General features: G+C 50.4%; 5 protein-coding genes across 5 annotated transcripts; 1 reads left to right on the top strand and 4 right to left on the bottom strand.

Moving 5' to 3' along the window:
- Window positions 1-27,379: 27,379 nt before the first annotated feature.
- On the bottom strand, window positions 27,380-63,484 carry LOC307175475 (anthrax toxin receptor-like; the record flags this gene model as incomplete). The annotated part of the gene is made up of 16 exons (XM_079900584.1): window positions 62,572-63,484; window positions 57,329-58,123; window positions 49,936-50,007; window positions 46,980-47,061; window positions 46,841-46,874; window positions 45,855-45,934; window positions 45,709-45,777; window positions 45,295-45,372; window positions 45,140-45,200; window positions 35,773-35,868; window positions 32,935-33,004; window positions 32,282-32,360; window positions 30,689-31,069; window positions 30,294-30,638; window positions 29,602-29,640; window positions 27,380-27,394 (listed from the first exon to the last, which is right to left on the bottom strand). The coding sequence occupies exons 2-16, from the start codon at window positions 57,592-57,594 to the stop codon at window positions 27,380-27,382; spliced, it is 1,767 nt and encodes a 588-aa protein (XP_079756710.1). The 5' UTR covers window positions 57,595-58,123; window positions 62,572-63,484.
- A 7,181-nt stretch (window positions 63,485-70,665) lies between these two features.
- ZNF488 (zinc finger protein 488) lies at window positions 70,666-71,777 on the top strand (the record flags this gene model as incomplete). Its single annotated transcript, XM_079899984.1, has 1 exon — window positions 70,666-71,777. Exon 1 carries the CDS (start codon window positions 70,803-70,805, stop codon window positions 71,775-71,777), a length of 975 nt encoding a protein of 324 aa, XP_079756110.1. The 5' UTR covers window positions 70,666-70,802.
- A 9,899-nt stretch (window positions 71,778-81,676) lies between these two features.
- On the bottom strand, window positions 81,677-91,525 carry RBP3 (retinol binding protein 3; the record flags this gene model as incomplete). The annotated part of the gene is made up of 4 exons (XM_079900583.1): window positions 88,079-91,525; window positions 85,656-85,846; window positions 83,651-83,793; window positions 81,677-82,155 (listed from the first exon to the last, which is right to left on the bottom strand). Exons 1-4 carry the CDS (start codon window positions 91,124-91,126, stop codon window positions 81,677-81,679), a joined length of 3,861 nt encoding a protein of 1,286 aa, XP_079756709.1. The 5' UTR covers window positions 91,127-91,525.
- A 13,507-nt stretch (window positions 91,526-105,032) lies between these two features.
- On the bottom strand, window positions 105,033-109,254 carry GDF2 (growth differentiation factor 2; the record flags this gene model as incomplete). Its single annotated transcript, XM_079900049.1, has 2 exons — window positions 105,033-105,982; window positions 108,909-109,254. 2 exons carry the CDS (start codon window positions 109,252-109,254, stop codon window positions 105,033-105,035), a joined length of 1,296 nt encoding a protein of 431 aa, XP_079756175.1.
- Window positions 109,255-117,259: 8,005 nt separating this feature from the next.
- On the bottom strand, window positions 117,260-130,495 carry GDF10 (growth differentiation factor 10). The gene is made up of 3 exons (XM_079900442.1): window positions 129,535-130,495; window positions 120,146-121,071; window positions 117,260-118,222 (listed from the first exon to the last, which is right to left on the bottom strand). The coding sequence occupies exons 1-3, from the start codon at window positions 129,848-129,850 to the stop codon at window positions 118,031-118,033; spliced, it is 1,434 nt and encodes a 477-aa protein (XP_079756568.1). The 5' UTR covers window positions 129,851-130,495; the 3' UTR covers window positions 117,260-118,030.
- Between the last annotated feature and the right edge of the window lie 11,615 nt (window positions 130,496-142,110).

Raw genomic sequence — 142,110 nt, 5'->3', positions numbered from 1 at the left:
GAATTCAGTTGGCTAACATTTTGTTGAGGTTTTTTGCGTCTATATTCATCAGAGATATTGGCCTGTAATTTTCTTTTTCTGTAGTGACCTCGTTTACTTTTGGTATCAGGGTAATGGTGACCTTATAGAGTGATTTTGGGAGTGTTCCCTCCTCTTCAATATTTTGAAATAGTTCGAGAAGGATAGGTATTAGCTCTTCTGTGTAAGTTTGGTAGAATTCCCCTGTGAAGCCATCTCATCTTGGACTTTTGTTTGCTGGCAGTTTGTTGATTACATATTCAATTTCAATACTAGCAACCAGTCTGTGCAGCTTATCTATTTCTTCCTGATTCAATCTTGGAAGATTATATGTTTCTAGACATTTATCCATTCTTTCTTGGTTGTCCAATTTGTTGGCCTATAACTGGTTGTAGTATTCCCTTATGACTTTTTGTATCTCTGTGATATCAATTGTGATTTCTCCTCTTTCACTTCTTATTTTTTTAATTTCGGTCCTCTCTCTTTTTTTCTTGATGAGCCTGGCTAAAGGATTATCCATTGTCTTTATCTTTTCAAAACAGGTCTTGATGTGCTGGGGGATTGATTACTTCATGGCTTTGCATATGAAGGGAGAGGTTACCAGGCTTCCATCCAGGTCTCTCCCTCCACTTGACTTTGCCTCTATCCTTACAGTGTCTACAGTGAGTGGGCAGCAAGGGCTTTGACGGCTTGGTTGGATGAAGGGAATGCAGTGTGTTGTGTGATATTTTTTACTTGGAGGCACCAAGTGGGTTACTTACCATAGACTTCGCTGAAGCCGAACTCATATCTGCAAACAATTTCATCCTTTCTTTGTTGATCTAGGTCAGATGTAAAAAATGTCACTTCGTAGGCTTCTGCAAGGGTAACATCCAAAGGTCTGTGTTAGGAGGGGCTGAGTGCTGTCTTCCCTCTGATCTCACAGTTACAGAAGGTCATCCAAAACTGAACTCCCAAGTGACTCCTATGAGGAAGCAGCTCTGTCTGAACCAATATCTGTGTACCTCCTGTGCCAGATCCTCTCCTGGTGTCACTGAGGGTCCACTCTGAGGCTGCTGGACTGGGCTTTGAGCACTCAGGTTGCTGCTACAAACCTCTCTGAACTGTTGAGCACATTAAAAGACACCCAGTCTCCTACCCTCCATAGGGGCAAACCCAGGCCCTGAAGTACCACAGTCTTCCCTAAGAGGTACAGGCAGTGCTCTCCACCATAAATGAAAGAGGAACCCAGACAACACAGGCTGAAGACAGTCCTGACCCTCGTCTGAGCTGAGCACACAAGCCTGGGTGTCTGTGGGGCTTTTTGACACTAGGGTTTCTGCTCCTCCTCCGTGTCTCTCTCTCTCTGCCTATGGCAGGCTGGAGACCCCAGGAGCAAGGCCAGGACCTGGGTGAGGCAAGGGGGGGGTGAGGACCCTGCACAGGAGAATCCCCCATGGAAGGTGAAATCCTGTCTCAGCTGTTGTTCTGAAGTCGGCAATGAGTGCTCTGCCCCTCCCTCTTCCTGCCCCTTCATGTGCCTCACACAACCCCCCACGCCCACCACAGAGCTTCCCCAAGCACTTTCTTAGGCCCAGGTGGGAGACACTGATAGGCAGTTCTGGGCCATAGGGGCTCCCCAGGCTTCTGGGTCCCCACTGGTGCTTCCTGACAACTGAAACAAATACTAGGGGATCCAGAGAGGGCAGCTAGTGGGCCTGGCCCCTGGAGCTGGCCAGGATAAATGCAGATCTTCCTGCTGCAAGTCCATGGTCTTTAGCCTGCACCCTGCCTCCTGGCCTAGGCCGGCTAATGCCAATCCCAGATACTTGATTTGCACAAGGTCAAGTAACTTGAGAAATATTCCTCAGAAATGCCAGCACAGCCTTGGACCTGGCAGTGCTGATTCGTCCTGCTTCAGATCTTCCTGTGGTCACCTCAGATCAAGGTGGAGCTTACAAATTCTCTTTTGAAGTAAACAGATTCTTGGGCTGTGGGCTGAAGCTGGCCTGCTAACATGTTTTGATAGGCTTTTGGAAGCAGAAAGCCCCCACAGAGGACCTGGCAGTCCCGGCCTCATGGTGAAGATTGGACCCAGCCTCCTCTTCCATGTAGCTGACAGGAGGGAGGGCGGCAGCCGAGTGCAGGGCCGTCTGATAGCCCAGCGCACAGCCCGTGCCGCGTCCTCAGGAGCAGCGCACGCTGCCCTCCGCCTGGACACCCTCCTTCCTCCTGTGTCTCCTGCTGCCCTCAGCCCCGCTCGGGTGCTGCTTCACCTCTGCAGCAGAGCCCCCTGTGCCCCAGGCACTGCCACTCCCTATGGGGGGCTTCTGAACTCCGGCAAGTCTCCAAAGTAGAAGGCAGGGTGATGGTTTCAATATTTCAGCAAAAGAGACTTGCAGGTAAAGGATTTTTGCTTTGTCCAGAAAGCTGCTCCTTTTGCTTCCCAACCCCTCCCCCTGCACCCCAATTCCTCCAACATATCAACCACAGGAAGGAAATGAAGTCACAGGAAGGTCTAAAATCGGCTTGCAGGGCTGCATGTCCCACGTACAGTCCACTGCCCACCAGCTCTCAGGCAGCAGAAGGACGAACAGTCCGGGTAAGGGAGATGGATCCTTTCTGGAACAGAGAGCTTTCTCTCTGGAAGAAAAGTTGTACACCAGGCCAGCTGGGGGCTCCAGAGAGAGGAGCTGGGAAGGCAGGCGTCTCCCTGAGAAGGCTGGTGGAGCTGAGCATGAAAAGGGCATCTAGCCTGCCTGAGACTGACACAGGTGCACAGGTGGACGTGACCTGCCCTGGGGCGGGCGGGTCTGGGAGCACCACATGCTGCTTGGGACAGTCACTTTGAGAGAAACTGGACACTGACCAATCCCTGGACCAACTGTGACCAGGGATTGTCTGGGAAGGGAGATGAGGGGACTTTCTGTGGGCATATGTAGTGCTGTGACTCTCCATGGGGTTTGTGGTTACACAGGCATTGCGTGCATCTGTCAGAACTCACCAAATGATACACTTAAGTTTGCTGAATTTCAAAAAGAGAAATCTTAACAAAAATTGTTTCCAAATTCAAGATATGTGGTGCGGTAGCCTGATGACGGTAATTTATTTTGGAATGCATCAAAAAATCAGTTTGACTGATGAAGACAGTGAGACAGAGACAGAGAGCTAGCTAGATTAATATGAAAGAGAATACAGTCAGATATTAAGTGTGAATCCAGGTGGTAGAGATGGGGTGCCCACTGTACAATTGTTTCCACTTTGCTGCAGGTTTGAAATTACCCATAATAAAAGTTTGAAAGAAAAAGAATTTACTGATCAATAAAAAAAAAGATATGGACACAGCCAAGCAGAAGTCATGGTTCCTACTGGGTGACAAGTGACTAATGACAGAACAGAGCAAAGGCTGTGGGAAGCCAGGGGGCAAGCTGACCAGGAAAGACTTCGGGCTTGAGGCGCTCTGAGAGTGAGGCTGCGTGGGCTGGACCCTGTAAAGCTAAGGAAGGTTTTGCAGGGAGCCCAGTCCCCCCAGCCCCCAGCCTCTGCAGCAGATGGGCTTAGAGCAGAGGTTGGACCTTGGAGGGTCTGGTTGTCTGGCTCAGGGGCCTCAGCCTCCATGGTCAGGCTGGGGTAGGGAAGTGGTCTTCTCTGTCCCTCGGGTCCTGTGCAGAGAATGGGCTGGAGCACAGGTCTGGAGGCAGGGAGGCCAGCAGAGGCCTCTGCCTAGTCCTGGAGGGAGGCCGAGAGGCTGAAGAGGCCACGTGCCTCACGCTCCCCACTCCCGGCTTCCCCACACCCGGCCCACTGACTTATTCAGAACAACAGCCTGATGAACAGCTTCTTCTACTTTATTTGGGGCCCAGGTTCCTGCCTTGAGCTTTCCCTCCAAGTGACAGTCATGCTGTGTGGCAGCTTTTGACAAGATGACAGCAGCTGTAAAGGTCAGAGCAGCAGTGCTGGGCCACGCCTGCAGAGGGTGTGCGGTGGGCACCTGTCACCTCAGCTGGGCCACCACAGGGCGTGAATGACAATGGGCATCCTCCCCTGTGGTTTGACAGGCCTGTGTATGTCCCAGGGACACAATCAGAGAATTGAAGCTGTCAGGGTGCTGCACGGCTCAGACGTGACACCAGAGAAGCAGTGACCCATGTCCCCACTCGGCACTGCAGGTCACAGTGTGGGATTCAGGAGGAGTCACACAGCTGCCACCCACAGCGGGCTCAGCTGGGCACGCTTTCATCCTGGGCTCAGCTCGGGGGTGGGGGCAGCACCAGGGGTCAGTGATGGGAGTGTTAGTGGCAGCTCCTGTTGGTGAGGGCCACCGGCTTCTAGATCCTGTGCCAGTCACTGTGAGCTCCACTGCATCTATGTCTCACTGCAGACCTGATAGTGGGTGTTTTTGTTTCTACTTCTTGGTGACAAAAGTGGAGCTCACAGGTACTCAGCATTTTGCACCGGTTTCGTGCCCATGGGCAGCAGAGCTCGGATATAAACACTGCTCTGTGTGACCCCATGGCCTATTGCACTGTAACCTTGCAGTTCGCACCGTGGCCAGGCCCAGCCTCCTGGGTCTGCGTCCAGCTGCATCCAGCTGTGTGCTGTTACCAGTGGGAGCGTGTGCTTATCCACCCACCTCAGCTCCACAAATCCCAGTGATGCGGACTCATGAGCCAGCACACACAGAGCTCACTGAGAGAGAGGGCTTCTATCAGAAAAGCAACTGCACAGGATCCTCCCCACACTGATGCAGGGACCCTTCCGGGGGGAGAGAGGGCATCCTTGTCACGTTCCAGATCTCAGGGAGAGGCCAACCCCGTTGAACCAGTTGGTGTAGTGTTGGCTGTGGGTATTTGTTGGATGCCTTTGTCAGACTTGAACTACGTCCAACATTTTTCTTCATCCATTGAGATAATCATGTTTTCCTTCTCCATCTTCCTAATGTGGTGAATTACATTGATATTTCATATACAGAATCAGACTTGCATTTCTGGCTTGATACCTAATTAGTTTTGATGTATTATATTTTTTATGTGTTGTTGGATTTCATTTGCTAAGTATTGTTGAGGGTTTTAAAGTATATATTTAATTTTTAAAAGAAATTTTTGTTTTAGTTTTATAAACTAAATTCATTTTGGTCACCTTTTTCCAATATATGTATTCAATTCTATACCATTATGTGTTATACTTTAAATTTATCCAGAGCTATATTTCAATTACATGTCAATAAAGCTGGATGATAAAAGTAATTACACATGCATATCCACACACAACTCCCAACATGCACGCATCATACAATGACACGCTGACTTACATATCTGCACACTCATGTGTCGGACAGATTTCCATACAATCAGCTCATACACACACACATCACACACAGACACCACAGTCATAGACCCCACACACACATACCATACACACTCACTCCACTCAAACCACACATATGACACACACAATCACACCACAAACAGAAACACACCATGTACACACACCCCACAGTCACAACACCCACGCACCACCCAAATGTGTCACACACACACATAGAACCACACACTTCTGTATAGATATGTGACTCTGGCTCCTACCTCCTAAACAGACAAAGTAAGTGTCCCCAGCCGTCACTTCCATGCAGGAATTTTCCACCAGCTGGAACAGACAGTGGGGTGGCAGGGTCAGGGAGACTGATGGCAGAGGCATAGGGAGAAGACACCCCATCTCCCCTCTCACGGTTAGCCCACACTCACCGAGGCAGCAAGCTTTTCCAGGGACTGGAATTCTTCTATCCCATATATTTGGTCTTTTCTTTGTAAAATATCATGCAGCTACAAGGGAAGTGGAGATGGTGGGCACACAGCCAGGGCTTGAGGACACAGCAGATCCTGTCCCAGGAGACAGGCTCTTGCCTTATGCTGTGTTGGACTCCAAGGGCCACACCCTGGTGTCGGCCAGCAGCCCACCCTTAGCGAGTGGAAAGCTCCTTCACCCGCGCCTCTGGTGTGCAGGTTTCCACAGCACTTGCTATGCATTGGCGGGGGCTATGTGTTCTCCAAACAGTTGGGGGGGGGTAGAGGGCCATCATCTGGGGGTCTCTGGGACAGCTGCCTTTGAAAGCATTCCCCACCTGGGCTCAAGAGTGGCACCTGGTTAGCTGAACACCTGCTTAGCTGTTCTGAATTACCTGGCCTTTCTTATAGTCTTTCATGCCCAGGCCGTAAACCTTGGCCCCCATACGCCGAGCTTTGTCAGCCTAAGAGGGAAAAAAAGGTTTGAGTAAAAATACCCCAATACATGGAGCACAAAGCTGGTAATGATGGACTAGACTCACTTCAAACTTAGTTGCTCGTACCGTCCTTGGCAGCAGTGGTCCAGTGGTCAGAGAGATAATCAGGCTGGAAGCGCTGCTGCCTGCAGAAGAATCAGGGAGTGGCCTGGTCAGCAAGGCACCTGGAGTGACCTGCCTCAGGCTGCCAGGCCCACAGCACTGCTCTCACACCTCCTCCCCCTGGGGAGAGGCCACCCTGACCCGAGTACCCAACACCCAGAGCGCCTAGAGGGAGAAGGGGCCTCAGCCCAGGACCCACTTGACAGACGAGGAGCCTGAGACCGGGTCAGAGCCCTTCCTAGTGGACCTTCACTATGGACAGGTGGCACGGCCTTTGCCCTGAAAGGCAACTGCAGCTACTCACTGGACGAGGACAAGCCTCTCAGGTGAGCGCAGGGAGAAGCAGCCGACCGACTGCACAAGACACCCCCGGGTCAGGGGGCAGTGGGCCCTGTCCTGGGCGGCGCCGGCAGGCACTGCTGCTGGCTCTGTGGGTCCTGCTATTCAGAACTCGAGGTCAAGGTGCTTGGGCAGCAGCCCCCGCCCAGCTCCCCGCCTTTCCCCAGCAGCCCATGCATCCTTCCTGACAAGGGCTGCAACCCTACAGTCTCGATGCAGGTGGTCTGGGCCAAGTACAGCCATTTCCACTGGCGGAGGCACAGTCACAGGATGAGAGTCAACCGGAGGGAAGAGGCTCAAGGGAAAGGAGGCAGAGCCAGAGCTGTGGTGGACAAAGTGTGGGCAGCCAGGGGGACACCAAGGTCTCTGTTCCCTAAACTGAACCCCGTCTGCTCGCCATCCCTGGAAGTTCTCTTTTCTTTTTCATGCAGCCCAACCATAGGTCAAGCACTTGATATCTAGTAAGAACCCGGAATGTAATGCATGAAGCCATGTGGTTCTTGGAAGCATCCCTGGGGGTGGTTTTTTTTTTTTTTTTTTTTTTTTTTTTTTTTTTTGGCGGTACGCGGGCCTCTCCCGTTGCGGAGCACAGGCTCCGGACGCGCAAGCTCAGCGGCCATGGCTCACGGGCCCAGCCGCTATCCCGGACCGGGACGCGAACCCATGTCCCCTGCATCGGCAGGCGGACTCTCAACCACTGCGCCACCGGGGAAGCCCCCTGGGGGTGGTTTTAATCCTCACTGCACAGAGGAGGAACCTGCAGCACAGAGAGGACAAGGGACTCGCTCCAAGGTCAGCGCTAGGATTGGCCGAGGGGGTCTGCACCAGCCCTTGCTGAGGGCCTCGCCTGGCTCTGTCCCACCTGAGCACAGTGACGCCAGCAGGCATCTTACCTCTTGAGTTAGCTCGTTGAATCTGCTCATTTGCCTGCAACAAAATGAAGGAAATTGGTGGAGGGCAGTGAGATGACCCAATAATACTCGAAGACCTGGGTAAAGCAGAATAAATTCTCAGAGCTGTAGGATCTGTACCTTTTTAAATCCTTCCTGCATGTGTGTGGCTCCACTAGGTACTATATTCTGAAGTCTGCTAAGACCATCACGAATTTCATTTCTGAAAAAAAACAGTAAAGGGGGTTGAGGAGGAACGAGGGTTGACTGTTGCAAAACAGATCAGCTGTCCTGGTGCCATTCTGCCCTGTGGAGACCTGCCTGGACCACAGAGGACACAAGTGGCCCTGTGGTGACCTCTCTGCCTGTGTTTTTGACACTGACTGGCCTTGGTCAACGCTTCTCTGTCCCGCATTCAGCGGGTGTGGAGGATGCTGCTTTGCTGGTCCCATGGGTAGGGCCTGGCTTTCAATGTGCTCATCTCTGTCTCAGGCATGCAGACCTCGGCGGACTCAGCAAGGGCCCTGCCTTGACCGTCCGTGGTGAGGCGGGAGCACCCATGGCTGCGCACCTGTGAATCCAGCACCGCCAATGTGACTGGCGGTACTGCTGGCACCTAAGGGGTCCCTGGTGAGGGCGCATCACCTTCCAACAGGCAAGGCTGAGTTTGGAAAGGTCACTCTGCTGATACCCCTGCCCTGTCCCCTCCTCTCCTGCCACAGACTCCTGAGGTGGACTTGGTCCCTCCAAGCCACTTCCCCCTCTGGATCGGCACTAAAGGAAGCAGTCAGGATGCTCCGTTAGAGTCTAGAGCTCCTGGGCTTCATGTGCTCCTGAAGAAAGAGACCATAAGCTGGAAAAGAGGCCTGAGGCCCGTCCATGTGGGAGGAAGAGCAGGGACCCCAGGCTGCCATGGGGATGGGCTGTCGGCCTCTGTTAAAGCAGATGCAGGGGATGGGACTGGGACACACCAGGGCTGGGGCTTAGGTTCAGGCTAGTGCAGTGTGATGGGCTGAGCTGTCACAGCAAGTCTAAGGAGAACATGGTCCCTGAAGGCTGGCTCTTGCCTTGCACAGAAGGGATTCTGCCGTGAGGTGTGATCTGAGAGCCCCAGGTCCTGCCCTGCCTGACCCAGCCCAGGAGCTGAGGAGGCTGTGACCCAGGGCCAGTGGAGGCCAAACCAGGCCCTGCCCACCCCAGCACAAACACCCTTCCCTCTTCCTGACACTTTGGGGGAGATTTCCTTTTTGTTGGCAGCACCCCCAAATATGCTGGAGCTCTCATCGCTCCCCAGCCTTTGGCCTGGGACTGAGCTTGGCCAGGCTTCACTCCTGCCTGAGCAGGCCTTCTTTTTGGGCTGCCCCCGCCCCATCCCTACTCCCAGCTCTGTGCACTAGGCTGCTTACGCCCTCATCAGGCCCTTCACTTCTTAAGATTCCACCCCGTTTTTCACTCCCCCGAGCCCACTCCCACTTCTGACACCTTCCCTTGAGGAAGGCATCGTCACCTCTACTTTCCAGAGAGGACCCCAGAGACCCTCAAGAGCCTCCCCACAGCTCCCTTGGTTCAGGCTCTGAACTCCTGCCTTGGAGGAGGCAGTGGTCCTCCTGTCCCCCACGGGCAGCTCCTCCCTCAGAGGCCCCCGCCCAGCCCCCGCCTCTCTTTCTGCCACCTGCCTGACAGCCCCCCACTGACTTGCTATCTTCCACCTCAACCTCACTCAGGTCTCTCTCTCTCTGAAATGCAGAAGACAGGGACACACAAAACCATGTCTTCCCCTAGCTCACCTAACAGGAAGCACAGCCCGTGCTTCTCCTGGGAGCCAGGCATGGGGAGTGCTGTGTCCACGCACTGGCACCAACACACTCCCTGGGTTCCGATCATTTGCACCATAAGCATCGGAACCTCCCGGCTACTCGGGAGCTCCGTAGCTTCCCACCTCCAGGGCTTTGGGCACCTCGCTGGGCCCTCCCAGCGGCCCGCCTAAGATGCTGGCGTGTGATGCTTCCCTCCTGCACCCCAGCCCACACTCATGGGCTCCCTTGTCTCAGACCAAGCTCCCCTCCACTGAAGCTCCAGCACTTCAGCACTGCCCACCCCCACCTCCTGGTTCTGACTGTGCCTCCCCTCTTCCCCCACTGGCCCAGAGCAGAGAGTGACACACAGAGCAGGTGCCCAACACAGGCCAGTGTTCACAAAGGGCCCACACATCTGCTCCACCAGATCCCAGGCGTCCTTGCAGTGAGCCAGTTCTCAGGAAAGGGAAGAGCGCTGAGAGGACACAGGACAGGTGGAGGGCAGGGCTTAGAGGGGGCGGAGATGGTCTAGGAGCACAGGGTCTGCCAGCGCCAGCGCAGCCAGGGGTCAGTGGGAGCCATGGAGCCGGGGCTGGGGGTCAGAGTGGACGCTGAGGGGAGCCCAGGATGGCCCAGCCTGCTCCCAGTGGGAACTGTCAGCTCCCTGGGCCCTCAACGGACCCCATCCACCAGGCCTGCCTGGGGGATTAAAGCAGTACTTACCTGTCTGAGGTGAGCTTCATGAGGGTGTGGCCCAGAGTGGAGTAGGTGATGAAGGACATCCGCAGGTTAGGGCTGGAGAAGTATGAAGACGAAGTCAACAAGCAACCAGGAAGGGGGTGCATGTCAATTTCCCTGCTCCCGTTCCAAGTGTTTTGCTTCGGGGACCCGTTTCCTGAACACTGGAAGTTCCTATAACTTAGTAAAGAATTCTGAGGCCTGTGGAGGTGTGGGACCTTCCTGCTCCCTCTTTATACTCCCCCCCCCCCCAAATCTCTCTGTCTGTCTGTCTCTCTCTCTCACACACACAGAGGCATGCACAAGAAGATAGATACTCATGTACTTCTGCATGAGCCTCCCAACTGGCCTCTTTTCTACTGTAAAGTTCTTTGAGACTCACCCCTTTTCTCTCCTTGCCCACCTCCCCATGTCCTGATCATCTCAAAGAAATTATTCTACCTCTTTTCAGCCTTTCACACATCCCTCCCTTTTCTCTCCCTCCACTGTCTTCTGCTCCATTGACCCTCATTATTTTTTCTCTCAATTGCTACCATAGGTCCCTAGCTGTGCTCTCTACTGCTCTTGGCTCTTGTTACAAATCATTTTAACCACTAGTATCAGACTTTCTACCTGGAGGACCTCAAGTATCATATTGGACACTTGCTCAAGAATCATCTATAGCTCCCAACTACTCACAGCGGAATTCTAAGCCCCTTGGCCTGGCATTATGATCCTCAGTGGTTCTGGCTCCACAGTGCTCTGTCTAGACTCATCTCTCAGCCTTCCCTGAGTTAACGCTGCTTTCCAGTCAAGTAGAGCACTCACTCCACAAGAAATCTCCTTGATCGTTCTTCTACGCTCTTTTCCGCATTCTTTAGGATCTAGTTCAAAATTCCACATCCCCTAGAAAGTCATACTTGACTTTAAAAAGATAAGAATACTTGCTTTTTCCTTAAAGTTACTAGAAATTCCTTTTCACTTTTCTTTTAGCCCTTGGCACAATTTAACTCGGCGTTTGGTTACTGGTTTGCCTGTTTATTAATCTGTGCGCTCCTCAGGGGCAGACTGTGTCCCCTACAATGTGGCCTGACCTCAGGCAGGAGCCAAGAAAGCTGCTGAGACCTGATGGAACCAGCGTGATCTGTCCTTTCTGCTTCAGAACACCCCCCTGGACTCTGTGCTCCTGACCAAAGGTACTTCTGTGACCACCGAGTCTAAAGAGCTATGTACCCTGCCCGGCAGAAGAAAACACTAGCCGTACTTTGTGTACATCTCCACCATTTCATCCACTAATTCGCAAATGTCCTTCCAAATATCATTCGCCTTCTGTGACCTGAAAACAAAGAAGACCTGAGTCAGAGGGATGAGGCGCATCCATCCAGTGGGCAGTGTTTCTGCCTCTCGAGCTTCCAGCAGACACTTGGGCAAATCCTCCCCATCCCAGGTAGCGAAAGGCTGCCACACTCCCTCAGTGACCTCAGTGGGTCCCCCTGGTGGTGACTTTCATCATTGTGAGTGCTGGGGAGGGTAAACGACCGGACCCATGTGCAGGGGGATGAGGGTCTTTGGGTGGCAAACCAGGATGGTTGGTCATTTTACTTGGGGCTTTAAGACAAGGAAAGAGGGAGAATTTGTTGGTTAGAAATGCCTCCAGCGATTCTGACACGTTGGTTCTCGTCCCTCACGTATGGACACCCAACAGGTACCCTGTCCTCAGGCCAGGGAGCATGTGTTACTCAGACTGTTTTATTACCATTTGTTTTCTCATCAGCCTGCAAATTAGGCCTGGGACACTGCTGTCCTGACATCATGATACCCACCAGCAGGGAAAACTGCAGGCCCTTCCTGGTCTCCGTCAAGTTTTTTGCTCCCATTGTCTTTAACTTTAGTGCCAGGATGGAGACTGAGGAGGCTGAAGCGGGTGAGGATGAGGAGTGTGCTGTGCTTTCAGATACACCTGGCCTATCCCACTGTAGCCATGCTCTAGGCTTACTCCTCACTGATGGCCTGGGGATGGGAAATGGGTGCATAGGGCCCATTCTTGGACACCTTCAGCTCCTCTTCCCCTTTGCAGAATCCAGCAAGACTCAGTCCTGTCACACCCACTAACCTCTGGGCTACTTCATCCAATGTCTAGGAGCTTTCCCCCTTTCCAGTTGATTGCATAAGCAAATACCTGCCCTACTCTACCTCCCAGAATGTTTTGAGGATGACAGATGTGCAGTAAAGGGCTCTGGGGACCGTAAAGTGCTTCAGTGATATTGGGAACCATACCACTGTTACTACTGAATGAATAAAATTTGTCCTCAGCCCCACGGAGGAGCTGAAAATGGAACCTAGGCAATCTGTCCAGTCTGAGGACACGCCCCTCCCTTTCCTTCCTTGAGGGCCAGAAGGTACGAAATGCACAGCCCTGGTTTCCCAAAGCCACAAGCAGACAGGCCAGACTGTTCATCACGTGCACACAAACTGTAAAGAAAGAAGCAAAACATTTAGAACCAGCCAAGCTAAGGACTTTCTAAGCAGTGACACTAGGAGAATGCCTAACAGATGACAGCAATCTCCCTGGGGCCCAGGAAAAATAGAGGTCATTCGGGTAAATAACAAAACAAAACAAACACCAAACAAACCCAGAAATCACAGTGAGCTCCTTCCGAGTGCTGACAAGACAGCTTCTAGCAATCACCTGCCCCTCCAGCTGTTTAGGGGACGTGCAGGGCACAGATCCAGGTTAAGCTGATGGAGAGACTGACAACCATCCAGAAACTCTATGCTGTTTTGTTTACTTTCCAAATATAAATGTTCCTGGGAACAAAGGCCTGGGGCACTAATTCTAACTCAGGAACAAGGAGGCCACAGAGGTGTGTTCCTTGGGTCTAATCAAGACTGTTCTTGTCTCCCCTCTCTCAGAGGCTGGGTTCTCTTGGACTACTTCCTGTCATCAGTGGTCCTGTGGACAGAGGTGCCCTGAGGAGCACCTGGGCCAGGCGGGAGAGCCACTCACGCGTCCACTATGAAGTACAGGTCAAAGGCACCGTCGCAGGATTTCAGCTTCTTCCATTTGTTTCTGTGATGGCTGGTGCCCAGGTGGAAGCTTCTGTGGTTTGGGAGGTGGTGCAGGGATCTCCCTGGGCTCAGCTGTAGAGGCTGTAGCGCCAGCATCAGGAAGAGCATGGAGCCCGGCATCCCGGGCCCAACATTCCCCATTTTCTTGGCCAGCCCCCGTGGTCCCACTAGACCCTGGCCACTTCAGGCCACCTCAGGCTGGGGCATGTGCTACCTTCGCTGGTTCCAAGGGACCACCACTCCTCCAGCCCTTTCTCTAAGGTGCACTGCTGCTGTAAGCCTCCCCTGGTATCTGCCCTGAGGGCAGAAGAGGCAAGAGGCTGGCCTCGGGAGCTGTCCTCACTACCTGCATAATCCTCCCCTGTGATGTCCCTTATGATGGACAGGAAGGTTGGCATGGTGGCTTTGTGATCCGCAGGTCTGCTCAGTGTCCTGCTATTGACAGTCCCAGTGGGGAGGCATGGGTGGGGGTAAGATGAAGCGTCCATTTGTTCTTTATCCCAATCCCTCTCAGGTGGCCATTAAATTCCCCGGGAAACCCTGCCTTTCTGTCAACTGAAAGAAGGCAGCTGAGGTGGCTTAGATAAGGACATCACTGTTGGGTCAAGGAATTGGGAGCCTAGAGTGCTGCAGTGGTCACTCGTGTGACCCAGTGGATGGAAGGGTCTAGAAGTGGAAGAAGGCCTGTAAGGATGTCAAAGTCCTTTGTGAATGAGGGACATTGCAGTTATCTTCTTCTGTGTAGCAAATCACCCCAAACTCAGTCGCATAAAACAAGAACGATTTTGTTATCCTCCTGGGTTCTGTGACCAGAAATCAGAGAAGGCTGAGTGGCGACGGCTTGTCTCTGTTCTATGTGCGCATACACAACTCTAAGTCAAAAGTGATTAAAAAGCCAAGACTGTGAATGTAAAACTTTTTAGAATACCTTAACCAATTGATTTTATTACCTTCATTTTTATATGCATAAAAGGAGAGTGATATATGTTAAAATCCTCTAGTAAGCTTAGATATTTCAATACGTAAAACATAAATTGGAAGTGATCTAAAGCATTTTTGGAGTGGTATTTAAAATAATGGAAAATTTTAAATAAATGGTGTTTTGGAATTGAGACAGTTGGTGTACTTCTCCCAATAACCTAATAGGTTTTCCTTGCTTCATATTCTTCATGACACTTTACTATTGTCCTATTTTTATATATTTTCCTATCGATTCAGCATCTCTTTTTGGTCTTAATTTGCATTCTTCTCATTACTAATGGGATTGGTCTTCTGTTCTAGAGACTTAGCGTCCTTTCTGAAGGAGGTAACAGGTGTCAGGGCCTGTTCCAATTAATTCTTGAGGTTTATGTGCTTGGTGAGCTTGGAACGTGAACCTACATGTGGTCAGCAGGCTTTTACAGAGAATGTTCATGTATAGGAACCCCATGTCTTGGTACCCAGAGTTGAAAGTCCCAGTCATGACTTTTCTTACACCCCTGTCCTCATCAGACACTTCTTGATGATTCTGAGAGTTGGCTTCTATCAGAAAATCAACTGCACAGGATCATCCCCACACTGATACAGGGACCTTCTCGGGGGGAGAGAGGGCATCCTTGTCAAGTTCCAGGTCTCAGGGAGAAGCTGTCCCCATTGAACCACTGTGGATAAGATTAGCTGAGAGAATTTGTGCGGATGCCTTTTGTCAGGCTGTTCCTGTTATGATGCTGGACTTGAACTTATTACAACTTTTTTCTTCATTCATTGAGATAATCATGTTTCCCTTCTCCATTTTGCTGATGTGGTAAGTTATATTGATATTTCAAACCTGAATCAGACTTGCATTTCTGGGGTGATCCCTCATTGGTCTTGATGTGTTGCCCTTTCTATACATTGCTGTATTTCATTTCCTAGTATTATGTTCAGGATTTAAAAAGTACCTTTTCTTATTTCTTAATTATATTTTTGGTTTTGAGTTTTAAAAAAGTAATTACTCCAGCTTCATCCCAGCTGGAGTCATACGTTGGTAGATTTGGAAAGGACTGTGGAGATAATTTAGCCCAACCCCAGTTTATTGATGGGAAACTGAGGCTGAGAGAGATGGGATAGTCAGTTCAGGGTCACTCACTGGATTGATAAAGCCACTTATGTCTCTTCTAGGAACATTGTCTGTCATTAATCTCTGATGTCAATGGCATCTCCTTTGAGGAATCAGTCTGGAAAGGATGTTAGGAGAGGCTCAGATGTCCCTGGTGGCACAGTTTGGACATCCTTTCAGGATAAAATGGCAAATGAAACCCAGGGTCACACAGGAGTGGGATGAAGGGTAACACTGGCATGTGTTTCCTCAGGAGCTGTTGAAAGCTCAGAGGTTAGACATAGAATCTGACTTTTTTTTTTTTTTTGCGGTACGCGGGCCTCTCACTGTTGTGGCCTCTCCCATTGTGGAGCACAGGCTCCGGACGCGGAGGCTCAGCGGCCATGGCTCACGGGCCCAGCCGCTCCGCAACATGTGGGATCTTCCTGGACCGGGGTACGAACCCGTGTCCCCTGCATCGACAGGTGGACTCTCAACCACTGCGCCACCAGGGAAGCCCTAGAATCTGACTTTTTAATGGGGTAAAAGTTTGGGAGAAGTCGGAGAGGAGGCAGGAAAAGGAGACCTAAACCCTCAACATACCCTCATTTGGTGTTTGGGTCACATGGTTGACTTGGTGTTCACCTCTGGGGGCTCTGGGAGGGCGACATGGCCAGTGCAACCAAAGCAGGCTTGGCGACACACACTTGGGTTTCAATCCCAGCTGCGCCTCATCGTTGCAGGCGACATGGGGCAGGATGCTTAGTATTGCAGGACTTGGGTCCTCTTCATCTGTGAAAGAGGGTGATGACCCTCCATGTGTGCTGAAGATGGAAGGAGGTGACATATGCAAAACATGTGTCACAGACTCCTGTTGCCAAGATAGTGAGAAGGAGGGCAGGCACCTGTGCTTCCTTTTCCAGGTGGGGCGGGAGGCAGGGCAAGAGGAAGGAGCTAAGATGAACTCAAGTGATGTTCCTGTGAGGAAGGAGCGGAGCTGTCCCCTCCTCACGGTCCTCCTGGGCTCAGGAGACATATTTGTTAATGATGACAACTCGGAACACTCAGCTGAGTGTGGTCCAGCAAACCTCTCACAAGCTGAGGGGGCGCTTGAAGATGGGCTTGCAAGCCTTAAGAACTTGCTGGTGGAGCAGATCAGGGAAGGGCAGGGATGAATGTCTTCCCAGAAGGGCTGATGGCTCCCTTTCTTCCTGGGTACCACCCTCACTTATGGCCGTTGTGTGTCTCCCCTGCAGCCGTGAGCGCCTCAAGGGCAAAGCAGAAGCTGATTCACCTGTTAGTGCCCAACAGGTGGTCACAAGAGGGCATTTGACAGTTGACAGGTGAGCAGAGGAGAAGCAAGTGGATGAATGTGTGAAGAACAGTTGTGGTCACTTCAGGAGAGTGGAGAGGGAGACCCACACTTGGTGCAGGGGCAGGGCCTGGTGGAGAGATGGCTTCCCCCAGGTGTGGGAGCAGGGAACAGGAACAGCTCCAGACCCAACCCGCCATGTCTGGATGTTACTGTCCAGCTTTTACCCTCTGGTCACCTGTGCTGCAGCAGCTCCCGTGTCCAGGGGTTTAAAGTGTCCAAGCACATGTGAGGATTTGTGAGGAAAGCTGGCATGCAGAACAGCAAGGAAAATAATCTGCTGTGAATCAGGGTGCAAGCGTATTAGAGTTGTCAACCAAGTCAAAACTAACTGGTGGAAGACTTGTGTCAGTACAGCAGCTGCTGTTTTGACAGATGCTGACAGATGAGGGGCAGTACTGAGCCTGGCCTCTGCGTGGCAGAGTTGTGCGGTGTGGTCCCTCCTCTGTGATGGAATTCTGAAGGTGAAAGCAGGTGGCATTGCGCTCTGAGTCAGGGTGAGTTGCTGCATCTATAGCAGTCTGGGTTCTTTAGATACCAAAAACAAAGACCGACTCTGGCCATCTTAGTCAAGAAGATTAGTTAGAAGGTTTTGGTAAGGGTGAGAAGCGATAGGAGAGGAGAGGATAGATCCCAGCATCAAAGGGAGGACTGGAGAACAAATCTTGGAAAAACACAGGGATTGAGCTGCTTCAGAGAGTCTGGTAATCCCCTCAAACTGAAATTAGGTTTTCTTAGGAAGGATGCTGGCAGCATAAATTCAAACCAAACCATCGGATGTCTGCTTTACTCTCATAGTTATCATGTAATCCTGCCTTCCCATTTGCTGGTTTGAGAACCTGGGTACAAAAGAGTGCCCTTAAGTCCGGTGCAGCCAACACTTCCTGAGAGTGTGCTACTTGCCACCTCATGAAGTCCTGTGGGGTACACAGATAAATAGACACGCAGTCTTTCTCCAGGAGGAGAGGGTCAGGCTGGGTAATAGCAAGGACAGTGTTGGGGCCCCAGCAGGCTCCACACACCCTGAGCTTTGGCTCTGCAACCCTGACAGCAAATCTGGCAGTCCTCACACAGGATAAATTTGCTAGCTGTGGAAGGGCATAGCACTGGATTATAATTTCTATTGGGGATAAAAGTAGTCCTCTCTCAGCCTTCAGTTTAGGTACTGGCCGCTGGAGTGTGGGCAGAACTTTTCTGTGAGTCTCTGCACTGGGGATCAGGACCCCTGACTTGCGCCCCTGATCTACCTGCTCTATCTGGCAGGCGGGGCAATTGTGAGTACCTCAGCCCACCATCTGGACTGTGACCCGGGCAGGGCATCAGATGGGGGGTGGGTGCCTGCTTCCACCTCCCAGGGTAGCCTGAGGACATGAGGGTTAATGAAGGTAAGCTGTTCTGAGGTCTGTAGAGAAAGGAGCTGTGCACGTTGATGGCTCTTACTGTGACCCTCTTCCTTTTCCCTCCCCTGACGCACTCAGTGGGGATGGAGTCACAGGTGGGTCTGGATGGCTTAGTATGAATAGAAGGGTATCATTTAGGGGTGGCTCTTTGTCCTACTAAACTTGTGTCCCTCAACCTTTTCCTCATGACTGGAGGATGCCTAGACCTTCTTTGCCTGTGCTATTTTCACCATTGCTTCTTGGAAAACTCCTACTCATCCATCAAACTCCAGAGCTAATGTCACCTCCTTGATGGGGCATTTCTTAGGTAGCACATTATTAGTGACTATTCATCCCTGATCCTACAACAGTTGTCCCACACCATTAACACAGGCTTCAGTAGATCCTACTATAACTAGGCTTTCTTCCTCTTACTGAATGTGCAGTAGTGGCTCCACTGTATTCATCTTTTTATCTACAGGCTGAGCAGAGATTTGTATTTGTTGAATAAATAAATGAAAATCACCCCTAAGAGATATGGAATGGGTTTCTGTGTCTGGACCATATGCCTTGCTCAAAACAGTCCTTGCAAAACACTTGTGATTTAATTCTTACTTTTTTTTAACTGCCTTGCACCTGCTTTTGCAGTTCCCTCTGACTTCTCTTTTTGTATTGTATTTTCTTCCTGCCCTTTGGAGGATTTCCTGCCCCCTTTCTAACACCAGGAGGGTGTCTCTGGTATTCCAGTGCCCAGAATTCCAAATCATTTGGGTCTCATGGGTGGTGTGCTGGTAAATGTTTAATAATTGGCTCTCCGCATGTAGTTACAACAGGAATGTCAGATGGTATTTTCATTTGCGGTAAAGTTAACATGAAAATGAAACAATGAAGACAGCTGTCTAAATTTCACTTGTTTCTCAGTGTTTTGGGTGATGTCTTTTTCAAAATAGAGACTAGTTTAACAGTTGAAGAATATTCTTTCAAATTTTTGCACTAATCACAATGGAAAGAATTCAGACAGGACATAATTTTTAGTTTAAACAGAATTAACTTTTCCCCCTCACATTCTTAAGTCCAGAAAAACAATGAACCAAGAAATGAAGCCCCGATTTATAGCATATGCCATAGATGCTCCCATTATGGCTGACTTGATGTCATTAGATGTGGAGTTGGGCAGAAATGCACAGAAGCAGGGCACCATAGCCCACATACAGGCCCAACAGTTGCGGTACCATCCGCAGCAAGATATTCAATAGTGAAAACAAGTAAAAGAATTAGGAATTGGTGAGTTTGGGATATTTATGGTGTTTATATAATTTATTAATAGTTTACTTAATGTGGGTTTTGATAATGGCTGTGTTAAAACAGCTTGTTCACAAAATTCCTGAAAATCTCACAAGGCACTGTGAGCTGGCTCCGAACCACCACTGGCCACATGCCACAAAAAACGCTTTACTCAAAGAGAGGTGAGGGGAGAGAGGACACTTTTGGGGGACAGAGTTGCATGTATGTGTCCCCTCAGCCTCTTCATGTGGTGAGCTGTACTCAGTGCCACAGTGACAGGTTCTGCTGGTTCAATCAACCTGTGTATGTCATCCCTTCTACTTGGCTTTCCTGCACCGCAGTGGTGGAAAAGCTAAATGTACATTTTATAGACCCCTTGCAGTGAGGACATGGGCTTTTGACATGGATCCCTCCAAGCATCTCCATGCATTAGTGCGCCTGGATAGGAATTCTAAAAGGTGTGAGGTGATATCTCATTGTGGCTTTGATTTGCATTTTCCTAATGAGTAGGATGTTGAACATCCTTTAATGTATTAATCTATCACATGTATTGTTTTGTGTATGTTGAACCATCCTTGCATTCCAGGGTAGAATCCCACTTGATTATGGTGTATGATCCTTTAAATGGTTCACTAGTACTTTGTTGAGATTTTTTCCGTTATATTCACCAGGGATATTGGTCTATAGTTTTCCTTTCTTAAATGTCCTTTTCTGCCTTTGGATTCAGGGTAGTGCTGGCCTTGTAAAGTGTCTTTGGTAGCGCTTCTTCCTCTTCATTTTTTGCAGAAAAGTTTGAAAAAGATTGTTGTTCATTCTTCTTTAAACATTTGTAGAATGTACTAGTATAACCATCTGGTTCTGAGCTTTTCTTTGTTGGGATGTTTTGATTACTAATTGAATCTCCTTACTCATTATTGGTCTGTTAAGATTTTCTATTTCTTCAGGATTTAGTCTTGGTGGGTTGTACTTTCTAGGACTTTCCCCGTTTCTTCAATATTGTCCGATTTGTTGATGTGTAGTTGTTAAATAGTAGAGTTTTATAAATACTTTAATTTTGGTAATATCAGTTTTCATGTCTTCTCCTTCATTTATAATTTTACCAATTTGGTTTCTCTTTCTTTTACTCACTTAGTCTAACTAAACTATTGTCAAATTTGTTTATGTTCTCCAGAAAACTAACTCTTCATTTTGTTAATCTTTTATATTGTTTTCTTGTTTTCTATTTCATTTATTTCTGCTCCAATCTTTATTATTTTCTTCCTTCTACTAACTTTGTGCTTTTATTAATAGTTCCTTAGGTTGAAATATTTTTTTCCTTAAAATATGCATTTACTTCTATAAATTTCCTCCTTAGAAATGTTTTTGTTGCAAACTGCATGATCTGGTTTACATACTGTGTTTGCCTTTTCAAGATATTTGTTTGTTTTTAAAAAAGTCTTCTCTGGTCCACTGGTTGCTCAGGCATGCGTTGTTTAATTTTCATGTAATTTAGCATCTTCCAGCTTTCCTCACGATATTCATTCCTACTTTCATACAATTGTAGTTGGAGAAAATGCATGGCATGATGTCAGTCTTCTTAAATTTATCGAGACTTGCCTGTGGCCTAAAATATGACGTATCCTAGAAAATGGTCCATAGGTGCTTGAGAAAATTGTATATTCTGCTGCTATTGTATGAAATGAAATGTGTATATCTTTTAGGTCTCTTTTGGTCTATAATTTTGTTCAAGTCTGCTGCTTCCTTATCAATTCTCTATCTGGATGATCCTTCCATTGTTTAGAGTGGTTATTAAAGTCCTCACCTATTATTGTGTTATTTTTTTGCCTTTTGTTCTGTTAATAATTGCTTTATATACTTAGGTGCTCTGATATTGAGTGCATGTATATATGTGCAATTGCAATGTTTCTTGACGGATTGTCGTTTTTCTTTCTTTTATCATTATATAATGACCTTCTTTGTCCCTGGAGCATTGTTAGCTCAAAGTCTATGTCGTCTGATGTAAGTATAGATATCAATGCTGTCTTCTGGTTACCATTTGCTTGAGTATCTTTTTCCATTCCATGACTGTCAGTCTTTGGGTGTCTATAAGGCTAAAGTAATTCTCTTGTAGAGAAACATATTTCTGGACCGCTGTTATTTCCTTTTCTTTTTTGGTCCATTCAGCTATTTTATGTGTTTCTATTGAATTTAATTTTTTTATGTTTAAAATAATTATTGATATGAAATACTTACAATTGCCATTTTGTTAATTCTTTCAAGTGTTTTATAGGTCCATTTTTCCTAGCTTCTTATCTTGCTGTCTTTTGCTAATTGATGACTTTTTGTAGCAGGTATGCTTAGATTCCTCTTTTATCATCTTTTTTATATCTACCAGAGGTTTTATCTTTGTGGTTATCATGAAGCATACCTAAAATATATTTATAACATCCTATTCTAAGCTGATAACAACATTGATAGCATACATAAATTTTCCATTTCTCCATCCTTCACATGTTAGGTTATCAATATAAAAATTTATATATTTTTATGTTTCGTATCCAGTAAGATATTATTGTAGTTATCGTTGTTTAATACATTTTAAGCTCTTAACTAGTGTTCTAAGTGAATTACACACCCAAATTACAATATTGCAGGGTCTGATTTTGACAATATGTGTCATTAGTGGTGAGTTTTACAAACTTCTTATGTTTTCACAATGCTAATTATTATGCATTTATTTCTGCTTGATGAAATTCCTGCAGCAGTTCTTGTACAGCAGGTCTTCTGGTGATGAACTCTTTCAGTTTTGTTTGTTTTGATATATTTTCAATCTCTTTCTTCATTTCTGAAGAACAGATTTGCTGGGTACAATATTCTTCTTTGACAGGATTTTTTTTTCTTTCTATACTTGAATACATCACCCCTCTCTCTCCTGGACTACAAAGTTTGTATTGGGAAGTCCCTCTAAATTCTTATGGTGGTGACTTACATGTGGTGACTCATTTTCTCTTGTTGCTTTCAAAATCCCCTGTGTCTTTGACCATAGACAATTTACTTACAATGTGATTTCCCATAGCCATTGCAGAGTCAACTTATTTGGGATTCTTTGCGCTTCATGAATTTGGATGTACATCTCTCATTCCACGTTTGGTAAGTGTTCAACTCTTTTGTTTCAAACATACTGTCTTTTTCTCTTCCTCTTCTCAATGGGACTCCCATAATTCACAATTGTTTCTGTTTGTAATGTCCCATAGTGTTTCTTCACTCTTAAATTAATTTTTCTTTTCACTCCTGTGGCAGGATAACTTCAAATGACCTATCTTTTAGTTCACTGGTTCTTTTTTCTGCTTGCTCGAGTTTGTTGAATCTCTTTATTATATTCTTCAGTACAGTCATTGTATTCTTCAGCTCTAGTTTCCAGTTGTTCTTTTGATGGTTTCTATTACTTTGTTGAACATCTCATTTTGTTGATACATTTTTTTCCTGAATTTCATGAAGTTGTGTGTCTATGTGTGTTTCTTGAATTTCACTAAACTATTTTAAGAGGATTATTTTGAATCCTCTCTACAAGAGTACATAGATCTCTTTTTCTTTAGAGAGTTTATTCATTTCTTTTCATCATCTCATGTTTCCTTGATTCTTCATGGTCCCTGATTTGTTGCATTGGTATGTGCACTGGTCTTTGAGTAAGCAGTCTCTTCTTCCCTTCTTGGACTCTGTGGTCCATGGTGTTGCTTCATCTTCACATATATATTCTGTGATTTTCACAGTGAATTCTTGCCTGTTGATAGTCCTCTAGCATGTAAGTATGGAAGGAAACCTGATCATGTCTTCAAAGTATTCTTTAGGAGGGATCTGAAAAATTGGGAGGTGTGTCTCTGTCATCAGAGGAGCTGATGGGAAATTGGGACCCTGCAATTACCTTAATATTATGAGAAATATTAAGGTACAAGAAGGGAAATTACATTTCTGAAGGAGGTAGTAGGTTTGAGGACCTATTTTTGACAGTGTCTTGGAGATTACATGGGTGGTGGCCTTGGATGTTAACCTACATGTGGTCGGCAGTTTACAGAGAATTCTCAAGTGTGGCAACCCCACGTCCTGGTATCCAGAGCTGAAAGGCCCAGTCATGGTTTCTTCTAACACCTTGGTCCTCAACGCACATTTCTTGATGTCTCTGAGCTCATCATCCTCTCCCTCCCTGGGGCAGAGGAGGAAGACATTAACTACTGGGCCCCTGAGTCTTTACAAGTGACCTGGCCCTGTTCTGAGCATACTGTAGCAGTTACTGTCACCCTCATGGCACCCTGTAGAGGAGACACCATTATCCCTCTTTTCAGTGAGAATTTGAAGCACAGGGAGATTAAGTAACTTGCCCAGGAGATTAAGTAACAGCAAGTGAGTAATGGACACCAGACTATATTCATACATCAAAGATATTTTGGGCTTTTTGGAAAGAGCATATTTTGGCTAAAACCCCACGTATCTCAACCCATGGTGACAGATGAAGACCTGTCTGTGGGGAATGAGACTCATCATGTCTACATCCACAGGACACCAGGGTGCTTTGTTCTGGCAGGAGCAGTATAGCTGCATCTCATACAGTGGAGCAGTGCTCACCAGGTAACAAACTCTCTTGCTAATCAACAACAAATCCCAACTCCTTTTGACTGGAAACCCAAACACAATATATGTGTCCAATTCAGTACAAAAGGGGCTCTTAACAATTTTGTGTTTTGGTGCTTTAGATGTTGGGCTACGGGGGTGGGAGTGACAAAGTACTTCTGCAGAGCTTCCGGGCAGTACGAGGGATCAGCGGCAGCATCCTGGAGAGTGACTGAGAGCATATGGGTGGGAGATGTTGACCATGTGAACAGCAGCTACTGAGGGGGAAGCACTCCTGGCTGGGTTGAAGGCAGATCTTTGGGCCGCAGAACATTTGTGTGCAGTGGGGATTCATTAAGGTGAAGTTGATGCACCTCCCCTGTGTGAAGAAGAGTAGAGAGAGAAGGTTACTGAGAAGCCATTGGAATTGGGAGCAGAAGGCTGTGGTTTCCTTGGCTCAAGGGGATTAGGCTCAGTACCTGTCAGGATCCCCAGGATGCGCCTTTGTTGATGCCCTTCCTCTCCCTAGGTGCCGGCCTCCAGCCTGCGCTCCTAATACTAGATTCTGTTCAGATATTGGACATCTGCCCTCCCTTCCCTATGGAGCCCCGTTGTTCTGACTCTGGACTCCCTTTGCTCTGGTGTTGAACTTGCCTGCTCCCCTCTGCACTGGGAGCCTGGTTAGCAAGGACAAGGGCTTATTGCCACTGTAGCCCCAGCATTGCCCAGGCTCTCTTGGTGAGTATGTGCCAAAGGGATGGGTTCTCACTACAACCCTCAGGCTGGGGTTGAGTCCACAGTGCAAGGGCAGGTGATGGTGCCCTCAGATGGGTGATGGGCTCTGGAGGCAGCAGCACATACAGACCCCTTGGTTTGGGTAGAGATTGATGCAGACCCTTTGGGACACCATAATCTGTCTGCAGCACCACAGGGAGGGTGGTGAGCACACTGACCAGCTGACAGCATCTCTGGGCAGCCCTGGACTGGATCTGTCAATGGGACTCCAGGACCTCTGGACTCTGGGTTATTCGGACTCACCTGGACACTTTCTTAGCCTCAGCAAAAATTGACCTAGCATTCTTCATAACTGCATTATTTCTTCAGTGGCATTTTATTATTTTATCCCTGTTTTTGTCAAAAAAAGGTAAGGCTTGGAGCGTTTCAGAAACTAGACTAACTTCGCAGATGTAGTAACAGGTTGAAGTCAGTACTTTCCTACAGTCACTCCTGAAAATGCCAAAGGGACCTTTCCCCATCCCTGCACAGTGCCCCGCAAAGCAGATTTCTGTGCCCTATATTGTCAGATCCAAAATGCCTCCTTGTGTCACAGAAATGACCTAAAGCCTCTACACAGGAGCACGTGTAACTAGAAGTGCCCATTCATTCATTCATGATCAGAGGGCTCACTGTGTGTGGACCACATGCAGTGGAACAACTGGATTTGGTGCCCTTGCAACACTCTGACCTGCAGGACTGGTGTGCCTCTGTCCCCCACACCCTATGTGGTGACAGTGGGTATCTTGTGAACATCTTTACCATTGGATTGATGAGGACAGTACTTGATTTCGAGCCTTTCAATTCAGCAAGCCCTACAGCCCCGGGGCATACACATTGGCTGTTTCCTCCATTTGGAAGGACCTCTCTGGATGTATTTTTATCAGTTATTTCTCAGCTTAACTGTCACTCTCACAGATTCTGATCTGGCCAAACAGGCCCTCACTGAGATATTCATGACTTTCAAGTGTCTAGAGAGCTGTCTAGAGACAGGTGGAGAATGGGGCTTCTGTGCAAGCAAGGCTGGGACTCAGAGCTCGATTCACACCCAGAGCCGGGAGCCCAGCTGCAGAAGGAGCCCCGACACCACTGTCACCAGACAGTGTCTCTGCTGGGTGTGAGCATGCCTCAGGTGTGTCACCAGCAGTGTCCAGAGGCTTTCAGGCCTATCCAGAGCTTCTAAATGCCCACCTGTCCAGCCACCAAGAGCCAGTGTTTTCCTGATTCAGTGAATGTGGTCAGTACAGACCTCACTACAGATCGTGGGACTGCAACATCCTCCAGGCCCCTGGCCCGGTCTGTACAAAAGGTCTGATAATGGGGACACCCAGGAATATGATGCCCAGGCAGGTGCTTCCCAAGAGAACCAGGAGCAAGGTCCTCCTCAGATCTGGAGGCCTGAGAAGGGCAGCTCTCTGATGGTTTGGGGGTGCTGAGTGCTGACCCGAATGGGGGGCAGAGTAGTAAGAAGGGTGGAGCCAGGCTCAGAATTAAAGTCCCGCTCTGCTGCTCCCATCCTTTGTGAGCTGGGACAAGTCACTCAGCCTCTCTGTGGGTCACACCCGCCTCCATAGAGCTGGGATCTACCAGTACAGTAGTATCTACCTGTACATTCACTGGGAGGATTAAAGCAGTGAAAACATGTAAAGTTCTTGAGGAACTGACCCACAGAAAGGACACAATAAAATTATCTATCATTATTATTATTAAATAACAAGGATGACAAGTGGAGAAATTGGGCTTCTCCCCACTGTCACAGGCACTGACACAAGGAGGGCATCTTTACTACCTGGTAAAACCAGTCAGTGTTGACCAGACAACATTGGGGAGGGGGTGCCACCATGTCCTCCGCCACTGCTGCAGCTGAGTGAGCAGCCCAGGAGGGTCTCATGGATGGGGTGCAGCCAGCAGTCCCACAGGGTCAGGTAGGCAGTGGGGAGGGACGATGGACGGGAGTCCAACAGGCCTCTCCAGCCCTTTTCGCTTAAGATTGGAATTGCTGGGCATTGCTCTGGAGAAGAAAGGTCCTGACATCCTTGAGACGAGGACGCAGGGGAAATGCACGGGCACCATGTTGAGAATCGTCTGGAGGCTCATGAGCTCCAGGTCTCCACGCCTTGGGCGTTCCTCTCGGCAGATGCCCGGACAGGGCTCTCTGACCCACAGTCCCAGGGGCAACTGTCAAGGGCAAAAGCAAGACCCCAGCCCACGGGGAGCATCCCTGTGCCCTGCTTACCATGTCCCTGGGCGGACACCACATCAATGGCAGCTGGCTGCAGCGCTGGACAAAGTCATAAAAAGTATCCAGTTTTCCCTGAAAAGCAGATGTGGTTGTGAGGAAGCTACAGGCACAGACGCTGCGTCCAGATGGGTGGTGTCCCCTCTGTCTCCCATGGCTTCCCAGGGCTGTGTCCCCACAAACTGACTGAGACAGCACTGCAGCCATCACCTGGGGCAGGGGGCTTAAAAGCCTTCTGTGTTTGTTGGGAGCTCGTCACTGTGGGTCACAGATTGTTTTGGGTTCTGGAACAAATCGGTACTTTTGGTGTAGGAGGAGAGGTCGGGGCTACTTTTGAAAAAAGTGTCAAAGTTTGGAGGAGACATGCAGTAGCCAAGGAGAGGTCCTCAAGGAGCAAGGTGAGGGGGGCATGGGGACTGGGCAGGAGCCTGAAGAAGAGGGAAGAGGGCCTGCTTTTGGGGGGCTCAGAGGGAGAAGGCAGGGAAGAGTCCCAGTCCCTGCTCAGGGGGAGGGGTCCTGAAACAGGGGAAAGAGAGAGATGAGGAAACCAAAGAACCGGTGAAAACGTGGACGTGGTGTGGGCGGAAGGTGGGGCCGGGCCTGAGGCAGGAACGAGCCCCTGGCAGGTGCTTCCTCCCTCTCTGGAAGGTGAGCTCTGTCTTCTCCGTGCCCTCACACTGACTCTCAGGGGAGATGCGAGGCCCGCCCTCCGGCTGCCATTTGAAGCTCCCAGGAGGACCAATGGATCCCACAGCGACAGAGGCAGGACCAGGGGGAGGAGGGCAAAGCTGAACCCAGAGATGGTGGGGTCTTCCTTCCTCAGCCCGGCCACCTGGGACCCTCTTCGTCCCTGTCATCTCTCAGCCCCCTGCCAGCTGGGGTCTCAGTCACCTGGGGGAGGGAAGTGACTCCCCCTCCTCCATATAGCCCTTGTCACCCCATCTCAGGGGCCTCAAGGACAATGCAGTGAGCTGTCTCCCTCCCTCACTGAGCAGACAGGAGCCGTAGGCACTCCCGGGTAGTTTAATGCTGTTGAGATCTTGGCTCAGAAGTTTCTTTTCTTTTTCATTTTTTTTCCCCCTGACTGGTGTGTGTCTGTTTGTCATTACATGTTTTCACTCATGCAGCCACTGGCCATTGAAACCCAGGAGATTGCCAGAGCTGATGACAACCTCTGTGAGAATCAGGAATTGGCCGGCTGTGAGTCAGCCCCCAACGTCCAGAATCCTGGGCCCATCCCAAGGCAAGGTCCCTGGTGCTGGGACTGCCTGGAGGCAAGGGGCACCTGAGCCTTCAGCTCTTTGTCCTCCCCTGGGCTATAGGGTCGGGAGGGTCTCTGGTTGTTCTCTGTCACCGAGAGGTGGGAGACCAGAGCCCATAAAGCTCATCTCCATCCAAGCCAGGTGTTTTAGGCCCAAGTCTGTGTGCATTGAACTGGCTCCCCCTCCTCCAAACCTCCAGCCTTGAGGGGCTCATCCCTCCCTTCCTAAGGGTGCTTGTCACCTCCATCTGTTTCATCCTGTCTTCTTGGCACCCACAGCAGGAGACAATCACCCTGGTCTGTACAGGGCATGGCTTCTAGAAAGAGAAAAAAATTGCAGTCTTTCTTGTCTGGCAGCTCCTGGGTGCAGACCCATGACATCTGTTGCCCCAGCACCTGTCAAGTACTGGCGAGTCAGCAAATGTTTGCTGGAAAATCAAGGACAAATGAGCAGCGCCTGGCACGTAGGAGAGTGGCCTCCATGTGAAAAACACACCAACTCCTTTTGGTTTACAAAGATGGCTCTTCTCCAAACATCAACAAACTCTATCCTGTCCCCTTGGTTCCTGGCAGCCACCCTTGCAGGAGAAGCTGGGCGTGAGGCTGTGCCATGTGACGGAGGCTGGCAGGGGTGTGGGCATTAGCAGGTGACAGGGCTGTATTCACCCAACTCTGGCAGATCCAGCCTCCCCAGGCCACACTGCAGCCAGTGTAGACGTCAGCCCAGGCAGTGACCCTGTTTCCCACCAGATCTCAGGCCCAGGTCCCCCTGCCTCGACACGGCACCCCTGCTCTAACTACTTGTTATGGGCCCTGGGTTGGGCCCCTACCCCGGGTCAGCGCCAGCCTCCTTACCTGACCCTTGGTCCCTGTGCTCACCTGCCCTAGTCCCCAACAGCTCAAAGTCAGGTTAGGACTCCCTCCACCCTCCCCAGTCCCCGGTCCCTAAAGGCCAACCCTGCCAAGACCCTCATCCTGACATGAGCCAGGGATGAAGACCAAGGAAATGGAGCCCAGCATACATCAGAGCCCGGGGAGGGGGACCAGGTCCCTGAAACCTGAGGATCCTTCTCCAAATGCTTGCGCCAGTCCTGGGAAGGATCAGTCTACAGAGAGTCTTTTGGGAATTGAGGAAAAGCCCATTTATATCAGGAGGGATCATAGCTGTTCCTGAAATAGGCTACCCCATGTTGCTGATTCAGTGATAAAGGCCCTTGTTCAGGCTGTCTTCCGAGGTGGGGAACCGTGTTGTCTGGGTGACGTTTTGTGAGTCTCAGGTCCTCTCTGGGGTCCCTCCCTGCCCTCTGTCACCCTCTTCTTTCTGCCACCTCTCTCTGCCCAGGTAGGTGGGAGGTGGAGGGGTGGGGGAGGGCATCTCCCCATACATGTCAGAGGGCCTCTCTCTGCAGGTTGTGTGTGCATCAAGTATGCTGACAACATCACAACGAAACACACCACTTACTTTTTCTGGTTTCTGGGCTGGTGGTGGCTCCTTGACGATCTAGAACGTGAAAGAGACAAAAACACAGGCTGGAAGGGGCATGGAAGGCTCTGGCTCAGCTATGCAGACAGGAGAGGACGCTGCTCGGCAGCAGTAAGGGATCATACATGGGCTTTGGGGTGTCAACCTAGGTGCCTCCCTGAGCCTCAGGCCCCTCAGTCATCAGAGGGGAATCGGTACCTCCGTGGAGGGTCAAGGGGGAGACAGGCAGACTAAGGCCCCTGGTCCCTGGTAGAGTTTTCAGCCGCAGCCCTGACATCATATGAAGACAAGAGAACACTCCCCACACCCCTCCTCCTCTCCCCTTCCCTCCCTCCCCCTGCAGCCCTCCCTGCCTCCCAGCCCTCTGGGATGACAGTCCAACTCCCTGTGAAGGTGAAAGCATGAAGCAGGTGGCCCCCTAGAAGCCCAGGGTGTGTCTATGCCCGGGATGGGAGGACAGAGTCTGTGCCTTGTTTGCTAGTGTGAGGACCCCAGAGCTGATGGAACCTGGCCACAGGCAGAATCATGGGGCAGGCATGGGGCTGGTCCCTCAGGGGTCGGTGAGGGCTGGATGCAGGCTGTGCGGGCAAGGGTCACTCACCCTCTTGCAGCAGCAGATGCAGACAAGTAGCAACGGTATCACGACCAGGGACGGGATGAGTGTAGGGTACAAGAGAGGATTGTTGGGAATTGTGCTCTGGGTGATAACTGTAGTCACTGTGGTTGTTGTGACAACTGTAGTCACTGTGGTTGTTGTGACAACTGTAGTCACTGTGGTTGTTGTGACAACTGTAGTCACTGTGGTTGTGGCAACAGTTGTCATGGTAGTTGTTGTCATGGTGACAGTGGTAGGCACTGTGGTCTTCATTGTCATCGTTGTGGTCGTCGTCCTTGTTGTCGTCCTCCTGGTCCTGACAGTGGTAGGCACTGTGGTCTTCGTTGTCATTGTTGTCCTCCTGGTACTGACAGTGGTAGGCACTGTGGTCTTTGTTGTCATCGTTGTTGTCCTCCTGGTACTGACAGTGGTAGGCACTGTGGTCTTCGTTGTCGTCCTCCTGGTACTGACAGTGGTAGGCACTGTGGTCTTTGTTGTCCTTGTTGTCGTCCTCCTGGTACTGACAGTGGTAGGCACTGTGGTCTTCATTGTCGTCCTCCTGGTACTGACAGTGGTAGGCACTGTGGTCTTTGTTGTCATCGTTGTCGTCCTGGTACTGACAGTGGTAGGCACTGTGGTCTTCGTTGTCATCGTTGTCGTCCTCCTGGTACTGACAGTTGTAGGCACTGTGGTCTTCGTTGTCATCGTTGTCGTCCTCCTGGTCCTGACAGTGGTAGGCACTGTGGTCTTCGTTGTCATCCTCCTTGTTGTCGTCCTCCTTGTCCTGACAGCGGTAGGCACTGTGGTCACTCTGGTTGTAGTTGGGACAGCTGGGGGCTCCACAGTCTCCTGCTGTACAGGGCACACATGCCAATGTCCTGGGGTTGGCCTGGGTGATCTCTTCCCGTGAACCCAATATCTACTTCCCACACCAGACCTCACAGTTCCCCTTCTCCTCAGGTTGCCTCATCCAGAGGGATCACAGTGGGGAGAGGAGATCATGGCTGGTACCCAGAGAGCCACTGTAGAGCCCTGGGCCACAGACCCCAGCACTGGCCCTGTTCCGAGACCCTCCCCGGGGCCCTGTCAAGGAAGCCCAGTCCTCCAAGGAGTGACAGCCCAGCCCTCACTGCCTGCCTTGTCTGAGAGCACAGGGATTTTGTAAGGACCACAAAATGCTACGACACACAGATGGGTGAGGGAGGGGCTTTGTGGCCCCAGAGAGGTGTGGGTGCAAGAGCAGAGGCAGGACACCCTGCTCACCTCCCCGTAGCCTCCCTCCCCTACTTCCCCGCTCTGCAACCTCGGGCCAAGCTACTCCCTCTCTCGGAGCCTCCGTCTGCACATGTGGAGTGAGGAAGTGAGCGGGCACTTGAGAGCGTTAGAGAGCGGCTGTAGAAAGCCCACGCACAGGCCAGGTCCACGTGGGGGATTAAGGAACGGGCTCTGTTCTCCTGTTGTTGTGCATAATAAGGGCATGTGTGCTGCATCTGTGGACCCGCGCTGCCCAGCCCTTCCCTACATCAAGCCTCTGCTTGAGAGAAGCAGGGGGGGAAGAGGGCAGAGAGAACCTGTGCCCAGGAAACAGGGAGGCTGAAAGGAGAGGCCGAGTGGGACTGAGGGTGACCCTGTGCTTGGCCCAGAGCCACGGGCGGCTCCCGAGTTCTCAATGTGCCTGTGGACGGGGGCCGTCCAGTGGCGGGACTGGCTCTAACCTGTGCAGGGGGACTCTCCCCTCTGTTGCTGGGAAGCTGGCAGGGCCGGTGGGAAGGGCGGGGCTCAGCTCAGGGAGAGGAAGCTGCGAACAAAGTGCTGCTCCCAGGGGCCCTCTTTTCCCAGCATTTCACAAACCAGAGTAGGGGGACAGCTCCACAGTAAAGGACTAAGGGCACCGAGCTGGCTGTGAAATGCTACCAGAGGTGCGTACCTGCAAAGGCTACTTCTTTACTTGCTGGCCTTTCCCTGGTGATGTTATTCCCCTCTCTTGCATCCCTGGTTGTCTCTCCCTCCCAAGCAGGGTCTCTGGCTAGCCCGAAGGGATGCTGCAGCCCAACATTCACTCACACAGTCCTTGCTGGTGATATTCAATCTTCTCTCACTCCAGGTATTGCCCAGGTCCAGAGAGTAATCAACAACGACCATCCTAAAGCACAGAAAGGGCAGATGGTGACCCAAGAGACAGGATAGACACAGTTCCTGCACTTGGCTCAATCTGTAGCCCTAGCTCTCCTCACGGTAATGGCTTTGCACTTTAGGCATTTGGGGCTCCTCAAATGCAGGCAGCAGGAGTAAGGGGAGCCCATCCCCAGGCACCATGAGATTGACCTCTGCAATGAGGGCTGACCAGGCAGTGAGGAGCCCTGCGTGGGGTCAGATGCCCTCAAGACCAGGAGCGAAGTGACCAGGGATGGCTGTATGGTGGCACCATCCCGACTCCTCTGTATGTACACGGTATGTTGGCTTCACTCGGAAAAGCTGCCTGGAGCAAAGATACCAGCCCTGCGGCACACCATCTCCCACATCCTGCCCTCCTCAGCGGAGCCTGGGCCACCGCGGACCCCTGAGCTCCTCGGGGGATTGTCAACCAGGGCAGGTGCGGAGGATGCCCTGAGCCCTCCCAGAGACAGACATGTGCTGCCCCAGTAAAGGGGGCAGTCCGCATTCTGTACTCATGGTAGCGACACCTGCCCAAATGGCCCCCTAACCTAAACACTTACTGTCCAGCCTTAAGAAAAATATGTCCTGGGCAAATTATTTTTTCTCCAGTCACTGAGTCAGGTGGTTTAGCTGAAAGACAATCACATGAGAAGAATGTCAGTGGACTTGTCCACACATCCACCCCTCCCCTTCTGCCTGCCCTTGGAAGCAGAGCTACCACTTTGGCAGAAGCAGCTTCTCTTCTCTGCCTTCTTCTGACACCTACTGTACACCAAGCACTGTCAGGGCTCTGGCGTCTAGTGGGAACAAGGCAGGCAAAGGCCCTGCTCTCAAGGACCTGACATTTGTGGGACTGGAGAGGGAGACAGACAATAAAGTAACAAGCAATGAACAAAATAAGCGCCGGAGTGAAACCAGATGAGGGGAAAGGCAGGGAAAGGTCTGGGGAAGAGGGTCCGGGCTGCAGGCACCTGTTCTGAGGCCTGAGGGCATAACTAGCTGAGCTTGTTGTGGGAAAGAGGTGAGTGAGGAGAGGGGGCGGGGCCTCGTGGGCCCTGAGAAGGGGTTTGGGCTTTATTCTAAGTTCAGTGAGCCTGTCGCGTGGCTGGCCAGGTTCGGGTAAGTTTGGACACAGAGGTAGCAGGGCCTGCAGGTGGACTGGATGTGGGATGAGAGCAAAGAGGAGTCAGGGACGATGTGCTGGTTAGTGAGCAGAGCGCCTGGGTGGGTGGTGGTGACATTTATGGACACAGGGAAGCCTGAGGGGAACAGGGCTTCTGTGTTCGTGCTTGTTCTGTAACTTTATGGGAGCTGGGAGGTGGCATTCTGGAGGCTAGGACAGTCTGTAACTAGTAGCTGTGGAACCTTCTCTCTCCTGAGCCCTAAATCTTCTCACACCCCGACAGTGGCCACAGGTCAGGCCTGTTCCGCACAGATGGTCCCCTTCCACGTGACCAGCTTTCGGCCATAACTGAGTTGTCAGATTAGCTAAGAACTTCTGAACTGTGCTCCCCTCATTGGTGCTGATATTTAAAGTAATCACCAACTTTATTTCAGGGGAAGGATTTGTGTCTGAGGGGTAGGGTGATTGGGATTAGTGTGAAAAAATCACAAGGAAGTGTGGTGTCATCTCCACAGTGTTCACAGAGCAGGGAGAGTGAGGTGATGCAGGCACCTCGTGTACTGAGGGCCAAGGAAGGCATGGTTGGCTGCACAGGAGCTTTGAAACCAACATTAACTGATTAAACCAAATATTTCCGTTGCTGTATTTTAAAGATTTCTTAATATATGACATCATTATGCACTAAAATAGGTAATATAAAACATACAGAAATATTGGTTTTAAAATTACTCCTTGTTACGCTTTTCTAAATATACGAAAATGTTTTCCCAGATGTTTTAATCAGAGGAAAATACAGTTAGAGACAACCACATCAATCCTCATCAGTGCATCGGGGCTCATGGCAATAAACAGTCCTGATCCTCCACTTCTGGTCAGCCTCTGACCACGTGCAGCACGGCGGTCAGCAGAGGAGTGCAGGACATGTGAAACCCTAATGCTGGTCCACCTCAGAGAGAAACACAGGTGACAGCAAGGGTGAGAAAACAGTACAGCCACTGAACCCAGAGGAGGTATCTGAATACACTTCTTGGAGGATAGGCTGTTCCCAGTCTTTTTCAAGGACTGTCATCAGCAAGGTCAAAGTCCTATATTATGTAATCAGGTCACCTGTGTCTACTTTCTAGCTCTTGCTGCATCAGCTGCATACAAAGCAATAACACTAGGTCTTTTGAGAATTAACTGGGGTAGTGCATGTAAGACACAGTACACTACCAGATGTAATAAACATTAGCTCTCCATATAAATGTGTTACTCAGTCCTAATCACTTCTGAAGTATAAACCAAGAGATATCTAGCTCCCTGAGGCCATCTACACACTATGTGGTGAGAGAGTGTGGCAATGGCAGAGCCCTGCGCATTCTATGCACCCGTGGAAGAAGGAGAGATGGCCCAGAAGTGTGATGGGGCGAGGGCTCACTCTGGGTTTACCAGATGGCCCTGGAATGAGAAGTCATTGAAATTAATATCATCATATTAAATCAATGTATCATGGGGCTACCTGAGAGAGTTGAGGAAGAAGAGAAAGTCCCACTGTCCCCAGGCGCTCTGTGGGGGAGATCAGGCCCACCTCAGTGCTGAGGGCACATCTGCTGCCCCAACTGTGTGCTTCCTCAGCCTCTCACCCTTCCTGGAGGGACACCTGGTGCCTGAGTATTTCCAAACAGTAGCTTTACATATGTGATAGGGCTTAGTTAGTGCACCTACCATACTGGCCCCATTTCACAGTACAGATAATAGAGGCTGGGAGCAGAACACTCATTAGGTCAAGATCACACATGTAATGTGGGCCAGAGCAAGGATTCCGGGGCCCAGGCCTGGCAGTTGGCATCCTCTCTCAATCCCAGGTGACCACACGGTCCTGGGAGAGCTCAGTGCACCTGGCCCAGACTCAGGGCCCTGGGGCCGCCTCCACTTCCCACCAGCAGACTCGTGAGATTCAAGTCCTTGTCTCTCAAGGGAAGTGAGGGCCAAGGAAAGTGTGGGGGGAGTGTAGCAGTGAGGATAGACCCAGCACCCCCAACCCAGCCTTGAAAGGTGTACGCCCTGACCCAAGAAGCTCTTGATGTGCTGGGGATTGATCACTTCCTGGCCTGAGATGAAGGGAGCAGTGGCCAGGCTTCCCAGCCAGGTCCCTCCTTGCATTGTCCATGCTGCCTCTATCCTCACAGTGTCCACAGTGAGTGGCCAGCAAGGGCTTTGAAGTCTTGGTTGGCTCTAAGGAATGCAGAGCAATGTGGGAAGTGTGTTACTTGGAGGCACCAAGGTGGGTACTTACTGAAGACTTCGGTTTTGTCCAACTTATATCTGCAAGTGTAGTCTTTCATTCTGTCTGGATTTAGGCCATGTGCATAAAACCCAAGTTGGTAGGATTCTGTAAGGGCAACATCCAAAGGTTTGTGTTAGGAGTGGCTGAGTGCTGACTTCCCTCTGATCTCACAATTATTGCAGGCTACCCCATAACTGAATTCCCAGGGGACTCCTCTGAGGAAGCAGTTGTGTCAGAACCAACATCTGTTTTCTCCCTGGGCTCACCTGTTGTCACTGATGGTCCACTCTGAGGCAGCGGGGCTGGGCTTTGAGCAATCGGGGCCTCTCACCACCGCCTCTGACCCATTAAGATCATTAAAGGCACCCAATGTCGTCCCCTCCACAGAGGTGAACCCAGCCATGGGTTTCCAACCCAAGGTCTTCCCTGAGAGGCACAGGCAGTGCTCTCTACCAGGCCCTCCATTACATAAATGACAGAGGAACCACGATAACACAAGCTGAAGACAGTCCTGACTCTTGTCTGAGCTGAGCACACAAGCCTGGGTGTCTGTGGGGCTTTCTGACACTTGGTAGTCTGCTCCTCCTCCCTGTGTTTCTCTCTGCCTATGGCAGGCTGGAGACCCCAGGAGCAAGGCCAGGACCTGGGTGAGGCAAGAAGGAGGCAAGGACCCTGCACAGGAGAATCCTCTATGGAAGTTGAAAACCTGTCTTAGCTGTGGTTCTGAAGTCTGCAATGAGTGCTTTTCTCCTCCCTCTTCCTGCCCCTTCATGTGCCTCACACAACCCCCCCAGGGATTCAGCAAGCACCTCCTTCTGTCAGGGTGGGAGACATTGATTTGCTAAGATACAGTTTTGGGGCTATAGCCTCTCTCCAGGCTGCTGGGGATTTCTGGCCCCTGAAGCAAATACTGGGGTATCCAGAGAGGGCAGTTATTGGGCCTGCCCTCTGGGGAGCTGTCCAGGATAACATGCAAGTCATCCTGTTGCAAGTCCAAGGTCATTAGCCTCCACCTCTGCCTCCTGGCCCAGGCTGCTAATTCCAATCCCAGATGCTTGATTTGCCCAAAGTCAATTAACTCGAAAAATATTCCTCAAAAATGCCAGCACAGCCTTGGACCTGGCAGTCTGATTCCTCCTGCTTCAGGTCTTCCTGCAGGTCCCATCAGATCAAGGCAAAGTTTGCAATTTCTCTGCTTGCAGAAAATAGATTCTCAGCCTGTGGGCTGAAGCTGGCTGGATGACATATTTTGTTAACTTTTCAAGTGTCTTCAAACAATTGGACCCCATGTTTAAAAGTCTGCATACTTTCTCGACACAAAATAGCCAAAAATTTCTTGGGAGAGTACAGAGCTGGAGGTATTATGCTTCTTATTTTCAGACTATAGTCAAAGCTACAGTAACCAAAACAGTATGGTACTATACAGAAACAGACACACAGATACAGACAGCCCCAAAGTAAACCCATGTACATATGATCAATTGAACTATGACACAAAAGGCAAGAATATACAATGGGGAAAAGACAATCTCTTCAATAACTGATGCAGGCAAAACTGGAGAGCTACATGTAAAAGATGAAATTAGAACATTTTCTCACACCATGTACAAAAATACACTCATTTTGGATTAAAGAACTAAATATATGTCTGGAAGCCATAATACTCCTAGAAAGGAAAGGAGGCAGAACACTCTTTGTCATAAATTGTAGCCGTATTTTTTTGATTTGTCTCCTAAAGAAAGGGAAACAAAACCAAAAATAAACAAATGGGATCTTATTAAACTTAAAAGCTTTTGCACAGCAAAAGAAGTCATCAACAAAATGAAAAGACAACGTAATGAATGGGAGAAAATATTTGTAAGTGATATGGCAGATAAGGGGTTAATATCCAAAATATATAAACAGGGAGTACACCTCAATATCAAAAAAATGTAGAACCTGATTACAGAATGGGCAGAAGACCTATATAAACATTTTTTATCCCAAGAAGACATACTGATGGACAACAGGTACATGAAAAGGTGGTCAACATTACTAATCATCAGAAAAATGCAAATCAAAACCCCAATGAGATATCACTTCTTACCTGTCAGAATGGCTATAATCAAAAAGACCACAAATAACAAATGTTGGCCAGAATGTGGAGAAAAGGGAACCCTTGCACACTGTTGGTGGGAATGTAGGTTGGTATGACCACCATGGAAGTTCCTTAAAAAACTAAAAATAGAGTTATCATATGATCCAGCAATCCCACTCCCGGGCATATATCCAGAGAAAGCTCTAATTCAAAAAGATACATGCGGGACTTCCCTGGTGGTCCAGTGGCTAAGAATCCGCCTTCCAATGCAGGGGACGCAGGTTTGATCCTTGGTCGGGGAACTAAGATCCTACATGCCATGGGGCAACTAAGCCCACGTGCTCTAGAGCCTGCGTGCCACAACTCGAGAGCCTGTGTGCCACAACTACTGAGCCTGTGCACTCTAGAGCCCACGTCCCACAACTAGAGAGAAGCCCACACGCTGCAACTAAGACCCGATCCAGCCAAATAAATAAATAGATATTAAAAAAAAAGATACATGCAACCCAATGTTCATAGCAGCACTATTTACAATAGCTAAGACATGGAAGCAACCCAAATGTCCATTGACAGATGAATGGATAAAGAAGATGCGATATATGTATATATGTGTGGAATATTACACAGTATGGAATATTACTCAACCATAAAAAATGAAATCTTGCCATTTGTAACAACATGGATGGAGTTGGAAGGTACTATGCTTAGTGAAATACGTCAGACAGGGAAAGATAAATACTGTGTGTTATCACTTATATGTGGAATCTAAAAAAATTAAAACAAAAATGAATATAACAAAACAGAAACAGACTCACAGATAAAGAGAACAAACTAGTGGTTACCAATGGGGAAAGGGAAGGGGAGAGTGACCAGATAGGGGCAGGGGATTATGAAGTACAAACTACTATGTGTAAAATGAATGATCTACAAGATATATTGTACCTCACAGGGAATATAGCCAATATTTTATAATAAATTTAAATGGAGTATGAGCCATAAAATTTTTGAATTCATATGTTATACACCTGAAACTAATATAATACTGTAAATCACTATACCTCAATATAAAAAATAATTTTTAAAATTTTCAAAAAAAGTAATAGTCTGTTAGTAATCTGGATAATAATCCAGATTACTAGCTTCTTTGGAAAAGTGGGAACATCGGCATCAGTGGACTTGTATTTCTGCAGGGCGACCACTGACTGGGCTAGAGGCCACTGCCCTTCTCGGATCGGACAGCTCCATAATGGTCCAGCAACCAACCTCCCTCCAGGACCCCGCTCACTGCAGCCAACCGTCCTTGGCTTGGCCTGGCCCACGCCTCTTACTCGTGGTATTTGCCTGGCCTCCAAGGGCACCTGATGGCAGTGACCCTGCCCTTGAAAGAGCCTAAGTACATGGGAGAATGGGGAGAGCACTGAGGTTTGGAAAAAGAGCAAGGAAGGTGAGCTGATTACCTCGTGCTAAGAAATCAGACGTGTGGCCCACTCAGGGCAGCCTTGATTTCCCTGAGTGACACACCCCATGCCATGACCAGTGGCCAACAGCACAATGCTGCTTCTGAACCCAAATCTGCCAGGCTGCACCCTCACTGCTCACACTTCATAAAGGCCCTGCTCACCATGACACGGGAATCCGTATTTGTCCCGGAAAAAGCAGTTGGGACTGTGTCCTGCATGCGCACCTTTGTCAGCACAACTTGGTCCACCCTGAGCAGGGCTGCTGCCCCTTAGTCTCACTTTAGGATTATTTTTGCAATTTACATTTTAGGAGTTACAATTTACACTTTAGAATTCTTTTTTGCAAAGAAGCATAACTCTGAACTAATAAACCATATTGTAAGTAGATACAGTCAGAGAAGGGAAACCTCAGCTGCCTGAATATGGAGAGGTCAGGCTCTAGATGAGGCAAAAAGAGCCAGTATACCCTTCCTGCCACAAACAAAAAGCCAAGAGGAACCAGAAATGGGCAAGTCTGTGCCAGGCCAAGTCATGTACCCCGTGTTCATCCAAAATGACATCCCCGACAAGCAGTCATCTACTGTGCACCAGTCAATCTTTACACTTCCTCCCTTAAATCTCCCGAACCCATGAGCTAGGCATGATCTACTATTCCAGTTTTACAGAGAGGGAAACTGGAGCTAAGATAGGGCAGGAGGTACCCCGCAACCCCTGGCAGGTTCAGGGCCAGGATCTGATCTTGAGAACCCAATCCAGCACCCACGTACACCTCCCCCACTCCTGTCTTAATTCCAAACATCTATCACCCTGCTCTCCGGGGACATGTCCTGATACCCTGATACATGGTTTTTCAGCTCACTGGGCTGTGAGCTGGAACCAGAAAGCCCCGATTAGGGACGTGGCCAGTCCCAGCCTTACGGTGAAGATTGGACGCAGCCTCCACTTCCACGTAGCTGACAGGAGGGAGGGCGGCAGCTGAGGGCAGGGCCGTCTGATAGCCCAGCGCACAGCCCGTGCCGCATCCTCAGGAGCAGCGCACGCTGCCCTCTGCCTGGACACCCTCCTTCCTCCTTGTGTCTCCTGCTGCCCTCAGCCCCGCTCGGGTGCTGCTTCACCTCTGCAGCAGAGCCCCCTGTGCCCCAGGCACTGCCGCTCCCTAAGGGGGGCTTCTGAACTCCGGCAAGTCTCCAAAGTAGAAGGCAGGGTGATGGTTTCAGATTTTTGAGCAGAAGAGACTTCAAAATAAAAGAATTTTCTTTGTCCAGGTAGCAGCCTCTTCTGTTTCCCAACACCACATACCCAATTCCTCCAACAGTTACAGGATGAAAATGAAGTTGCAGGGGGCTTCCCTGGTGGCGCAGTGGTTGAGAGTCCGCCTGCCGATGCAGGGGACACGGGTTCGTGCCCCGGTCCGGGAGGATCCCGCATGCCGCGGAGCGGCTGGGCCCGTGAGCCATGGCCGCTGAGCCTGTGCATCCGGAGCCTGTGCTCCGCAACGGGAGAGGCCACAACAGTGAGAGGCCCGCGTACCGCAAAAAAAAAAAAAAAAAAAAAAATGAAGTTGCAGGAAGGACTAAAATCAGCTTGCAGGGCTGTATTTCCCATATACAGTGCTGCTGCCCATCAGAGACAGAAGGACCAACAGCCCGTGGGATACTGATCCTTTCTGGAACAGAGACCTTTCTCTCTGGAAGAAAAGTTATACACCAGGTCATTCAGGGCCTCTAGAAAGAGTTACTGGGAAGGCAGGCATCTCCCTGAGAAACCCAGATGGAAATGAGCATGAAGAAGGCATCCGATCTGCCTGAGACTGACACAGGTACACAGGTGGACACGACCTGCCCTGGGGAGGGCGGGTCTGCGAGCACCTGATGTTGCTTGGGACAGTCACTTTGAGAGAAACTGGACACTGGCCAACTGTGACCAGGGTGTCCCTTTAAGGCAGCAATTCTACTTCTGGTCTTGATCCCCGGGATATTCTGACCCAAGAGGAGTAAGCATCAGGATGGTCCTACAGTATGACTTCTAGTATCAACTTATTAGGAACAATCTGACTATTGATCAAGGGAGGCCCATGAAATAAATTGTTCCATCCATGCAATGGGATACTATGTAGACGGCTGGAAAGTACTATGTACTGCATGATCCCATTAATGTAAAAATATCCTTGTAAAGTATACTTAGGTAGGTCTTTACATATAAAAGCTGAACTCCTTGTGGTTGTTATCTCTGGAGAGAGTAGGATGGGACAAGGGGGGACCTTATCACGGTGGGGGACAGCCTGGACCCAGGCTGGTTACAGGAGTGTCCCCATCTGCGCAGTGTGTCCTGCCTTCATCCCGCAGGTCCTCCTGCCCCGCACAGCCTGCCCACCCCCACCCCCTCCACCCCCCACCCCCCCAGAAGGTCTCTGGCCATGACGCAGAGCTGGATGCTGGACCTCAGAGGGAAGCCCTGCTCTGCATTGTGTCCTCCTATGGCCACACTGCTGGGCCCCACCTGCTGGGCTTCCTGCAGACACTCAACTCTGGCCCAGTCACATACAGGAAAAGGAGTGACCAGATGCCGCCTCCAGCCTGCCTCTGGGGTCCAAGCCCTGGGCCAACCCAGCAACACACAGGAGGGATGAATCCCCAAACCACAGTGCCGAGTGCCCCAGGCCAGGCCCTGCGCTCATCCCCTGTGAGTCCCTGAGGAGAGGTTCTAAAGCAGCAAACTAGCTTGTGGAGGAAGAAATCAGGGAGTAGCTGCCTCCAGGGGGTGGGGCAGGGATTGCCTGGGAAGGGAGCTGAGGGGACTTTCTGGGGGCAAATGTAGTGTCTGAGTCTTCATAGGGCTGGGGATTACACAGGTGTGTGCATTTGTCAGAAGTCATCAAATGAAACACTTGTTTGCTGCATTTCAAAAAGAGAAATCTTAACAAAAATTGTTACCAGGTAAAGATATGCACAATGAAGGGTTTGGAGGTGAGGTAGCCCCGTGATAAATGATAAGAGAAATGTTGTCAGATATAAATTGTAAATCCAGGTAGTGGAGAGAGGGGTGTCCATTGTACAATTGTTTCCACTTTGCTGTAGTTTTGAAAATTTCCATAATAAAATGTAGGAAGAAAAAATATGAGGTGAATGATAAAAATTTAAAAATAAAACCATGGACACAGTGAGGCAGAAGTCATGGGTCCTAAGGTGACAAGTGACTAATGACAGGAACAGAGCAAAGGCTGTGGGAAGCCAGGGGGCAAGCTGACCAGGAAAGACTTCGGGCTTGAGGCGCTCTGAGAGTGAGGCTGCGTGGGCTGGACCCTGTAAAGCTAAGGAAGGTTTTGCAGGGAGCCCAGTCCCCCCAGCCCCCAGCCTCTGCAGCAGATGGGCTTAGAGCAGAGGTTGGACCTTGGAGGGTCTGGTTGTCTGGCTCAGGGGCCTCAGCCTCCATGGTCAGGCTGGGGTAGGGAAGTGGTCTTCTCTGTCCCTCGGGTCCTGTGCAGAGAATGGGCTGGAGCACAGGTCTGGAGGCAGGGAGGCCAGCAGAGGCCTCTGCCTAGTCCTGGAGGGAGGCCGAGAGGCTGAAGAGGCCACGTGCCTCACGCTCCCGACTCCCGGCTTCCCCACACCCGGCCCACTGACTTATTCAGAACGACAGCCTGATGAACAGCTTCTTCTACTTTATTTGGGGCCCAGGTTCCTGCCTTGAGCTTTCCCTCCAAGTGACAGTCATGCTGTGTGGCAGCTTTTGACAAGATGACAGCAGCTGTAAAGGTCAGAGCAGCAGTGCTGGGCCACGCCTGCAGAGGGTGTGCGGTGGGCACCTGTCACCTCAGCTGGGCCACCACAGGGCGTGAATGACAATGGGCATCCTCCCCTGTGGTTTGACAGGCCTGTGTATGTCCCAGGGACACAATCAGAGAATTGAAGCTGTCAGGGTGCTGCACGGCTCAGACGTGACACCAGAGAAGCAGTGACCCATGTCCCCACTCGGCACTGCAGGTCACAGTGTGGGATTCAGGAGGAGTCACACAGCTGCCACCCACAGCGGGCTCAGCTGGACACGCTTTCATCCTGGGCTCAGCTCGGGGGTGGGGGCAGCACCAGGGGTCAGTGATGGGAGTGTTAGTGGCAGCTCCTGTTGGTGAGGGCCACCAGCTTCTAGATCCTGTGCCAGTCACTGTGAGCTCCACTGCATCTATGTCTCACTGCAGACCTGATAGTGGGTGTTTTTGTTTCTACTTCTTGGTGACAAAAGTGGAGCTCACAGGTACTCAGCATTTTGCACCGGTTTCGTGCCCATGGGCAGCAGAGCTCGGATATAAACACTGCTCTGTGTGACCCCATGGCCTATTGCACTGTAACCTTGCAGTTCGCACCGCGGCCAGGCCCAGCTTCCTGGGTCTGCGTCCAGCTGCATCCAGCTGTGTGCTGTTACCAGTGGGAGCGTGTGCTTATCCACCCACCTCAGCTCCACAAATCCCAGTGATGTGGACTCACAAGCCAGCACACACAGAGCTCACTGAGAGAGAGGGCTTCTATCAGAAAAGCAACTGCACAGGATCCTCCCCACACTGATGCAGGGACCCTTCCGGGGGGAGAGAGGGCATCCTTGTCACGTTCCAGATCTCAGGGAGAGGCCGACCCCGTTGAACCACTGGGTGTAGCATTGGCTGTGAGAATTTGTGCAGATGCCTTTGTCAGGCTGTGTTCCTCTTATGATGCTGAACTTGAACTTTGTCCCGTTCTTTCTTTCATCTGTTGAAATAATCATGTTTTCCTTCTCCATTTTGCTAATGTGCTAAATTACACTGATATTTTATTTTTTAATTTTAATTATTGATTTTAAATATTTATTTATTTATTTACTTATTTTGGCTGCACCGGGTCTTAGTTGCAGCACGCGGGATCTTCTCTGTGGCACGCGGACTCCTTAGTTGTGGCATGCATGTGTGATCTAGTTCCCCGACCAGGGATCAAACCCGGGCCCTTGTGTTGGGAGTGCAGAGTCTTACCCACCGGCCCACCAGGGAAGTCCCTACACTGATATTTTAAATACTGAATCAGACTTGCATTTCTGAGGTGATCCTTAATTAGTGTTGAGGTGTTGTTCTTTTCATATATTGTTGGATTTCATTTGCTAGTGCTCTGTTCAGGGTTTAGAAGCATCCTTTCTTATTTCTTTTTTTTCTTAACAGGATGAGGCACTCTGTGCTTTATTTTTCTTATGTCTAAATAAAGCTTTTGGTTTTGAGGGGTTTTTTTGTTTTGTTTTGTTTTTTTGTGGTATGCGGGCCTCTCACTGCTGTGGCCTCTCCCGTTGCGGAGCACAGGCTCCGGATGCGCAGGCTCAGCGGCCATGGCTCACGGGCCCAGCCGCTCCGCGGCATGTGGGATCTTCCCAGACCGGGACACGCACCCGTGTCCCCAGCATCGGCAGGCGGACTCTCAACCACTGCACCACCAGGGAAGCCCTGGTTTTGAGTTTTAAAAACGCGATTATACTCAACTTCCTGGGGTAATTATTTCCTAACATATGTATGTCAAGTCATTTTGTGGTATACCTTCAATTTACACAGAGCTGTATGTCAAGTATATCTCAATAAAACTGGAAGAAAATGTAATTACACACAATATCCACACCACAGTCTGTGGCAGACATGCCTCATACAAACACACACTTACTTACATACTTAACGCACGATAACATATCCACACACGCACACACACACACACACACACACAACTTCACACACCAAACACACACACACACCACCCTCAAACGGACACACTCTGGCACATTCACTCCACACATGCACAAACGCCATTCAGTCTAGAACAGTGATTCCAGCACGTACCTCTTACACAGGCATAGAATGTTTTCTCACCCATAACTTCCTTACAGGAATTTCCCACGAGCTGGAACAGACAGATGGGTGGCAGGGTCAGGGCGAGACAGGCGTGGCCGTGGTGAGAAGCCCCCCTCCGCCTTTCACATTTAGCCCACACTCACCGATACAATAAAGCCTTCCTCATCACTGGATTTGGGCACATCATACATGTGGGTCTTTCCTTCTACAATCTGAATCAGCTACAAGGAAGAGGAGATGGTTGGCACACAGCCAGGGGTTGAGGACACAGCAGATCCCATCCGAGAAGACAGGCTCTTGCCTCTTTCCGTGTTGGACTCCAATGGCCACACCCTGGCATCGGCCAGCAGCCCACCCTTGGCAAGTAGAAAGCTCCTCTGTCCACATCGATGGTGTGTAGCTTATACAATACTGGCTGTTCATCTGCTGTGACTACCTGTTGTCCAGACACTTGGGACGGGTAGAGGACCATCCTCTGGGGAACCCTGGGCAGCTGCCTTTGAAAGCGTTCTCCAACTGGGCTCAAGAGTGGCACCTGGTTACCTGTTCTGAATTACCTGGTCTCTCTGATAGTCTTTTACACCCAGGCAGTAAACCTTGGTCTTCATATTCCGAAGCCTGCTGACCTAACAGAAGAAAGATATTTAGTATAAAATACACAAATACATGAGGCACAAAGCTGTTAATGATGGACTAGACTCACTTCATTCTTAGCATTCCGTAATGTCGATGGCAGCAGTGGTCCAGCGGTCAGAGCATAGACTAGGCTGGTAGCTTTCTTGTCTGCAGAAGCAGCAGGGAGTGGCCTGGTCAGCAAGGCACCTGGAGTGACCTGCCTCAGGCTGTCAGGCCCGCAGCTGCTCCCACACCTCCTCCTCCTGGGGAGAGGCCACCCTGACCCGAGTACCCACCACCCAGAGCGCCTGGAGGGAGAAGGGGCCTCAGCCCAGGACCCACTTGACAGACAAGGAGCCTGAGACCGGATCAGAGCCCTTCCTAGTGGACCTTCACTATGGGCAGGTGGCACGGCCTTTGCCCTGAAAGGCAACTGCAGCTACTTCACTGGACGGGGACAAGCCTCTCAGGTGAGCGCAGGGAGGAGCAGCCAGAATGACTGTCAAGGTGCTTGGGCAGCAGCCCCCGCCCAGCTCCCCGCCTTTCCCCAGCAGCCCATGCATCCTTCCTGACAAGGGCTGCAACCCTACAGTCTCGATGCAGGTGGTCTGGGCCAAGTACAGCCATTTCCACTGGCGGAGGCACAGTCACAGGACGAGAGTCAACCAGAGGGAAGAGGCTCAAGGGAAAGGAGGCAGAGCCAGAGCTGTGGTGGACAAAGTGTGGGCAGCCAGGGGGACACCAAGGTCTCTGTTCCCTAAACTGAACCCCGTCTGCTCGCCATCCCTGGAAGTTCTCGTTTCTTTTTCATGCAGCCCAACCGTAGGTCAAGCATTTGATATCTAGTAAGAACCAGGAGTGTAATGCATGATGCCATGTGGCTCTCGGAAGCATCCCTGGCGGTGGTTTTCATCCTCACTGTGCAGACGAGGCACCTGCAGCACTGAGAGGACAAGGGACTCGCTCCAAGGGTCAGTGCTAGGAATTGGCCGGGGGGGGTCTGCACCAGCCCTCGCTGAGGCCCAGGCCTGGCTCTGTCCCACCTGAGCACAGTGACATCAGCAGGCAACTTACTATTGTAGAAAACTCTCGAAATCTGCTCATTTGCCTGCAACAAAATGAAGGAATGTTGGGGGAGGGCAGTGAGATGACCCAATAATTCTTTAAGAACTTGACAAAGCAGAGTAAATTCCCTTAGCCGTAGAGTCTATACCTTTCTCAATCCTGCCTGCATGTTTCTGGGTCCTGAGGGCACTACATCCCGAAGTCTTTTAAGACCATGTTTTATCTCATTTCTGAAAACAAATCAGAAAAGAGGGTTGAGGAGCAAGGAGGGTTGATTGCTATGAAACAGCTCCAGCTGTCCTGGTGCCATTCTGCCCTGTGCAGACCTGCCTGGACCAGAGAGGACACTAGCCACCCTGTCGTGACCCTTCTGCCTGTGTCTTTGACACTGACAGAACTAACCCTAACCCTTCTCTGTGCCCCATTCAGTGAGTGTGGGGGATGCTGCTTTGCTGGTCCCATGGATAGGGCCTGGCTTTCAATGTGCTCATCCTGTCTCAGGCTTGCAGACCTCGGCGGACTCAGCAAGGGCCCTGCCTTGACCGTCCGTGGTGAGGCGGGAGCACCCATGGCTGTGCACCTGTGAATCCAGCACCGCCAGTGTGACTGGCGGTACTGCTGGCACCTAAGGGGTCCCTGGTGAGGGCGCGTCACCTTCCAACAGGCAAGGCTGAGTTTGGAAAGGTCGCTCTGCTGATACCCCTGCCCTGTCCCCTCCTCCCCTGCCACAGACTCCTGAGGTGGACTTGGTCCCTCCAAGCCACTTCCCCCTCTGGATCGGCACTAAAGGAAGCAGTCAGGATGCTCCGTTAGAGTCTAGAGCTCCTGGGCTTCATGTGCTCCTGAAGAAAGAGACCATAAGCTGGAAAAGAGGCCTGAGGCCCGTCCATGTGGGAGGAAGAGCAGGGACCCCAGGCTGCCATGGGGATGGGCTGTCGGCCTCTGTTAAAGCAGATGCAGGGGATGGGACTGGGACACACCAGGGCTGGGGCTTAGGTTCAGGCTAGTGCAGTGTGATGGGCTGAGCTGTCACAGCAAGTCTAAGGAGAATGTGGTCCCTGAAGGCTGATTTCTCACTGTGGGCAGAAGAGATGCTCATGTGTGGTGAGATATGAGAGCCCCAGACCTACTCAACCCAGTTCAGGAGGAAAGGAGACCTGGGACCAATGGCCAGGGCAGGCCAAAGCCGGCCTTGCCTAGTCTAGCATAAATACAGGTCTTGGTGCTTTTTGGAAGATTTCAGTTTTGTCGTTTGCACCTTGCAATATCCTGAAACTCTCAGCCCTCCCCAGCCTCCTGCCCAGGACTCAAGTCACCAGGCAACGTTCTCACCTGAGTGGCTCTCCCTAGTGCTGCCCTCCCAGCTCTTCTCATACAGGGACACCAGGCTCCCAGCACCCTCGCTAATCCCTCCTGCTCTTAAAATACCCCTCTCATACCATAAGAGCCCCTTCCACCTCTTCCCAGTTCTCACCCACCCCCGCCATCACCCCTGGGGCTTCCTAGCCCTGTGCCGTCTGGCTTCTCCAGCACCCAGAGCAAGCCCTGCGTGGACCGCGCCATCCTCAGCCTGCTCCCCCTAGTGGCAGGGCTCAGAAAGCACCATCCCTCGTCCCAGTCCTGGCCCCACACGCTCTGCAGACCCACCAGAGTCACACCTCGTATCAGATCCCATCGGCCACTGCTGGACTTACCCTATACACCAGGACCCACCCCAGCCCTCTGCCACACCCTCCTAAACTCCTAGGGAGTTTTGGGAATGCCCAATCCCGGGCTGAGCCTTGCTCTCAGCGAGATTCTGTGGGCTCCTCCCGAGCTGGAAGCATCAGGGCCATGGTTGATTTTGAGCTGTCCTCGTAGGTACGTAACCCGCCCCCCCCACCATCCCAACACACACACATAGAGGATTTCATATCTCTTCCTCTCCCCTGAGCCCCACTCCCTCTCCTGAACCCTCTGTCATGGAAGACTTCCTCTCCCACACTCTCCAGAGAGGACCAGGGATGCCCTCCATGAGCCTCACCAAACCTCTCTCGGTCTTGGTCTTGAGCCCACTGCCTTGGAGGGGGCAGTGGTCCTCCTCTCCCCCACGGGCAGCTCTTCCCCCAGAGGCCCCCGCCTCTCTCTGCCACCTGCCAGTTTCCTTCCCCATGGACTTCCTTTCTCCCACTTCAAACCCACTCTGGTCTCTCTCTTCTAAACTTGAACATGCACAAAACCACGCCTTCCCCTAGCTCACTGAACAGGAAGCACAGCCCCTGCTTCTCCAGGGAGCCAGGCATGCGGAGTGCTGTGTCCACGCACCGGCACCAGCACTCCCTCCCCCGCAGCCTTGCTGCAGCTGCTCACCTGCTGCTCTGGCTTCTCTCCAAGTTCCCGAACACGGCTCTGTGCCACAAATCCTGGACCCACTCAATTCTAAATGTCCTCAACCTCTCTTTGGTATTTCACCCACTGAACCGGGTTCCAGTCATTTGCATCATGAGCGTCGGAACCTCCCGGCTACTCGGGAGCTCCGTAGCTTCCCACCTCCAGGGCTTTGGGCACCTCGCTGGGCCCTCCCAGCGGCCCGCCTAGGATGCTGGCGTGTGATGCTTCCCTCCTGCACCCCAGCCCACACTCATGGGCTCCCTTGTCTCAGACCCACCAAGGGACCAAGCTCCCCTCCACTGAAGCTCCAGCACTTCAGCACTGCCCACCCCCGCCTCCTGGTTCTGACTGTGCCTCCCCTCTTCCCCCACTGGCCCAGAGCAGAGAGTGACACACAGAGCAGGTGCCCAACACAGGCCAGTGTTCACAAAGGGCCCACACATCTGCTCCACCAGATCCCAGGCGTCCTTGCAGTGAGCCAGTTCTCAGGGAAGGGAAGAGCGCTGAGAGGACACAGGACAGGTGGAGGGCAGGGCTTAGAGGGGGCGGAGATGGTCTAGCAGCACGGGGTCTGCCAGGGCCAGCGCAGCCAGGGGTCAGTGGGAGCCATGGAGCCGGGGCTGGGGGTCAGAGTGGACGCTGAGGGGAGCCCAGGATGGCCCAGCCTGCTCCCAGTGGGAACTGTCAGCTCCCTGTGTCTCTCTGTTGCCCTGCCCACCAGGCCTGGGACTTACCTGTTTGAGGTGAGCTTCAGGACAATGCTGCCGTATGATGAGTAGGTGATGAGGGAAATGCGCAGTTTAGGGCTGGGGAGGAAGGATGAGCTCGTAAGCAGCCATGCACACTGGTCAGAATGAGCATCAGTGAGCAGCCAGGGAGGGGTGCATGTCAATTTCCCTCCTGCACCCCAGCTCTTTTGCTTTGTTGCGCATTTCTCAAATCCTGGAAGTTTCACTCCTTTTGTGAAGGATTCGGAGGCCTATAAGATGTGTGATCTTGCTGGAAGTGAGTGCTGAGACGGCTTCATGTTCCATCCCTACACTCCCAACATCCCCAAAGTCCCTCTCTCTCTCTCACACACACAGAGGCATACGCACACGCTCCCTGCACGCACAAGAAGGCAGACACTTATAAACTCCTGCATGAGGGCCTCTCCACTGGCCTCTCTTCTGATGTCAAATGCTCTGGACCTTCCCACACTTCCCTCCTCTCCTCTCTTCCCTGCCCGCCTCTTATCTCAGGGAAATTGTTCTACCTCTCAGCAGCCATTCACATACATCCTTCCCTCTTTCCCCCACTGTCTTCTGGTCTCTGGACTCTCATCTTTTGTGAAATTGCTGCAGTAGTTTCCCCAATTCTCCTGGTTCATTCATGTTCCACCTCATTTAATCCATAATTATCAGACTTTTCTCCTGGAGCACAACCTTGATCATGTCAGACCCCTGCCCTAGAATCATCTATAGCTCCCTATTGCTCAGAGCAGGAAATCATAAGCCCCAGGGCCTGGCATTATGAGCCCCATGGACTTGACCCACTCACTGCACAAGAAGTCTCCTTGATGGTTCCTGTTACCCTGTCCTTCCTCATCCTTCAAGATTTAGTTCAAAATTCCACAGTCTCTAGGAAGCTATGCTTGCGTTTCTTTTTTTTTTCCCTAAGAATACTTGCTTTTTCCTTAAAGTTGCAAGTAACTCCTTTGTTCTTTTCTTTTGGTCCTTGGCACCCTTTAGCCCAGTATTTAGCTATGCGTTACCGATTTGCCCGTTTCCTCATCTATGAGGTCCTCAAGGACAGACTGTGCCCCCCACGTTGTAACCTGATTCCCAGGCAGGAGCCAAGAAGGATGTCGACACCTGATAAAACCAGTGATTGGTAATTCTTTCTGCTTCAGAACACTGCCCTGGGCTCTCTGCTCCTGATCCAAGGGACTCCCATGCCCACCGATTGTAAAGAGCTGTGTACTCTGCCTGTCAGAGGAAAACACCAGCCTTACTTTGTAAACCTCTTCAACAGTTTTTCTACTAAATCGCAAATGTCATCCCAGGATCTGCTTACGCTGTCCGACCTGAAAACAAAGAAGACTTGATTAAGAGGGATGAGGCACCTCCTCCTGGCGGGCAGAGCTGCTGCCTCCCGTTTCCAGCAGACCCTTTAGCATCTCTTCCCCACCGCATGTAGCTGAAGGCTGCCACACTCCCGCAGCAGGCTCAGTGGGTCACCTTGGTGGTAACTTTCACCAGTGTGAGTGGTGGGGAGGGTGACCAACCTGACTTGTGTGCTTGGGGATGAGGGACTTTGGGTGGCAAACCAGGACGGCTGATACACAAGGAATAAGGGAGGAGACAGCGGTTGGAGAAGCCTAAGCAATTCTGATATGTTGGATCTCCTGGTACCCCAGCTTTGACACCACAACAAGAGCCCTGGCCTCAGGCAGGAGAGGGATGTGCTACTCAGACTACTTTACTTCACTACTTTCTTAGCAGCCTGCAAAGCTGAGCCGCTCTGGACACTGAAGGCCTTTTCTGGGAACACTCATGGGGAAGAACAGAACCAGGCCTGGGACACTGCCGTCTTGGTGTCATCATACCCCACCAGCAGGGAAAGGTGTGGGACCTTCCTATCCCTACTTTCAGTTTCTCACTGCCATTGGCTCTGACTTTAGTACCTGAATGGAGAATGAGGAGGCTGAAGGGGGTTGGAGCCTCATGCCCCCTCTGTCTAGGTGGGAAGAACTTCCATGTGCCCTACTGGCCAGGGCTCAAAGGTCCTTGCAATCCCACGCCTCTGCAGGTGTGCACTAGTGCAGGTTACGGAGGGCAAATGTGGGTCTCACTGGTTAAGTGTTTTTTTCAAGGTTCTGCAGATGGTAGGGATGAAACTGAGGCTGGTGCCCTGTTCTGGGCTCTTCCCCAGTGAATGATGGCTCATGTCTTTGATATGGATTGTAAGTCTGAGGAACCCACCAGGAGCTGCTTCCTTTCACCTCCAGTGATCACCATGCCCATAAACATCCTGAATGTCATATTTATATGTGTAATTCCCATATACCCAAAAGCATCCTTCTCCTCTCTACCATTCCTTCTGCCTCCTCTTGGCTGTATCTAGAACTGTCAAGAGATGGCGAGCACACTAAGAATATATAATTCTAACAATACTATGGTTATCATTCATGGAGTACGTATATACCAGACATGTTACATGCATGATTTCCAATTCCGAAACAGTTCTGTGATATCATTATTCCCATTTTACAGATGAGAAAGCTGAGGCTCTCACAGGTCAAGGAATTTGCCAAAATTTCCATGGACCTGAACCCAGAACTAGCTGCAAACCCCATGATTTACCCCCTGAACTTGGCAGATGTGGGAGACACTGCTGTGTGTGACAACTGTGGGTGGCAAAGCATAAGACTCTGTCAACCCAACAACAATACGGACTTTTCCTTAGGAGCTCCTATACTTAAGTGCGTGGCAACTCCTTTCCTAACTATTCATACCACATTCCACTTTCCTTCTCATTACTCCTCTCGTCTGTGTCCTCCCCCACTGAAGAGGATCTTCCAAAGGAGATATATAGGAAACAAAAGTCTTCAACCCACCCACCTCCTCTGGAAAAGGTTTCAGTGTGTGATTATTGTGAATGAAGGTCTCGATTCTAGAACGCAGAACACGAGTGCTCCTGGCAGTGGAAAATACTACAGGGACCCTCAGGTCCCCAGGAAGGAGGCAGTTTGGAACAGAGCAACTACATGGGCTTCTGACACAGAGCTTCAATCATGATTTAGTGCCCACTCTTAAATGACAATGGAGAGACGAGGGTCACCAGCAACTTGAGGATATCTCTGATATTAAAGCTTGAGGCCAAAACATCCTAGTGAGATAACTATGCTGGGACATCGGAAGTGGCTATGGCAGTGTCATGCAGGGGAGCTGAGCTATCAGAAAGCTACATTTTCCTCTCCCCCTAATAAGAACTCAATAGAGAATGTATAAACCTCAAAAAGCAGGAAATAGCAGTCGATACAAGCACAGCATTGGAAACATGGTCATATCATCAGAAGAAAAATCTGGAAGATTTCTAAGTGGCTGCCTCTGGGAAGTGAGATCAAAAGTGGGGAGGAAAGGGTCAGGGGCCTCAAGATTTCTGTTGTGAACAATAATAGTGTTTGATTTAAAATTTATGTTCATTCAGTTTCTCCTAAATGTGAAAATAAAATTGCAAACAAAAACTTGTAGCATGAATGATGTCACCAAAATGGCACATCTGAAAACCTAAGCCCTCGTTCCCCCATGGAGACATTGAACAAACAACCAGAAGCTGTCAGCACTAACTCTGTAGGAGCCCCAGAAAACAAAAAAGGATTACAACAATAAAGCAAATGTGCAATTAAGAAATAGCTATTTTCAAAATGACAGGGGTTTTGTTGCATATTTCATCACACTTCTCCCACACCTTCTCTGGCATGGTGGCAGTTTTGGTCTTGATCGCTGGCCCAGTCCCAGGTTGTCCTTGATCTAGAGGGAGCAGTGTCGACCTTACTTACAAATTATTGTGTAAAACTCTCCTTACCTGGCTGGAGTCAATTAGGACGTTTAAAATCAGCTGTGGGCATAGGTGAATTTAAAAACAGACACATACGCTCAGGCCAGGAGAAAGTTCAGGAAAGTCTTGAGAAGACCTTAAGTTTCGCCTTAGGCTGATCCCTAGGCTCAGTGGTCGTCTAGCTAAGCGCTAAAGGAATGTCCCAGCAAAGAAACATTCTGCAAAGAATGGAAGAGGTGGCCTCTCCCTGCCACCCCAGGTCTTTTTACAATTTTGTAACGGTTTTATGTTCTTTTCAGACCCTGGCATTTGGGAAATCTCTGTCAATACATTCAGTGAATAAGAGTTAGTGGAACAGAAACTCCAGTGATCCCACACAACAAGGAATATTCTTTGCAAAAGTAGTTTGGAAAAGTTTCAGAATAAACAGACTACTACACAAGTCTATATCAACAGATAAAAGCAAATACAACCCAGTAAGCTGTGGTGAATTCTGCTTTCTAGAGATACTACATTATGGTAATAAAAATCCTAATTTTCAACAAAAAAACGTGAAACATACAAAGAAACAGGATCATTGTTCAATCAAAGGAACTAAATAAAATTACAGAAACCATTCCTGAAGAAGCCAAGGCATCAGACTTACTAGACAAACACTTAAAAGCATCTTAAATATGCTCAGAAGTAGGAAAATAAAGACAAAGAAATAGAGGAAACCAGGATAATGATATATGAGCAAAATAAATATCACCAAGAACATAAATTATTAAAAAACCAAGCAGAAATTTTGGAGCAGAAAGTGTAATAATAAATTGAAAAATTCATTAGGGTGGTTCAATAACAAATTTTACTAGGCAGAGCAAGGAATCAGCAAAGTGGAGGATAGGACAATTGCTACTGTTTAGTGTTGGGAGCATAAAGAAAAAAGAATGAATAAAAGTGGTCGGAGTCTAAGGGACCTGTAGGACACGCTTAAGCAGACCAACAAACATATTGTATGAATTCCTGAAGCAAATAAGAAAAAGAAGCAGAAACATTATTTGAAAAAATAACATCCAAAAATGTCCAAAATTAGATGAAAGACATGATTGTACAATTCCAAGAATCTCAACTAACTCCAAATGCAATAAAATAAAAAGATCCACATCAAGGCACACTATAATCAAACTGTTGAAAACAAAGACTAAGATTCCAGAGTTCAAATTCTGGATCCGTGTATTCTATATGGAGGCTTTGGTGGGTCATCCCCAGGCCTTGAGCTACCTCCTTGCCTCATCTATAAAACAGGGATAATAATACTTATTCACATAATGATGAAGACATGGTGATGAAACTGTTTAATCCCCTACCCCCTATTCCCAATCTAGGGACACACCTGGCTTTCCCCCCATCCACACTCTCTGGATTCCTGTGGCCTCTAATTTCAAAATAGCTCCAGAATCTGTCCACTTATCATTGCCACCCATACCTACTGGTCCACACCACCATCATATCCTCCCTGGATCCCTGCATCAGGCCCCTCCCTGGTCTCCCGGAAGGCTCTATTCTTGCACCCTTCAACTGTGACCCTTTTAAACATAATCCAATCACACACCTCCTCTGCTCAAAAATCACCAGAGCCTCCCCGACACTGCCCCAGTCTGTCAGCATAGCCTTTCCTGAGCACCTCTTCAGCACTTCTGATCCTCCCTCAGCACTTCTCATCCTCCTGTCCTGATTTCCCCCCAGTCCTGATTTACCCCCATCTAATACCCTAGTTCCTCTTTGATTTATTTCTTGTCTCCTACAGTGAAAGCTCCAAGAGAACAAGGACTTTTTCAAGTTTTGTTTGCTGCCTTATCCCCACTGCCCCAAACAGTGACTGGCATACAGAAGTTTTCCAGTAATTATTTCAGTGAGTGGATGAACAAGGGAATGAGAGAATGGATAAGACTGCTCACCAATGGATGAAAGATCCAGAGAACCTTGGGAGTGCCACCAGCAGAGGTGTCTGACCCACATCCCACCTCCCCACAAAGGGCACATGCGGAGAGAGCGAGCCAAGCAGTAAGGGCTGGATCAGGGGCCCCTGCAGTGCTGGGGAGTTCCCAGGGTGTGTGACTCTGCCTTCCCTGGAAGTTTATTTTATGCTCCTCCTCCACGACTGCATCTGACACATGCTGGGCAAACCATATAAGCTCCCCTTCATCCCCATCACAACCTGGTGAGGTGGGTGTGAAGGCTCCATTGTACAGATGGGGACACTGAGGCAGACAGCGGTGAGGCGACTTGCCCTAGGCCGCATGACTGATGAGTGGAGTCTGCCTGACTGCAAAGCTGGGGCTGCCTCCTCAGTGGTCATTATTCCCCCCTCCCCAAGAGTAGCAGGGGACATCAGGAGGGAATTTGTCCTCAACCTCCAAATATTCTCATCAAGATGGTTTCGAAGACAGCAAGGCTTTCTATAACCAGACTGAATGAGCACAGTTCCCAGAGAGACAATGTTATTTCTCTGGAACTGAGGAATTTGCTGTGGCTTCAGACAAGCCTAGCCTGGCCCACTATGGCCGTGCTGTAGGCCTACTCTTCTCTGATGGCCTGGGGCTGGGAAATGGGTGTGTAGGTCCCGTCCCTGGACACACTCAGCTCCTCCTCCCACTTGCAGAATCCAGGAGGATTCAGTCCTGTCACCCCCACCAGCTTCTGTCATACCTCATCCAACCTCTAGGAGTCTGTTCCCCTTTCCAGGTGGTTGCATATGCATATATCTTCCCACTTTACTTCCCAGGATTGTTTTGAGGATAACAGATGTGCAGTGATGGACTTTGGAAACCATAAAATAGGTCAATGATATTAGAGTCATGCCACTGTTACTACTAAATAAGTAAACTTTATCCTCAGCCCCACAGAGGAGTTGAAAATGGAACCAAGGCAATCTCTCCAGCCTGAGGATTCACCCCTCCCTTTCCTTCTTTGAGGGCCAGAAGGTAGTTAATGCACAGCACAGGTTTCCCAGGGCCACACTCAGACAGACCAAACTGTTCTGAAAGTGCACACAAATTGTAACGTGGGTCTCCAAGTTGTCAAAAAAAGCAGCAAAGCAAAGGACTTTCTAAGCAGTGACACTGTGAGAATGCCTAACAGATGACATACCAATCTCTCTGGGGCCCAGTAAAAACAGAGGTTATTTGGGTAAAAAAAAAAAAAAATAGAAAGAAAGAAAGAAAAGAAACCCAAATGCACTGTGAGCTTCTCACAACTGCTGAGAAGGCAGCTCCTAGCAATTGCCTGCCCCTCCAGCTGTTTAAGGGGCATGCAGGTCACAGATCCAGGCCAAGTTGATGGAGAGACTGAGAACCATTGAGAAACCTTATGGTGACCTTTTTCCTTTCCAGAAGTAAGAGCCCCAGGAAATAAATGCCTGGGGCTTTCTTTCTGTCCAGGAACAAGGAGGCCACAGAGGTCTGTTCCTTGGGTCTGACCAAGACTGTCCTTGCCTCCCCTCTCTCAGAGCCTGGGATCCCCCTGGACCACTTCTTGCCATCAGTAACCTTGGTGACAGTGGTGCCTTGAGAAGCATGGGGGCCAGATGGGGAAGCCACTCACGCATCCAAGACGAAGTAGAGATCGAAGACACCATTGCAGTCATGCAACTTTTTTGCTTTGCTCTTGTGATGATTGGTGCCCCTGTGGAAGCTTCTCCAGTCTGGGCTGAGGTAGCGGTGAATGGTTCTCCAGCCAAGGTCAAGGTGGTGTAAATTTCTCCAGTTCGGGATGCTATGCTGGAAGCTCCTTCCACTCAGCAGTGGAGGGGGCAGCAACAGCAACAGGAAGAGCCCAGGGCTGGGCATCCAGGGCCCGCCACTCTCCATTTACCTGGCTGTACCAACAGTCCCGTTGGACCCTGGCTACTCCAGGCCACCTCAGGCCGCAGCCTCCACCCCTCCAGCCCTCTAACGATGGGGCACTGTGAGCCTCCTCTTGTACCTGCCCTGAGGGCGGAAAAGGCAAAGATGGCTGGCCTTGGGGGATGGCCCACTACCTGCTCCGCCTGCCCCCAGCCCCAAGGAGGCAGAATTCCCTGTGATGTCCCTTATGATGGACAGGAAGGTTGGCATGGTGACTTTGTGACCTGCAGCTCTGCTCAGTGTCCTGCCTGTTGACAATCCCAGGGGGGAGTCAGGGGCTCTTTGGAGGGGCAGTAAGATGAGGCCTCCGTTTGTTCCTCATCCCAGACCCTCTCAGGTGGCCATTAAAATCCTGGAGAAATCCTGCCTTTTTGTCAGCTGAAAGAGGGCAGCTGAGGTGGCTTAGATGAGGACATCGCTGTGGGGGAGGAGGTCCAGGAACTCGGAGTGTAGAGTGTTGCAGTCATTCGTGTGACCCAGTGGATGGAAGGATCTAGAAGGGGAAGAAGGTCCTGCAAGGATGTCAAAGTCCCTTGTGAATGAAGGGCATGCCAGTTATCTACTGCTGCTTAACAAACCACCACAAACTGAGTGACATAGAACAAGAACTTTTATATTATGCCCACAAATTCTGTGACTAGAAATCAGAAAGGGCTGAGCGGGGATGGCCTCTCTCTTCTCCATGGATCAACATTGGGCATTAACAACTTTAAGTCAAAAGTGTTTCAAAAACTCGGGCTGTGAATGTAAAAATTTTTAGAAATACTTTAACCAATTTATTTTGTTTTCTTTTGTATGCACAAAAGAAGAGTGATATATGCTAAAGGTCATTTGTAATAAGTCTAAAATAGATCTTTCAATATGTATAATGAAAATACAAAAATTACAAATGGTAAAATGCACTGTGTTGGTGATTTTTGTAGTTCTTGTTGTTTGAGTGATATTTTAAATAATGGAATATCTTAAATAAATGATATTTGGAATTGATGGAATCTGGTGTACTTCTCCCTTAGAGGCTATTAGGTTTTCCTTGCTTCACATCCTTCATGACACTTGCTATTGTCATATTTTTATATATTTTTCTACTGATTCAACGTCTGTTTTGGTCTTAATTTGCATTCCCCTCATTACTGATGGGATTGGTCTTCTATTCAACAGATTTCAGGTCATTCATTTTCCCTCCTTTGTGAAATGCCTGTTTCTGCCTGTATCCATTCTCCAATTCAGTTGTTTTTCTTTCATATTGATTCCTTAGCATTCCTTGTATATTTAGGATATTAATCTTTTATCAATTGTTGCAAAGATCTTCTTCAGTGTGTGGCTCTTTTTTCACTCTATTTAATGCCTTTTAATAAAACAGAAGTTCTTAATTTTTTTATTGAAGTATAGTTGACACAGTGTTGTGTCAGTTTCAGGTGTACAGCAAAGTGATTCAGGAATACATATATTTACATATATGTATTCCTGAATACATATATATATATGTATTCCTGAAATACATATATATGTGTATGTTCTTGTATTCTATGTATATATATGTATTATTTTACAAGTTCTTAATTTTAATGACAAATGTTGAATTTGTCACTTTTAAGTGAAACTGTTAAGATTTGCACTGTTTGTATCTTATTTAAGAAATCCTTCCCTGTTAAGCTGAAACAGATTTTATCTTAAAAGTTTTAAAGATTTAAAACTTAAAAGTTTTAAAGTTTTAAAAGATTTAAAGATTTTATCTTAAAAGTTTTAAAGAGTTCACACTGATGTCTTGAATCCATCTGGAATTAATTTATAAGTCTGATTCTTGCCAGGGATCTGATTTCATGTTTCCCATATTTAGAGTAAATTGTCCCAGCATCATTTGTTGTCTATTCCATGTTTTCCTTCATGATTTCTATGTCACCTCTGATGTGTTTCAAATTCCATATAGTTGTGGGCCTGGGTCTGTGCTCTCTGTTGCATTGTCTTTATCCGTCTATTGGTTTATACTGAAAGTGTCGAAACCGCACTGTCTAAATTATTGTGTATTGTGAACGATTGTATTACTGCTCCTCGCTGTCCCTTCCTCTTGCAGAGGAGGACTGCTTCCCTGCCACATTCATGGCAGGCTTGCCCTTGATTCCACCAAGGAAACGTTAATAGAAGTTACACGTGCCACTTCTGGACAGAATCTTCAAGAATCCAGGTGTGACTCAGGTGAATCCAACACCCTGGTAGCTGAGTAACTGTGATGTGCTGCTCCCTCTTGGGAACCTGGGATGGACATGTACATGTGGGACACTGAGATATACGAGTGGGAAATAAAGTTTGTGCTTTCAGCTGATTAGATTTGGTGGGTTTTGTTACAGAAGATAACCCACTAGAACCTGATACACACGGCGTTCAGTTACCTAACCTAACATACGCAGAGTGCTACAGCAAGCCTTGATAGTACAGGGTAAATCACCCCACCTAACTCTTCTTAGGGTAATTGTTGGCCATTTGCTCGTTCATGCAAATTTTAGAATCAACTCTTCAAGTCTCCACTCCACCAAAACCCTCTTGATGTTTGTTTATGATATCAACATATATACAGATACATTTGGAGGGATGTGAATCTGCAATCAGGACTCCTCGTATCAGTGAACATGGCATTGTCTTCATTTATTTAGGTCTTTTTCAAAGCTTTTCATTTATATTTCCCTATGAAGATCTTCACTTCTTTTGTAAGTGCCTTCTCTAAATACCTTATATTTTTGCTGCTAGTGTAAATGGCAGTTTGAAATAGAGTTTTAAACTGTTTATTGGTATTGTGAAGAAATGTATTTATTGGTTGATATATTCACTCAACTTGCTAAGCTCTCTCATTCTAAAAATTTAACTGTAAAATCCATTGGGTCAGTATAAAAATAAAAAAAACAACCACTGTCTTGATTACTTCTTCAACGAGTAGAGCTATGATGGAGGCATTTGTGATTTTAAAGAGAATGCCTCTAACACATCACCATTAAGAATGATATTTATTGGGCTTCCCTGGTGGCGCAGTGGTTGAGCGTCCGCCTGCCGATGCAGGGGACACGGGTTCGTGCCCCGGTCCGGGAAGATCCCACATGCAGCGGAGCGGCTGGGCCCGTGAGCCATGGCCGCTGAGCCTGCGTGTCCGGAGCCTGTGCTCCGCAACGGGAGAGGCCATGACAGTTGAGAGGCCTGCGTACCGCAAAAATAAATAAATAAATAAAAATTAAAAGAATGATATTTATTGAAAGCTTTTGGTAGAAATCCTTTATCAGATAACGGTATTTCACTAATATTCTTGGTGTGCTAGATATCATGAACAAGTCCTGGATTTTATCTAAAATTTTCTGTATATTTTGTGAGAAGTATATATTTTTCTCCAGTAATCTATTAATATGGCTAATTAAATTAATGCATCTGAAACAATATTAACATATTGTAAATAGACCCAAATTGGCCATGATATTTTTTAAACACTGCTGATTGAATTTAGTATTAGGTTAGATTTTTTTTGCCTATGCTCAGGAGAGAGGTTGGCCTGTAATTTCCTGTTTTTGTGCTGCTCTTATCTGGATTTGATATTACATAAGTCTAGCCTCCTGAAATGCACTTGGGAGTGTTTTATGTTGTCTTTGGGAAGACTTTGAATGTGATCACAATCGTCTGCTTCTTGAATATTTGGTATGATATCTCCTATATCTGGTGTTTTCTTTGTGTAAAGTCTTTAAACTACTGATACAATTATTTAATATTTACTGAATGCTATGGACTGAATTGTGCCCTTCCTCCCAAATTCATATATTGAGCCCTAATCCTTAACGTCAGGCCTTTCAGGATATGATTAAGGCACTTGGACGTCAGGCCTTTCAGGATATGATTAAGGTTAAGTGAGGTCATAAGTATTAGGCCCTAATCCTATAGGTCTAGTGTCCTCATAAGAAAAGGAAGAGACACCAGTGCTGTCCTTCACACAGTCACAGTGAAAAGGCAGTGGGTGACACAGAAGGAAGGTGGCCACCTGAAATCCAGGAAGAGAGGTCTCATCAGAAACCAACCCCGCTGACACCTTGATCTTGGACTTCCAGTCATGGTTTCTTGACTCTCTGTCCTTTCATCTGGGTTCAGTTTCCTTGCTTCTGAAATACATTCTTTAGTGGTTCCTTCACCAAGCTTGTAAGGGTGTTCAACTTAGGCTTTGTACCTCGAAAATATCTCTGTTCTGTGTTCACTCTTGAACAACAGTTCAGTTAGATACAGGATTCTAAGTGGACAGATTATTTTCAAGGTTTGTCCTAAACATCTATAATTTCACTAAGGCTGAGTGAGCTGCACATCTGGGATTTGATCTCTCATGTCCATATTCATTAATGGGTTCTCTTCACAGAGGAAAATTTTTGTTTTGGGGACCGTTACTCAGAGCTTTACTGTCTGTTCTGAATCTCACTTTGCCCACCTCAGACTCATCATAATTTTGTTCCTTTACAATCTTATCTGTGTGATATATGCTCCCAACCCTTTGGGAAAAGCACAGAGCTTTGTCTGCTTATGTCTCCACACCCTCTCCTCTCAGGGGCATCCGGAACAGTTACTGAGTGACTGAAGGAAGGAAGGAAGGAGCGGGGACTCAGGGCTCCCTCTCAGTCCCTCAAGGATTCTCTCTTCCCCTATCTAGCCTGCTCTGCCCCTCTTCTGGGCTCAAACAATGTGACTCATACACCTGGCTGCCACTGCAACAATTCTGGTTACTTGAGACCACCCCCCCCCCCCACTCCTATCTCCTCTCACCCTCACTACAGGGAAATGTCCTAGGTAGTCCAAGACCTGGCATGAATGTAGTCACTTAGAAGGCATTCCCTCCTGTCCCCACGCTTTAGGCCCTGACCTGTCCCACCCTCCATGGGTAGTTAAGTTCCCTGACACCTTTGCATTCTGTGAAGTCACAGAACTCACCATTATTTGGCACAATGCTGCCATTTCAGAACTGAGGAGGCTCAGGAAAGGCTGAGAGGCCGAGGATCAGCTCCAGTGAAGTCTGGAAGTTTCTCAGTGCGCCACAAAGATGGAGCTTTCGTGGCCGCTCAGCCTGGAGGCGGAAGGAGAGTCCAACGCGCTGATGGGGTCTCTGGGCTGCACGGAGGATCCGCAGTCGCAGGACACGGAACACCTGCACTGACAACCAGGCTGTTGCCCGGGTCCCCGAGACCCAAGAGGGTAGAAGTCGCGGCGCACAGGGCGAGTGAGCAGCGGTAAGTGCAGCCTCCGCCGTGGCCCGAGGGCCACCTCCAAAGGCAGGTCCGCGCCAGGGCACCCTCCTCAGTCCCGCACCTGGGAGGCGCGGGGCAAGGCCTGAACCAGCGGGGACGGCGGGCCGGGGTTTGCGGAGCTGGACTCGCGGGAGGGCTGGGCCCAGCCGAGTGGGCGCGGAGCCGGCGTGCATTCCGGCGTCCAGATCTGCTCCGGGTGGTGCCTGGGAAGCGGGTTTCCTAGGCGCCCCTTTCTGCGGGTTCAGCCCACTCACAGGCCCCTCCCCTAAGGCCCGCGGACCCCTAGGAACGGGGCGGTGCCCGAGGCCCCGCCCCAGAGGCGGGGGCAGCTCGGGAAGGCGGGGTCTGACCGGCCCCGCAGGGCTCGCGCGCCAAGTTCCGACCCGCGTGTCACTGCCCCGACCTGGAGGCGGCCGGGGCTGCCAGCGCGTCCCCAGCGCCCAGCGCCGCGCGAGAGCCGAGGTGAGACGCGCTGTCCTGCCCCCGGGACGGACCCGCGAGTGGGCGTGGGGGTCGGGAGTCATCTCATTTCTACTGGCTTTTCCCCAGGGCAGGTTCTCAGTTCTGCCCTCGCCTGCCCGGTTCTTCTCTTTCCTCTGTCATCAGCTTTCTCCATCGCTCCTTCCTTTTTTTTTTTCCTCCCGTGCTACTCCGGTCCCTGCCCTCTGCCTCTGTCTTTTGTCTCCTTGCCTCTTCTGTATTTTTCTCTCACCTGTCTCACTTTTTCCTACCAATCTTTTTATTACTTGTGTCCCCTGTCTTTCCCTTTCTCTGTTTTTTCTTCTTCTTCTCTCCCTCTCTCTCTCTCTCCTCCCCACTTCTTCCCTTTTTCCTTCCCCCCATCAAGAATTCCACCTTGGATTTTTGTTTTTTCTGCTAGGTCAACTTTTTTGGGCTGCAATTCTTTTAATTCTTCCATTCACCCACCCTGTGCCGCTCCATTATTCTCAGCCAGGGCTTGTACTGGGCACGAGGGTAATAATGATGCATTTGCCCCAGATCCTTTCTCCAACAGATTATATCCAAAGATCTGGGCATGTAACCTGTTCAGTGCCTGTTGTGGGAAAAATACATGAAGGATCAAGTTGTAAATCTCTGAGTTTTCAGGGTGAGCTGAAAGGAATACTTGGCTTTAGAGACAAGGCTTTGAATGAATCCTTTTCTTGGCATTTTGCCTTTAGTTACAGACACAGACAGCACCAGGAAGCTAAATCTTGCAGGATCATTTAGGGAACATGGGGCCCCACACCATCCTTCTGTGGAGGCAGTGCAAGGCTAGGTTGGTGGGGAGAATGAGGGTGGGACTCAGAGAGCAGTTGTGGGAAGACAATAGGCCAGGGCTTTGCATGTGAAACATTTGGGTGAGAGTTGAAATAAGAAATTAACTATAAATTTCTAAAGTATATACTTGTCAATGCTGGTGGTGTGCAAAAATTAGGTTCCATAATTACTGTTAACTGATTCAGACTTTTTATAACAATTATTGTGGTATTTGGAAATTAATGTTTTTGTGTACACAGTGAAAATATTTCATCATCATATCAAAGATTGTCTTAGATACATACTAAGTGAAGATATACAGAAAAACAAATCTGGTTCATTTGTGAGAAATAAAGTAGAAAGTATTAAATAGCAAAGCAATTTTTTGCTTCTTAAAAATATAATCTTATCAGAGAGACATGATTTCATTATTTGATGATATTCTTATGTCATGTATAACTGTATGTTCAAACACGCACATACATAATATATATATATTAAGCTGGAAAAAGAAAACTTGTTTGGTTTTAAAGCTGCTAATTACTGCTCAACACTTGAAGCTTTTTGTTCTTATAATTAATCTAACCTGTCCTTTGAGTTTGTTATGATTTTTAGTGATAATTCAGCTTATTTAACTTTTTGGTTGATATGCAAAAGGAAATTTGTCAATGGATAAATCACACAGAATTGAACAAAAATTAAAAATGATGGAAGAGGATTTCAGTGTGTTTATTGAAAGAAATTTTTTTCCACTTTGTATCAAAGAACGTTGGACACATTCATAGGTATAAGCATGATTTGGGAGACTGTTCTCTGGATTGAAGAGTTAAATTGTCTTTCACATCATTTAACCACTGACTTCCCATGTATTAGAATTTTGGGAGGGGAGGGGGAGGGAATGCTTTTCCAATGATTTAGAACCATCATGCCTGCTTTGCTTAGCAGATATCTTTTTCAAAAAATAGGTGACAACTTTTCTTTAAAACAGATGCTCACATCTTTTTTCTTTTTTTTTGGATTCCAGGCTAAGTCTTGAGCTGCAGTGCTTTTAGATTTTTTTTTCCTTCTTCAATAGGCTGCATCTCTTCTTTCTAGCTAATGATGCTATTGTAGAGTCTGGCTGAGTAGTCTGTTGTACAAACCATGGCCTTTTCCTCTGAAGGCTGCCACAGGAATTGGTCCATGTGGCCAAGTGGTGTTAGGGCCACAGCTGACCCCACAGTGGGCCTGGGAGCTGGTTACATCCTGAGAATCCTGCATTTGGTTTTGCTTGGACATAGCAGGCATTGCTGCTAGGGGGATGTGGGCATAGATGAACATGGAGCCTTCGAGGGCTGCCTGGGAAGTCCTCTTTCCCACCTCGTGGCACCACCAGCCAGCCTCCAGGAAGGCCTGGACAACTCTGCAATTTTTCGTTTTCTCAGGGTTCTAGGGCTAGGAGGATGTCTAGAAAACATGTGTGTTTTCCTTTTCAGGAAAACACAACACCTCACAGTCCACACGTAGAAGAGGTAGATGGATGATTAATTATCCTTAGAAATCTTCCAAAAAGGTGTGAGAAGCATCTCCAGAGTCTGGGGAAACCAAAGAATTGGGGCACAGGAGATTTTTTTCTGTTCTCACTTGTTTTAGCTGAAGAGGAAGGCAGTGCAGGAAGGCTCTGTTGGTGTAGATGGTGTCACTAAATAAGACCTAATTTCTGAGCTGCAGCTTGGGACAGCTGGAGGCTGACCAGCTGACTTGGGGTGGTAAGTATCTGCAGACATCTCAGTAACATACTGTCGTTCAGCTGTTTGCAAAGAGTTCTTCTGTAAAGGGAGGGGGAAGGAGAAAACTGCCCAGGCCATTTGGTCACTTGTTAAACACTCTTGTGCACTGGTCCCTGGAGGGGCATGAATGGAGGGTAGGCAACCCTGAGGCTGTCTCTAACCTTCAGAACTAGTGCGATAATAAATTGATGCTACCTGTCATTTATTGAGCCAGGCTCTTTAGCACTCTAGACATGTTAATCCATTTAATCTTCACAAACACCTGATGAGGTGGGCACCAAGGTGATCCATGATGAGAAAACAGAGGCAGGGAGAAGATCAGCACCTTGCCCAAGGTCATGTGATTGGTAAGAGCAGAGCTGTATTTGATCCAGGCATTCTGACCCTAGAACCCACACACTTAACCTCGATGTGGATGTGAGGCTGGAAGGTTCCTGGGATGGCCTGGTTAGAACATGAACAGGAAGGTAGAATGTGGCCCGTGCTTCTCAGATGAAGCAATGATTCCTGTTTTCTAGGAATAGATAATAAACAGAGAAACAAGTGCTTTTATGCTATGGGGTGGGTGAGGTATCATTTCTCAGAGAACTTCATGTTTTGGGCAGTAGAATCATGGTTGGTGGCCCAGGAGGACTGAACCCCGAGGCAGAAGTATCCCCATCGACAGGGAAGATGGGACACGGTCAGACACCCTGTTGGCTTGGGGAGCTCAGTTTCAGAAGGTTGCCAAGATCATCTGAGGGCTGGGAAAAGGTTCAGAGCCTGGAATTGAAATCAGGTTCTTTCAATAGGAAGACTGTGGTTGGTACTGAAGGATGTCTGTGTGACTCAGAGGGTTGTCTTGCTGAGCTCAGACTGAAAGAACCAAGGAAGACAAGAAGAGTCCCTTCTCAGGACACACACAATAGAGCGACAAGGATGAGTAAATCGTGTCAGGGGGTGAGAGCCCAGAATGAACTGAGGCTATTGAGGGGACTGGAGGACAGCAAAGGTCTTTTAATACTAGATGGGAGCAAAAGAACAAGGGCTGCATAGATCCACTCGCTGCCAGAACCGCTGGTGTCTGTGGAGGGAGAAAGAGGAGGGAGCAGCTCTGCTTTGCCCAGCGATTGTCTGGACAGAGAACCAGCCTCCAGTTGCAAAGGGCGTTGGTAGGTCCATGTAGGAAAGGGGGACAGAGGCAGCCCTGAGCAGCTGTGCATGTGGTCTCCTGACCCAGAACTCACTGTCCAGGGCCAGGAGTGACCCACACATCTGCAGAGGTCACCTGAGAGGAGTTGAGGACCATGGCAGAGGTGCATGTAGCCTGGAGCTGGATGAGGCTCAAAGTCTGATGTTGACCCTGGGAGAGAGCCTGCAATCTCTCGACGAGAGGAGATGAGCATTAAGAGCTGGCAGGGCGGCGCTTCCCTGGTGGCGCAGTGGTTGGGAGTCCGCCTACCGATGCAGGGGACACGGGTTCGTGCCCCGGTCCGGGAAGATCCTACATGCTGCGGAGCGGCTGGGCCCGTGAGCCATGGCCGCTGAGCCTGCGCGTCCGGAGCCTGTGCTCTGCAACGGGAGAGGCCACAGCAGTGAGAGGCCCGCGTACTGCAAAAAAAAAAAAAAAAAAAAAAAGAGCTGGCAGGGCTCCCCAGGAACAAGCCACGGCAGACTCACATCATCTTCCACTGAAAGACTTCCATCTGGTGATGGCCGCAGATGGAGTGGACTGAGGTTAGATGGGGCCCCAGATGGAGTTTGGTAGGACATTCTTTGCGTTTGCCTGAGTGACCTTACCCAGCAGCGCTGGTGCATGTGAGAGTGGTGGCCCTCAGGGAGCGCGGGCAGCATGCTGGGGTCCCCTGGCAGGCCAGTACCTCGGTCTCCTCCTTTTCTTCCTCCTCCTCCTTGTTCTCGTTATCATTATTAAGATTTGGACGGTAGCATTGACAGAAGCGATTTGGGGCGGATTCGGCGGTTGGCCAGACCTGCAACAAGCTGGAGGAGCACAGCGTTTAGCACTATAGCACTTGCAGGTTGCAGATGAACACATTTGGGTTGAGACCTGCAAATTTCCTCACGTGGTTGTTGTGAAAACTCCATGAAATAAGGTGCGTTAAGCTCTTGGCATCTCTGGCATGTAGACGCTTACATAGTCAATAAGTGGTGAGTTGCATATTTATATCATGAAGCATCCTTTATAAATGAAGCAAACATTCCATCCTGAAGTAAGACCACATGTTCCAAATTTTGCCCCTGAGAAGGTTGTCCCATCTGTGGCTCAGGGCACTCTGGACGGTTCTGTCAATGGGGTCTACATGGCTGTGGTTGGACAAGGTTGCCTAAGCTGTGAGGGTAGTGCAGCGGGGCTGTGTGCAGAGGTCTGCAGGGATGCAGCCGGACCAGGTTCAGCAGGGCAGCCTCCTGCCTGGGCGTGGGATACATCAGGTGGTTCTAAACTGTTATCTGGAGAGCAGTGAGAGACAGAGAGTGAGAGAGCGAGAGAAAGGGGGAGTTTGTGTGATGGTGTGTGGGCATTTGAGTGTGTGATAGTATGTGTATGTGTTTGAGTGTGTGTGACTGTATGTATGTGAGTGTATGTGTATATGAGATTGTGAGTATGTGTTGTGAAAGTGTGTGAGGGTATGAGTGTGCCTGTGTGTGTGTGTGTCTTTGTGAGCTCAGCATTAGGGCTTCAAGCAGACCAGTTATTCTTTGACAAAGGGGGAGAAGTGGCTTCATCCCAGCTGGAGTCATACACTGGTACATCTGGAAAGGACTGTGGAGATAATTAAGCCCAATCCCAGGTGATGGGAATTCGAGGCTGAGAGAGGTGGGAAGGACATCTCAGGGTCAGCTGGTGGAGTGATGTGACTGCCTCTTCCTCTTCAAGGAACATTGGTGGGCACTGATCTCTGATGTCAGTGGCATCCCCTTTGAGGACTCAGTTTGGAAAGGGTGTTACGAGAGGCTCAGCTCTCCCTGGTGGCCAGTCTTGTAAGTCCTTACAGGTTGACAAAGCTCGAGACCAGGCTCACATAGGAATGGGCTGAAACGTAGGTCTGGCATGTGTTTCCTCAGGAGCTGTTTAAAGCTCAGAGGTTAGACAAAGAATTTGACTTTTTGATGGGGTAAAAGCTTGGGAGAAGTCGGAGAGGAGGCAGGAAAAGGAGACCTAAACCCTCAACATGCCCTCATTTGGTGTTTGGGTCACATGGTTGACTTGGTGTTCACCTCTGGGGGCTCTGGGAGGGCGACATGGCCAGTGCAACCAAAGCAGGCTTGGCGACACACACTTGGGTTTCAATCCCAGCTGCGCCTCATCCTTGCAGGCGACATGGGGCAGGATGCTTAGTATTGCAGGACTTGGGTCCTCTTCATCTGTGAAAGAGGGTGATGACCCTCCATGTGTGCTGAAGATGGAAGGAGGTGACATATGCAAAACATGTGTCACAGACTCCTGTTGCCAAGATAGTGAGAAGGAGGGCAGGCACCTGTGCTTCCTTTTCCAGGTGGGGCAGGAGGCAGGGCAAGAGGAAGGAGCTAAGATGAACTCAAGTGATGTTCCTGTGAGGAAGGAGCGGAGCTGTCCCCTCCTCACGGTCCTCCTGGGCTCAGGAGACATATTTGTTAATGATGACAACTCGGAACCCTCAGCTGAGTGTGGTCCAGCAAACCTCTCACAAGCTGAGGGAGCGCTTGAAGATGGGCTTGCAAGCCTTAAGAACTTGCTGGTGGAGCAGATCAGGGAAGGGCAGGGATGAATGTCTTCCCAGAAGGGCTGATGGCTCCCTTTCTTCCTGGGTACCACCCTCACTTATGGCCATTGTGTGTCTCCCCTGCAGCCGTGAGCGCCTCAAGGGCAAAGCAGAAGCTGATTCACCTGTTAGTGCCCAACAGGTGGTCACAAGAGGGCATTTGACAGTTGACAGGTGAGCAGAGGAGAAGCAAGTGGATGAATGTGTGAAGAACAGTTGTGGTCACTTCAGGAGAGTGGAGAGGGAGACCCACACTTGGTGCAGGGGCAGGGCCTGGTGGAGAGATGGCTGCCCCCAGGTGTGGGAGCAGGGAACAGGAACAGCTCCAGACCCAACCCGCCATGTCTGGATGTTACTGTCCAGCTTTTACCCTCTGGTCACCTGTGCTGCAGCAGCTCCTGTCTCCAAGTGCTTGTAGTGTCTTGACGTTTCTGATGATTTGGGAGAAAAATTAGCATACTGAGCAGCAAGGAACAAAAACTGCTTTAAATCAGGGTGCAAACATATTAGAGTTGTCAACCAAGTCAGACTGACTGGTAGAAGCCTTGTGCCGCTGTTAAAAGATAGCAACTGCTGCCTGGAGGTTGACAGATGGGGGGCAGTACTGAGCCTGGCCTCTGGGTGGGAGCATTGCGCGCTGTGGTCTTTCCCCCCCGCCCCCCGATGGAGTCCTGGAGGTGAAAGCGTTGTCCTCTGAGTCAGGGTGAGTTGCTGCATCTGTAGTAGTCAGGGTTCTTTGGATGCAAAGGACAAAAACTGTCTCTTGCCAAGTTAGCCAAGAAGATTAATTAGAAGGGCTGCTTGTCTAATATCACACAGCTGAGGACTGGCCGAGCCTGGACTCACAGGGACACTTGTCTGCCCCGAGTTCATGCTCCCACCAGCGCTTGCCCTGAGACACCAAGGTCCCAGGTGAGAGAAGGCTTTCTATAAGTTCCTACAACCTGCGTGCTCCTCCCTGAGTGGAGAGCACACTTCTCACTGCCTTTTGCTTCCTCTCTCTGCAGAGCCCTGTGGTCCGAGTGTGCCGACGCAAGCACCAGGGGAGCCCTTCAATCTCACGGCCCCTCCCCGGGCCCAGAAGCCTCAGAGACTGACAGCTGTTGGAGCATCCACCTTGCTCAGCTGGTCCAGGCCCTGCGGTCCCCATGGCTGCCGGGAAGGGAGCTCTGCGGAGCCCTTCAGCTGAAAACAGATGGCGGCTTAGTGAACCCGAGCAGGGCTGGGGCCGCAAGCCAGTGCTGCTGGAGAAAACAAACTGCCTGGGCTCTGAGGCTGCCCCGGGCAGCGGTGGCCGGGATGAGGCCTGTGCCGAGATGGCGCTGTCAGCAGCCCCGGGCAAGTTCAGGCTGGGAAAGCTGAGGCCCCGGAAGGCTTGCTGGGAACAGGGGCAGAGCGCCTTCATGGAGGTGCCTCGGCTCAAGAAGAGGCTTGGGGGCAGGCAGGCCCAGGAGAGGGTGCACAGTGGCCCTGCAGGCCAGCCGGGCCCCCAGCAGCTGACCCTGGACAACACCAGGGACCCGGCTAGCATCACCTGCTTCTCAGTGGGGCCCAGTGGGGCCCACGGGGAGCAGAGAAGTGCCTTCAGCAAGCCAACCAGGAGTCCAGCAGGGAGACCGGGGCCAGCCTCCGTCTTCCAGGCAGGCGGACCCGTAGACACCCTGGGGGAGCTGCTGGGACTCATCAACACAGTAGATGTCAGTTGCTGGGGTCGACTTTCCAACTCCAAGCTTTTGGTGGGTGATTTCTGGAGCCTGCAAAGGGTGGCACCAAATGCTCCTCTCTGCGGCACTTTCCTGGGTGACCCCATGCTGTGGCTCAAGCATGCCACGGCCCAGGTGCCCACACCTCCGTCGTGCTCCTCCACCGCCTCTTGGGCCCTGCTGCCCCCCACGCTCACCTCCCTGGGCCTGTCCACCCAGAACTGGTGCGCCAAGTGCAACCTCTCCTTCCGCCTGACCTCCGACCTGGTCTTCCACATGCGGTCCCACCACAAAAAGGAGCACGTGGGGCCCGACCTGCATTCTAAGAGGCTGAGAGGAGAGGCCCTCACGTGCCCTGTTTGCCACGAGTACTTCCGCGAGCGCCACCATCTCTCCCGGCACATGACTTCTCACAGTTAACGGGTGGTTTGGAACAAGGGCGTCCAGCACGCGGTCGTGAGGCTGAGATGGCTCACGGGGCCTTCCTCCGAAAAGACTGGTCACAGTCATCCGCAGGGCCGTCTCCTTGGGCGTTTGAGGACGAACAGCTCAGTCATAATTGGAAAAAGTCAACCTGCCCCCGGGACGTGCTTAAAGGAAGTAATGTCGTGAAATGATGCGCTTTGCTAATGGCAGGGTATGGTGACGAATGGCATCAAGTGTTTCTGACATTTTCAAGAGTGAGGGCTCTGCTCCCGTCACCGTAACTCTCGCTCCATGTGGAAGCAAGGCTGGCACCCAGCACGGGCTTTGGAGGCAGACAGACCTGGACTGGGATCTTGGCCCTTTCACATACTGGCCCTGAGCCTGGGCAAATTGCTCTAGCTATCTGAGTCCCGGCGTACTTCTTTGCAAACATGGAGATGGTGACACCTGTGTCTGAGGGATGTTGTCAGGATTGTGTGGGAAGACGTGTGGGAAATGGCCAGCATGTGCCCGGCAGTGTCATCGCAGAGTACACAGTACTATTAGCATGATCCAGATTAGTCAACTATTGTTAAGTGACAAAGTTTCAGTGGCCAAAAATGCAGAGCCCCTGTGTCTCAGTCATGGGCCTGTGGGTTGGCTGGGGTTGGGCTGGGCTTGGCTCCAAGGTTGCTTTCTCTCTCAGGACTGTTGGGCTGCCCGGTCATGCTTCTCTCATGGTTACGCCAAGAGCACAGCAGTACAAGTCCAAATACCCAAGCACACTCAAGCCTCTGCTTGGCTTGCTTCCACTGATGTCCCCTCGGCCAATACAAGTAGACGGCCAAGCCCAACGTTAAGGGGTGAGGTGTGCATATGGCCAACGGGGAAGTCATGAGTGAGTGTATAATCCTACAGGGGCCGGCGGAATTGGGACCAATAATTCAACCAACACCTGGTCCCTGGTTCTTCACGTTCTGAATACGTGAAAATGGGAAAACGAAACAACGCATACATGCACACATACACGCACACACACCCCTTAACTCTCAGGAAGTGAGCGTGCACGAAACCTTAAGGCTTGAGACATTGTGAAGACTGGGAGAGTTCTGGGTACCGTTTACTATCTGATGCATGTTGAGTTTCAGTACCTATGCTGTTTATCCACATTTGTCCTTATTCCTAACAATGCAAACCTCAGGTCATACACTCTGCTGTAATACAAGCCAGTCTGTATGAAAGCCCTTTGTTGGAATTTCTTTCAAGTCACTGCAGTTCTTTTGAGTGGTTTCCACCTCACTTTCAAGATTTGTTCACTTGACCTGCAGTTTCCAACCCCTCCTCTGGGGCCTCGGTCACAGAGCTCAGGCTTGTGGGTGGGAAGGAGCTGGTGGGGGTCTCAGCCAGCAGCGAGCCAGCCATCCAAACACCCGCAGACTCCGCATCCCCTCTCCATCTCCACGGCAGGCTCCCACCTTGCCCGAGGCAGCTGCCTGTCCCCCCGGCCCAGCCCACACCTGTCCCTCTCTCTCCCACTCCCCCCACCTCCCACCCATTCTCCACAGCCAGAGGTATATCCATTCATTTCTTGGCCTCCCTGGGCACCTGTGCTGTGCCAGATTGTGTGCCAGGCCCTGCTGGGGGCACAGTGAGTTCGACCCACTGTGTGTCGAACATAGTCCTTGTTCAGGGTGTGAGATGATTAGGGTGCAGTGCGACAGATGCAGAACAGAGGCCTGTGCCGGGGCGCTGGGCACGTCGGGGGGCATGCCCAAGTCAGACCTGTGGGTAGGGGAGGAGGGTACCCCTGGAGGCCTCCTGAGGGGTGGGGATGTGAGCTGAGCCTCAGAGTCCAGCAGGAGCTGGTGATTCAGACAGGGAGGGCAGTGCTGGGGAGAAGGTGGTCCTGAGCTGTAGTGTCCGAGGCTGCTCCAAGGCCCAGGTGGGGCAGACTTAGTGGGGAGGTGGGCCTCTGAGATGGAGACATAGGAAGGCATCGAAGGAAAGGAGTTCAGACCAGGGCCCTGGAGGGCCGGCTCCAAGAAACCCTTCCAGGGGGCCTCTGGCTGCAGCAGGAAAAGTGGGCTGGAGGAGAGGAGATGGACCCTCTGAGCCGTTTCCTCTGCATCTGGAAGGAAGCAGCAGTGCTCCACGGAGGCAACAAAGAAGCACCCCCATTTCTACAGTGAGGCTTGGAGGCCCCACCCTCCGTGAAGGAGGTCAGGAGCCCTGCAGGCCGGGCCCCTTTGGGAGCTGCGTGGGGCTACAATTTGCCCACCGGGAGGCTGTGCCCAGAAGGGGGCTGAAGCTTCGGGGAGCCTCCCTCTCCTGCCGTCCCACGTGGGGAAGAAGATTAATTAGAAGGGCTGCCGTCCCATGTGGGACAGGAGAGGGCACCTCATGGGCTTGGAATCTGAGACTCCACACCATGCAATGATGTATGTTATGTCATTTAATCCACATGATATGCCCAGGAGGTAGATACTTTTAAAAATTAATTAATTAATTGATTGATTTTTAAATTTTGGCTGTGTTGGGTCTTCATTGCGCGCGGGCTTTCTCTAGTTGCGGCGAGCGGGGCCAACTCTTTGTTGCAGTGCGCGGGCTTCTCACTGCAGTGGCTTCTCTTGTTGTGGAGCACAGGCTCTATGCGCACGGGCTTCAGTAGTTGTGGTGTGTGGGCTCAGTAGTTGCAGCACGTGGGCTCTAGAGCACAGGCTCAGTAGTTGTGGCACACGGGCTTAGTTGCTCCACGGCAGGTGGGATCTTCCCAGACCAGGGCTCGAACCCGTGTCCCCTGCATTGGCAGGCAGACTCCCAACCACTGCGCCACCAGAGAAGTCCCACAGGAGGTAGATACTTAATTCCCATTTTACTACGGAAGAAACTGAACTCCAAGAGGTCAGCTGACTTTCCTAAGACCATGGGTTCTGGAGAAGCAGTACAAGAATAAGACCCCAGGACTGCCCCGCTTGTGCTCAGATCCTTCCCAGCTTGCCATGCGTCTGCTCAGCCCAGCCAGGTTGTGTGGCATTGTGGACGATGAAAAAACTGGGACTTAAGACAGGCATTGACTCCCTGTCTACAATTTCAACTTGCACCCTTCCTCCCCTCCCCAACATTTTCTATTGCCCTTCTCTTGAGCACTTTGCACCGTTTTGCTTACTCTTTTTACTGATTTGTCTTGTTTCTTGTATTTCCCATCACTAGAAGGTAAGTTCCATAAGGGATCTTTGCTGTTTTGTTCGCTGCTGTATCCCCAGCAGCTAGAGCCATGTGGGCAAATAGCAGGCATTCGACAGACCTTCGTGGGAGGAATGAACGAGATGCCCGGTTCTGGCCTCATTCCTGACAAACCAGCTTCACCCAAGGGTTTCGACATCTGTTAAAATGGATGCACAGCTGTTCTCCTCTGACTTGTCGGATTGCTCTATAATTTCTTCGGAATCAGTTTGACAGGCATAAGTGCACTATACTAAAACAATAGAAATTTAGAATTGAAAGGGACTCTACATTTCTAGTCCATCCCCTGACTTTATGGCAGTGAGCATTGAGGTCCATGATGAGCTGATGTGCAAAGCGATGCAGGGCAAGAGGTGGTGAGGTCAAGCCTAGGACCCCTGAGATGTCTACACTGGTGTGTCTTCCCTGGCCCACCCACACTTCTCTGGGAACCTCGGCTATGGCCGCAAACAGAATGATTACTGATAGTGAGCACGTCATTCATAAGCAAGAGAGACATTTTGAAAAAAAATTAGAGTTAATTAATTTTATGAAGAAGCACAAGAAAACATCTCCCAAGTCAACTTTTTAAGATGGAGTTCATTTTGGTAAAAATCGATGTAGATGCAAGTTGCTTTGTAGCCATTCAAATTGACAGACGCCAAGATGACTTATGGAGGTGACGACTTACAGTTTATTAATGTGGCAGTTCCTGCTTGTCACCGGGCCGCGTTCCCAAAGTCCCCATGGCAGTTGAAGCCTGTCTCGTCCCTTTTCTCTCCTACTCTCCTATATCGACTTGAGATCAGTCACTTTTAATCATGACTTTGCCCACGCTCTCTCTGCCACCTTCCATCCCAGTTAAGAGCTGGCAGATAATGTTGCCACAGAACATCACATCAGCAGGTATGAATTTTACTCGACAATTCTGGGGTAAGAATCATCACATTCCTTAAATTCTCTATATCTAATTTAATCTGTTCTCTACCGTAATCCTATTCTGGTAGGACAGGCAGTTTGTCTTTTTAAAATCCCTCCCCTGTCTCTCCAGTTTACAGAACATTCCCCAGCACCTCCCACCTAGGAATACCCTCTCTTAGCATCAAGCAGCGTCCCCATGCCGTGTTGGTGTCTTCGCCTCTATCCTCCAACGTGCTCTGGATCTTCTCCCAGGATCTCAGCCCTGGTGGTTTTCTGGCAATACCATCATTAGGCAGGTAACACAGGAGCCACTGAGCCAATAAACAGAAAGTCTTGGCTTGCTTTTTGGACAATGGAAGAGAAAATACCTATAGTGGCTGGAAAAATAGCAAATTATATCTCAATATATGACCTCCCAGACAGCAGCCATTCCATTAAGGTTTCTAAAAGTCCCCCAAATGTGCTCATGCGGCTAAAATGAGACATTCTGATTTCAGATCCATTTGAGTTCTCAATTTTTACCGAGATTTGCTCTTCTTTCTGCTTTTATCTGGAAGAGAAGTAAAACCTTAACAAGGCCAGGGTCCTAGGTCCATATCTACGTCTGGCCAATTTCTGAATCTTAGACCGCAGAGTCTACTCAAAAGACTATATAATTATGTTAATGAAAGTGTGTGTAGCCCACTGGGCTTGGGGAGAGCGGAAGGAAGGGGAGGCGAGGATCAACCTGACACCTGGAGCTCGTGTGTCCTAGGTGAAGGTTCCTTAGTGCCAGGCCAAGTGCAGCTCTCAAGAGAGGCCAGAAATCAGGACCGTATGTGGAATTGTCTCTCTAAAAAACTGATGGCCAAAATGGCATGGACTTAAGGAAGCACGTTAGTGGTGGTGGCGTGGGGAGGGGCAGGAACCACCAGCTGGAGACCCCTAACTCTGTTATGCTCCCAGCCTTTGAACCAACTGGGTGGTGGGCCTGGCCCTGCTAACCTCACAGTACTGCCCTGTTACTCTAGGCACAGGGAGAGACCCTATAGAGGGGTGAAAGTCAGCAGGCGTTGTCCTAAGGTAAACCTCCCAGCCTTTCTTTCCTTGGGAGGTGCTGCCGCCCCCTGGTGGCAGCATGCCTTCCCTGCAGGCCACTTCTCTTCAGAGAAGGCGTTTTACATGCCCTGCCTATATGTATAATTTTGTTTTTATTTTTTGTAGTAGAAGTCATGTGTGAGGTCTAAACATCATATAGTAAGATATGAAATCCATAGAATAAAACTTTTATTTTAAAAACAAATTATTCTCCAATGTGTTTTGATTTGTGCCGCGTCCTAGAAAAGAAGAATTTTTGGAAAGCAATTTTGTTTTTGTTTTTGTTTTTTTTGCGGTACGCGGGCCTCTCACTGTTGTGGCCTCTCCCGTTGCGGAGCACAGGCTCCGGACGCGCAGGCTCAGCGGCCATGGCTCACGGGCCCAGCCGCTGCACGGCATGTGGGATCTTCCCGGACCGGGGCACGAACCCGTGTCCCCTGCATCGGCAGGCGGACTCTCAACCACTGCGCCACCAGGGAAGCCCAGGAAAGCGATTTTGAATGGGCGTTGGGGAGACAGTGCCTTCTGGAAGGAGGGTAGCCGTTCTTGTTCTTTAAATGTAACTTTTTCTTCCCCGGTCACCTTATGTTTTCCTGGCGCAGGAGACAGGAAGCCAGTAGCCTCTGATACCCTTGCTATTCTAAGCTGCCTGGATTAGTAGGCTATTTTCACTGCCAGCCACCCTGATCTGCAAGGTAGCAAGGAGGTCCTTAGGCAGCTAATCCTATAGAAACCAGGAAGTGTGAGTTGAGCGCTCTCCACTAGGGACCTTGGAGGCAGGTTTCTTTGCCCACAGATGTGATTCGGGCTGTATCCTTTTTCTTTCGAAGTTGTATCCTTTCATTGCATTAAAGCTGTGTGGGTGGCCATGACCCTCACTGACACACAGACGGGGCATCTGCTTCGTGTTGGGCTGTTTGGCAAATGGAGGCACACAGGAAGCAGGAGGGTGAGTGAGATGGGAGAAGAGCTGGGGTCCTACCCTCTGGTGCTCCAGCATGGTGCCTGAGAGCTGGGTCAAGTCTCCAGCAACGATCCTGATGGTGAAGGTCCAGCCTGTCTGTGGCTGGGGCTACCCTGGGAAAGGGGGTGGACGGCCTGGTCCAGCCCCTCTCACAGCACATCAGTGGGTGCCTTGAGGGGTCCTCAAGCAGGGGGACATGGGAGGAGGTTGCATGGCAGAGCAGTGGCCCTGGCTACAGGCCGGAACACAGAAATGGGGCAGGAGGCTGTGGTGGGGATTTAGGTACCGAGCCAGGACCTCAGGACAAGGCAGGGGGGATGCACGATGCAGTTCATTGTAAGAAAGCAAAGTCTGTGGCTGGTTGAAGCGGAAAAGGATACCTTGAGAGGAGCCAGGGCTGCACCCAGTGTTGGGTGGGCAAGCAGGGGGCCCAGGCTGAATAGTAGGCAGAAGCAAGGAGCTACTCGGCAGGACCTCAGCTGTGGTCAGGCAGGGGAACCGCCTCTGGAAGGTGCTGCTTCTGCCCCTGATAAGTCGGGGCATGGCCCTGCTGCCCTGCACGCTGGACATCTGGTCATTGCTGCTACCAAGCTTCCCTGGGTCACTTGCTCCATAAAAAAAAAAAAAAAAATGTACTGCATAGGGGCCTCTGGTTGGCCCAGGCAGGACCACATGTCCCATGTCCATACCCCACAGCCAGAGAGCTGGAAAAGTGAGCGTCCAGGACATCTGGTTTCATGGTGGGGGAATGGTTACAGCTGACATTGGCCAAGTACTAGATTAATCATTCAATCTACACAGCCCCAAAAGTGCTATTATCTCGTCCATCGCATGGATGAGGAAACTGAGGCACAGAGATGTGAAGTAAGTTGCCCAGAGTCACACAGCCTGCAAGTGGCAGGGCTGGCCTTCCTATCTGGGCAGGCTCAAGCTGGAACCTGAGCTCCTAACCACCTCTCTGCTTCTGAGTAAGTCTGTTTCCCACAGGTGCATATGGGGAGCAATTCTCTGAACATCCAAAGGGGGTGCAAATGCTGGTGGCCTAAAGGAGGGCAAACATCCACTGTGTTAGGTGTGTGACCGCCAGTGAATAACTGATCCTGTCTAAGGCTCTGGGCGGAGCTGACTCTGGTGGAGGTGGTAACAATGGATGTCCATGTGGTGTGAAGCTCAGAAGAGAGATCTGTGTATGTCACCCACTCTAAACCGCTCCGCCCCTTCCCCTGTTTAAGACCCACCAGGGTATTTGCCATCTGTGACCCCACAGTGCCTGTGGGACACCTTAAACAAATTAAGCTGCAGGAAACACCAGTGGTGCAAATCAAGGAAATCCAAAAGATGTGAAAGGAAAACCCATAAAAAAATGAACAACCACTAATGATCACTAAGGTATAGATAGTGAGTCAGTTATATAATTTATGTTATCTTATTTATTATATTTTTGGAATAATGATGGCTGCATTTGAAAATAATGATATATGCTAATTATAAGGATTTAAGAAAAAGAGAAAGTATAAATAAGAAAGTTAAAACATCACCCCAAGGCTTCCCTGGTGGCGCAGTGGTTGAGAGTCCGCCTGCCGATGCAGGGGACACGGGTTCGTGCCCCAGTCCGGGAAGATCCCACATGCCGTGGAGCGGCTGGGCCCATGAGTCATGGCCACTGAGCCTGCGCGTCCGGAGCCTGTGCTCCGCAACGGGAGAGGCCACAGCAGTGAGAGGCCCGCGTACCGCAAAAAAAAAAAAAAAAAAACATCACCCCAAATGCTACCATCTAGAAGAAACCATTGTTTGATTTAGGTAATCATCTCATAGCTGTGTGTATATATATATTTTATATATATATATATATATATATATATAATATATATAGTATATATTATATATATATATATATACACACACACCTACATATATATGCATGTATATATATGTATGTCTCTTTGTGGGTGTATGTGAGAGAGAGAGAAAGAGGGAGGAGAGAGAGTCCTAGAGTGTAAGCATATGATGTGGTCACACATGTGCCTGGGTAGCAGTAGGTTTAATGAAGAAAACTGTGAGATCACAGTATGTATGATAACTACTAAAATACGATCATGCCATGAATCTTACTGGAATTTAGCAGGAGGAAAAGGAGCTGGAGAGAAATCTTGCTTTCCATCAGGGCTTTCCAGTTTAGACAGGGTTGTTTTGAGGTGTTCTAGTGGAGAAACCCCTAGGGATGGTGGTGGCCCAGATTCCCCAGATCTCTGAGGTCTAGGGAGGGAGCTGATGAAGTCCAGGCCATGCCTGGTGCCCTGGGGAGTCGCCTGTGGCAGCTGCAGCCTGGACTCACCAGAGGGCCGGGCCAGACAGGACCAGAACTTCATCCTCACCCCGCAGTCCTGGAGCCTGGAGCTCTGGGAGCAGGATTGTGCGCTGGGATCTCCCTGCCCTCCTGGCCTCGCCCCACCATGACTTTGGGCAGAGACTCAGAGGTCTCTCATTTTTGGGTCCCTGTGACTCTAGCAGAGCAGAGTTTCATGGGCCCAGGGCACAAACCGGGGGCCTCTCATTCCCCCAGGTTACCCCTGGGCTCCAGGTCTCCTCCCAGGGCTGGCCCAACTCTGGGAGAGGTCTTGGGCTCTGCCTGTCTCAAACTGCTCACCCTGTTAGGAGTCAGCTTGGTCGCCAGAGCTGGCACAGTGACAGGCTGCACTTGGATAAGCAGGGCAGGTCCCCAGGCCACCACGCAGGGCCACTCTCCCCTCTGGTAGCAACGCTGCATGGCGGGATTCTGCGTGACACCAGAGCTCACTTTTGGGTCCCTGGCAGAAGCAGGAGAACAAGGTCATGGAAGGAACGTGAAGGAAAGATAGACTTGCTGTGTAGAATTGGATTGGGAGGGTTTAGGGCAGGGAGGAGAGGGTTCTAAGTGAAACTGAACTTGTCTCCATGTGTCTGAGGGCTGCCACTTGGAGGAAAACATAGTTTTGCAGCTTCATAAGCATGTGTGTTTACTGTGTATCCACTGCCTGTGTCAGGTACCATGCCAAGTGCTGGGCAGTAGGAGACGAGGATGCGTAGGACGGTTTCCACCCCTGAGGACTACACAGCATGGCGGGGACAGAAATGATCCCGGGGCAGACTGGGAGAGGTACACTACTGGGGAAGATGCAGGTGCAGGGAGGACAGAATGGGGACAGTGTAGCGGGGGAGTAGGGCTCCTGACCTCTGGGCCTGCACTGTCCCACATGGGAGCCACCAGCTGCAGCGTGGTTGCTGTGTGCTAGACACGTGACATGTGCCAATGGAGATGTACTGTAAGCGCGGGACACACACCGGATCTCAAAGACTTGGCGCAAAAGCATCTCATTCATAACAATTTTTATATTGAATTTGCACTGAGGTGATGCTACTGTGAATATAGTGGGTTAAATGAAGTATACTATAAAATTAATGTCACCTGCTTCCTTATACTTTCCTTAAAAATGTAAAGTGACGCATGTGCCTGGCCTCCGTGGCTCACGTTATGACGTTATTGGACAGAGACGCTCTAGTTGACAGCATGAGGACCAGGGGTTGGTGATTAAGAAGTGTCGGTGGAGATAGATATGGACTTCACTTCCCAGGAGGGGGTTGACCTTGAAGGGGGTGAGCTTCCTGTCCTGAGGTGTTCCAACAGAGAGGATGTTGGCCATTGGGAAGAGACCAGGTATATGAGCTCCAAGGGTACCTCTGATTCTCAAGCCTAACCAGAGGGCAGCAGGCCCCTTTGCTGCCCTTTGGGGGCCTCAGTCAGGACCTCATGCCTGGGTGCCCCCTGGACGTGTCCCGGAGGTCCCGGCCTTTTCTGGCTCTGACTGCGGTGGCCCTTGCGGCGGCCCTGCAGGCGTGGGCTCCGCCTCGCCCTTAGCAGAGTGTGCTGGAGCATCTCCTTGGCTCTGGCGAGGGCTGCCTCTGCAGGGACGGCCACGTCAGGCACCACGCCCACCCCTTCCCAGGAGCTGCCGTCTGCAGCCCCCACCGAGCGGGCAGTGGGGATGGTGATGTACAGGTCGGTGTCATCCACGTGGTAGGTCTGCGGCAGCTGGCAGCCCCCACTGGTCACTTCCCCGATGACCAGTGCCCGGCCCAGCCTCTTCAAGATGTAGGTAAATTCCTCTGCGGCGCCAGCTGTCAAACTGCTGGTCAGAATGACCATACTCTTCCTGGAGCCGTAGCGTTCACCTGCAGGATAAAAGGCCCTTCAAAATAGGGAGTCAAGTCCCCACCTGGGCACCTGCCTTCTCCATACTGCTTAGACTCCAGAGAGGAGGGCCAGGGATTTAGTTCTGTGTCCTTGTGTCCACAGGCAAGTCACCCCACCTTTCTGAGCCCCAGTTTCTGCATCTGCAAAATGGGGATAAGGAAGTGTGCTGTATCCCGAGCATGCCAGTGCTTGAGAGATTTTATCACCAGTGATGGGAAGAGGCTGGGCTGACTTACCCGAGAAAAGGGCTAACCTGACCAGACTCTCTTCACTTTGGACCCTCAGAAAAGCCAAGTTCGTGACTTAATGACGACAGCCCTCTAGGACAGTGATGTCCAATAGAAAAGCAACATGAGCCCGAATGCAAGCCACATACGTCATTTCAAGTTTTCTAGAAGCCACATTAAACAAGTTAAACAAAATTGATAAAAGGAATTTTAATACTGTTTTATCTAACTCAATAAATCCAAAATTTGTTCCTCTCAAAATGTCATCAATAAAATTATTGAGATATTTTACATCCTTTTTTCTCATAAAAAGTCTTCAAAATCTGGTGGGCACTGAACACTTTATGCCTCTCAATCCATGTGTGGCATGTGGCTTCCGTACTGGACATCGCAATTCCAAGGCCCCATGATCTGCAGATCTGTTTTTAACGACTGGTCTTGAATGTCTATTTGAATTGAGAATTCATCTGGTCCTGTTTTATTTACATTTTGCAATATTATTGAATGTATATCTTGGAAGATTCCCTCCAAATGCTTGTGTGATAAGGAAGTATGCAAATGAAAATTGCAGGGTACTTTTCTGATCGGAGGAGGCACAGCCCCCATTGGTTTCCCAGCCTCCTCTTTCCAGATGGATGAGCAGGTTCCTTGGTTTTGCAAGCTAGGCAAGGGAGATGGAGCAAGGCTATCCACCTGGGCTGTGGCTGGAGAGCCGTGGCTCTGTAAAGCGCGGGGCCTGTACTGCTTCCTCTGGCCACTGCTCTGGGCCCAGGGCAGTTAACAGAAGCCCCATCAGACTTATGAACTTCCTTTAGGTAGGTGTGCTGGGAAACTGCTGAGAGTTCAGGTGAGATGGAAAACCACTGGAAACGCTGTGGGATTTGGCGATGGCCCGAGGACCCTTCTAGCTTTACGTTTGTCTTGCAGGCTGATGGCTGCTGTGGCAGGAATGGCAGGCATTTTGGTTTTAGACAAACCAGTGTTTGAGTTTGGGAGCTATCACTTATTAGCTGAGTGACCTTAGACAAGATATTTGACCTAGCTGGGACTCATTTTTCTCCTCTAGAAAATAGGTATAATGGTACATGTTTTGCAGGGATTAAAGGTCTTATGTACAGAGTACATGGCATAGGACGGGGGCTTTATATTCTAGCTACAGTTACTTTTACCCGAACCCAAACTGTCTTTCCTTGATTTCCCAGAAGCTTCCAGAATGATAATAGGAAGGAAAGGCTCCTGTACCCACCTTCGAGCTGTGCGTGGGTCCAGAGCTCGCTGACAGAGTCATTGGGCCGGTTGTAGATTTTGTCCAGCAGAATAGGTGGGCCTTCGTCGAAAAAGTAGGAGCATATGGCGGAGATGGAGGAGGTGGGACCACCGATGTTGAACCTGAGGGAAGGGAAATGTTGCCCACTGAGGGGCGGAGCCCACAGGGAAGCCCTCGGTGCCCCTCTGGGTGCCCTAATCCTTGCCCTGTGGAGGGTTCTAATTCCAGGCAGCCTCAATCTGGTGTCCTTTCTTCCTCCTACAGAATTCTTTGGTTGGCATTTCCCAGAGTACAAGATTCTTGAGAACCAGAGACTTTGTGGTCAAATTCATTTAGAAAATACTGCATAACTTACCCACCCCTTCTGTTCACACATTAATACATTATGTGGTACATATTGTATATGTTATATTAAAGGCCCTAAGTCCTGCAGTCTGGAACTTGTTGATAAATTTCCCCAGCTTACTGACCGTGGACTGTTCCCATGCACCCATGCTGCCTGCACATTTTGAGAGCACTGTCTTCCCTAGTTTCATGCTTGATAATTTCACAAAACCCACTAGGTATCTTAGCTGAGGTGTCCTAACACGGCTCTTAGTGTGGTGGAGTGTTCAGAGTTGTGGAACTGCATTGGGGGTGGGGGATCCTGTGATCATTCCAGGCTATTTGGATTTGTCCTGCTGTGTGACCTCACTGGGCCCCTGTCTCCTTATTTGTGAAACGAGGAATCCTGGGCTGGCAGTGTATTAGGAGTCTCTTCCAGTTGATGGTCTAGGATGGGTTCAGGGCCCATGACTTCGGCATCTGAACCTCCAAACCTTGGCTTGGAAGGATCTTTAAGCAAAGCACCCCTATGGGCTGGGTCTCCTCTTTAGAAAAATGTGGATGACACAGTTAAGCAGAAAGGGACTTAGCATGAGGGCCATTTGGATGGTCAATAGAGCGTTTGAAGAATAAAGTCATCAGAGGTGCCACAGGAGTCCCCAGGCTCAAGTTCTGTGTATACCCAAAGCCAAGCCCTGGGAGATGGTTCATCTTCCAGGGAGGAGAGTCTGCCTCTGGGATCCAGTGCCACCTAGTGACGACTAAGAATCACGAGAGTTTTGCAGGCCAGAAGCCAGAGCTCCCTCTCAGTCAATCCAGCAGCTGGGGATGGGGGGCGGGGCGGGAGGGAAAGTGTCCAATTCCCAGGGGAGCTGGCTCCCCCCTTCCCAGTGCCCAGGGAAGGTGCCCAGGGCACGTCTGCTGATGGCCCCGGGAGTGACAAGAGGTCTGGTTACTGAAGGACATTCTTCTACCCATTACCCTCCCAAGTCCCCTTCCCCAGCTCTTGGAAGGAAACTCAACCTGTATGAGGCATACCTTCACAGAAGCAGATGAGAGGTCTAGCTGAAAGCATCCCCCCAACAATCATTTTGTAGTGTAAAGAGTTCTTTTTGCAACAATAGTGGCTAAATCGCAAATTCTCTCTGGGCCACTGGCTTTATGATTCTCATGACCAGGGTTGTCCTGGGCTGATTTCGTGAGATGTGAGACACAAGCACAGGTGGAAGCCTAGCTGTCGCAAACACGGCTGATCATCAGAGTCACCTGGATGTTAAATATACAGATCGCTGGACCTCACTCCTGGGGCTCTGGATTCAGCAGGGAGGGGTCCTGGAATCAGTGTGTTCAAGGTCACCCTTCTCCTCTCTCCTCACTGAATCCTGTGACTAGGTAAGTTTGGGGACCACTGAATTAGCTCAGTGGTTCTCAGCCTTGGTCACCTGAGCTTAAAAAAAACCAACAGTGGTGGGGCCCCACCTGGCTAATTAAACCAGAACCCCAGAATAGCTGGCCAGAGCCCTGAGAGCCAGGTGGGCTATTCCACTTGGGTTCTTCCCGGCGTCCCAAGGTCCTTTCATCCCTACTAGACTCATGGCTTTGACTGTCTTCCAGCAGCTGCCCCAGCCTCGCTGGGAACTGCTGAGCCCCGCCCACTGACCTCATGTCGACAATCAGGGCGTCCGTGTGTACAATCTTCTTCCAGACGTGCTCCACCAGCAGCTCGGAGACCTGGGTGAGCAGCTCACAGTCCCCAAACATATCAAACCTCAAGTAGCCAATGTTGCCCTCAAGCACATTAGTGTGGAAGGAAAACTTGATCAGGTCTTCAAAGACTTCAGGGGAAGGGATCTGAAAGAGTGGGAGGTCAGCTCCGTGTCAGGAGAGGAGAGATTTGAAAGCTCAATTTTTTTTTTTTTAAGGTTCTGAGTATCTTTATTTCATTATTGACCATAGTACTTAAATGGACAGTTAGCTCCGCTAAAGAAGAAAGTCCAGGTCAAACTCTCCCATAGCCATGTTTCCCTGTTCTCCTGCCAAACCGTGCCCAGCATCCACCCACTGTCACTTCTGCCAGATACAGTGAAAGGTCAGATTTGAAAGTGGGTGTCATGGAGGTCCTTTATATCATGAGATATATTGAGCCCATGGGAAGGGAGCTAACATTTCCTAAGGAGGTTGTAGGTGCCAGGGCCTTTCCTGATGGTATCCAGGAGGTTACATGGGTAGTGGGCCTGGGATATGAACCGCAGTGAGTGGTCAGCAACCTCCTTACAGGGAATGCTCATGCGTGCCAACCTCTCACCCTGGCGTCAGAGCTGAAAGGCCCAGGCACGGTCTCCCCTGAGCTCCCCAGACACTTTTTGTCTCTGAGCTCATCGTCTAAAGACATCATCATCTGAAGACATGAACTACTGGGCCCTTGAGTCTTTACCAGGGATCTGGCCCTGTGCTGAGCATGTTGTAGCAGTTTCTATAGAGAAGACACTATTATCCCCATCTTTTTACTGAAAAAAATTGAAGCACAGAGTGATTAAGTAACTTGCCCAAGGGCACACAGCCAGTAAGTGGAAGAGCCAGAATATGAATCCACACCAGGTGACTGCAAACCAGGAACACCCCTGCTGACTAGGCCACCCAGCCTCCAGGCCTTGTGCTGACCTCAGTCACAAGCCCTTTGGCCACGGGCCGCTCTCCTCTGTACCCCTCCGGGCCTCAGTTCCTCTTTTTGTAAAATGGGATAACAGTTTGGCAGTAGATGCTTTTGGTGCCCTCAGCCCTCCTCTGATTTCAGCCACAGCTTGACCCAGGCTGACAGGGCTTTGCCTCTAGCATACCCTTGTTTTTTACTCTCTACTTCAGGACCTTCTCCAAGCTGCCCCAGAATCTGAGAGCGTTCATGTCCCCAGGGGGACCTTCAGCGAACAGAGAGCGGGAGCCGCGGGGTCACGTCTGCAGAGGCATTCCTCACACTCGTCAGGGTGCTGTTGCAGTCTTCAGAGGCAACAGGCTCCATGATGCGCCCACACTTCCTGTCCCACTTTCCCCGCTCCCTCACTGCTGCTTCAGTGACCACCTCCCACATCAACGGACCGCACCTAAGCCCCTGTCTCAGGTCCTGGCTTCGAGGGAACCAGGACAAATGCTTCCCTGCCTACTTGTTGTGACTATGCAGTTATATCATAGACGATAAACACCATGGAGAGGTGTTGGAAAGGTGCTTTAGATCCAGCTCTTTGCTGATGGGAGTGCTTGGTGAGTCCTGCGGTGTGCTTTGGCCCTTGGTCGGGAGAACTCTTCCCTCATCTACCCTGCAGCAAAACTCCTCAGCCTTGATTTACCTTTTCAGTGTTCCCCAGACCTGCAGGGCTGGCTTCAAATATCTTGACCACACAGCCTGGCCCAGAATTTCCCATTCAGTTGGCCCTTGTATCGTGGTGCACGCCCACCCGGCGCAACTCCTTTGGGAGACAGTACTTGGCATTGCGGGAGGGGAGGAGAAGGCAGTCGGTGCCTAACCAAGGCAGCCTCACTGCAGGGGTTGTTCAGGCTGTGCGTGGACGCTCCTGGACCTGTCCCCAGGCTCCATGCTCTAGATCCAAGGCAACTGTGATGCCAGGACCTGTGCTGATTCCCTGTCTCCATCCCCCGACTCATTCACACAAACTGCAAACCCCTGAGGCAGGCAGGTGACGTGGGTACACACACACCCCACGTTTCCAGAACAGGAAATCACGGGGACCCATGTGACTTACCAACCTCTTTCTCCAACACTGACAACAAGAAGCCCTACAAACCCTTGCATTCGACCCAACCAAGAGTGAAGCTCCTGCTATACCAGCACTTTTCAAACTGAGCTCCTGTGGGTACCGATGTTCTACTGAGGTGCTTAGGGACCTCGTGGACATATGAGGGACTGGAGGACAGGGTGAGAGAGAGGAAAAGATGTGACTGGTGAAAAATTTAACATGAAAACACGTCTGGAAGCCGTTGCTTTGCACCCTGCACAGAGCCCTGGATGTGCGGACCGTTGGTTGACTCTCTCCTGGGACTGTGCTGGACCAAGTCTCCCTTGTAACTCACCTGCATGGGTACAATCCCAGGAATGCGGTCCTTGGCATCCTCAGGGATATGGGCTGTCTTCAGGTGTGGGTCCCCGGACAGCACCTGCAGGTCAGCCTCCAGCATCTCGGCCAGGGCAGCTTCTGAGGTCACCCTGGCATAGCGGCTCTGCAGACGGCTCAGTTTGGATGCCATCTTGGCTCCCAGCTCGGGGGAGGCGTAGTTATCTGCCACGAGCTTCCCAGCTGTCTGCAGCACAGTGGGCACCTTGGCACGCAGGGCCACTATGTCCTGGGCTGTGGAGAGGGCCACGCTCATGGGCACGGTGATGTCTGGCTCCACCCCAGCCAGGTCCCAGGCCTCGCCGGTGCTGGCGCTCAGGGCCATCTGCGTGGGCATGGAGGCATATAAGGGGCTGCTGCCCACCTGGTAGATGCCCACAGAGAGCGCCCCTCCAGCCGTGGGCTCCCCGATGATGGTGGCGCGCTGCAGGTCCTGCATGGTGTGGGCGAAAGCCTCAGCCGCCGACCCGCTGGTGTGGCTCACCAGGATGTAGAGGTCCTTGTGGGAGCCGTAGCGCTGGCCTGCCACCTGGGGCAGGGTCCACACCTCTGTGACCCTCGACGTGGCCCTGTCAAAGACGGAGTAGAGGTGCTGGCGGGGCTCTGCCTCGAAGAAGTAGGAGCAGAGCAGCGGCACGGCCGTGGAGTAGCTGCCAGGGTTGTAGCGCAGGTCGACCACCAGCGCGGGCGTGTCTACCAGCTTCTGCCACACCAACTGTACCAGCTGCGGCCCGATGGCCCTCACCGTCTCCAGCTCAGCCATGGCGTCGAAACGCAGGTAGCCCAGCCGGCCCGGCAGCACCTCTGTCTTGAACAGGGCCTCGATGAGGTAGGAGAGCTCCTCTGGGGAGGGGACGATGGGAGGTGGTAGGGGCACTTCCTCAGCCACCATCTCGCCGGGGCTGTGGAACACCAGCAGACGGTGGTCTCCAGACATCTCCTGCAGGTCTGCCGTGAGCTGGGAGGCCAGCGACTCCAGGTCCACTGCTGTGCGGTAGGCCCCCTGGGCCAGCTTGGCTTGCAACACGGCGCCTGTCTGCCCCACGACCTCTGGCCGAGCATAGTGGGCCTCCAGCAGGTGCCCCGTGCCCTCCACCAGCTCCCCCAGGCTTCGGTGGAACTCCAGCACCTCCTGGGCTCTGTCCAGGGCTTCCTCAGCCAGTACGATGGCATCGGGGACCACGCCGCCCCCCAGCCAGCACTCGCCATGGTTGTCGATGAAGGTGAGCACGGGCACTGTGAGCGCCAGGCCGCCCTCGGGCGTCTCCAGCAGGGGCACCGTGTGCGTGTGCAGCAGGCTGCCCGCCGTGATCTCGCCCACCAGCGTGGCCCAGCCGAGCGACTGCATGAAGAAGGCCAGCTCCTCGGCTGCGGTGGCGGTACGGTGGCTGGTGAGCAGGTACACCCCGCGCTGGGTGCCGTATGGCTGGCCCAGCAGCTCGGTCTGGCTGAAGTGCTCCTGCGTGACATTGGTGCGCCGGTCGTAGGTGGTGAAGAGACGCACGGGGCCGGCGTCGGGTCCCTGGAAATAGGAGAGCAGCAGGGGCACGGCGGAGGACGGCCCCCCAGGGTTCTGCCGCAGGTCCATGATGAGGTGCTCCGTGTCCTGCAGGGGCTCCCACACCTGGCGCAAGATGTACGGGGCCAGCACTCCCAGCACTGAGGCGTCAGCAAACCTGTCAAAGCGCAGGTAGCCCACGTTGCCCGGCAGCACGGACACCTGGAACACGGAGTCCACCAGGGCCCGCCGGGCAGCCTCGTCCTCGGGCACTTCGGAGACCATCTCTGGGGGGTCTTCAGCTTCGTCCTCGGGCCCAGAAGAGGTTTCTTTGGACCTGACCACCTGCACCAGGAGCCTGGGGTCCTCGGACACGGCCTGCAGGCCGGTGTTGAGCTTAGTGACCAGATCCTCCTCGGAGACCACCGAGGACAGGTCCATGTTGGCCAGGTGGTGCAGCAGGGCGGGCACGCGGTCCACCAGCGTGTAGTATTCCCGCAGGGCCTCCTGCAGGCGCTGGATGACCCCCGGCAGGGCACGGCGCAGCGTGAGGATGGCCAGGGCCTTCTCCAGGGCCTGCTCGGCCGGTGTCCCCACACAAGGTAGCACCCCGCTGCCCTCCCAAGTCTGGCTGCCCTTGCCCAGGGGCCCCAGGGACCTGGACACGGGCACTGTGAGAAAGAAGTCAGATTGGCCTATCCTCAGCTTCTGGAGGTCCAAGGCCCCCCCCACAGTCCGCTCGCCCACCACGATGGCCCTGCGCATCTGTTTGAGGATATAAGCGATGTCCTCAGCCACACCCCCTGTGCGACCACTGGTGAGGACCACCACATCCTTATCGGCACCGTAGTTGTCTCCTAGGACTTCGGGGAGGGTCCAGATCTCAGTGGTCGTATTAGAGGGGCGATCGTAGATGGTATCCACATGCAGGACTGTGTTCCCTGGGTGCAGGTAGGAGATGACATAGGGGATGCCGGAAATGTGGCCCCCAGTGCAGTGGCGGAGGTCCAGCACCAAGGCAGAGGTGCCCATGAGCTTCCTCCAGACGTTGGCCGCCAGGAAGCTCCTCAGCTTGCTCATCACCTCCTGGCCCGGGATGTCGTCCACCCGCAGGTAGCCCACATTGCCTTCCAGAACCTCATGGCGGAAGCCGTTCTGCAGTCCCGCAATGAGTTCCTCTAGCGTGAGGTTCTTGAGTGCTGGGGCTTGCCGGGGAGCCTCGAGGGTGCTGGGCTCGTAGGAGATGACCAGGCGAGGGTCGTTCAGGGAGCTCTGCACGCCAGCTGTCAGCACGTGGGCCAGCGTCTGAGGGTCTGAGATGGCCAGGATCTCACGACTCTTGATGGCCTGCTCGATGGCTTCCTGCATCCCCATCAGGTTCTCTGGGAAGCAGTAGTTATCCAGGAGGACCTTGGCCATGTCCAGCACCAGGCTCGGCTGGAATAGGTGTGTAGGGCCAGCCAGGCTGCAGAGCAGCATGGGCAGGAGCAGGGCCCATTTTCTTGACATGGGGATCCAGAGGGAGGGCTGGCTCCTGCACAAAAGCTCTCGACACCGTGCGCCAGGCAACAGCACTGCCCTGCGCGGCTGCCTTTCTCCCGCGTCCTTCTCAGCCAGCGGACAGAAGGTCTGGGGCTAAACACGGGAGTTGGGGTGCAGCTTCCAGCTCCGGTAAGCCTTTAATCCTGTCTAATTCAAGCGCATCAGCCCTGGGGACTGGGGAGAAGCGGCGGAAGTGGTTTGACTCAGAAGGTATGTGGGGTCTCATCTTGCTGCGCCACCTCTGGTAGACTAACGTGAATAACTACCGTTTGAGTTCCTGCCACGTGCCACGCACTGTGTTCCATGCTTTACAGGCTGACAGTCTCCACCTTGCAAAGCAGAGTTATTAACCTGCAAGTAAATATCATTTCCCCACTGCACTGGGTGACACACCCCTCTGGAATTAGGGAGAACTTGGGGGCCTGGTGTTGCCACACTTTACTCTGTGGCCTTAGGGAAGTGTCTTACTTATTGTGTAGATTAAGTGACAAAATATGGGCAAGGCACTTGACAGCATCAGGGAAGAAGGAAGCACTCAATTACTGATAAGTTCTCCGTGTCAGATAGTTGCTCTGTTTTGTAGCTGAAGAAACAGAGTTCAGTAGCTAACAGAAGCCCACCATCCTAGGCGGGGGGATGTGAGGGCGGCCAGAAGAAGCCTGTGGGGTCACCGTCACTTAGACGGCGCCGAGGTTGAGTCTGAGGCTCCATCTACTTCACGGCTTGAAGTTTATTCCCCTGTCTTGCTAATGCATCCAGGGAACCGAAGTGGTTCCCCCCGACAGCTTTCAGATGATAGGAGAGAAATGTCTGAACTGCATTGTGGGGCATGATGAACGGGATTGGTGATTCCAGGGCAGATGAAGTTAGCGCTGAGATCTAACAAGCACCCATTATCCTGGCTAAAGAAGACCCTCGCTGGTTGAGGGCTCGGCCCCTGGCCCACTGCTTGCAAGGAGAACTGAGTTGGAGGACTTAGGTGTCTGTGGTCCAGACCCCACAGGTTTCCAGATCGTCAGTCCCCAGAGAACTGCTGGACGCCTGCTCCTTCACATAGAAGTGATGTGGGTCCAGCTGGTGACCGATTTGGCACAGATTTCCAAGAATACCTACCACGGAGCCTAGACCCTAGAACCCCTGCTTTGTCTCCCCATCCCTCTGGGAGTGGGCATTGCCCTCACTTAACAGATGAGACAGCTATGACTCAGAGTGTGGTCACATAGCCAGGGACGAGCGCTGGGAGAGCCGCCTGGCTGCACTCTTTTCCCTTCGCCCCGTTACCGCCAGTGCACCCTCCTGGGACCGGGTGGCCACAGGCTGGCGCGCACGTGTGCCTCAGCCGGCAGCCGGAGGAGGTGGTCTTGGGGCCGGGGGACCTTCTCAGCACGCTAGACAGCCACAATCCGCTCTCTGGAAATCATTATCTGAGGATGTTTACCAAGTGGTTGATGAAGGCCAAAGAGGTCAATTAGCTAAAACAAACATATTCTTAGCTCATTAGGATTTGTTTAATGCCCAAGTGACATATGGTCACATCACTCCACCGTTTGCAGCCAATCAAGTGAGACTGATTTATTATAATAATAAGGCCTCCTTAGTCCCCACTGGGAAGGCTGAGCCCTCTGCTCCACCGCCGCTCGGGGAATCACAACTCGGAACATGCCAGTCTCATCCTCTGAGGGCACTTTTCCATCATCGCTTGAGCCCAGGCAAAGCCTCTGGACCAGGAAAGGTGCAGGTGAAGATGAGCAGGAATAAGTATCTCTCTGGGGAAAGTGTTTCCCCTGGACTCATTAAAATGCAGCCTCAGGATGCGATGCCTGGAGCTGGTGTGGGGCTTTGATTTCTGTGGATGGCCCAGAGCCTCAGGGAGGACGTAGAAGCAGGCCTGGGGTCTGTTGCAAGTCCCTGAGGTGCCCAGGTTAGTGCCTGCAAGGGGAGATGATGTGTCCTCCTGTGGGTGTGGCCTGAGGCCAGTGGGAGGAGATTCTGTCCCCAGAGTTCCCCAAGCTCTCCAGGAGGAAGGGGTGTCCTGGCCCCCAGTTGAGGGGGGCATAAGCAGGTGGCAGCTGTCTAAGGTGAGCACGTTCTGGGCAAGTCCCATTGCGGGAGCCAGGAGGAGCCTCCACGCAGCCTCGGCCAGCTGTCGGCCCAGGGGCTACAGAGAGTCCCATTGTGATCTTGGGGGTTGAGTTTGGAGTTGGGATGCAGTCAAAGCCCCTGCCTCCCCCTCACTTGTACAAGCAGCCATGTGGGCAGAGGTGTTAAGAGCACGGGCTCAGAAGCCGTCCCCAAACCCTACTGCTTTCTAAAGTACAGACCCAGATTAAGTGACATGACTGCTCTGGCTTCCTCAAAAGGGAAACAGGATAAGGAGAAGAGCCTCACAGTATTGTGACAGTGTCAGTAGGTATGATGAAGAAGCCGAGGTCACAGTAGCAGCTGACGAGTGGCAGACAGCCTGTGATCAGAGCTCCCCGGTGGGGTTGGGGAGAGATAACCCAAGAGGCAGGGGTTGTCTTAGGGACCCTGGGGGTACCCAGTGCTTCTGAAGACCCAAACCTTCCATGGGCTTCTGTGTATCTGGAGAGTCTGTACACCTGAGAAAGGTCCTGACACAGTGTTCACTCCAGAGCACACTCCAGGGAGATTAAAAGGGGGACAGTGGCACAGATGGTGTGCTACTGGGAGTCAAATGGAGCACACCTGGAGCCTGGGCAATCCCAGAAAAAGCTAATCTCCTGCTACATTACGGATTCCCTTTTTGCAGTGGTCAGAGGCCTTGTCTGTCTGGTTATTTATCCATTCATCTTCCTATCTATCTATCTACATACCTACCTATCTATTGTTTTATGTTAGTTTTCCCCTCAGTGTTCATTATGGTCATTTTCAAGTGGCACAGCAAATATCCATGACCTATTCACCTCGATTCTATCATTGACATTTTATTACCCTTCCTTTCTCTCACCTCTGTCTCTCTGGTCCCCTCTCTAACCCTCAAGCCAACATATTTTGGGGATGTATTTCAAAGCAAGTTGAATCTTGACTTTATTTTAATCCTTCTTCTTTTTACTTTTCTAAAAATAAAAAGAAAACATACTCATATTTGCAAGTTAAATAATTCATAAACGTATGAACAATCTTCTCCCAAAGCCTTTCTCATCCAGCCAATAATAACAGTTTAATGTGTAGCTGTCCTCACTTCACTTTTCTCTGTGTTCATATGTGGAAGCACATATGTAGGAGATCTATCTGTCCATCCATCCATGGATCTGCCCATCTATGATGCTCATCTCTCCGTCCATCTACCTAGTGTCACCTCATAATAGCACACAGGATAATTTGCATTTTGTTTTACTCACTTAAGCATACAGCAGAAACAACCTTCCAAGTTGAAGCATAAAGTTTGTTCTTTTAATGGCTGCATAATTGTCCTTGACAATTTACTGATCTGTTTCCCTAGCAAAAGATATTTTAAGTTGTTTCTGTTTTTGCTTCTATAAACAATACTGTGATAAGTGTTCTCAAATACATGTTCTTAGGACTAGTACTTCTTGCTTCTGTAGAAAAATTTCCAAACCTGGGCTTGCTGAATCAAATGGTCGGACACTTGTTTATTTATTTTTTCTTTATTATATTTTTAGTAACTTTACAATTATATAATAAATGTCTATTTTTTCTTTTTATATTTTTACAACTTTGTTATGTACGATTGACATACAATAAACTGCCCATCTTTGAAATGTACAATTTGGTGAGTGTTGACATGTGTATACACCCATGAAACTATCACCACAGCAAGGTAATGTATCTTGCCCTCATCCTCAAATTTTCCTCATGTCCCTTTGTTATCCATCCCCTTGCGTCTCCATCTCCAGGCAAACACTGACAAACAGACATGCTGCTGAGTGTACCATTGGGTCACTTATTTTATTGCTGAGTAGTGTTCCATTGTATAGATATACCACAATTTACTATCCACTCACATGTTGATAGAACTACAGTTTGCTTCCAGAGTGTAACTATTACAAATACAGCTGCTGTGAATATTTGAGTATAAGTTTCTGCGTGGATGTATGTTTTTATTTTCACTAGGACAAGAATGCATGTTTAACATTTTAAGAAACAATCTAAATGTTTTCCAAACTTGAAATTTCTACCAGCAACATATGAGACTTTCGATTCCCCCACATTAATGCCAGCAATTTGTATGCATGGTTAGACTTTTAAATTTTGACTATTATAATGGGTATATAGTACCTTCTCATTGTGATTTTAATTGGGACTTCCTTGATGACTAATTGTGTTGAGCATCTGTTTGTATATTTATTGACCATTTGTATATATTCTGTAGTAAAATGTCTGTTTAAACCTTTTTCCCATTTGTAGGGGGTAGGGAGAGGAGGCTGTTTTTGTCTTACTATTGATCAAGTAAGAATTATTTGTACATTTTAGATATAAGTCGTTTGCCTGATGTATGTATTGCAAATATTTTTTCGCAATCTGTGGCTTGTCTTTTCATGTCCTTAACAGTGTCTTTTGAAGATTAAAAGTTCTTGATGAATTCCAATTTATCCTTTTTTTCCTTTATGATTCATACTCTTGGTGCTATATCTAAGAAATCTTTGCCTATTCCAAGGTCACCAAGCTTTTCTTTAATATTTTGTTCTAGAAGTTCCATAGTTTTAGTTTTTACATTTATAATCCATTTTGAGTTAATTTTTGTGTATGTGTATATTTATTTTATTGTACGAGGAAGGGGTCAAGATTTTCTTTTTCCATGTCAATATCCAGTTGCCAACACTAGTTGTTGAAAAAACTTTCCTGTCCCTTTGAATTGCCTTGGCATTAGGTCAAAAAGTGATTAACCACATTAATTGAGTGGGTCTATTTCTCTACTCTCTGTTCTGCTGTATTCTGTCTGTTTTTTCACCAATACCACACTGTTTTGGTTACTATAGTTTATAGTATGTCTTGAAATCATGTAGTGTAATCCCGTGAACTTTGTTATTCTTCATCAAAATTATTTTGGTTATTCTAGTTCCTTTGGATTTATATGGATTTATCTAAAGCCATGTACATTTCAGATACCAATAATTGATTTTAGAATCAGACAATTGATTTGGATTGAATTGAAGCTATAGATCAGTTAGGGGACAATTGACATCTTAACAATACTGAGTCTTCCAATCTTTGAAAATGGTATAACTCCATTTATTTATGTCTTCATTGATTTATCAGTGTTGTATGGTTTCAGTATATAAATTATGTAAATATTTTGTTAGTTTTATTTTTATTGTTTTTGTTCTCAAAAGTATTTTTATTTATTAAAAGACACTGGTATTTAACTACAGAATGGGAGAAAATATTTGAAAATCATTTATCTGATAAGGGTCTAGTATCTAGAACATATAAAGAACACTTACAACTCAACAATAAAAAGACAAATAACCTAACTTTTATTTATTTATTTGTTTTTAATTTTTTTGAACATCTTTATTGGAGTATAATTGCTTTACAATGGTATGTTAGTTTCTGCTTTATAACCAAGTGAATCAGCTATACATATACATATATCCCCATATCTCTTCCCTCTTGTGTCTCCCTCCCTCCCACCCTCCTTATCCCACCCCTCTAGGTGGTCACAAAGCACCGAGCTGATCTCCCTTTGCTATGCGGCTGCTTCCCACTAGATATCTAGTGGTCACAAAGGTGGTCACAAAGCACCGAGGTGGTCACAAAGCGCCGAGCTGATCTCCCTTTGATATGCGGCTGCTTCCCACTAGATATCTATTCTACATTTGGTAGTGTATATATGTCCATGCCACTCTCTCACTTCGTCCCAGCTTACCGTTCCCCTTCCCCGTGTCAAGTCCATTCTCTAGTAGGTCTGCGTCTTTATTCCCATCCTGCCCCTAGGTTCTTCATGACCATTTTGTTTTTTGTTTTTTTTTAGATTCCATATATATGTGTTAGCATACGGTATTTGTTCTTCTTTTTCTGACTTACTTCACTCTGTATGACAGACTCTAAGTCCATCCATCTCACTACAAATAACTCAATTTCATTTCTTTTTATGGCTGAGTAATATTCCATTGTATATATGTGCCACATCTTCTTTATCCATTCATCCGATGATGGACACTTAGGTTGCTTCCATGTCCTGGCTATTGTAAACAGAGCTGCAATGAACATTTTGGTACATGACTCTTTTTGAATTATGGTTTTCTCAGGGTATATGCCCAGTAGTGGGATTGCTGGGTCATATGGTAGCTCTATTTTTAGTTTTTTAAGGAACCTCCATACTGTTCTCCATAGTGGCTGTATCAATTTACATTCCCACCAGCAGTGCAAGAGGGTTCCCTTTGCTCCACACCCTCTCTAGCATTTATTATTTGTAGATTTTTTGATGATGGCCATTCTGACTGGTGTGAGATGATATCTCATTGTAGTTTTGATTTACATTTCTCTGATGATTAATGATGTTGAGCATTCTTTCATGTGTTTGTTGGCAATCTGTATATCTTCTTTGGAGAAATGTCTATTTAGGTCTTCTGCTCATTTTTGGATTGGGTTTTTTGTTTTTTTGATATTGAGCTGCATGAGCTGCTTATAAATTTTGGAGATCAATCCTTTGTCAGTTGCTTCATTTGCAAATATTTTCTCCCATTCAGTATTTTGTTAGTTTTATACTTAAGTATTTCTCATTATTTTCAGGTGCTATTGCAAATGATATGTTTTTCTTACAATTTTAATTTCTAGTTATTCATTGTATATTAATCTTATATCCTGCAACCTTGTTAAACTCATTTATTCATCCACTATGTTTTTAATAGATTCCTTAGAGTTTTCTAGAGGGGTATTCATATTGTATTTCTTTCTCTCCCATCTACAGACTTCATTTCTTATCCTTGCCTTACTGCACTCCTTAGGACCTCTGGGGTCTTGATCCTGATCCTAGGGGGAAATAATTCAGTCTTTCATCATCAGTCTGATGTTAACTGTATATTTGTTTTTTTGATAGATGCTCTTTATCAGTTTAAGAAAATTCTCTTATATTCCTAGTATTTAAGAATTAAAAAGAAAATCATGAACAGATGTTAAATATTGTAAATGCATCTTTTGAGATGAACATGTTTTTTCCTCTTTAGTTTGTTAATATGATTGATTACATTGATTGGTTTTCTAATATTTAACCAGTCTTATTTGTGGGATAAATTTCTCTTGGTCATTATGTATTATCCTATTATATGTTGTTGGATTCAATTTTCTGGTGTTTTTTTGAGGATTTTTGCATGCTCATGAGGGATATCCATACGTAGTCTTTTCTTTTGGCTTTGCTTTCAAGGTAGTTCTGACCTCATAAAATGAGTTGGAAAGGATTTTTTCTCTTCCTATTCCTTAAGTTTTTCTATTTTATGGGACAGTTCATGTAGAATCAATATTATTTTAATTATTTGAAGAGTTAAGAAGTACTGCTCTAGGCAAGGAAGGGCTGGTTCTGTTTATTCCTTATTCCCACTTCCCAACAAAGCATGTTTACAGTTTTGTGCCACGAAAGGAAAACAATAACTGAAGTCCCAGAATAAAGATCATTCCAGCTGTTAATCACTCACATAAGAAGTGTTCAGAGCCCCCAGATAACATCATTTGTCTGATGTAGAAGAGACCTAGGGTAACTGTGGGTGCAGCTCCCACTGGCACCTCCAGGGGCCGCTGTGTGCCAGACAATGAGCCGGGCGGGGCGGGGCGTGGGTGGTGCTTTGAACTGGGATCAGTTCTGAGGTGTGTCTGGCGCTCTGAGTAGTGACCAAGGTCCTAACGGCAGTGGGAACATCACCCACATGCTTTCTCTGCAGGGGGTAAACCTCTATGAAGCGCGTGGCTGCCTTGACTCTTCCCTGCATCAAACATATTCTGTGCAGTGAGGACAGAAATTCAAGTTTACAGACAATGAAAGTTGTGGCCAGAACCAGCCTAAAGACAAAGCACAGGAGTGCAGGGCCTAAAGAGGTTCTGGGAACGCATGCTTTTTACAAATAAATGAGATTTATTTTTTATTTCATTTTATTTTATTTTATTTTTTTTTTGCGGTATGCGGGCCTCTCACTGTTGTGGCCTCTCCCGTTGTGGAGCACAGGCTCCGGACGCACAGGCTCAGCGGCCATGGCTCACGGGCCCAGTCGCTCCGCGGCACGTGGAATCTTCCCGGACCGGGGCACGAACCCGTGTCCCCAGCATAGGCAGGCAGACTCTCAACCACTGCGCCACCAGGGAAGCCCTGAGATTTATTTTAAATTAAATCTGGAGAGAATTTATGCCTAAGCAGTCATTTTTACCAGAGACGTAAAACCATAAGAATAGTAAACAAGGGTCAAGTAGGTTTCCTGCTGCCCCAAGTCTGCAAGGTCTTGTGCAGTAAGTATTTGTTCACGGGTGATGCCTTCATTCATAGGTCTTGTTCACATCCTGCTTCTAAGGTGATTTCTCCTAAACCATCCTTCCTCCTATTTTATGGGTGAGGAAGCTGGGGCTTGGGGAGGTTACAGAACATGCCCAAGATCACAGAGCTGAGGAGCAGTGGATTGGCCGAAGGAAGGGAGGACATTGCCATCCTCCCTTACCTGGGCTTTGGTTCCTCTCTCTGTGTCGAAACCCCAGGCATGGACTTGTGGTGAGAGGTGGGGCTGGGGACATGAGTAGGGCCTAGATCCCCTATGGCTTTAGTAACCCCAGCAATGCCATGTCTCTGTGACTCCAGGGAAGATAGTCTGCTGGATGCTGATGTGAAGCCTGAACCCAGAACATCTCCCCCCATCCCATGGGAATCCACAGAATAAGACGGATAAGATGGGAGTGGTGGGAATGGTGAATGGAACACAACCTTGGAAATCTAAGAGCAGGTCCATCAGGAGGCCTTGGAACAGGTCATGGGGCAGACCCTGGAAGGCCTGGGGCTCTGCTCAGGCCACTGGGCTCAGCTGTCCTCAACCTTTGATGTCCCTTGAGCATCTACCCTCCAGGAGGGCCGTCTCCTGCTCTCTCCTGTTCATTCCTCTCTCTCTCTCTTTCTCTCTCTCTCTCCCCTCTTTCTCTTTCTCTCTCTCCAGGCACTAAGAAAAGTCTCCCTTTTCTTGTGCCAGCTCTTTTCTGGAAGACCAGGGAGCTAGCACCCCTCATACTATAGTTCTTCCAGCTTTCCCTCTCAATGGTGCTCTTTGGCCTGGTGTACCTGTAGTCCTCTCTGTCCAGTTGTGTTGCCTGGGGTGGCCTCACCCTGTGTCTGGGGTCATCAGTACATTGCTGGTGAGCAGGGCCTGTGCTTCAGATGCTGACCTCACTTTTCCCCCATGACTTAGCCGTTCTTCTTGCATTTCTTTCTCCAGGTTTATCAGACACGTCTGTATATGTATGAACCCCAATAATTAAGAGGCATCAAGATTTTCTCCATGAGACCCCTGGGTCCAGGCAAATCAAGGAAGTAGAGAGTTGTCTTTGCAGTTCCCAGATGTCTGGCTACATTTCAGGTTTGGGTGCCCAGCACATGGAGGACCTCTGGTGCATGTGCATGGAGAGGGCACATGTAGGCAGAGGTGACTCTTGCTTCCAACCCAGGTACAGGTAGGAAGGCCGAAGATACTGGGAGAGAATGGGAAAAAATGAAGAGGAGGGAAATAAAAAAAGATAATGAGGAAAGAAATGAAGATTCAGAATGAAAGAGTGTAATAAAAGGTAATAGTGTAGCTCTAACGTTTTTCCAAATATTACTCAGAAAGAGAAACAAGAACCTACGTGAACTTTTCCAAAGTACCCGGGAAGCATTTGTATATCATTTTGGGGGTGATAAGCAAGGACCTCAAGACTCAGTGACCATTGATGTGACCATGAACCAGTGAGTGACCTGGTCAGGACCTGAGCCCAGGCCAGGCAACCCCACACCCGGTGCTCTTCCAGCCACTCTGCTGTTCCCAACTGTCCTCTGTTATTGGCCCCTGAGCTGTCCCTGACTATGGACACCATATAACCTGTCATCCAAACAGAGGCCCTAATTTCAATTATACATGGACAACACATGTTAACCAGGACCATCCCAGGCAAATCAGGGCGATGGCCACTGAGCCAGAGGAAGAAGTCGGCCCAGCACTGCCCAGTAGGAACATGGTCCAGGCAAAGGAAGGACAGTTGGGCGCTGATGTGGATGACCTGGAAAGCACTGGAGGTGCGGCCCCAAATGGCCTCCCGAATGCAACTGTGATACTGGGGTCCTGAGAGGGCCACGAAGCTCACATGTTCACTGTCCAGTTCCTTAGCCCCCATCAAGACAGCTCAGGTGTCAGGCTCTCTGGGAGGAAGGGACCCCTCATCCAGAACAGAAGCTCACGGGAGAGAGCCGCAGAGGAGCAGCTGTTTGCTGCAGGCCCAGGGACATCTTTCTGAGGACCGGAGTCGTCTGCTGATGAAAAGGGTTCCCTCGGGGAGGGGTGCTCGTCCTAGTGAGAGGTGTCAGGGAAGTTGAGACAACGGTGTGAGATTTCTACCTGAGTTAGATGATCTGATTTGAACAGGAAAGAAGTTCCAAAAGGTTTCTTCAGTCTGGTCTCACAGAAGCCATCTGTGTGCCACCAGTGCTGCCTGTCCAGTGTATAGTCTCTGGCTTCCTCTTTAAGGCGCATCTGGGAAAAGTGGGACCCCCTTTGTATCAGGCTGCTCCCATGGGAGCTGACATATAGATGGAATGCACCAGCCTTTGAGAGCCAAACAGTGTTGCTGCCTTTGATCACAGACCAGAGGAGCCCCTGGGCCCCCTCGGCGTGGGCCAGGGAGGAGGGGCCGGGCTGGTCCTTTCACTCAGACCCCGGGGAAGCTCTCAGCAGCCAGGCTCCAACACCCTGTTCTACAGGATCTTGTCAGTGTCTGGGCCTGAAGCAGCCTCCAGAGTGTCCCTGGGACTCGGGAAACCAAGATGCCACCCCCACACAGCATCTAGAACCAGCTGCATCGTTTGCGGGGCCAGGCACAGAACGAAAATGTGGATCCCTTGTTTAAAATTTGTTATGAATTTCGAGATGGCAAGAGCAGAGCATGACACCAAGCGGCCCTGTGGGACTGCCACTTCGTATCCGTGATCATCACCCTGAGAGGGTAAAAATGAGAATGCTTCAGGACACACTACAAATGCAGCACTGACTGTGGCAGTCATTAGTCATTAGGGCTGATTGGCCGCGTAACAGAGTGTCCAGAGGATGGGACTGTTGGATTTCATTCTCTGGCTGGGGCTGGACAAGCTTTGGAGGGTCTGGTGGAAAGAACACAGTGAAATGGAAGGCAGAGGGCATTTCTCAGGATCTCCTTGCAAGTTCTGTCCCAGCACATCCATCCTAATCACTTTGTCCTGAGCCACAACCCACATCAGCCCTCCAGGGAGTGACTGAGGCCAGAGGCCCTTGGGCCTTGTCCCCAGAGGACTCGGTGCCCCAGAGGGCTCAAGATAAGAGGTCAGTAGGACCCCACACCAGGCCAATGGCAACCAGGAGACAAAAGCACTGTAATGTCCCTTAGAGCCAAGAAGTTCAGAATTGGAGCATCAAGAGTGGGGCCAAGGGGTGTGTGTGGGCAGCACTAGAGCTGGGCCTTCATGGAAGGTGGACTTGGGCTGCAGAGCTGGGGGCGGGGTGGCCACGGCAGTCACCTGAGGGCTGAGAACAGCGGGTGGCCTTGAGTATATCTGGCTGGAGCTGGGCGTCTGAGCAGGGATGTAGAGGGAGCAGAGGCTGGAAGGGTTGTGCAGGCCCCAGGACACCGGGCAGACAGGATTTATGGCCGGATGTGTCTCTCTGACAGAGCCCAGCCTCCGGCCCCTGACGTGTGGGGAGGTCAAGGAAGGCATGGGGCTGACTGTCATTGTCCACTTGCAAGTATCCACTTCACACCTGCTCACACCCAGGCCCGCATACCCACACACGGGCTCTTACACAGACGCGCCCATTCCCCCCAACCTGCAGAGACACCGCCCACAGGTGTCTACTCCTCTCCGTGGCTCTCCTTTCCACTTCCCCCCAGGGAAAGAAGGGCCTGAAGGGGGGCGGTGGGCGGGGTGTGGGGCTAGGGGACCATCAGGCCCAGGCCTCACACTCCAGAAAGGCCACAGATTAGACTCTGAGTTTATTTCCAAGTGAAACTTTGATGCAGACACGGAAATACACCACCGGGACTAAAAGACATCTGTCATCCCTCCTTACAATTGAGCAACATTGTCGTACCAGGAACTAGCATTTTCTGTAACTCCAGTAATTAAACAATAATGTTTTTATTGCATTTTTGTGTTAAAGCTGTTCTTTGGTTCCATGTAAACATTTAACACAAACCATTAAAAAAAAAATATTCTGGGAACTTCAACCAGTGGGAATGGCCCAGGTCTCTCCAGGCCTCCTATAGGCTCTGCTCTGGTCAGCGGTCAGAACTTCCTAGTCCACCCCATTCCATGTGTGACCTCAAGAGTCAGAGGTCCTCTTTTGCGGTCAGTGGGGAAGGAGCCTGGTCCCAAGGCCCAAGCCCAGGACCAGGGCTGGACACACATTGCTCAGGAAAGCCAGCGAGTACAGCCATAGCCAATGCGGCCAATAAGGACCTGAGTTCGCCAGTGGCCAGGAGCCCTCACCCAGGAGGACTGGACCTCTTCACCTGAGTACATGGAGTAAGAATAGGGATGTTGCAAATACCGAAGCAAGAGCGCATTTATTCCAACAAATTCAAATCCAGGTCTTGTCATCCACCGAGTCCTTGTGGGAGGGGAGCCCATGGCGTGTGATGCTGGTGAACTGGTGATGCTAAGTAACTGCAGAGACACAGGCCATGGGCTGCCCCATCCCTCAGGGTTAACTGTGCACCCCCTTCCAAACCATCTTGCGGTTTGAGTCCATGGCGGCGAGTGACCCTGTATGAACCAGCAGGTCAAAGTACCTCCAGCCAACAGCGTTCACTGCAACCTGAGGGCTTCCGTCCTGCCTCTCTCCATCCCGCAGTTGCTTTAGGGGATAGTTTTCAGTGACTTAGGGGTCATCTTAAAAAGCACTTGGACACTGAATCAGCACAGGCGTGGAGCAGTCGAAACATGCCCTGGATGTGACAAGCAGCCCAGTCATCCTGCTGGGTACTGGCCGGCCTCAGTTCCATTTGCCCCGCACTCCCCAGCCACCAAAGTCTAATTGTCCTCAGCTAGCAGGCGACCTGCTAAACCTCGGTGGGATACTTGGGGAGGTCCCGGGCTTCGGTGATCAACAGACCTATGGAGACCCGTGGGTTGGAATCATGCCATTGACTGTTGCTACTTGAACTGCCCGAGTTTTGGCTTCCGAGTGTGTGAATTGGGAGTCACGACGCCCATCTCACAGGTTGTGGGAATAACGTGGAGTGGGTGTGGCGCACACAGCCCATTCCTTTCCCCTTCACTCCCTGAGGTTATTGGAATAAACCCCATGCCTCTCACGTCCTTTAATTTCCATTAATCTCTGTGCATCTCCCATCTATACTCCTTGGCCTCGTTTTCGCTCAGTTTTCTGCTGACTCTGGATAATTTTTCTCTTGTCCCCTTTTCTTCATCTCCCCTTCCACCCCAGCAACACTTCCAGGCTTTCCTCTTCTCCCCAAACCCCCATTGCCCGTCGGCATCCCCTCCCCTGCAGTTCAACCCAGTGGTGTGTGCTTGGGTTGGGCCGTGAGAGGGAGAGCAGGTCTTTACCACAAGGACCTGGTGGCTCCCCTTCCTTCTCCAGGTTGCCACCCAGGTGGACTTAGTCTCTGTCATGCCCAGCAGGACACAGGACCTCTCACTAGGAGCCCCCTCCACCCTGCCTCCCCCACCCACGGGCCAGCACTACCTGCACCCACACTCGGCCACGCTCATCCCTTCATAGTGGTACTTGAGGGTGGGGACCCCCATGTCATCCTTGTAGAGGATGGAGATGGGGCTCAGTTTGGTGGGCACACAGCAGGCCTTGCCCACCTTCATGGGGAACTTGAGATGCACCAGGGTCTGCACGATGGCGTGTTTCGTCGGGGTCACATCGTCAGCGAGGGGGAAGAAGCAGCCGCCTTTACATTCAAAGGCATCGTACTCCTTGGGCGCGATGATCCAGCTGTCCCAGCCGATGTCCTCGAAGTTCACCCGCAGGGAGGTCTTCTGACAGTGGTTGTTGGCCCCGGCACTTCTCTTCCGCCTGGCCGAAGACGAGCTCACAGCCGTGTGGCTTTGCACATCCTCCTCCTCATCGTCCTTGTTCTCACCTGCCTCCATCAGGCCGTTCTTGAACAGCTTCTTGAGCACACTCTCCTGCTCGTGGCCGATCATCTCCCTGAGCTCCAGTCTGGTCTCCTTGGTGCCATTGCTGCGGTCATTGGAGAAGACGACAAAGAACGGCAGGTTTTTGGAGCTGGGGGGGACACTGATATCCAGCTTGTCACAGCCCTTCCTGTGACTCTCCACTGTCACTTCCAGTTTGTTTTTGCTCTTAGTGGGGTCTGCTCGGACCCACCTCTTCACAGCACTGGACACCTCAAAGTTCTCCCAGCCCTCGTCCCGGATATCCTGGGACACCAGGAAGGTCTTGGTTCCCCCAGAAGCATCCCAGGCATTGGCTCCATCCAGAACATCATAAATGACCATGTTTCCTTTCAGCTCGTGAGAGGAGTCCACGTGACTTTGACAGGAGAGGTAGAGTCGGAGCTCGGCCCTGGTGATCTGCTCATGCCTGGGAATGGAGATGTTGAAGAGCAAGATGTGTTTCTGGAAAGGGAAGTCTTCTGTGGCGGCTATAGAGATGGCATCTGAAATGCAAATACACGGTGACAGTCATCTGCTGGGAGAGTCTGTTTTCAGCTGAGACTCATGGTTTAGATGAAAGGGCATCTGGCATGACATTGTCTATCTCTATCAAGTCTGTTTGTTTTCACTTAAGCCCTTAATGTAGAAGGGTATTTTATTTTATTTAAAAGCTTTTTTTATTTTTATTTTTTGCAGTACACGGGCCTCTCACTGTTGTGGCTTCTCCCGTTGCGGAGCACAGGCTCCGGACGCACAGGCCCAGCGGCCACGGCTCACGGGCGCAGCCGCTCCACGGCATGTGGAATCTTCCCGGACTGGGGCATGAACCCGTGTCCCCTGCATCGGCAGGCGGACTCTTAACCACTGCGCCACCAGGGAAGCCCTAGAAGGATATTTTAAAACGTACGTTTGGCATCTTCCAAAGAAAAACAGAGGCAGGAGATGCATCGCATTGAAATTGACAGCTCCAGCTGTTTATTGAGCATTTACTACGTGCCCAGCTTTGCACCAGGAGCTTTGCATATTATATTTCACTTTTCTCTTCACACTGACCCCCAGAAGATCTAATTATTTTTCCACTTTTACAGACGTGGAGACTGGGACTTAGGGTGTTTAACTGCCAAAGTGCATACATCCTATGTATGCATCCAAAGTGCATATATAACGATCCTCACTTTATAAAAAAAAAGAAAGAATCAAATAAACAAAACAGAAAAGCACACTGTCAGCCTCAGAGTGCAGATCCTGAGCGTATGATTTTAAAGGAGAGATCATGGGAGGGGATGGTAAAATTCCAACATTATGGCAATGCTAAAAATCTCAGCATCTAAATGGTGTAAAAAACCATTCAGAATTGTAACTTCTGAGCAAATGAAAGTGGATGATTTTTTTTTAATGTTTGAGGGAAAAATATATTAACCTCAACGGCTTGGTCATGTTAGGCATACACAGGCCTTGCCTTTTAGCCGCACAACTGTTTCACTTTCCTACTCCCCTTGCTGACACCCGGCCATTAGCACATCTCTATTATACCATGGCCTGGTCGCAAAGAGGGAAGAGAAGTTGTGTTTTTTGAGCACCTACTATGTGCCAACATGAGGGGATACTGTGTGCTGTCGTGAAACCCGGCAGTATCTGACAGACTGAAGTGCCAATCCTGACTCTCTCCCTTCTAGGCTTGTGACCTTGGAGAAGTCCTGAGTCTCTCTGGGCCTCAGTTTCCTCATCTGTAGAATGGGACTCATCCTACCAACCTCCCAGTGTTGGTGTGAGCCTTCAACAAGAAGGCACATGGAACTTACCCAACACTGTCCCTGGTTCACAGCAGATGCTCAATCAGTATTTCTGTGTCCTCCTAAGACCGTCTTCCCTACTTGGGCACAGCTCCCCCACCCCCCAAGCACGTGGCCTTTCACACAGCTCTCTGTGTCCCCTCACCCAGCATGGATGTGTCAGTCCAGCTCCTGCAGCATGTGGTGAGCCACCGTGGCATATGTGAGTCATGAGTGGGGTCCATGAGCAGTGCATTAACCACCTGCTGTGCTCTTACTGTGGCACACCTAGAAGATGCCCCTGGGACTGCATCAGACACGTAGAGAACAAGTACCCTCCCCCTCTGAGCCGTACTCAGGCCATCTGTGAAGTGAAGCATAATTGGCCTTCACAGAAGTACTGGCCACAGGCAGGGCTGGGATCAGATCAGAGCACTTGTTTCCAGGACATGGACAATGATGGGGGGAGTGGGGAGGGGTCACTGAGATGGCTGTGAATGCTGGACTCCCAGACTACAGGATTTGGTGATTAGGTCCAGCCAAAGAAGCCGGCCTTTCCCTAAAGCAGAGGTTACAGACACGCCCCATGGGCATAGTGAGACACTGGCAGTATCTGTATGACCTGCAGACCACATTAAAAAACAAAAAATTAAGCCCTGCAGACTTCATTTCAAAAAAATTAAGTCAGTGTTTTAGAAACCAGACAAGTTCACATAAAATCCAGAATTTTCTTCTTCTTTTGAGCCATCAGAAAATACAGCCTTGCCGGGCATGCAGCATGATCACAGCATCCTTTAGCTAGGGCGTATACCTGTTAAGAGTCTGCAGGTCTCAAGCCCAGGAGGGATGAAGCCCTGAGTGCCTGGCTGGTTAGAGAGAGGCTGCAGCTGTAGGGAAAGTGAGCTGTGCAGACAGGTGGGCCTGGGTCAGAATCCAGCTGCATAACTAATCTGTGAACTGGGCAAGTTCCCTCAGAGTCTGCAAGCCTTGGCTTCCCTGCTCACAAGATCATGTCACCTACATTGTGTGAATTAGTGGACATAAGCCCTAAGCTGACGTTCGTTATCTTCTAGTCCTCCTAAATCAGTGAAATTAATTTATATTTAGAAAATAATTAAGTTGTCCTCGGACAACTTCTTGTTGTTAATGCTTCTCTCTCGGAGGAATTTATCTGAATTTTAAACACCTTCTGATGAGAGAGAAATAGACATTCCTTCGGTGTTTAAAAATATACCGGTTAGTTGGAGGCTAAATAAGTTGTCTGTGTCTAAGTAGGAAGGGGACAGTATGGGAAGGGGGAGGTAGGGAAGGGATGGACGGAAGGGAACTGGCATTCCTTCAGCACCTACTGTGTTAAATGTGGCTCTGGGCTCAGGGAGGGAGAATCTTCTAGAGCAGAGCTGTCCAGTAGAACTTTCTGCAATGATGGAACTGTTCTATAATCTCACTGTCCTATAGGGTAGCCATAGTCATGCATGATCGCTGAGCACTTGCAGCCAAGCTAGTGAGACTAAATTATTAATTTTATTTCATTTAAATTAATTTAAATTGAAACGTAAAGTCCCATGTGTCCAGTGGCCGCCATGCTGGGCAGCGCGGCCTTGGACCACTGAGTCCCCCACCCCGACCCGGGGCGCCCCGGTGGAGCCGACTCTACCTTCCATGCTGAAGCTGCGCACGATATTGGATGCGGGGGTGGATGTCTTGTCGGTGGTGTATCTGTTGTACAGGTCGATCATGTACTGCGGCGGCTCGGCTCGGGTTTTATCCTGGGAAGGGACCCCGCTCAGGTTGAGGCTGCGCAGGAAATCCACCTTCATGTTCTCCAGGAACATCCTCAGGTCGAAGGTGCCCCGCTCCCGCTCACCCCCGGGCCCGCCTAGCAGGCGGTGGGCATCTGCCCCAGCCGACCCCCGCCCCCGGATCTCCAGTGGCTTCCCCTGCGCGGAGCAGGCCAGCAGGGAGAGCACAGGCAGGGCCACCCAGAGCGCCCCGCGGCACATCTTGGGATGCTCTAGCCCTGCTCCGGGGACTGCGGCAGCCGCGGTGTGTTAGCGGGTGCGGGGAGGAGCCGGGAAGGAGCCGGCCCGCATTGTCCTGCCCACCGCTCTGCACCGCGCACCCGGGCCAGTTCACAGGCTCTCACCCGCCTGCCGTCCCCGAAGTGCCCTCCGCTTGTTCTTATCTGGCCCTTGATGCTGTACTCAGGCCTCTTATCTAAGGGAGCTCTCTGTTAATGAAGGCTCTATAAACATCTGACAAACACACAGGGCTTGTGGGAAGGACACGGCCTGCTGCAAAAATCTGAATTTCTCCGTGGGGTTATCGCCCCCTAATTAGGATCCTTTCTCATTTCCTTGCCAGCTCTGTTCAGAAGAATCTCGAGACAGGGTGACATGTGCTCCATCTCCTGGGCCACAGAAACAAAGAATCCAGGAAACAAACAAGACCAAAGAGTCCTCCAAATATAGAAACAACAGCACAAAACTCCCAGAAGCCCCCTGGCTAACCACTGGAGCCAGGGTGGATGGTAGAGTGGAGGCTGTATCGGAGTTAGTAAGAAGCCTGGCTCCTGTGGAACTGGGATGTGCATTTGTGGCTCAAGCGCTCGATGCCTTGGTTTCTCATCTGTCAAGCGAGTTCCCGAGCCTTAGAGATCATGGGTGAAGGTGGCACGTATAATTTAGTGAGGTGGTGGGGACTTTGGAGTCAGACCAGATGTGGGTTCAAATCCCATCTCCCTCACTTATACCTCACAAGCATGACCTGGAGCAAGTCGCTTCACCTCTCTGAGACTCGGGTTCAGAAGAGACTTGCAAGGATTCAGGTGATTATGTGCTAACCATCATGGTGGTTGCCTTAAGCCCCAGTCAGTTGGGTGGCTGCATTCCGGCTGCAACTTCTCCACCCCAGGGTCTGACTGACCTGGGAGCTGGGGAGGAAGCCCTGTGCCGGGCTGCTCTATGAAAACACCACTTACACACAGAATCCTGCTGGCCCTGGGACCCCAGAAGAGCCCTGTCACTGGTCTGGGGGTGCGCTCTTGGCTCACGTCAGCTGAGTGGCTGCTTGGACCACACTTGTCAGTCAGGAGAACCATATGACCTGGGAGACAAAGGAGGAGGGAAGCTCTGAGGCCAGTACATGCCCAGCAGATGTTCCCCCCTGAGGAAGCTGACAAGCCGTGGCCCAGTCGGGCCCTGCGAGACCCCAGAGTCTGTGTTGTTTTAAGGGCAGTGGGCACACACTTAGATCTGTCCATTTCCATCATGTGTGGGTTTGACCACAGCAAAGAATGAGCATAAACATATTCTGGGAGTCTACTCTGAGGAGGATTTGAATGTGAAGTTTTTTCAAGCTGGCAGGGTCCTGGGGAGAGGGTTCAGGTTCAGGAAGATGGACAAGGGGCCAGGGCAGTCGGAGTCAGAGATCCCGGGTGTGCACCCAGCTTTTCCCCACCCCTGGTGGGGGGTGGAGTGAAAACAGGAATCCCCAGTGGCCAGGCCTGGACGGAACTTGCTGTCCCCGTACTTTGGGGACACTGCCAGGGAGGATGGATGGGAAGGGTGCAGCTTCAGAAGTGCTGCTTGCAGAGGGGGCAGGAAGCATGCTGGGCATTGAGCCAGCTTAGTGCAAGAACTCCCTGAGGCAGGGAAGAATGAACGGGTGCACAGCCCAGGAAGCAGGACTGCAGCTTCGCAGCAGGGAGAGGGCTGGGAGGAGCTGGGGAGCTGGGCAGGCATCCCCCACAGGTCTCTAGTCCCTGGAGGCAGCCCAGAAGCCTGTCACATTCAAGAGGTGGAGTCAAGGGATGTAACTGGGGGTGGCCTGAATGTGCTCTTGAAGCTGGAGGAGTTGCTATCTGACGTTTTCTTAAAAACATGACAAATATTTTTTTCTGATTATAACAGTAATATGCAGTGCAGATAATTTGGGACGTGCAAAGTATTAGAAAGGAGATAAAAATAACTTGCAATCTCACCACCCAGTGATGGCCACTGTTACCATTTTGAGATTACATGCAGCTCCACAATCCCCTACTGAAAACCCTTGTGGCCAGGAGTGTTTTGAAGTTCAGAAAGCTTCAGATTTGGATAATTTGGTATGGAGTGTATACTGTAATATCCCCAGTGGGCTTGGGGGTGATCCCCTATACTCAAAGACATTGACATTTCTGCAGTGAAACAAATAAAAACACAGATATCCATTCAGGTCAGGTTTTATCATGAAAGGAATTGAAAGAAACTTCAGGTTTTCTCTTTTGGATTTGGGGATCTCAGATATAGGACTGCAGACCTGTTTACATATGGCCGTCACCACATCTGGCCGTGGAAGCTGCATGTGAGCACTGCCTGGAGGTCCTGGTCACATAGACTGTGATGAGGATGGCGCCCCCAGAACTGTGCAGGACAACATGCCTCTGTATTTCTGGAATGATCTGCCCCACAAATTCAGAGTATCAATATGTCCACATCTCCTTTATTGTTTTGAAGTAATTGCATGAGACCTCCTGATCCATATTATTGGAAAGTCTGGTTTTCTCTCTCAGGTCATCCCTTTCCTGAATTGTCCAAGAGCCCTGTAGGTTTATTTAGTCCAAAGGAGATGGAGGTGGAATGGTATCAGTCCAACTTCATGCTGGAAGCGGGAAGTGGGATAGAGGTCCTGGCAGGTCCCACCTGCTGTTGCTTCTCAGTGACACTCAGCTCTGCTGCTGGGGTGGGTGTCACACATCTTATAGCTGCTGGTGCACAGCTGCTGGGATGCCCTGGCTGGTCCAGGTTTCTGCCCAGGTGCCCCATGGTGTCCCCCGTTGGGCACCAAGGTAACAGCTTTCTTAGACATCCTCCTAGGCTTACCCTTTCTCTAGAAGGCACTCCCCTGTGGCAGGTGGCTGGGTTGAGAGAAGAGGTCAGCTGTGATCACACTCTCATCCCATCCGGCCATCTCCCACAAATTTCTACGTCCTTATGGGGACCCTGAGTTAACAGCCTAAACTCCCACTTTCCTCAAGGTGATCTAGAGACCTTGCTACCTTTCTGAACATATGGGCCTTGGTCCCTCTGGACAGATCCCCTTAACTCTAGATCCGCTTAACTCTAGGTCTTGTTCTAGGGAACAAGGTTTGGGTCTTGTTTTGTCTTTCCCAGATGATGTGGTGTCCTCATAAAAAAGGACCCGCTCCCTCTCCTTCCACCAGCTTTCCCTTCCTGGGGAAGGGCTGCCTTAATTGAGCCACAAAAGGTCTTATTTACCACTCCTCTCCCCCTCTTCTCTTCCCCCAAGTAGTGTAGCATGTGATGTATCAATTCCACTTCTGTGTATGTATCCAAAAGAATTGAAAGCAGGGTCTCAAAAAGGTATTTGTATACCCATGTTCATAACAGCATTACTCACAATAGCCAAAGGGTGGAAGCTACCCTAGAGTCTATTGATCAATGAATGGATAAACAAAATATAGTACATCCATGCAATGGAATATTACTCAACCTTAAAAAGGGAGGGAATTCTGACACATGCCGCAATGTGCATGACCTTGAGGATATGCTAAATAAAATAAGCCAGTCACAAAAGGACAAATATTGTATGACTCCGCTTATATGAGGTACTTACAGTAGTCAAATGCATAGAGATAGAGAGTAGAATGGTGGTGGCCAGGGGCTGGGGGGAGGGGGGAATGGTGAGTTACTGATTAACTGTGATATAGCTGTCTCTGCGGGGTCAGGAGCCCCTTCCATCACAAGACACTTGACTACAAGACACCTGTCCTTCCGTTAACCTCTCAAGCTCCACTCCCACCCACACATTGCTCAGAGGAAGGAAAACTGGACTGACCTTGAGGCTGTAAGGGGAGAGCATGAACCAGGCAGAGCAGCAGGTATGTCATTTCCCAGCTCTGGGCCTCGCCTCCCTGAGATCCTGCTTCCTCTTGGCACACGGTAAGTACTCAGCCAATGTGCACTCTGTCTCTGGACTGTGCCCAGGTGGTCAGCACATTTATTAGAACAGTTGTTCTTAAAGCATGGTCCCTGAACCACAGCAGTAGCAGCACCTGGAAACTGGTTTTAAAATGCTAAGTCTTGCCCCGAATCAGAAAGCCTGATTCAGCCCAGCAATCTGGTCAAGGCTTCCAGGTGATTCTGATGCACATTCAAGTTTGCACATTGGTTTTAATAAAAGAGGAAATTCGTATGAGCCTTCCAAGAGATCAGGTGTGTGTATACTGTCTGGTATGGTATTTGGCACAGAGTAGATGCTAAATCACTGAATGAATAAACAGTTCATTCGTTCCCTTGCTCACCCACCCTTATACATACAGACAGGACTGCTATGAGAGATTGGAGGAATCTAGGATTGGATTAGGCTTCAGCGAGAAGTAAAAGTAGACCAAAGCTTGAAAGAGCGCCGTCATCTTAGGGAGTAGAAGAGAGGAGACTCGGAAACCTCAGAAGCATCAGTTTATCAGTGAAGGAGATTTTATGTTTGCAGCTTTGGGTAAAAAGAAATAGTCCTCGGCTCTAACTTCCATGTTCTGGTGCACAGCTAGGAGCCAGTGCTGCCAGGCTGGTTCTGCCCTCCTAGATTTCCCGCCGAAGCCCACTCCAGCCCACCTTGGCCCGGACTGCCATCAAACACATCTTGCACAAGCTGGTGCCTGCAGTGGCTTTATGCCACCAGCTAAGTCCAGCTTTTCCATCCTGGTGGAGTCATCTCCACTCCTCTTCCCTTGGAGTCCTCTCCTCAAACCCTCCCACTCCAGCCCCAGACTTCTGTAGGCTTCCCCATCATGGCCCTGACTCCATCCTGGCCACAGAAGGAGCCTGACTTACAGGCTATGGCTCTGATGACATTTTTCGAGTGACTTAGACATACAGAGGCACCTATCAGGATGCCTCAGGCAAGACACCTGGTAGTATCCAGGTTCAGTGTCCCTGCTTGTGGAGTAAAAGGGTTGCATCCAAAGTTTTTCAAAGTTTTCTCCCAGCCTTAACGTTTCCAGCTCGCAGCTGTACCGTTTATATTTGTCACATGAACTAAGGCTCTGCCCATCCAGAGGATGTATAACTTCAGGATTAGGGCTCAGCGGCAGGCCACCACACTGCCCCCTCCAGACTGACCCAGATGCAGTTTAGTGAGCTCAGGGACCCGCGCACACCTGGGCTGGATCCTGGGACCTCTTGCTCTTGTGATCATGTGATGTTGATATTTTGGTTTTAAGGGGAAAAAAAACGTTATTAAACGTTATAAAGCCTTGCTTTATTGTAAGGCCACTTAGGGCCATTGGGACAACCTTAACTGGCTGGTGGTGGGGGTCACTGCTCAGGAAGCTGGGAGGCAACACCAGCTACACAGGCCTTGAACCAGGCAGCCTTGCGTGTCAAAGCTGATGTTACCTGTGGTCTTGGTTAAGACATTGGTGCTATATTACTCACTTGTCTTGAACCTGTTTTTCTGAAGCACCAGCAGGGAGTAAGTTGCAAGGCTGCTGTGAGGCTAAATGAAGTGTCGTATCTAAATGCATGACGCTCTGTAAATGTGAGGGGACCCTGCTGACACTAGTTCCTTTCGTCATACGGCAAAGTTGTCACCACTGGGTATCACCCAACCTGGCACAAGCACGAAGCCCCTGTCCATGGCTGGACACAGGGGTGATCCTCCCGGCCCGCTCCCTCTACCCTTGTAATCCAGAAGTCAGGGCTCAGAGAAGTTGTAGCCTTTCACAGTGACCTAGGAGATCTCCCAGAAATTGCAAATGCCAGAAAGAATAAGATAGAAGTATTATAAGACACGCCACCTTCACCAAAAAATGGAAAGGGAGCAGTTGGATGAGAAAAAAATTGAGGGGGAGAAAGGAACATGAAGAATCCAATATTGAGAAGAAAGGCATTTGGAACCTCATCAAGCCCTAATGTTTTTACTTATTTTGCTAGTAATTTATATCCTGTCATATTTCAGAAAGGATTAGACATGGCAAACCAAGCCATGACCGATTTGCAGACCAATTTGAGACATCCCAGCAATCCAATGAAAGAATCATTTAGTTCCAGTACGAGTCCTGCAGGAATAAGGCAGTGTGTGCCTTAAGGACCGCCCCCCTCGCCTCACCTGATCTCTGCCAAGAGGCAGGGCCACGTGCCCAGGGCAGCTGTTCACACACATGTCCCACAACCATTTGGAGCACCTCAGAGGGGATGCTGAGCATATGCTGCTGGGTCCCAGCCAGGTGTGTCCAGTATTTTTGCTGTAAACATCTTCGCCGCAAGCAGTTTTGTAGCACGACTAATTGGCCTTAAGGCCATGTTGCTGTAAAAAAAATCACTGCTTGACAGTTATACTACACTAGAAAATGATAACACATCAATTTTTGCAAACGCTTGGTTGAGCTAATCTAAGCCAGCTTTTGTTAAAATGCTCACCATTTTCGAGAGACTTCTACTCATCAGGAATCACATAAACATTTGTTCTGGCAGGGATAGGAGGAGTGGATTCTTCTTTTGCCTCCAACTTCTAATACGGCATAATAAATTTGGTAAAGACAGCTTAAGAGAACAAGGTGTCATATCTAAATGAGCTAAAGAATCCATCACTAATGCTCTCGAAGGCTGTTGTTAGTAGCTGCCTCTTTCAGGCATATCTTTGATAAATCGGTAAACTTTTGGTTTTCATGGGTGGGAGGTATGACTGTGCTCACGGAAGAATGTGTAAAAACTGATGTTATATTTTCTAGTGTAATGGAACTGTCACCCAGTTATTTTATCTTTTATGGCAAAATGGCCTCATGGCCAATTAGTTGTGCAGCAAGAATGCTTGTGAAGAAACTGCTTACAGTAGAGATGTTTATGGGGAAAATACCTAGACCCCAACCCAGGTACCCTCAGCCCTCCTTACCTACCTGTTCTGGGTACTCTCTTCAGTGTCGGCCGCTTTGCCTCCAGTGGCTGCAGTTGTAGCCTTCTTCAGAGGCTGCCTGGGCTTCCTAAGCCACAGTGGCTGGTTGTGTAGAGGGCCAGAGAACTGAGAGTTTCCATCTCTCCACTGGGGGCAGCCTGGGGAGGGGGTGTGAACATCCAGCATCCTTGCCTTGAAGCTGGACTAACCCAGAGGTATAGCTTAAGTGCCAGAGCTCCCCATAGGATCCAGGCAAGGTTGGGATGCTTGGTTTCTTGCCCTCCTGTCCTGCTGTACCCACTCCTTGCCTGTTTCTCCTGGGAGCACTTCCTCAACCGTGCCTTGCACAGGAACCCTGGTTTCAGGACCCTGACCTAAGACAGATGCCTTGGGCTCCTTTTCTCCTTCTAAGTCCCATCCTGGAGAACTGCTCATGGCTTTTCAACCTTCTCCGAGTAAGAGAAGACTGGGGGCCACGGCATCCTCTGAGTTCCCAGCCGAGGGACTGTTATACACCTGCCGCCAGTTGGACCCAGTTTCTCCTTCAGAAATGCCGGCCAATCAACTTCAGGTACTACAACTGTAAGGCGATGTCAACTCAGGGATAAGGGAGCCACTTGGGGGAGACTATTTGGGGACAGGGATGCTGACTAGGAAGCAGGGAGAAGCAGACGTTCCAGTTCCCCAGGAGCCCCCAAATCTCTGGAGAGACCCCTGACTTCTTCTACTGAATCTCTTGCTTGAACTACCCCAAGTAGAAGCCCTCTGACCAGGCTACCATAGATGTTCCTTTAAATATCTCAGGCACCTCCCCATCACTTGACATCCCCTCTGAGGCTAAGGAGTCGAGGTCACTGTGCCTGCCTGGGCCATGTCCTTCCTGGACGAGCCCAGGGTGGGGATCTGTGGTGTGATGTGAGTGGGCAGGACCCTGGAAGGCATAGGAGTGGCCGGTGTCTGGAGCTTAGGATAAAGATGAGAGAGTGTGGAGACGGCCTACAGGGGCCTTGGCTCCTAAAGACAGCTGTGACCCCAGCAGCCACCCAGATGTCATACTTACCCATGGAGATCCATCCATAGTTTGCAATGGGTGACATCCAGCTTTTGAAGATACCACTGTCCCTTTAATTTATTAGCTTTCCATAAAAACACATACCGTACACAATCTACAGTATAGAAAGTATAATTTACAAAAATATAAAATCTTGGTTATGTTTTAGTATTCCCGCGTATGACTGTGTGGGTTATTTCAATAAGCACGTTTCAACAATGCACGCTCAGCCAGCTTGACCACCTCTGTGGGGAACGGTGTCAACGCCCTCCTTTTTGTTTTAAAATAAAACATATATTAAGAAAAAGAAACCACAATTGGTTATATGTGCATACTGTATGTATAAAAGCGTTTGCAGTGGATTTTGAGAGAAAACATCCGTTTATACCATTATTTAGGCCCTGTTTTGCAGCATCACACTGTGGCCCGAAGTGTTTTAAACTGATTGTTTAAACAGAGGTTCTTTCCTTGTGAAGGGAGTGAGTGCCTTCAGGTCTGTAGTCTTCTTTCCGGGTTATGAGATGATAGTCACAAAACCCAGCCTGTGGACATGTCCGGTTTTCAGGCCTTCAGAGCACAGCGGACAGGCCGTGGGCAACCGTCAGGCCAGGGCTAATTCCCAGATCCCTTCAAAGGATTCGGACCGGCATTGAGGGGGCTGAGTCACCAGCAGTGAAAGACCCCAGAATGATGCCCTGGGGTGACAGATGGTTGCCTGCAAGCTGTGCCCTGCATTTGCAGCTGCACCCTGAGTCAAGTGCTCACTCCAGAAGGTTCCGAGAATGCTGCCCTGCTGTGTGCAGGCGGGGCAGGTTCTTTCCACTCCAGAGCGGCTGGTCTTACCGGCAGGCACAGGTCTCCACAGACATGTTGGGGTACACCTTCAGAACCACATTCCGGTTCTCATCCAGGAAGAGGACCCCAAGAGAGTTCATCTTGTCGGGAACGCAGCAAGGCTCTGGGATGCCCGGGACGATGCCCACGGCCCTGACGATGCTCTGGATGGTGGCGTGGTTGGAGGGGCGGACGATCTGCAAGGGGGAAAGGAGCATGGTCACCTCCGAACTCTGCCTACCCTGCAGTCCTAACCCACCCACCATGCTGCCTGCATGCCCTTGACTGAGGCCACAGAAAAGGCACTGACCTAGAAGAAAAGGTGAGATCACAGGGTTGGGTACACATTTCTTCTGAAATCAGTGGCAGACTGAGTCCTAGGGACTTTTGCAAAAGGCCTTCCTGCCCTTCGGGCTCCCAGAGGGAAGGCACATCCCCTACATGGCACTGGCCACTTGGGGGCACCTGCGTGTCACACATCCCCGAGGAGCACCAGGAACTGGGCAGGTGCCCCAGAGGGAAGGCAGTGGAGAAGATTGGAGGTTCTGCCTGGGGCCATAGCTGCCCAGACTTTACAGTCCAGGGAGCACCGACACGCCTGCCATGTGATCATGTTCTCAGCACAGGAGGGGAAGCCCTGCAGGCACAAGTGCATCAGTGTGATGGGGCTGGAAACTCGCAGTTCCCAGGTGGGTCTGACTTTGGGGTGTCAGGCACTGCTTCACCTGCATCACCCCATTTTCTCATTGAATCAACCTTATGGGGTGGGTATGACTTTAATTTTCCTGGTGAAACTGAGGCTTAAAATGACTAAATAACTGGACCAGGAGCCCTCAGTTAGAAAGTAGTCTGGCTTGGAAACTATGCTCGCTGGGCCCACACCAGCTCTCTTCCCCTCCCTCCCCAGGCAGCCTCTCACAGCCAGAAGAGTCTGGGTCCCAGCAGCAAACACGGCACCTCCCACAAGATGAAGAGGACCACGTCACAGGTGCTTCAGCTCATTGTCGGCCAGAGTTTTATATGCACAGTGCCTCTGGTGGGGAGGTGGGAGGAGAGGGACACCGGCATTTGGGGAGTTCAGGCTGGTGTCAGGGAAGGTGGAAAGACAGCCAGGCAGACTGATAAGGTAAGCGCAGGGTCAGCCAGCAGGGGCCTGCCGTACTCACCCTGCATCCCCCGGGCTGGGCCCTTCCAGCAGACGCCTGTCTCTCTGTCAGACACCTCCCTTCCTCTCTCCTGCACATGCACGGCTTTGAGGAGAAGCCTCTTAATTCCCAAACAGGTTAATGCGGCCCCGCGTCTGGGTCTGGGATTTCCCAGCTGGCTGATTTATTTACGTTCACAGTGGATTTATGCGCTGACTTCCTTTCTTGGAGAGGAAGGCATGACCTGGAACTCAGCAGAGGAGCTAAGTAGGAGGAAAGTGTGTGCTCTGTGCCGAGGTCGACATCAGCAGGCAGCCAGCCCACCGTAGTTCAGGATGTGGGGAGATGGATGGACAGAACCATGGCCCAGCCTGGAGGGAAGGCGAGCATCTGAAAACCCGGGCCAGTGCAATGGGGAAAGCAGCCCCGTGCTGTGTGTCCTGCCGACTCGTGTGCAATGAGAGCTAGCTGCCCTGTGAGTTCCTGCCCTGAGTCGGGGGTGGGGGATGGACGGTCACACTGGGAAGCCACTGAGGCCAGCTCTGTGCTGGTCACAGACACCAACGCCCTGAGATCCAGGCCAGGTTTCTAGAAGAGCCTTGGTGAGGAGGGGGCTTAAGAGACCTGACCTGTGTGCAGGGGGCCAGGCTCTCCTCAGCCTCTGTGGATATTGCTATGTGGGAACACACCTAAGGAGATGGATCTCCTGTTTTGCAAAAGAAGAAAGGTTCTGATTTAAAACTCAAATTCACTGAAGGCACAGCCAGACCCCATCCATCTGTGGGCTGTATCCACCCAACAGGCTGACATTTTGTCACGTCTGTCTACCTATTCTCTGCCTTGAGTAGATGGGAGGTGTCATTATCCCTATTTACAGAGAGGAAACAGTGAGGAGGCAGAGGGACTTGCCTGCAGGGGCAGAGCTGAGAGTCACAATTAGCCCAGAACACAGCGGGGCGACCCCACACACTCTACCTTGGGCATGGGGAACTCGCAGGCTCCTGAGCAGTAGTAAGCGTCGAACGACTTGGGTGAGATGATCCATTCGTTCCACCCGATGTCTGCAAAGTCCACCTTCAGATACCTCCGGGAGCAAACCCGCGGCTCGTCCCACTGCTTCCTCCGGGCTTTCTGCATCGTCTTCTCGTCAAAGTCCAGCACCTGCGAGGAGGCCATGAACACATCCTGGCCCTTCTTCCTGCGGTCCTTGCGGCCCGGCCGAGGCTTCAGTGCACGGAAGGGGCTGGGCCACAGCTCGTGCTTGTGGTAGTGCTGGGCGTGGGGGGCATGTGCCGGCCTCTCGTCCAGCCCCGGCAGCTCGTTGTTCTGCAGCGGCCCCATGGCCTGCGTGGCCCGGCGCACGCGGGGGTCTGCCGAGCTGTTGGGGGCTGCTCCAGGCTCCTGGTCCCCAGCCTGGAAGGGGTCATATCTCTGCAGTGTCACTGCCACGCTGTTGGGCTCTGAGATGGCCAGGTCGTTGGCGTAGATGAGGATGTAGGGTGCGTGGGGGCCGGGCCTGGGTACCCCCGGGTCCTCCTCCCCAGAATCCAGCTGGGCGGACAGGAGCAGCTCGCCATCCCGGCGGGCCGCCTTGATGATGGGGGAGATGTCCTTGGCCCGCCACAGGCCCCGTGGCGGGGGCAGCAGGGCCATGGCCCCACGGAGCAGCCCCTGCGTGGCCATGTTCTGCGAGAGGCTTCGGAAGAGCAGGTGCTGGCGTGCAGGCGGGCCCGGGGGCAGCAGGCGGCAGGATGCATTCTTGGCCCGCTGCTTGCATGGTGCCTCGCGTGCCCGGGGCCACCGCGGCTCCGAGTAGAAGTGGAATGTGGCCATGAGGATCATTTCTGAGTCCTGCATGGAAGTCAGGTTGAAGAAATACACGGTCTTCTGGTTGACCACTTCTGCGAGGGAAGGACAGACCACAGCCTGTTAGGTTGTCTCCTGAACAGGGCCCCATGCTCATAGGGTGTCCCGTCCAGGAAGTGGAGGAGGAACGCCCATTGAGCGAGCACTTTCAGGCCAGCAGCCTTTCCTCATCTCCTGTAATCCTCACATGGAACTGATGAGGGCACCCTTTGCTATTTTCAGGGACCAGATGAGGATGAGGGATTGAAGTCAGAGAGGTTGGGGGCTGTCATATCCCATTGCAAAGAAAGGAAGAAAAAAAAAGGTGGCAGACAGGGTAGATGCTCAGGGCTGCTGGACCCTGAAGCTCCAGTTCCTGCCTCTGCACTCTAACGCCTCTCAATGAACAAATGATCTCCCCCATCTTCATTCATGAGATAAGATGGAATCAGGTATTTGGGATACTCGGGTTGGGTCCGACCCCTGCTGACAGTAGCCCCCCTGTATCTGCACAGCTTTCTATTTTATAGACATTAAATGCAGTCCTTCTTCCAAATGAGGTAAATTAGAGTGCCTCACGCTGTCTCAGCATTCTGAGCGGCTTCTGAGGGAAACTGGGCTTAAGAACACAGCCATTTGGGTGTCTGCTAGTTATTCTGCCCAAGCCCTTTTAAACTTGTTTTTTACAAAGAAAAAGCACTGTCAGGGTTGTACCAGGTCACTCAATAAAATCTCCAACATCCAGGTTGCTCTCCAGAGGCCGGAACCACGATGAGGACCGGCCTCAAACATCACATGGGTCACTCCCATCTCCCTCAAACATCACACCTGCAGCTCGAGGATACTCTTGGCCCCTGCATCCCTGGGGCTGTCAACCACTCTTTCCTTTCTCTCTTCGTTCTACCAGGTGTACACCAGGACCCCAGGGCAGAAAGCTGCCCCAGGCCCTGGCAGCATGAGGTCTGGGAATAGCAAGCCCTCTCTAGGGTTTGGATGGGAGGGAGGCATCATCTCCCTGAGATGCTGCAGGAGAGCCGGAGACCAGAGCTGTCAGGTGGGCTGTCTCCCTCCCGCTACCCTATTTCCTGTTGCCAGGGGTCTGTCTGCTGGGTGAAGCTGGGAGAGGTACAGGGCTTCCAAGAGCGGGAATGTGTGTGTGTGTGTGTGTGTGTGTGTGTAGAAAATGGGTCACAGTTTCTCTGACACCTGCGTCCACAGATTCAGCTGGCATTTTTTTTAACCAAAATCTTCAGTTTAAGGTTACTTGTTTCTATTGGGATGAAGGCATAATTCTACTGGGAAGAAGGCATAATTCAATTGGGAACTTTCATGTACTTTTAAGGGACTACAAGAAAGAGGAAGGGAGGAAAAGTCAGAGGGCCCAATAAATGTCAGTCAAAGCTTGGGTGACATTCTAAAGACACTACCGTACCTAATTCCCAGAAAAAAACCCTCAGCATGTCCACAGCAGCCCCTCAATACGTCCACACATAAGGAGAAGCACGAGTCTTGATGACATTTAAACCTAGCTTCCCCAAACACTGCGGCCTTGAGTGTCATGGTCCTCGAGTCCTGCATTTCCCAAAGCTCAAAGATCACTGCTTTCCTCCTCTGGAGATGCTGATTCAGAGGGTCTGGGACAATGGGGCCCAGGAATTCTTATTCTAACCAGCATTCTAAGGGATTCTAAGTTTGGGAAGCAACGATGGGCGGTGGCTGTGTATCTGCAACATCCGGGGTTGACTTGTGGATGGGGTGCAAGTCCACCAACAAGGCAGCCCCTACCCCCCAAGCTGGGAAAGGCTCTAGGAACCAGGCTCCCAGGCCTCAACGGGACCATGCCTTGTTCATCTGCCTCAGAGAGACAAGAGAATCTCTATCTCACCCAAATGCTTGGAGGATTAAATAAATAACATATGTAATGTGCCAGGCACAAAGGGGGAAGCCCCCAAATGTGCTTCTGTGCCACTTTTGTCTAAATGACCAAGGCCGGCAGAGCAAGCTTCTCCTACACCAGTTCGGGCCCCTCTTACTCAATGGTCCAGCTACCACAGCAGAAAAAGTGTTTTTCTTTTATCCAATTCAAGTCAACTCCATTGTTCCGCTAACAGGTTCTTTGTGCGAGAACACTTAAGAGGCTCTAAAATAGACATTTCTGACTCCTTCCAAAGAGCTGGCCCTTCACAGCGGGATGCAAGCATCTTTGGCCTAGAAACCTGTGGCTCTCGGTGAGAAGGAAAACAGCAGACTGGGGGAACCGAGATGGGGCTTCCCAGAGAAAAGCACCTTGGCCCCCCTTCCAGTGACAAGGTAAAGAACGAGAGAGGATATAAAGAAGGATAACTGTGACCACCAAGGCAGGGACAGCAACCTTGGCTTGAGGTGGGTGCGGCCCAATGAAGGTGCTGGGAGGGCCGCCCCAGCGTGGCAAAACGTGTTGTAGAGGAGGACGGGGTGCCTCCCCTGGAGGTTATTTCTGCACGGGGTGCAGGAGAGGGACAGCAAATGCTGCCCTTCCCTTCGGATGGAGAACCACAGAGAGCACGCTCAGGAGCTCAGAGCGGGAAGAACCTTAGAGGTCAGGCAGCCTGATTAATTACACTCAGGGCAGGAGTTTTTCCTCCATTTGGCCTGAATGCCTTTGGCCATAGGCAGCTCGCTCCTCACAAGGCAGTCTGATGCGTGATGACCCTCCCTGCTGGGAACCGTGTAGGTGGAGATGGGTCACTCCCATCTCCAGGGCACGAAGGGCCACAGGCTGGCCCAGCTCTCTGATTGTACCTGCATGCGTGCATTGCAGGGGGCTCCAGGCTGTGGCTGAGAGAAGGCCACCTACCTGAAGCCTCCCAGCTTGGATGAGCCCAGGTCACAAAGGAGAATCTCCAGAGAAGTCCCTATTTCCTATGAACCGTGCTGGTGCCTGTGGCTCCCATCTCATGGTCAGCTAGAAAAGATCCTTCCTTCCTCCCTCCTATCATTCCTCTCTCCCTTCCTTCGCCCCCCCCCCACCCGCCTCCCTCCCTTTTCCAGATAAATATTTGGGAAACTCCTACTCTGGGCTAAGTGCTGCGCTGAGCAGGGTCCTAGCAAAGGTGATTCCAGGCACTCAGAGGAGCTCAGCCCAGGGACGAGACAGACAGTGATGGTGGGGACGCCCACCTGCAGCGCCCGTCGCAGCTTCACAGAGCTGTGTCCAGGAGAGGCCCCCGGCGGGCTGCGTGCTTTCCACCTTAGGTCAGCATCCTGCTCAGAGCTCTCTATTGCCCCCCAAATTAAACTCAACCCTTTACCAAGGCCCTACTTGATCTGGTCTGCTTACCTCCCCAACTCCATCTGCTCCCCGCACCCCCATCTCTGCCCTAGTCACCCTGGCCTTCCTGTCCTTACAAACATGAAGCTCCATCTCAGGGCTTTGTCCCAGCTCTTCCTTCTGCTGTCATCACCTCTCCTCTAGGAATCACTCTTCTCTCCTTTGGGCCTTTGCTCAAGCTGCATCCCTAACAAAGGGTACCACTGACCCCCTTGGCTGAAAGAACAGCCCCATCGCTCTGTCTGTCCCTGGCTTCATTTGTCTTCATGTCACTCTGGGACATCCTGATATAATATATTTCCTTGCGATTGTTTCTCTTTCCCTCTAGAACACAAACTCCAAGAGGGCGGGGCTTTGCCAGCTGTGTGCACTGCTGTATCCCTAGGTCCTAGCACGAGGCCTGAGTGATCATCAGCGCTCAGAAATGTGTGCTGAATGGCAGGGGAGGGGAGGGGTCTTTGCTAGATCTGTCTGCTTCACTTAACAAAGGGGGTTCCTGGCCTGCTGCCCTGGGGCTCAGTGAATATCCTGAAAGAAGTCCAGAAAGTCTCCTTTGGAAAGATGTAGCCGATTATGCAAATCCAGCTGGAGGCACTGCACAGCAGGACGTTTGTCCAGTCACTTCCCCTTGAGCCTTAGTTTTCTCATCTTTAAAATGGGAATAATATTGTTTGCTGATTAGGAAGCTCCAAGTTCCAAGCATATATGCATGCTTGATTCCTCGTGTTCACAATGAGGGCAGCAGACATGGCAAATGGACAAAGAGATGGAGCTTCAGAGAGGGTACATGACTACATAACTACATAACTTGCTTAAAGTGCTTAAAGTCCCCCAGCTGGTAAGGGGCGGAGCCAGGGCGTGCTTCCAGGTCAGTCTGACCCCAAGCCCACGCCCTTCCCCACCCTCCCCAACCAGGTGCTCTGGATAGAATCCGGGTCTGCTTAACAGTTAATGTAACAAAGATCATGTGCTGTGAACTCTAAAATATTTTGCAAACACAAGTCATTATTTGGATTATTTTGTATTCTGACTCTCCAGGAAAGAAAGGACTGATCTTATTTAGACAAGTTGATCTCTCTATGGTCTTTGGAAATCTGAGAAGCCTAGTGAGGTTCACTCTACTGGGCACTCAACCTCCTTCCCAACTCTTTAGGGATGGGACTAGAGAGGAAAGAGGTAGGGAAGCGGTCCTAGTCCAAGGGTGCCCCCAAGCTCCCTGCTGGCCAGCTCTCAGGCCAAGACGACCCTCAGACTGCTCTGCTCTGTAGAAACAGAATCCAAGTTACCTGGAGATCTGTCCCTTCACTCATTGCTCTTTCTACCACTGTCTTAGCCCACAGTCTGACATTGACCACCACTGTGACCCCAGGACACTGTCACCCTCACACCACACTCTTGCTTCACAGGGAATCATCTATTACAGATGAAGAGTTAACATCCTTCACAACCTCCACATATCAGTAGGAAAAAGACCAGAACCCCAAGTGGATGAAGTGGTTTCCACGGGAAAAATTTCGAATGGTCAAAAAGCATGAAAAACAGTTCAGGATGACCAGTAATGAAAAAGAAAACGGTAACTTCAGATGAGAATGAAGATATAACAAGTTTTACCTGCTGCAACTCTGATCCCATTAGGGTAAAAACTATATATAATATTCCACAAAATATTAACTCTGGTTATATCTGGATTGTGATTTCTTTTCTTTACTGTGATTTTCTATGATTTCTGGATAAGTATGCATTTCCCTTATAATCTCTTGTCTCTCCTTCTCCCCTCTCCTCTTTTCTTCTCTCCCTCCCTCCTCCTCTCCCTCCCTCGCCCCTCTCTCGCCATACACACTCTCTATACTGCCCCATTGCTTACAGGCCTTGGTGGCCCACTGGTTCACTTCCATTTTCTGCCTCTTTCTTCCTGTTGTTTCCTCATTGAAACCAAACGCCTCACAGTTCCAGGCAATAGGGCTCTGCTTCACCTCTACACCTGGCTAACACCCGCTGCCCTTCAGAGTCTGTCTGGGGCCTCCCCTGCTCTGCGAAGGCTTCACTGGACCCTCCCCACCAGCCCTTCCCCTGCCAGGTCAGTGCTGTCCTTTGGGGCTCCTGAAGCCCACCCCCAGCCCTTTCTCACTCCATTGTCCTACCTGTGCCACTGCACACATTCTTCTGTTTACTTCTCCCTTCTCCACCAGCCCGTGAGCTTTTCGGGGCAGGGCCAATACTCTCTGCTTTTCTGTGTCCTCTGAGCTTACAGCACCTGCCACTGAATGAGGTGCTCAGGAAAGACTTGGGGAACTGACTGTGACATTTGGCACTCTCGACAGATGAGTACGTATTAGTACTCTCATTTTAGAGATGAAGACACCAACCTCAGAGAGGTTAAGTAACTTGCCCAATATCACATACGTAGGTGGAAAAGGCTAGATTTAAATGCAGGTCGTTTGAGGCTGCAGGTGTCTAACCTTAACCCTTATGGTCAGGCTCAGAAGCTCTCTCTACTGATGCACTTCAAGGAGCAACGGAAGGGAGGGAAGGAGCTGGGTGGCTGGAGTAATCATAGTAGAGCTAAAACATTATTGAACTTACACGTGCCAGGCACTGTGTTAAGCACTGAACATATCTCAGTTCATTTAAAAAACCCTGTAAGGAAGAGAGCGTTATTAGTCCCATTTTAGAAGTGAAGAAAACGGAGTCATAGACGAGTTCAGTCCCTGGCCCCAGTCACAGACTCAGGATTTGGCCCTTACCAGCCCAGCTCACAGCCTGCGCTTGGAACCTGAGCTGAGCTGCCTAGAGGCAGGCAAGGGACACAGTTCCACTGTAACACGGGTTGCAGGGAACACCCCACCGAGGCAGCAGAGGTCACCGTCACGGAGCAGGACCAGAGCTGAAGCCCCCCACATGTGTGCCTCATCCATGAAATGAGGGGTCCCCAGCCAGGCTCACACCTCCTCACAGCTTCGTCGCTGGGTCACAGAGCAGGCCCTTCTGAGGGCTGGTGAGGGACTGGGTATGAAGAAACTTCAGTCAGTCAGGGGAGGAGAAGCGAAACCAAGCTGCCTGGGCCTACTCTCTGCCAGGCACAAACCCCGCCTCATCCCATTGAATCTTCACCCCACCCCCACTACGTGCACAAACAATTGATACTCAGAGAGGTAACGTGATGTGTACACACATACTAGTAGCAGGTGGAGCTGGGACTTGTACCCATGGCTGTTTCAAATGGTTCCAAACAAGAGTACTGGATTTGTCAAATAGTCCTAGACTGATCCAGAATAATTCTGATCTCCCAGGATCTGTTCCATCCTCTGTCTCCTAAGTCCTGGGCTCAGTTCTGATGGAGGTTGGGGGAGGGGACTAGCGGTGAGAACAGCATGAGCCTGACAGATGGACGGTGCCAACCACTGCCACTGTGAACAGCTTGCCCTGGCCTGGCCTCAGTCTCCTTATCTGTAAAATGGGAGGACTGGATCTGAAGTACTGTCGCCAGATCCTTTTCAGGGCTAAGTGTTGCTTGTACCACCCCCAGCCTGTGAAGACTGAAAAACAGACCGTGCACCTCCATGCCTGGGCCTGCAGCAACAGGGTGGGCTCTGTGGGCGTGCTCATCCCTTATTGCAGCAGTGAACTTGCTGGTCTTGCTTTCCTCAAGTGCAAGGCTTTGGGGACTGAGTTATGGATGCAAGGTCAAGTCTACACCTATATGAACACAAGTCTTTTGTACTCCAGGGAAACACGATGCACCAACACTTAACCTGGCCGGTGCTGGGCTTAGGGCTTACACATATCAGCTCATGTCATCTTTCCTGAATTGCTACAGGGAAGATATTACCATGACCTGACCATTTTGTGGATAAGCACACTCAAGTCCACAGAGCTTCAGTGATTTGCCCAAGATCATAGTCATGCTAGATGATTCTTGAGTGACTTAATAATGATACTCCGGAAATGGGCCCCAAGAAGTGAATAAAAGGTACCAAGGAGGATGGAGTTAGATCTAGTTGGCCTGGAACCTAGTGAGTCTGCCCAGTAGAGGATGGGGGGAAGGGGCTTCTCTGCGGCAGGAGCTCCCAGTACATGTTTATGCGAGACCAAGCTTCCAGCGTCTGGCTCTGAGGCCACGGTGTGGTACCCTAAGTAACACAGCCAGTGATCGACAGGGAGGTGGCGGATCTGACTCCAAGCTGTCTGGCCCCAGTGGTGGGCTTGTCCCCCTCTACCTCAAGAGGGGGCCCTACAGACCAATGGTCTTTCTCCTGATGAATGGCCTCCTCCTTCACAAGGGCTGCAGGGGACCCCTACTCACATTTTCTGCAATGGCATTCTGAGACCATGAGTAATCTCCATGACAACCAGGGTCTTCCCATCACCCCTGCGCCTCGTCTCTGCTCACCCAGGGCCTGCAGAGGTCACCCAGCCCCGGCGGGCAGACAGCTGAGGCAGGATTCTGAAATGCTCTCGGAAGCAGGGCAGGGAGGGCTCGGTGCAGCTCCATCCAAGGTGTGGGGAAAGGGGAAAGGATCTGCCCAGGAGGGGCAAGGGCAGGAGGGGGGCTGGGAACCCCCACTGCCCAAGCTTCTAGACCTTTCCTCAAACCCCCATAGTCTGAACAATCCATGCTAGTGCCTAGCAGGCCTCAGTCCCATGTACCCAAGGCTGGGCACCCAAGGCCATTCTCAGTCCACCCCGCTTCCCCAACTGCCACACCCACTAAGTGCACCAGCTAGAGGGGCACAGCCCCTGCCTGGGCCCAGCGCCTGGCACTTCCATCGGGGCTGCACTGCACCCACCTGATGGGCTCTCTTCAGTGCCTCCTTCATCTGTCAAGAGCCAGCACAGCCTACCCCCCGAGCCCCGACACACACACACGGTGAGCTCCCCCAGCCCAGTCCCATCTCCACGCTGTGCTTAAAGCCTTGTGGATGGGGTCGTCTGTGTCCGGCAAGTGTGACACCCTCCGAGGTTTGGCGGCACCCCAGGGGCAGGAACTCTGTCACTCTGTGCCACTTCGGCGTCCCCACGGGAGGCTCAGGGCCTGGCACAGAGTGCTCGGGGAGGGCGGCGGTGGGGGGAATAGTTAATGGAAGAATGAATGAACCAGTCAATGACTAGAAGGAAGAGGCAAAGCGGAGGTGCAGAGGTGGGAGGATGGACACGTGAGGAGGACCGGGGAGGATGAAGAGAAGGGGGCCACAGGGCCGCCTCTACTTACCCAGCCGGGCCCGGAAGCTGCGGACCGTGTTGCCCCCTCCTGGCCGCGCGCCCCTTCGGCTGTATTTCTCATAAAGCCGGAGCATGTGGACAGCGACCATGTCCTGGGTGCCGGGGCCTAGCGCAGCGGCCGCGTCCCCTGGAGACCGCTGGGGGTTCTTGTACCCCGCCAGGCCGTCGGCCGCTGCGGGCGGGGCGGACCGGGCGGGGGCCGTGTGGCTGCCGCCCGCGTCCTGGAGCAGCAGCAGAAGTAGCGGCAGCAGCGGCAGCAGTTGGGACCCCGGTCCCGGGCTGGTCCGAGCGGGGCCACGGGCCATGATGGGTGGCGGTGGCGAAGGGGTCGGAGCCGGGGAAGAGGAGGAGGAGGTAGATCGAGGGCGCACAGGAGGCTGAGAACAAACCCTGCGGCGGGAGGGCGCGCGGGCAGCACCGGCAGGCGGGGGCGCGGGATGTCGAGATCCGCGCGGGGCAGAGCTGGGCGCGCAGCCGGGCGCACGGTACGGCCAGCGGTCACGGCCGTCCGGAGCCACGCAGAGCCGAGCCGAGCCCAAGCCGGCGCGCTGCCTCGGCGGACTAGCGGCGAAACTTTGCAGCCCCAGGCGCGCCCGGCTTGGCGGGTTCGAGGGGCGGGGCGGGGCGGGGCGGCCGGCTGCGCCCTCGCGGGGGACCCGGCTGCGCGCCCCGAACCACTCCGGGCCGCCGCCTACACTGCCGTCCGTGGCCCGGCCGCGTTGTGCGTGCGCCCGAGTGTGGCGGTGTGCGCGCGCAGGGGTGTGCGCCCGATTGTGCGCCCGAAGTCTGGGTGGCGTGGGCGTGGGCCGGCGCGCTCCCCGCTCCCCTGCGGAAAGCCGGAGACCTGGGACCCGGCCCGGCTCCTGTGTGTCGGCGCCTCGGCCTGGCCGGGACTGCGTGGGGGCTGGGCGGCATTTGGGGGGGCCCTCCTGCCGGGTTGCCCCTGCAATGGCATGTGATGATTGTGGTTGCAAGATGACAGCTCCCCCGTGAGGGCCCGACGGGGGAATGTGTGTGCGCCCGGTTGTCTCTGAGCCAGTGTGTGCCCAAAATGCAAGAGTGAGGGGAACGCGAAGCCTCCTCCGCATCCTTTGAAAAGAAAAACCCTAACACTAAAGCTCAGCCAACCCAGGACAACTGGAACAAGATCCTGATTCAAATTCAGAATTAGTCGATTTAACTGACCCTTTATCTGGCGACTATAGTTCTGGTTGTTGAAGGAACACATCAAAGGTGCTTATTAATCGTTGGACGTGTAGCCATCAGGCTTGTCCTGAAAAAAGGACATGGTTTTAAATTGTTTTACAAAACGTTTCCAAAACTTCAGAATAGGAGAAGGAAACGCTTAGCTTTCCCAAGACTGTGTCACAGTGAGGGTGCAGTGAATCCCTGGCCCACCACCCCTCAGTTTAGCCCTGGGGCAGAAGGTCACGAGCGTCATCTTGCCTTTAGAAGGGTTTCTTGTCCGTGGATAGAATTTCAGGGCATCTGTGAACTTGGATGGGGAAAACTTACATCTTTATTTTCACTAACCTGTACCTGCAACTTAGCATTCCATATTAGAAACACAGGTAACCAACTACAGTGGTATTAACCATACCTGTGACTTTGTCACCAATCGCCACTAAACACAGATATTTTCATATCACATTTTCTTATCATGTTTCTCAACTATATCTCTTCTTGCTCATCACTGTTCTGAAATTAAAGTAGTCAAGCCTGCTGCTAGTTATTTAATGAATTAATTAAAAGGCACACATATCACTCTGTTGCAAAGTTGTTTTAAAAAAACATTTTGATAATTCTATTTGAATGTAATTGGCTTCCTCTGTAACCCTGCATATTAAGAACATTCTTTGGAAAAACAGTCTATGGGCTTCCTCCGATTGAGTTAGAGGTTCAAGGCCTACATAAAAGGTTTAGGAACCCTTCTGAGGGAAGGAAAGGACCTCTTCAAACCCATATTCTTCCAGCAAGGTCCAGGATACTGTCCATACTACATTTCTAAGGACTATTTGCAAACTTGCAAACATACCGTTCCCTTTACTTGGTAACTTTGGGCTCCCTGAGCCAAAATAGTTACTTTTCTTGGAGGACTCACAATGCAATAATTGAAAAATTGCTGGAGAAAGCTTCCGTTTGGTGTGTCAAACACAACCCATTTGTAATTTTTCAAAATCTTGCAGTGTCAAATTAGAGGCCATCCCACTGAAAGCCTCGGAACCTCAGGCCTGTAGCTTTTGGAAAACGATAGAGAAGGATTTTATTTCTTTTGATCATTTGCACACATCACGTTCAACTTCCCGTTAGTAGAGCTCCCGTTTGTTCAGTGAAACAGTTTTCAAGAACGGTGTGCCTGGAGGTGAGATGACCGGTCACAATCTTGGACTTGATGAATCTCTCCTCGAAAATGATCCACACCAACTTTTACTGCTCCCTTCCCCCAGCCCCACCACCACTTCCCTCCTTCTCCCTGTGCCCCTCACTTCCCCTCCGCCCCCCTTTCCTCTTCTCCCCCAGAATGCCTCTGACCTGTACCGGCTGGGGGTAACCTCTGCTCATGGGTAGTTTTGTCTCTGCTGGGGCCATACACAATTGAGGCCTGTGAAAAGGAGTGTGAGTCCGCAGGAGGCCAGGACAAGCTGGGCTATTCGGGGTCTGTGTCCATTAAAGCCTCCTTGCTCTCCTTAACTCATTCCCGCTCCATTCAAGCCAGCCCGAGGGTCAGGCTTTAGCCAGCACTAAAACCTGTAGGGTACAGATTCTCTGACATTGTTGGGAAAGAATTAAGGCATCAGCTGGGGACGGCTAATATTTCTTGCCTCATTTTATTGCCGAACAGCGGGACTGTTAAGTCTTGAACACTGGAGCACTATGGCCCCCTTTCATGTAGCCGAGATGATGGGATAAAAATGTGTTTGGTGAAGCAATTCAGATTACCACCGGGTCACATCCTCGCTGGCTCCCAGCATCGCCTGCAAACAACATCGCTGAGACAAGGAACAATCGCTGTGCAACTCCAGCTCAGGCAGAACAGTGTTACTAGCGTGGAAATGAGGCTAACTGTGGAGCTTGCCAATGAGAATGTTTGGTTTTTAATAGCTCAGGCTGCAGCTCAAAATAAGAGTTGAGATGGCGGACGGTGGATTCAAGTCCTGAGAGCTGTGATTTCTCGCAGCTTCTTACTAAAATGATCCTGGTCCTGGGAGCTTCCGATGCTATTTTTACCAGGGTCTCTGAGGTCTTGAACTTGTCGTCAGGGATGGAGAGTGTTCTCTCTAGGGTGATGAGAGGTTGTTTAGGGAACCTCGGTCTCCGAGGCCTATCTGCCACGTGCTCTGGGGTGGCAGGGTTTCCTTAGGCTCGGAAAGCCCTGAGCCTCCGTAGTTATAAAACGCCACACTTGAGTACAGGAGAAATCAATCTCTGGATAGTCTGGGAAGCAAGCTGATTCTGTTTCATCTGGAACGTCGCCCCAAGTAAACCCCAAAGGAAATGTTCCTGAGCACTTGTTTCATGATATTGTCCAGTTACCTTCTGGGAGAGTCATTTTGTGGGTCTAACCAGCTCTGTCACCCTGGGACGGTCCCATCCTCTCTTTGTAACCCTGGCTGCCTCCTGGTTAAATGAGAAGACTGACCTCCCGGCCGTTTCAGCTCCAACATGCTACGCCTGAGTCTGTGGACTCATGTCAACTCATTCTTGGAAATGAGAGCATCTCCATGACCTTTTAGAGTCAATTGGGATGAGATTCATAACCCTATTTTCACCCCTACCTTGCCGTATGGCCTTAAGCAAGTTACTTGACTTCTCTGGGCCTTGGTTTCTCAACTCTAAAATGGGGACAAGAGTAGGATATTAGGAGTATCACTGGTAAGATTTTAACATGAGATGGTACTAAATAGCATTGATCCTTGTTAACTACCCTTTTTATTTATCATGTGTTCCAAAGAGGTTGCAGCCCATTTAAAATAGATCCAGATTCTGTGAGATTTGATGAGAGGTTCAGCCTGGTCATTCCTTGTTCTGTAGAGGAAATGCATTTCTTAGTGCACAGTCCCAAGAGCTGAAAAGATAAAGAAAAGGAAAGAGAATGTTTCCTTGTTTCGGAAGTCATAGACCTCTACGAATGTGCCTTTATCATCAGTGTCTGTGGGTCCCCATCCAAAGATGGGGTGGATGATTCATGCCTCTTCATCTAGATTTCTTAAGCTCTTGGCCCTTAGGACAAAAGAAATGAGAGCAAATCCCTCTTCCCATTTGGGGCATGAGCTGTGAAAAGGAGGCTGAAGGGTTTGCTGGGGCGCTAGAGACAAGAATCCCAGGGCCTCCCCCAGGCTGCCAGGCCCAAGAGTAATAAATCTGTGAAATAACAAGCACAAAAGACTTTATAATCAATGACAGATTTTATTTTTGTTCTGGCAAAATTCATCCACGGAGTTAACATTTTATAGGGAAATAACTACCCACTTTGTGACTCCTCCCCAGCCCGTATTCTCTTTCTGAAAGTTGGGAAAAACTCAGAGAATCAAAGTCGGCTCCTCAGAGAACCGTGGCAGAAGAAAGCATGACTTTCCCTGGGCGGGAACCCAACTCTCCCGTTACTTCCGAGGGTGGCTCTGGACATTCATTTCTGTTTTGCTAAAATACCCGTGACATGTGAATAAACCAGGATTACAGAACATTGTCTCGGTCAGTAATCTGAGCCGGCATGGGCTCTGGTTTGATGAAATATGGTGCTCTCTGAGCAAACATGGGAATTGGTATTACTTCTCGTTAAAGCTGAACAGTGGGACTATTTAGAGCTGCTGCATGAATGCTGCTCTGTGGGGAGTGACAATCTGAAGGGAGCTGGTTTGGGGGGAGGGGAGCGGTGGTGTGGGTGGGTTGGCCAGCGCAAGCCAGTTAGGAGTCGGCGGGGAGGCAGCCAAAGGGACACTTTAGAAATCAGGACCCCTTAGGGGCTGCACCATCTCCTTACGACCCCAAAATAAGCTTCCTCGGAACCTTTGTGGGAGGGACCAAGCCTGATGTCCTTGTGCTGACATTCAAGCCCTCGTCATCTGGCTCATTTGTCTCCGTCTGTCTTGGTAGAGGCTTTCTCTAGTTGCTCTCTTCCTGCCAGTCCCCTCGTGTCCCAGAATTCAGAAGGGTCCACATGCTCTCAGTACACACCCCAGCCTCCCCCTGCAGTGCTATCCTACAGACAAGCTATGGTGCACCCCCCAGTACCCCTGCCAGGACCCAAGCCCTCATCCCCCCCGGCTGCCAGGACAGCCATCTGCTGATGGCTCACAGCTAAGTCTCCCCCCGTACCCCCTAGGAATTGCCTCAGCCAAAGCTGTCCCCCTCCCCGGGACAGCCCGAAGGCAGTGTTGAGGCCCTGAAGGATGCCTTGCCCCAAGGCAGGACTGTCTGCAGGACCATCTGGCTCCGGGACTCATACAGGCCCTGCCGAGGTCCCTGTTGCAGCTGCATGGCATCCAGCTTCTCGCTGTAACCAATCCTGGTTCCCGCAAGTGGCTTGCATACATGCTGTATGCATGTTTCCATCTGAGTCTGTTTCCTGCGACAGCTGACCTAGGACAGTCGGTGCCAGGAGTGATGTGAGGAACTAGGCTCAGAGATGGGATCAGGAGGCCAAGTCATCTACTGCCCAGGGGCAAGGAGGACTCCATGACTGGTGTAGCTGGAGGCTGCATAGCCCTTGGCACGTGTGCTGTGAACTGGAGGATTCAATCTCTGATATTAAAGATTCAGGGGAAGTGATCATTAGAGAGACAGTGGAAGTCGTCGGCTCTTGCTGAGTGACATGGAGTCACGGGAGATAGATAATGAAAGGTTGAGGGTGATTAATCATGAATTTAAGGCAAAGTGTGCAAATCAGAGGGCCTTCCTGACGGCGTATAAGAAACCCTCATCTCTTGCAGTGGGGGCAGCTGAGGATCAGGCCCAGAACGTAGATGTGAAGGTAGCAGAGCTTCAGAGATTGTTGAATTGTCAACCCCAGCGAGTCTGTTATGCTCAAGTCAGGGCGCCGGTTAGGGAGGAGTGGGAACCTGAGATTGGGATGGGGGCATCTTGGCTGATACGCTAAGAACCTTAAAACCCTATACTTGTAGCTTTGTGCTTTGTGTCTAGGGTGCTTCGTCCACCTAGAGGGGTGGGATAGGGAGGGTGAGAGTGAGATGCGAGAGGGAGGAGATATGGGGATATATGTTTATGTCTAGCTGATTCACTTAGTTATACAGCAGAAACTAACACACCATTGTAAAGCAAGTATACTCCAATAAAGATGTTTAAAAAAATCCAAAAAAACCTATACCTGTTTACATGCTCAGGGCCTGGAAAATGGCCCACACCCCACCTTGCTTGAAGATGATGCATACATAACGTGTGTCCCTCTCTTAATATATCTGTACCTCCCTTCCTGGTTACCAGATGAAAACAGGGGTCACGGCCTCATATAACCCAGTCAAGGAAGTGCTGGGACCGCTAAGTGGGGAAGGTTCTGTAGTCTAGAATGTCTTAGTACAGAGTCAACATGCACCAGCAGGACGTGGGAGATTATGATTGGGACCAGATCCTGAGGGGGCTGGATTGAGGGGGCTGGGATATAGAGTTGGATAAGGGAGAGTTTAGCAAACAGAAGCCCTGTCCCATGATGCAGGGTTTATACCATGGCAAGGGCCCCAGTAGATGGGGCTAATAAGGGTTGGCTTTTGGATGGTTGAAAAAAGCAACCTGCACTAAGTGAAGTACCAATACCAAAACTGTCATGGTAGAAGGTAGAGGAACGGATTAAAGGTTCAGAAAATAAGACATGCTAGAGAGGCAATAGTGAATAGGGCCAGAGAACCACAAGCCTATATGTTCCATGGAAGGGCTCAGAGGACTCTTCATTTACAAGTGACAAGGAATTCAGTGGTGAGTGGGGCATGTATCATGGAAAGCTCCCTGACAGCTGTCCTCTGTGGGCTGGGACTTGGGATAGGAGACTGGGGGACTCCCTCTGTTCATGATAACACCCATTTAGGCTCTGTCCCAATATTTAGTTATTTTCAGGAAAAAGTCATGGTTTGGTAGGCTGGCTGTGGAGAGTACTGGGTGAAACACGTTGGGGAAGGCTGGAGTGAGAAGGCAGCTGGTTGGCCAGGCTGCAGGTGGACACGGGAGCCCTGGGGAGACTTGTCAGCAGGGAGGGGCTGCATGGGGAGGGGCTGGGAAGATTGGCTGGAGAGAGGCTGGGCCTGGGGGGTGCCAAGAGATCATGAGTGATTGCTCCCGCCCCCCACTGCTTCCCGAGGACTCAGACAGTAGACCGTCTGTCCTCCTATGTTCATGGTGCCTGCAGGGCTGCAGATGCATCACGTGACACCAGACTGGAAGGCCCTCGGGCTCTGCCACTTTTCCTACTACTAAGGCTGAGTTGACTGACAGAGTTAAAGCGGATTCCCCTCAAAGCAAACTAGACCACAGTCCATCCTTCTAGAGCCAATTCGCCAATGGTGCCTTGTCTCAGATTTAGATTAATCAGATTAATATTTTAACTGGGATAGTTTTGCCCCATATGAGATAGTTGGTAATCTAGTAAGAGTTTCCCCCTGATTTTCTTCTTTATGAGCACTTTTTTTACCCAAGCAGAATTCTAGTACTTATTAAATTTGCCTATTTCAGGTAAAATTCACAGGATGTGGTACTTCTCATTATGTGTTCCTCTGTGTGGCTTTTGCCCACCTTTGTGCATAATGAAGATTGTAGTGTTCATCCCTGCTGGTGGGAGTACCTTCTGTGACCAGGGACCCTGAGCCCGTGGCCTTGTATTAGTCCCCCACACCCAAGTCAGCACAGTGTCAGATCGTAAAGAAGAATCATTCTAGCTTTGCTGAAAAAAAGACATTTGCTTATTTATTAGAAATATACTTAAACCTCATTAAAGAATATATGGAAAATCTAAAAAGCAGAGATAAAAAGAATTCTCTATTTTTGTACCAACCAAATTGTGTCAATAGATTATTCAATTCTCTTCCATTATTACTCTGTGGCTGTCTTTTGTTTTCAAATAGTTGACATCATTCTGAATTCACATGCTTGGATCTTCCTTTTGTCACTAAATTTGGGGCATAAATATTTCTTTATATCACAAAAAAACTTTACAAAAGCATATTTTAATTGACTATTTCATTGGTTAGCTTTACCATGGTTCAATTAACCAATATTCTCTTGTTGATTAATTTTTCCTATCATAAACAATGTCAAAATATACATCTTTGTACAATAAATATTTTTTTCCATATTTCAAATTATTGTGGCTTTTGCAAATAATTTGCAAAATAATACAACTTTCCAGAAATGAAATTATTTGATCAAAAAGTATGAATATTTACAGGACTTCTGTGCATATTTTAAACTACTATCCAGTAAGCTTATTACTAAGCTGATTTTTTTTAATGTATCACGTTTTACATGCTTTATAAAATCGTCTGGTTCTTCTGATATCATTTATACATCTAAGCCTTGTTATAGCCCCTTCTACAGGTTAAATATTCAATTATGGTTTGTCCTGTGTTGTTTATTTTATTTCATTTTTATTATTATATGTTGTTACGCTTGCCTGTTTGGTCTGGGTGGGATTACTTTGACCTACCGTGTGAGGTGAGGTGAGGTGGCTGGGCTCTGAATGCTGGCTCCTAACTTGCACGGGGCATGAAAGTTAGGAATAAACTCACCTCTCAAGCCACCTTCCCTCCTCTGAACCCATCAGTCAGTTTTTGTGCATCTTCCCTGGTGAAACAGAGGGGCTTCCTTTCGGGGTTGTAAGGAAATGTGAGACGCCGTAATGTTCCATGGAGCCCTCTGGCAGGGCTGTGCTGTGGAAGGGGCAACTGTTGTACCCCACATCCTCTCTGGTAGTCCTCTTTGCATCCCTGCACCCCAGCCTCATTCTGGGACACCCATAGTTCCCCAGGCAGCCAGGCTGTCCCCCATGTCATCATCCCGGGCAGCCAGTCGGCCAGCATGGGGTCTGGTCCCACATGCGGATGACAGGAGATTGGAGCAGTTGCCAGGATATTCCTCAAGAGCAGCTCAGGGAGGTGATGGCCCTGCTCCTGCCCTTGCTCCAGTCCAGCTCACAGGGCCCTTTGGAGTCCTGTTTCTGGACTCTCTTACTTTCTCCTACTGAATCCAGTAAGATTTGGAGATTTTTCCTCTTCAACGTCCATTTGACAATGTTTCCTGAGTGTTTGTGATGAGCTGAGCACTGGTGCAGGTAGTTCTGGGAATGCAGAAAGAGCAGGTGGGCTCAAGGCTTCCAGGAGCTAAAAGCAAGTTGGGGTGGGTCACAAGATGAGGACAGGTGGGTGCAGAGCCAAGGGTGATGGTGGAGATCTCACTGGGAGACCCTAACTGAGCCTGGGTGGAGAGGTCCAGGAGGGCTTCCTGCAGGAGGTGGTAACTGGGCTGAGAAGGAAACAGCATAGGGAGAGAGGAAGGAAAGGTGTTCCAGGACAAGGGAGTGTACAGAGTCAGAGGGAGAGGAACAGGCATGGTCTTTCCAAGAACTGCAAGTCAGGTGGAAGGCAACCCTTGCCCTTGTAGACTCTGCAAGCTATCACAGCCACCAGGACCACTGAGTTAAGCCATTGGGAGAGAAGGAAAAGGCATGTGGCATCTGCTGAAGCAGAAATGTGGCAGGGCAGTTTAGAGAAACACAAAGACTGCTCATGGGCAGAGACATGGGGCTGGGGTCCTCCCTGCAGGTGAGGCAGCGAACCAAGAGAGGCATGAAGCAGGATCAGGTCTGGGCTTGCCATCCACCCCACCCCCCAAGCTGTCACCCTCCCAGGAGCTGGGATTCTGGAAACAACAGCTCTCTGCTCTCTCTGAGGAGGGGGCCTGGCCTCCCACAGACCCAAAAGTGGTTCTTTAAAGCCTGGTCCATGGAGAGGAGCAGTAAGGGAGTCCTCAGCTGACAGCAAAGGGTGGAAGACTAACCTCTGTCTGCCTGCCTACGTGACCTTGGACAACCTTCAACTTCCCAAGCACAGTGTCTGTGCCTGGTGTAATATTCACTTTGTCTGGTGGATCCCAAGGCTTAAACATCATTCCTTAAATCACTGGTGATGCCGAGTCTCTTCTGTCCCAGAGAAAGGGGGCAGCAGGTGGTTTTCAAGCTGGCCACCATAGCCTCGCTGCGGCTACACTCTGTGCTGAGGCCCAGGCGTCTGGGGACCCTGTGTAACCTGGTGCCGCTGTGTCCAGACCCTTGCCGTCTGTCTTGGCTGGTTTTGGGGGCTCTCTGGAGCCAGCAGAAGCACCGGAGGGCTGGCAGGCGGCTTTTATGTGCCTAGTTAGGGTTTTATGGTGGAGCCTGGCAGATACGTGTCTGACTAGACGTGTGTGGCTGGGGCTGTCTGTGCTCCTGGCTGAGCCTGCCCCAAGAGCAGAGGTCATGTGCCACCCCAGCAGGCCCGCTCTGGGGATCGCACCCCCAGGTCCATCCACAGAACAGGGGCACTGGGCCCTCCTGGCTACAGCTTTCAGCTCCCGAAATGCATGTTTCCATTAGTTCACAAAAGGGCTGGGCTGAGCCAGGCAGAGGCGATGGAGGAGGACGAGGCGTGGGCAGGCAGAGACAGGCTCCTGGGAGCCTGGGGTTGGTGGGAGCTCCAGGGCTGCAAGCATTTTGGAGCAGGCAAGTGTCACTGCCCATTCAGCCAGGTTCCTCCAATCTCCTGCCAGGGGCTGTTTTAGGCCCTGGGAACTCCAGGGACAGGCAGCAGTGTCCTGGCCCTTAAGCTCGTGAGCTAACTCTATGTAATTTTCCTTCCCTAAGGGACACCTAACCTGGGACTCTCACCGCCACCACGGAGAGATGTGTTATAAGTCTCAGTCATGTTCGTGATCCGAATGAGTGTCCAGGGCAGAGTCTGATGAGGTTTCATCCAGGTGGGGTGTCTGCCAGCTGGTCCACCCTCTTGCTCAGGGCTGGAGGCAGATTCCAGACTCACCATCTGAACTGTGGAGCCATCAGCAGATTTCAGGCAGAAGATGAACTTGTTTCCATGCAGGAACTCATGGGTCTGAGCACCATGGAGAGCAGGAGGGAGGAACAAGGAGTTCCTTTCCTTAATGTGTCATGGAGGTGGGGACATGGAGTAGGTGGCCCACTGTTGGCAACTGACGACAGTTCTTTGAGCTCTGGAGGCTCCAGTGATTCTAGAAAGACCCCACCATCCAGAAGAAGTGATATATGAAGTTCCAAATATCCATGTTCCCTAGGTCATTTTCCTGTTTGACTGCATTTATGGGAACAGTGGTCCTTACGTCACCAGGATTTCCAATGGTAGGATGCATTGTAGACTCCATCCTGGTTCTGCAAGGAGCTTGGTCCAGCCACTTGCCCTTGCTCCAAGCCTCAGTTTCCCCACCTGTAAGAATGCATAGCATGAAGACTCCTCGCGTGCACAGCTCTCATGATCTCAGCCCGAGGGACTCCACCCTCCGTCAAAGTCTTCAGCTGTCCCGTTTGGAAACGCTTGATTCTTCATGTTGATCAGTAGGAGATTTTGTAGCTAATCACTTTGCCTATGGTTCTTTTTTTTTTTTTTAAACATCTTTATTGGAGTATAATTGCTTTACAGTGGTGTGTTAGTTTCTGCTTTATAACAAAGTGAATCAGCTATACATATACATATATCCCCATATCTCCTCCCTCTTGTGTCTCCCTTCCACCCTCCCTATCCCACCCCTCTAGGTGGTCACAAAGCGCCGAGCTGATATCCCTGTGCTATGCGGCTGCTTCCCACTAGCTATGTATTTTACATTTCGTAGTGTATGTACATCCCTGCCACTCTCTCACTTCGTCCCAGCTTCCCCTTCCCCTTCCCCAGGTCCTCAAGTCCATTCTCTATGTCTGCATCTTTATTCCTGTCCTGACCCTAGGTTCTTCAGAACCATTTTTTTTTTAGATTCCATATATATGTGTTAGCATATGGTATTTGTTTTTCTCTTTCTGACTTACTTCACTCTGTATGACAGACTCTAGGTCCATCCACCTCACTACATATAACTCAATTTCGTTTCTTTTTATGGCTGAGTAATATATGTGCCACATCTTCTTTATCCATTCATCTGTCGATGGACACTTAGGTTTGCCGATGGGTTTTAATCTCTTAAGAGACAAATGCTCTTGTTAGGACCACAATACTATTTCTGCGCAAGTCTGTGGGGTCCGGAAGCACACCCAGCTGAAGGACAAAAACATCGTCTTTTGGTGGGGATAACAGGAAAATAAGAGCGGTGATGGAGAAACATAAAGACGTGGCAATTCTTGCCGTGCGTGAGTCATCTCGTCACTCCTCTGGCACAATGAAGGTCAGAGTCTCTGAGGCTGGTAAATGAGACACATGTGGCAATTGTGTCTGTCTGTCCTGGGGCCAGACACATGGGAAGAGTGAGGAAATCTTTCATTCTGTGACCACCAACGTGAGAAGAGGAGACAGAGGTGAGAGTCAGGGGACTAAGAACGCGCAGTAAGTCCATGCTCTGGGTCTGTCCATCC

The sequence above is a fragment of the Stenella coeruleoalba genome (genome assembly GCF_951394435.1).
Source record: "Stenella coeruleoalba genome assembly, chromosome: 16".
In the NCBI taxonomy this organism is placed as follows: domain Eukaryota; kingdom Metazoa; phylum Chordata; class Mammalia; order Artiodactyla; family Delphinidae; genus Stenella; species Stenella coeruleoalba.
The sequence above is the reverse complement of the archived record's forward strand: the minus strand, read 5'-3'. Positions and strand labels throughout refer to the sequence as shown.

What these genes read in the sequence shown, in the direction of transcription:
- GDF10 (XM_079900442.1), bottom strand. Translation starts at nt 129,850, where the DNA reads ATGGCCCGTGGCCCCGCTCGGACCAGCCCGGGACCGGGGTCCCAACTG. An exon ending in CAGCTTCCGGGCCCGGCTGG is followed by an intron (nt 121,072 to 129,534) that starts GTAAGTAGAGGC and finishes CTTCCCTCGCAG; the next exon opens with AAGTGGTCAACCAGAAGACC. An exon ending in GCGAGTTCCCCATGCCCAAG is followed by an intron (nt 118,223 to 120,145) that starts GTAGAGTGTGTG and finishes TCCCCCTTGCAG; the next exon opens with ATCGTCCGCCCCTCCAACCA.